Below are 144,179 nucleotides of genomic sequence, written 5' to 3'. Positions count from 1 at the left end.
AGGTGGGTTATCAATGGGGATGTTGAAATCACCCAGGATGAGGGTGGGGATGTCTGAAGATAAGAAATGAGGGAGCCATGCAGAGAAATCCTCAATAAATTGTTGGTGTGCTCCAAGGGGACGATAGATCACCACAACACGTAGAGAGAATGGATTAAAAATGCGAATAGCATGTACTTCAAAAGATGTGAACGTGAGTGATGGGACATTTGGTAGAACTGTGAACATGCACTGTGGGGAGAGAAGTAGTCCAACCCCACCTCCTTGTCTGCCTTTAGGTCTGGAGGTGTGGGTGAGTTGGAGGCCACCATGTGTAAGTGCTGCAGGTAAGGCAGTGTCTGAATGCATGAGCCATGTTTCAGTTATTGCCAGAAGCTTGAGGTTTTTTGAGAGGAAGAGATCATGAATGGAGGTAAGTTTGTTACAAATAGAGCATGCATTCCAAAGGGCACATTTAAAGGAATGTTGCAGCAGAAATTAAGATTCCTCAGACCTAGCGATGTTTTTCCAGTCTTCAACTCTTCAGTTTTGGTGAGCCTGTGCCCACTGTAGCCTCAGATTCCTGTTATTAGCTGATAAGAGTTGAACCCAGTGTGGTCTCCTGCTGCTTTAGCCCATCTACTTCAATATTTGATGTGCTGTGTATTCAGAGATGATTGTCTGCATACCACAGATTATTTGAGTTTCTGTCTCCTTCCTGTCAGCTCTCTCAGGAATATTTTACAAAATGGAATTGGTCACAAGGTTTGCCAGGACATGGAACACCCATCACCATAGCTTATAGCAACAGATCTTGAACAAGGGAGAACAAAATAGCCTAGTTTTAAACATTATTTCCCCAGCAGTCAGTTAAGGGATCATCTGCCAGCACTGAATACTTGTATGGTGCCAGTAGCATTCTTTAAATTTGTCGCAAAAACAAAAGGCTGCTGCACATTCCATTGTATGTTGTACACTTTTGAAAAGCAGGACAGTTTAAAGAAAATAATGCAAAGCACAGATGTCTTCACAGCTCCTACTATGCCAATACACTATTAAGGCTCCCCAGAGTGGTGTAATACACATAAAAATAACATATTGCAGTGCGCAAAGGGAATTGTAGAAAAGTAGTGAGAGCGTGAGAGTAGTGAGATGCAAAATAGTGGGTGTGATTATGCTAAACAGTGGACATTATTTAAAAAAAGGTGAGGTTAGTATTATAATGAAAATGTAGAAATGTTCATGCTTAAATATCATAAAGAGTTAAACATGAATTTTAATATAATATCAAATATCCTACAGATTCATCATAAAATAAAGGGTACTATGCAAAAATCTGTCTTTCTCCTTTTTACTCTACCTATCACTCACTCTTTCTCTGTCTCTCAATCTCCTTTGCTTTCTATCGCTCTCCCTCTCATGAAATGTAGGTTCATAATTTTGCATACTGACATTTTTGAAAACAAAGCAGCTTTCATTTTTATCAAATATTTACCTAAAACTCTAAATTTACAAATCTATCACAAGAGAAAAAAAATGACTTGAAACTAATTAAGATTTAAGATTAGCTCATCTCTAAAATATTTTCATTTCTTTGTCTTGGGTAAAATGGTTCATAATGGAAGATATTAGGTAGTACTGTATTTCACATTAGTTTTTACCTCTAAGCAGAGTGACTAGTACAATTTACGTGTGAAATGACAGGCGTTTTACAAAACCAAAACAGAAGGGTGCACTTTCTTAGTTTTCAAGAAATAACTTCTTGCGTGTTATCGGAACCAAACTGCAGTGTCATTAACACAAAACTGAACAGCAAGATCTGGTTTAGATTAACCACATCTTTACCGTCACTGTTATGTGAAAAATACAATTTTAACAAAAGCTGCTGAGCATTAATAATGTAAACTATGACAATTGTGTTTTATTTTTAGTTAATTAACCTTGCCAAAGTCTGTGCTGTCAATTGATTTTTGTTTGTGACCAGATCAGTTTTACATTTTTTAAATCTGCATTGTCATTTTTTAATATACCCCAGCAAATTTTAGATAAGACTTTATTTTCATACCATAGTTAAGTAAATATATTTTTATGGGCATTGTTATTTGTTTATTTTTTACTTATATGATTTGGTGGGCTAACACTCTTTTTATTTAATTACATCAATTATAATATTATCTTAATTGTCATAATAATAATGATAATAAAACTATGCCATTAAAAGGACACTACAATTTTATTTCTTATGTTACTAATACGTAGATCTTAGCTTGTAGTTTGTTGCAAATATTGGCAACATTAAAACTTAATCATAATTTCTTTTTAATGTTTACATGTATTTTTCAAACAGACATACAGGTTCTGTGTGGGGTTGACAGCAGGGGTGTGAGGTTTGGACAGTATGTAGAAATGAGCAACTTATGAAGCTAGAGCAGTGGTTTTTAACCTGAGTTCAATCGAACCTCAGGGGGTAAATGTATCAAGGTCCGATTTTGACAGCGTGTTAAAATCGCTGCAATTTTAGACAAAAAAACCTGAAATGTATCAAGCTGCGATTTTGACCCTGATCTTCAAAATCGCTGGTCATCTTTGGCGATTTGCTGCGATGTAAACACTCCCGTGTTTAGCTAACTCGCCTGTGTTGTAGCAGCGAGTTGTAAAGACATCACTGTTACATTGCCTGTCATACAGCTGCCGGAGCTTCGGCAGCAGTCAAAACTGTAAAGATTTTTTTTTTAAACTTTCATCTATTCTTTACAGTTTTTACACTGACAGGCAGTGTAACAGTGATGTGTTTATACAACACGCTGCTAGCCAGCAGCGTGTTGTATCTGGCGTGTTTGAAAGCAAACTCTCCTGAGTTTGCTTGCTCGCAGCTTCATACATTTGAGACTTGTATATGTCACGGGCACTAGGAGTCTTTGCCCAGGATATCACCAGATGATGATCTTACCAGAGTAGTGTGGGTACACAGTGGTCCTCTGGTAGCCGGGTGACTAGCGGAACATATGACTCAGCAGATGGTGAGAGGATGCAAATAGAAAAGTCAATGACTAGCAGCAATCTGGTTAATGATTAGGTAGATATGAACACGAGGATCTTGATGGACGTGAAGAAGTGCAGGAAGGTAACAGGGAAGTCAGTGGTCTGCGTACAGCAAGTTGTACCACTGCTTATGGTGAAGAGACTTGTCCAGGTGCAGGTAGGTAGCAGGGAAGTCAGTGGTCTGCGTATAGCAAGTTGTACCACTGCTTATGGTGAAGAGACTTGTTCAGGTGCAGGTAGGTAGCGGGGAAGTCAGTGGTCTGCGTATAGCAAGTTGTACCACTGCTTATGGTGAGAGGACTTGTCCAGGTGCAGGTAGGTAGTGGGGAAGTCAGTGGTCTGCATATAGCAAGTTGTACCACTGCTTATGGTGAAGAGACTTGTCCAGGTGCAGGTAGGTAGCGGGGAAGTCAGTGGTCTGCGTATAGCAAGTTGTACCACTGCTTAATAGGTGAGGAGGTGTACAAGTGTTGATGAGTGGAAACATAGAATGTAGACACTGAGAGCACAAGGAACTTGATCCCAAACAATATGCACAAGTCTATGTTGGTGTGACAGGCGCTGCTTGACAGAGACGAATTCACTACTGGAATCCAGGCTAATAGCAGAAGGTCAATTAGCATATGTATCTCACGACTGAACAAAGAGGTAAACTTCCCAGCAGATATGCGGACTAATAACACAGTCTCAGGGAGATAGAGGATTCAGTGGGTAAGTGGAGAACAGTCCAAGCGGATATGCAGCAAACGAATACAGTCAATAGAAAGTAAGCATACCGCGGTTCAGTTGAGCAGGCTGTCCACGAGAGGATACAGGAACAGCTGAGCGGCTGCACGCCAGCACGAGTAAAGGAACCACAGGTGAGTGGTAGCGGTAATCAGGGTCCGGGTCAGCACACAGGCAGAGAACTTGACACAGGTAGAACAACGATGAGCAATGCAGGAATCACTGGAGATGGCGAACACGAGTAGAACAATGGAGGTAATAGCGGACTGGAAGCCGCAGATGATTAGAGCAGGAATCAGCAGGGAACTGAAGACATAGTAGAACACGGAAGACTTGTAGCGGTCTGGGAACCGGCAGGAATCAGCAGGGAACTGAAGACATAGTAGAACACAGGAGACTTGAAGCAGTCTGGAAACTGGCAATGAGTTGAGCAGGAATCAGCAGGAAGCTGAAGACACGGAGAAGTACACAGGAACACCTTCAGAGACTCACAGGGAATGAGACTTCAAGATCAGGCAAAGAGGTAATGAACACAGGTGCTTTAAATAGGGAGCGTTGCCTGATCAACCAATTAACTAAAAGCAAAGGTCAGAAGAGTTCTTAGGAACTGCGCATGCGCAGACCATCAGGATGGCGGGCGGCCACGGTTCAGGATAGGTGCTGGCAGGAATACTGGAGAGCCACGCACCAGTGAAGAGGCACTCATGGTCCAGTGAGTGACAGTATAGCTGCAGTGGCAAACAGCCGGGAGTTTGATCTCTGGCGATTTTGGAAATAGCGCTTTTGACAGAAGCACAACTCTGGTGATTTTGCATGAAATCTCAGCTTTATACATCTGCGAGTTTCAACTCCCACGATAAAATCGCTGGATTTGCAAAATCGGACCTTGATACATTTACCCCCAGGTGTTCGGTGAGTTAGTCTCAGGGGTTCTGCGGAGGTGTGTGTCCATTCCTTTCGCCAGGGTTGCCAGGTACATTAATATACTTTTGCTATTCACACAATACTTTTATGGTATTTTCAATGTTTCACCATAAGAAACTAAGGCTATTGACAAATATTTATGGCAAAATTCTATAATTTGTTGCGTAATTTATGGCAAAAAATGCCATGCAGGGCACAACCATTAGCCCTGACGTTCACCCGACTAGTATGATTCGTGACGTCAAACTCAGCATGACCATCATTGGCTGCTCGCTTGGCGTTGATATCTGTGCTGCAGGGAACTTGGTGTGCTCAGTAGTCAACTTGTGACTGTCGAGATTGTACGTCATTTATGATTTCCTTTTTAATAGTCCAATCCCTTCGTACTATGCTGAGCAAAATAAGAAAGTGGTCGAACGAATACGTACAATATGGATTCACGTATATAACAGAATGTGATGGAAGTCAGTGTCCTCAATTCATGATTTGCAATGCCAAGTTGAGCAATTGTAGACTAGCACCTGCAAAACTAAGGGAACACTTCCTAAAGCTGCATGGAGATGGGAAATACATGAACACAATGCTTGCTGAATTCAAGGTGAAGAGAGCCAGATTCGATGAAAGGGCCACTCTGCCTGATTTCGGCTTTGTACTGTAGAGATGTCCCCGAAGCTGGTGCCCGAGAAGAGGGCAAAGATGCCCGGTGTAGCTGCGCCCCTGGAGGGGCTGAAGATGTTCCTGATGGCTGCGCCCTACAAGCGGGGGAAGAGAGAAAAAAGAAGTTACTTACCCGTCCAGCACTCCAGTGGCGGTGAGTATGTCTTCTTCCTTGCAGGTCCTGTCAGCGGAGGAAGGATGAGCCAATCAGGGCTCACCTTTCTCCACTGGCCAATCAGCGGCCGGATACGCGAGCCAATCGCGGCTCGCGCCTGGCCGTTTGAAAGATTGGCGCCGCGACGAGACAATCAGCGCTCGCGGCGGCGCCTAGTGATGATGCAGCGCCGGCGAGTATGTAAACCGCCTGCCGGGGCGCCATCTTGCCAGAAGTTAGTCGGCGGCGGAGAGAGAAGGATGACGTGGGACGTCCGGAGCGGCGGACCAAGAACAGAAGAAGCAGCCGGAGCAGAGATCATCGGCGGGGAGCCCTTGTAAGGGCTGAGAGCACCCCACCTCCAGAGCAGCAAGACGACCCGCGCCGAACAGGAGAAGAGGCGCTGCCGGCTGGAGGGTCTGGAAGACCCTCCAGAGAAGAGAAAGACGGCGTGGCAAGCTGAGTTTCCTGCGCGGAGCAGGTAAGTAGCCTCAGTGTTAGGTCGGGCACTAGGCCCGTGGCCACGGTCGGACACAAGGCCCGTGGGGACATGTATTAGGGGCATTAGGCCCAGGAGTTGGCCACTAGGCCCTTATTAGGTATTGGGGCAAATAGCCCAATAGTTGTTAAAGGGCACAAGGCCCTGTTAGTTAGTTAAGCAGGGGAGCTCATAGCCCCAGGTGTACAAGGGCACAAGGTCCTTAGTTAGTTAGTGGCCTAGAGGCCATAGGAGAGGCCACAGTGCCTGGCAGGGGGCTGATAAGCCTATTGCTAGGAAGGGGCTAGTGTCCCCTTGCAGGCAGGGCACAAGGCCCTAGTTGCTAGCTAGGGAGGCCACAGGGCCTAAGTAGGCAGGGGCTAGTGCCCCTAGGTAGCAGGCACAAGGCCCTAGTTAGTGGGCTCAGAGCCCAGAGTTAGAGAGGGGGCTAAGGCCCATAAACAGAGCACAAGGCTCTGTATGTAGCTGAGCAGAGGCCCATGGTGTGTAGGGCATAAGGCCCTGATGGTGTACTAGAGGCGTGAGAGCCTTGTGAGCGTAGGGCACGGTCTTGTGTGAGGTGAGCACTCTAACGTTAGGAGGTACAGTAGAGCGGAGGCTCCTGTTGGTGCTGTAGCAACCTGCTGGTTGGCAAGCAGCTGTGTGCTCTGGTGAGTAGCGTGCAAAGTACTGTATTATTGTATTTATTCTGTCTGTGCGGCGAGTATTGTCTGTATTACTGTATTTTGGGGTGTGCTACATAATTGTTTCCAGGTGCAAGACTTCAGACCCCCATTAAAGGTAGGCTCTTGTTTCCTGTGTTGTTCTGTACTAAACCGTACTGTGGGGACAGGTGTAGTTACCAGCTTACACATAGTCAGGGAAGAACACACGTAGTTTTCCCGTCCCTTAGGTCCCTGGGGTCATGCTGGTATCCAAAGGGGGTGACTGAGTGAGTCAGTGGCAGTGCAGCACAGCTCAACGCAGTTCCAAGGGCGGCCCGTGGTTCTGGTTGAGGGTCCCCAAGCCCGAGTTCCGTGCAGGTTATCTTGTGGTTCCGGTTGTAAGGACACGTGTTCGATACCCGGGTACAGGCAGTCGGGCGATTCAGTTTCGATTGGCTGTTGCGTGCGGCAGTCGGCCGTAGGTTAGTGGGCTGCTCCATTGAACCTCAACCGGGCCTTGTGCAGCCGGTCCTTAGGGTCCTTGGGTGACCCCATAGTAAGGAGACAGTCTCCTTGGTTAGACCTGGGTGAGGGGGTTAGGAACCGCCCTCCGGTATAGTCCGTGAACACCGGCTGGTGTTCCCCGTAGTGCTTAGTGAGTAGTTCCGTTAGTGCACCACACCTAGTTAGTTATAGTTGTTTGACTTAGTTGCGGTTCCGACCATTAGAGTGTTGTTAGGGTCGGGTCGCTGTTGTAGTTAGTTTAGCGTTGTGGGTGCACATCTTAGTCTCACTGAGAGTGCAGAGGGAGGCTGTGTGTTCTTGTCATCCGCAGGTGTCTGGGAGGTGCAGGAGAGCAGGACCGGAAGCGGGAGTGTCCCGGTGAGTATCACGCTCGATTCCCCCTTTCAGTTGGGCCCTCACCGAGTGGTGTGTGAGGTACTTGAGGCGGGACTATTCCTGGTCTCAAGTGCCTGTAGTCCCCCGTGCCTTGTCGAGAGCAAAGTGAGGAGGCGGCAAGTGAGCTTGGACTGAGAGTGTCTTTGTTCATTGCCGTGTTCTCGGACAGCCCTTTCGTGGTCGGCACGGCTGTAATCTCTGTCTCTTTCTTGGAGGGACGTGGTTGGAGGTGACAAGGGTTGCGGCTACTGATCTGCTGGGATCGAATCGCAGCTGGGACATCGGAAGCGGACTGGAGGTGACCATCCTTTGCAAAGTAAGTTCTTTTGTGTTGCGTCTGTCCTGTTCCCCGCAGGCGTTACAGTACCCATCAACAAAACGATCTTAAGAGCATCATACGAAGTTGCGTACTTGATCGCAAAGCAGAGAAAACCACACACCATTGATGAAATACTCGTTAAAAAAGCTGTGTTGAAGATGGCAAATATCATGCTGGAAAAAGCTGCTGAAACTAAGTTATCCCAAATTCCTCTTTCAAATGACACCATCAGCAGCAGAATAGATGACATGAGCAATGACATCTTGGCTCAAGTAGTTGCAGATCTGATTTCAAGCCCAGCAAAATTCAGCCTTCAACTCAACGAGACCACCGATGTTTCCATTCTAAGCCAGCTTGTTGTATTTGTGCGCTATGTGAAAGACGACATGATAAAGGAAGATTTTTTATTTTGTAAGCCTCTTACAACAACAACTAAGGCAGCCGATTTGAAGAAGCTGGTGGATGACTTCTTCAGAGACAACGATCTTTCGTGGGATATGGTTTCTGCAATTTGTTCGGATGGAGCTCCAGCCATGCTGGGACGAAACTCTGGTTTTGTTGTGCTGGTGAAAATCGCTGAACCACACATCATTGTTACGCACTGTGTTCTGCACAGGCATACATTGGCAACAAAAACCTTGCCTCCAAAACAGGCAGAAGTATTAAAAATTGTAGTGAAATGTGTTAACTAAGTGTGAAATAGTGCTCTGAAGCATCGGATCTTCAAAGAGCTGTGTAATGAAATGGGCTCCGAATTCGAGGTACTTCTGTATCATTCTAACATTCGCTGGTTATCCCGGGGAAAGGTGCTGAATCGTGTTTTTGCCATGCGTGTGGATTTAGCCCTGTTATTGCGAGAGTACCAACATTGTCATGCAGATTGCTTCAAAAATTCTGAGTTCATTCTCATTTTGGCGTACATGGCTGATATCTTCGATGCTCTCAATCATCTCAATCAACAGATGCAGGGAGGTGGAGTCAACATCATCGAAACGGAAGAAAACCTGAAGGATTTTCAAAAAATGCTACCTTTATAGAAACGATGAAAAGAGAATGATAACTTTGCAAACTTTCCACTGCTGGACGACTGTGTAAGCAAGAATGAAGATGAGTTGGGAATCAGAGACATTTCTGTACCCGGGGAAATGAAGCAGCAATTGCCATGCACTTAGTTGAGCTCACAAAGTCTCTCAGTGGATACTTCTCCACCAGAGAGTCATATACAGCATGGGTGGGACAGCCGCTCATGTTTAGTGTTGCAAAAGCAAATGTCAATGATGAGTACCTCGACGAAATCATTGAACTTCAGCAGAGCCTGGTTCAACAACAACTCTTCAGAACAGCAACGCTCTCAATGTTTTGGTATCACCAAATCATACCGTACCCTCTTATTGCTAAGAAAGCCCTTGAGATAATCATACTGTTTGTTACAACGTATCTTTGCGAGTAATCCTTTTCGAGGATGGTAGACATAAAAATGAAGAAAAGGAACAGACTTTGTTGGGAAAATGACATGAGAGGGGGCACTTGCCAAGGTGAAGCCAGGGCCGTCTTTCCCATTGGGCACAATGGGCAGGTGCCCGTGGGCCCTGCAGCCCAGGGGGGCCTGTCGGAGGCAGAAAAAAAAACAAAAAAAAAACCTGCCTCCGACGGGCCCCCCTGGGCTGCAGGGCCCATATATATAAAATCATTTTTTTTTTTTTGTATATATAGGGGCCCCGGTGCACTGCTGTGCCCGGGGGCTTAAGATGTTCTTAAGAGGGCCCTGGGTGAAGCCATGCATTTCTGAACTTGTCTCTAAAAGGCAACAGCAAAAGTGACATTGATTTGCAGTAAATATTTATTGAGTTATGTTTTTGTGTGACATTCATGTTTTGTTGGTTTTGTTCTTTGAACACAGTGATTTTATGTGCAATTGATGCATGGTTCATTTTGTGCACTAACAAAATATATCTCTATGTTTTGAATTTAAAAAAAAAAACATTTTATTTTTCCAACTATGAAGGGTTTGGTTAATGCACGTATAAAACTTGTGGGGTTCAGTAGCTCCAACAAGGTTAAGAAACACTGAGCTAGAAGGCTACAGGTTGTCTAGTAGTGAATCTATACAGAACTGTTCAGGCAGCCTTTGACTTTCTAGCTTTTGTGGAGCTACAAGTCCTCGCATGCCAGTAATCATAGTTCCCCAACAGCTTGAAAGACACAGGTTGCCTCAGCAGTAGAACAAAGGAAGATGTGGCTTTTGATTTTTTTAAATAGTTTAAGTATTGTTTATTGTTATTAGGAGAGCTCACCTGAACCTGATAGTTCAACACTAATATTCTTTTTATTGAGACAGGACATGTGCTGTCCATGGGCACAATAAATATTAAAAAAGAAAATGGGCTGGATTATTCCTATACACATTTTGTAATCAGCCCTAGAGCTAGCCAGGCTTGGCCAGTAATACCTAATATAGAAGTGTACGGCCCCTGTAATAATGATAACCAGTTCCTAGACTGGTCAGCACAGAGCTTATGCCCCCTCTCCTTTAGGATACCAGCAATGAGCTGAAAAGTACTTTGCCTTTTCAAACCTTCCCTTGGCTAAGTGGGAATTAACAAAATGAGGGGGACCATAAGACTATATATAATATGCAATAAGTAACAACTTATTGTATAAATTTATTTGTATTATCTGCACAGCACACCTTGTATTTTATTAGTGTATTGGAATGCAAAAATGTTAATTTTTTTACATATTTTTTGAGAGACACTTTTTTTAAATTTTTTGAGTGACAGCATTTGGCTTGAGGCCAGGAAGGTTCTAAGCTATGTACACACTGTTAGGAACACCTCCAGCCGGCACAACACAACCCGGAATCTACTCTGCCAGTCAGGTGTTCACTAGAGCCCCTGATGGTGGGGACAGACTGGGCCGCTGACTGACAGAGGGTCGTGAAGTGCGTACCAGCTGGGGAGAACCCAGGCAAGAGGAGTCAGGTCCACGCAGAGGTCAAGGGCCGGCAGCAGACAACGGTATCGATGAACAAGCTGAGGTCAGGGGTCACAGGCAAATAGCAGAACGGGTAAACAGGCCAAAGATCAGGGTCACAGGAAACACGAGCAAGGTCCAAATCAAAGCCAAGGGTCATACACGGGGAGTCAAATAGAGATGTCAGGATACAGGACAGGAACTAGCAGGTCAGCAGACTGGAACACAGAAGCTATAACCGGCAATGAGGCAGCAGACCTCATTGCCTTAAATACCAGTGGCCACCAATCAGAGCCTAGCTCTGAATTAGACACAGCCCCCAGCATAATTAATAGGCTGCATTAATTAGCCCACAGGCTAGAACATATGGTGAGCGCTGCGCCCGGCTTCCTCTCATTGCCGGGACGCAGCGCCGAAGCGTCTTCTCGTTGCCCCGGCAACGGCCGGGTCAGGGCCGGAAGTGACGTCCCGGTCGCCATAGCGACGGCCGGGACGCAGGTGAGTGAGTCGCGGCGGCTGGGCACCGCCGCGGCTCGTAACAGTACCCCCCCTTGAGGAGGGGTTGAGGGACCCCGACATCCAGGTTTTCTTGGGAACCTCCTGAAGAATTCCTTCAATTGTTTAGGGGCATGGAGTTGTCTTCGCGGAACCCAAGATCGCTCTTCTAACCCGCAATTCCTCCACTGCACCAGGAAGTGCACCTGTCCTTGCACTTTTTTGTAATCTAAAATCCTTTGAACCACATATCTTAGTGGCTTCCTCAAACTTCCCCCAGGCACAGTTGAGGATTGGCTAGGATACAATACCGGCTTCAACAATGAACAATGAAATGTGTTCGGAATTTTTAGTGAGCTAGGAATCTTCAATCTAAAAGCTACCGGATTGAATTGTTTGGTAATCATGAACGGCCCAATAAATTTAGGCCCTAGTTTTTTACAAGGATGTCTGAGCCTGAGATTTCTAGTTGATAGCCATACTTTCTGGCCCACTTTGAATGGGCAGGTGGTACGGAGGCGATCCGAAAAAATTTTGGCCGACAATGAGGATTTTTTCAAGGAGGACTGAACTTTCCCCCAAATTACTTTCAGATCAGCAGCTGTGGAATGAATCTCCGGAATACCAGCAGATTTGAGAGAGTACAGAGAATTAGACCTGGGATGGAAACCGAAGTTACAGTAGAACGGGGAAGTTTGAGTAGATGAGTGAGATGAGTTATTGTAGGCAAACTCTGCCCAAGGCAGCAAAGATGACCAGTTGTCATGGAATTCTGAAGAATAACATCGGAGGAACTGTTCAAGTGCTTGGTTAACCCTTTCAGTTTGCCCGTTAGACTGAGGGTGGTATGCAGATGACAGACTGATCCGGATTCCGAGGAGGGTGCAGAAGGATTTCCAGAATTGTGCTATGAATTGTGAACCACGATCAGAAACAATATCGGAAGGAAGGCCATGGTGCCGGAAAACATGTTGTATGAAGAGAATGGCCAGATCTCGAGGTGTAGGAAGCCTGGTTAATGGGATGAAATGTGCCATTTTACTGAAACGGTCCACCACAACCCAAATAGTATTATGTCCTGCAGAAGGTGGCAAATCAACAATAAAATCCATGGACAAATGTGTCCAAGGTTTTGCAGGAATGGGCAATGGAAGCAATTGACCCACCGGGCGAGTCCTGGGGACTTTGTTCCTGGCACAAATTTCACACGAGAGGACATGACTTTTGACGTCAGCGGACAAGGATGGCCACCAGACCGTACGGGAAAGGATCTCCAGCGTCTTATAAACTCCAGGGTGTCCAGCAGACCTACTATTATGCGCCTCTGCAAGAACCGCCTTCCTTAGATGGACTGGAACAAAAAGACGTTGTTCCGGAGTAGTATCAGGGGCTAATTTCTGGAATCTCTGAAGTGTGATACTCAGATCTTGGGTTAATCCAACATGGATTATGGAAGGAGGAATAATAGGCTCTGGGTTCGAAACTGGAACGTGGTGTGCCAAGAAACTTCTGGACAGAGCATCTGCCCGGACATTTTTGGAACCCGGTCGATAGGTGATCAGGAAATTGAACCGGGTAAAGAACAACGACCAACGGGCCTGTCTGGGATTTAGACGTTTGGCCGATTGTATATATTGCAAGTTCTTGTGGTCGGTAATGACAGAGATCTGATGTGGAGCACCCTCCAGCCAATATCGCCACTCCTCGAAGGCCCATTTGATTGCCAACAGTTCCCTATTCCCGACATCATAGTTGGCTTCTGCTGAAGAGAACTGACGGGAGAAATAGGCACACGGGTGTAGACGATTAGTATGAGGGTCCTTCTGTGATAGTATAGCCCCAGCACCAACGTCAGAGGCGTCAACCTCAAGAACAAATGGTTTAGCTGGATCCGGGTGTCTAAGGACCTGAGCGGAGACAAAGGCTTTTTTCAGGCTTTCGAATGAGGCTACTGCTTGAGGCGACCAATTAGTTGGATCCATCCCTTTACGGGTTAGGGCGACAATGGGAGCCACGATGTCCGCAAAACCTGGAATGAACCTTCTATAATAATTGGAGAAGCCCAGAAACCTCTGCACCGCCTTAAGGTTGTTTGGTTGCACCCAATCTAGAATAGCCTGAACCTTAGTTGGATCCATGGAGAATCCCTCAGAAGAGATTATGTAACCTAAAAAGGATACTTTCTGCACCTCGAACTCACACTTTTCTAGTTTGGCGTAAAGGTGGTTCTCTCGCAGTCTTCGTAGAACTTGTTTAACGTGATTCTGATGTACAGACAGCGATCTGGAATAGATGAGGATATCTTCTAAATAGACGACCACGAAACTACCAAGAAAGTCCCGAAGAACCTCATTGATTAAGTCCTGGAATACTGCAGGTGCATTGCTAAGACCGAACGGCATAACCAAGTATTCATGATGGCCAGAGTGCGTATTGAATGCCGTCTTCCACTCGTCTCCCTCCTTGATACGGATGAGGTTATACGCTCCACGAAGATCGATTTTTGAGAAGACAGTAGCACCTCTCAGCTGATCAAATAATACGGAGATGAGCGGAAGGGGATAGGTATTCTTGATTGTAATAAGATTCAATCCCCGGTAATCAATACAGGGTCTTAGTCCTCCGTCCTTTTTGGATACAAAGAAGCATCCTGCTCCTACGGGAGATTTAGATGGCCTGATGAAGCCCTTCTCCAGATTTTCTTCAATGTATTCCTGCATGGACTTGGTCTCCGGACCAGAGAGAGAGTACAGGCGACCCTTAGGCAACTTGGAACCAGGAATAAGCTCGATGGCACAGTCAAAGTCACGGTGTGGTGGTAAGGTGTCAGCAGCTTTCTTGGAGAAAACATCCCAGAACTCATAATATTGTGAGGGAAGCTGCTCCGGAATAGACTGAATCACCCGCAGGGGCAGTGACAAGCAGGACTGTGTACAGTAAGAGCTCCACTGGACAATTTCTCCTTTTACCCAGTCCATGACAGGGTTATGACGGGAAAGCCATGGGTGACCCAAGATCAAGGGAACTGATGAACAATCGATAAGAAGGAAGGTTATTGACTCTGAATGGAGAGCTCCGATTTTTAATTGTAGTGGCGACGTCTCCCAGGAAATCTTGCCACCAGGCAACGGACCTCCATCTAAGCCACAGACAGTAATAGCGGACTTGAGTTTTACCATCGGAATTTTAGCAGCGCGGGCGAACCCGATGTCCAGGAAGTTGCCTGCAGCTCCACTATCAACGAAGGCAGACAGGTCCATTGAACGAGCACTAAACATGAGCTGTGCAGGGATCAATACGGCGTTTTTCGGGGAGACAATCTGCAGACCTAGGTGAACTTTCCCCTCGTTCCCTAGGCATGCTCTTTTCCCGGCTTATTCGGGCAGGAACGGGAGAAGTGGCCTTTTGTGCCGCAATAGAGACATAGGCCCTGTGATCTTCTCTTGTCTCTTTCCTCAGGGGAGAGACGATACGCCCCCAATTGCATGGGTTCCTCACCATCCGTGGGAACAGGAATGAAGCCGGATAGAGGTGATGATGTCTCCTTTTCGATTTTCCGCTCTTTAAATCTCCTGTCGATTTTAATGGAGAGGTGCATCAGATCCTCCAGAGAGGTAGGAGATGGGTACTGCACCAAAGAGTCTTTGACCTGTTCCGACAGGCCAAGACGGAACTGACTCCGCAAGGCAGGATCATTCCATCCACTATCAGGTGACCATCTACGGAATTCAGCGCAGTATTCCTCTGCCGAGCGCCGGCCTTGTTTCAAGGCCCGTAGATGAGTTTCAGCGGAGGCAGTACGGTCCGGGTCGTCATATAGTAGACCTAACGCCTCGAAGAAAGCGTCTACTGACTGCATGGCAGGACTGGTCTGCGGCAAGGAAAACGCCCAGGACTGGGGGTCACCCTGTAGAAGGGAAATGATAATCCCGACTCTTTGATGCTCTGACCCGGAGGAGCGGGGTCTCAATCGGAAATAGAGCTTGCAGCTCTCCCTGAAATTCCGAAACAGGGACCTATTTCCAGAGAAGCAATCCGGCAAGTTCATCTTAGGTTCACAGACGGAACTTGGAGTGGGTTGTGACACTTTTGCGGCTACTTCTTGAACAGACAGACGCTCAGCCAATCCCTGGATCATCTGATATAAGGACTCAACATGAGCTGCTAGGGCTTATGCCGGAGACGGTGAGGCTCCACTTGCATCCATTCCAACCTCGTCTCCGTGAGTGGGCCGGTTATAAGGATAGGAACCCCTCCAGCCGGCACAACACAACCCGGAATCTACTCTGCCAGTCAGGTGTTCACTGGAGCCCCTGATGGTGGGGACAGACTGGGCCGCTGACTGACAGAGGGTCGTGAAGTGCGTACCAGCTGGGGAGAACCCAGGCAAGAGGAGTCAGGTCCACGCAGAGGTCAAGGGCCGGCAGCAGACAACGGTATCGATGAACAAGCTGAGGTCAGGGGTCACAGGCAAATAGCAGAATGGGTAAACAGGCCAAAGATCAGGGTCACAGGAAACACGAGCAAGGTCCAAATCAAAGCCAAGGGTCATACACGGGGAGTCAAATAGAGATGTCAGGATACAGGACAGGAACTAGCAGGTCAGCAGACTGGAACACAGAAGCTATAACCGGCAATGAGGCAGCAGACTTCATTGCCTTAAATACCAGTGGCCACCAATCAGAGCCTAGCTCTGAATTAGACACAGCCCCCAGCATAATTAATAGGCTGCATTAATTAGCCCACAGGCTAGCACATATGGTGAGCGCTGCGCCCGGCTTCCTCTCATTGCCGGGACGCAGCGCCGAAGCGTCTTCTCGTTGCCCCGGCAACGGCCGGGTCAGGGCCGGAAGTGACGTCCCGGTCGCCATAGCGACGGCCGGGACGCAGGTGAGTGAGTCGCGGCGGCTGGGCACCGCCGCGGCTCGTAACACACACTACAGAAAATTTCTCCCGTATCGATATCTTTAACGATTTTACCAACGACTGAAAGTCACAATCAGCATGCCTCTTCATATGTACACACTATATACATTTTACACGATTTACCTTCAAATCTGTGCATCTGTCATAACCATCTGCTGAAAACATAGTGACTCTGTAAACTCTATGGAGATCTGCCTACACTGCTGGTCGTGAAGGCATACACACTTCAGAATTTGTCTGACAGTGTTCCATCGCTTAAAGAGATTTGTAGTCCTGTTATAAGGTCAAGTTAAACGATACAATGTACGATAAAACATGATCGTGGGAGTGTACACACTAATGCGATATTGGACCTAACAGTCGTTTATATTGTGATTAGCATGATAATCTGGTGAAAAACCTACTGTATGTTGTGGATCCAGCTTTACATTGACCAAACCTATTTTGTTGTTTGAATGCACAGCAGATGGTCTCCTGTCTTATCTGTGTGTGTCTCCTGTGTGTCTGGGTCTGATTAGGAGATATTAGGGAAAAATTTTCAATTATGACAAAGCATACAAATAGTTCTGTTAAATTGCAGATTGTTGTTGTGGAAGTCAAATAATTGGATGAAGTAAGCTAAATTAATTCATATTGTTTTTCCGTGCTATTGCGATTAGTACGCCATATGTAATGACGCAATCGCACTGATTAATAATACACACATTTACATTCACACTTACACTTGTAAATAGAACACATTTATTAAGGTTTCAATCCACATTTATTTATTAGTAAAATGTATTAGAGATTATTTAGACATAAATAATATTATAGTAAAGGTATTTATGGTTCAGGTCCTCTAAAAGGTAAAGAGTTTGGTCTCACATTAAAGCTTGTTTCACCAGCATTAACCCGATTTTGAGTAGCGATTGCATCTAGCAGTCTCAAGTTATGAGCATTCGGGCGCGGGCTGGGAGGTACCAGCCCGGGGGGTGCACAGGCGGCCGCATCACATGACACGCGATACGGCCGCATCATTATGACTCGGCCGCATCGAGTGTCACGTGATGCGGCTGCCTGTGCGCTGACGCGGCCGCATCCGATGCGGCTGCCGGTAGCATAAAAAAAATTATTACATCCACGGCGGGGGACGGGGGGAGGCGGCCGGCCCGAACAGCCGCTAAACTGAGCGGCCCGGGTGCCCGCTGCCCCCCTGCCCCCTGGTCCAGCCCGCCCCTGTGAGCAATTTGAGATTAATACTCAAAAATACTTTCTTTATGGGTCAGTTTAAACTGGTTATTCGACATGAAGACACATAGGCAACAGTTGTAGTGAGTTGGAGAAGAGATCAAATGAACTGACCCATGATCAGCAGTCTAGTGAAACATTGTTAACCCTGGACCAATGAAGACCTCTCCTAGTGTTATCTGTGAATATTCATGACATCATCACTGATTATGTTAATTCTAATTGCATATAAGCAAATTGTGGGCAAGTGTTAAATCTCTCTCTTTTCCTGGCTGCAGGCTACAAGGATGAATATGGACCTGGGACCAGGACGCTCTTGCGTAATGTAATGTATTCGGTTTTATAGTTTCCTGTTTACTATTATATCTTATATGCATTATCATGGCTTGCTGTAAATCCTGCTATCTTTTGCTTTTAAATCTCTTTGTGCGTTGGAACCACAATAATCGCATTGGACAATGTTTATTGGTGGCGACAAAATGAACATTACATTGTTTACATCCAATTTTTGATAATGCATTGCTTCCGTGTTACTCACTGATCCATTAACTAATATTAATATGTGATATCTCAGTGCAGACTTAGTGGGGTTATAGTGAATAGGGGGCTGAACAATCTCTCCCCTCTGTCTAGTGTATTTATAAACTGTATAGAAAGGGGCAGCATAGCTCATGTTATTTGAATGATTTTTTCCAAAACATTGTATGTACATCAGAGCCATTTTCGAGCTGCCAAAACCATATTTGTACTACTACTGAGGTGATCATTCCCACCATTCCGCTTTCAAGATCCTGCATGTTGCCTATAATCTTTGTATTCCTGTGACCTACAGATAAGAGCTAAAATCTGTTACCCAGCTGTCACATGTTGTACCTAGTGCCCTAAGTCAATGCGTTGTCTGCTACCCAGCAGTCCTGATCCAAAGTAAGCGGTCAGGAGTAACCAACCGATCAATGCAAAGAGATGCTGCAGCTGCTATATATAATAACTAGAAGTAGTTCCATATGATGGTGCAGTACCCTGCTGGTGGCAGCAACTACTCTACTAAAACTAGTGCACAGTGTCACAAACGGTGTCAGGTGTGAATCTGTCTGGTCCTCATTGATGAGCAATGACATCATGCAGATGCCAGGGTGCATACCTGCAGCTATAAGATAGAGGTTATTGGGTATATCTGACTAGTGTCCTGCACCTGAACTGGTCACTGGGACATGTGTAAGACTCTACTACTGAAGGAACTGTATTACTGGCTTCTGACCCTGACTAAATGGTGATAATGATGGTGATGATGATGGTGATGATGACTACTGTTACAAATGTAGTTTCTGTCTATCTTTCACCAGCCATTCATACCTTGCACCTGCTGTACTCTGGCTGGGGATTCAGGCTTCAACTCCACTGCTCCAAGTTATCATTGCTGCTTCAAGGTTCTGTGAGTCTGATTATATATATGTGTATATATATATATATATATATATATATATATATATATATATATATATATGTATATATACATAATGTCAGGCTACTGATGGTAAAAGAGAGCCACAAAAAAGTTGTCATGAGTGGCAGAGTAAGCCCATCCGACCACAGTTTATAAGTGCTGGAAAGCAGTGGGGTAAAAGACAGGGTGGCAGGGCAACAAAACAGTATTCAAGAAAAATACACAAGCAATTTCCACAAATGAATTGCGTATTACATTTTGTTTGAATGACCACTCAAATGCAACTATAAGCTAAATTAAACAATAGGGTGTATTTTTAAAAATTGTTTCATATCATGCTCTGAAGTGAGTCTTTGCTCCAGGTAACTTAAGACTGAAAACCATTGTAGAGAGTTAGAAAGCCATAACTAGTGATCACATGTAAACATTATATGTAAACACCTGTCTATGTGGTTGGTGCTGTAGGTGCATACTCCCTTGCATAAATCTCTCAAGGTCCTCTTACCTGCCACCTAGTTGTAGCATAGTTATCTTTATGCCAGTATACAGTGGGTATTTACATGGTCAGGTTCCCATGCACATGTGGTTTAGAAAGTTAAGCCTGCTGCAGGCACAGAAATAGTAGTGCCGTACAATCATAGCTGACAAATAACCAGGCACCAGAACATCTCTCTTTGAAATAAATAATCACTTTTATTACATCTTATCACTCTGGCACAGTTCTTGGTTGCATAAATCACAGTTGAAGCACACCACATAATTTCTCACTAAAGAGGACACTCTAGCTGATTGGGATTGTCACTTGCTTTTTTACTCTGTAGTGTATGTACTCCCAGGACCACTTTACTTGCTCTGTTCTCATCATACTCCTGGGTATCTCTTGTGTCCTGCCACACTCGTTACTGGTGGATGATTTATGCCCATAAAGCGTACATCCAGGCTTCAAGCACACATGTCTGACAAGTCAGACTGACAGCAGTTGATCTGGCTGCACCTCCTGAGCCCTCACCTTGATTGACAGCATTATCATCAATTTCTCTCTGTCTCTCACTGTGTTCCCTGTTGGAACTCAGGCTCTCTCGTTCTCTGGCACTCAAATGCATCTATCACTAGGTCTTAGTCCCGGAGTATCCTTCTCAGAACTCAGAATGACTTACCTTTGACATTCAGCTGCTGACACTATTTCTCCTATCAATATTTTTCAGAAGGTCATTTTAGTAGAGGCTGCTCGAGGGACCCTCTCTTAAAGCCTCTCATCCCACACTACACTATTGTCATGCCAAAGTGATGGTTCCATTAATTCACACATCACTCAGGGATGTCAGTCAGGTACATCATGGTCAAACAAGCATTCATAGATACGCGCTGCTGGGTACCTAGTGGGGAGAGGGGTGGGGAATCTCAGTGCTATGGTAATCTTACCTCTTTCACTTTGGGGCTGCAGATCTTGGCAAGATCCAACTGGGATTGACTTGGGAACCCCTGCCTGACTATGTGCAAATGACTTGCAATAACCAACTCACACAAACACCAGAAAGAGGATATGCTATTTGGAAAATTTATTAAGAGGCTACGTAACTTAATGACCTACAACATGATAATTAGTAGGTAAAGTATTACGAGTTTGACCTGTGGTAAGGATGAAGTGGTGGAGATCAATGCAACCAAAAATAGAAATGTATGCAATAGCAATGATACAATATCATTCTGAGAAAAGATTAACTGAGCAAGGGGATTGTATAATGACATTTAAAAGGGATAATCAATGATGATACTATATTTTTGAAACACTCAATGAAAGAAAATCAGTAGCAGTTGTGAATCAGCAGGTTCGCAATGGCAATACCTTTGAATGATACTGCAGTAATTGAATTCTAATCTTGGGCTGTGTATCAGTGCCATTTTATCAGTTAGACTCTTTGCTAAGGTCGCAAGTTGGGCATAAACTTAAATAAGAATGTTACTCTTTATTTGACCAATGGACACACAGTTTAAAATACTTATGGCAAAATACAGAAGACAAAGATAAAATGGGGAAACCTGCTGAGTTTAAACTCTGGATATATATAGTTGGAAAGAATAAGAAGATAAATAACATTGAAGAATAATGACAAGTCTATTATTAAAACAATCTGAATATAACTCTCACTGTGAAGAAGATAAATATAATAGGAGTTGTAGTGCCAATAATGACTATTATGAGGATAAAGACAAGGATGTGGTTGTATTCTCAACATATGTAGTACTTGGTAAAAAAAAATAGCACCAACAATACTGTACCTTGAACAAGAATAGGGATAAATAATTCAGTGGATTAATGGAGGAGCAGTCCTAGCAGTGGATGGCAGAACGATGCCAAACCTCTGGCTCAAATAGGTAACAGTACTGATAAATAGTGCCATTTATGGTGTGGAACAGCATATAGCAGGTTACTCACGCTTGCTGTGGTCACTGACCAGTTCTGTAAACCTGGAGGGCTCATTAAACTTGGAACAAAGGCCTGACTGGTACTCCAATGACCTCTGTAGACAGTAGTGTAGTGAATAAGCAACAGATGTGGCAGGAAACTGGAACAATGGAAATGGAATAGGATACTCTGAAAACAGCTTGAACAAATCCAGACTCTCCCTGGACCCCGTCTGCTCATCTTGGCTGGTCCTGGACTCTCTCTGTTCCTTTGGGCTGCACCTGGAATCTCCTTGGACTTCCAGACTGGGACTGGACTCTTTTGGTACCTCTGGCAGCTTACTCTTTTTCTATGTCAGATTAAAACCCTCCCCCCTGGAATTGACAGTTCCCTCTGTTGGTCTGGCAGCTTTCTTTAGTAACCTGGCAGCTTTCCCTTATAGATTGGAAGCTCTTTCAGCAAGACCGGCCCTTTTCTTGGTATATGATGGATTGTCAGGCGCCGTCTCCGCACGCAGAGTAGGTACCAGGGACAGCTGCCTTCTCTGCCCCCACTCGTGCGTCCTGTCGCTAGGCAATGGGACACTGGCAATGGGACACAGCCCGGGAGTGCAGGCGCATGCACAGACAACTGAGTCTCCGTTGCAGGGCAACGTAGTCGCTAGCAGCCTCTTCCTGTTGGCGGTCAGCTATTCTAACCACTCATTACACTGCCACCTTCCTCTATTTATACCTGACTCTGGTGCCATTAGGGTGCCAGAATATCTAGGTCACCCCTATGCTCCAGCACCCTTGTCAGATAACAAGCCTTTTGCCTGTCTCCCTGGATTCCGACCCGGTTCTGCCTGACTATCTATTTTGGATCTCCCTTTGGTTATACGGATCTTCTGATACTGACCCCTGGCTTCCTGACTTTGCTCTTGTCTGCTCCAGCGGTACCTGTATTGCCCGCACGGATTGACCTACTACATTTACTTATCTAACACCTCACTGGTAAACATCTGGGAAGGCCGCAACCTGCACGTTTCTTGCAGCGAACCCCAAACTCTCCTGCGGGGGTCCTTGGTGAAGACCGGAGGCATGGTAAACTTCGCGCTTCCCAGCTTAGCAGTGCCAATAACAGCAGGTAAGACCTTCAAAATCTATATATGCGTGACACTCTTTCTGTCAAACATGCAGCATTGTCTGTGAAATTTGTGGCCTCTCTAAGAGTTTGTTGGCCCTTTTCATCTCCTTTAGTCTTTGTGCTGTGGTGCCATCTGTACGTTGTCTGGCTCTGCAGAACTTTACCAACTTTACTCACTCTCATAATGACTTCTACTCTCACTTGCAAACTCAGTGGATATGGATCTGCTGCTTTCAGTCTCCCATTGGCTCCTTAAGATATGGCAACAGCCCCAGCAATGAACACAACTACCTCCTCTATGGCCACACCCCTAAGCTTCTTCTACCTTTTATATTTGCTTGGTGAGCTCTGAAGCCACTTTCTCTGTCCTCGTTCCTCGGGTATGCTGGGAGGGGTAGTTTCCAGCACCGAAGGTAGAATTGGATATCCAATTTTGCTAGGTGCTCCTTCCCTGTCACTTAGTTCCCAAGATAAACCACTCCTAGACAAGTGAGTGCTTGGTCCAAGGGTTACATATATTAAAATCAAACTTAAATTGTAAAGATTTGTTAAAAAATTATTTTAGGTATAGTTACTTTTGGCATCCGACCATCCAATGCTTTGTAGCCCTACAGATGTTGTATGTAAGTAAAGGAATAAAAAGAGCCACTTTCATTGCTCCAGTATATCTTTGTGGCTTCATATAGTTTAAAGGTAGCTGGCAACTGCTCTATTGGCAGTGGCATTTGCTTTATCAATAGAATCTTGTAGATCAAGTCTATGGTAGAGCTGGAGCAAGATCAAGGTCTATTACCAAATTATATTACATTTGGGTTCATAGTTATAGACAATGATAAACAAGCGACACATAAAACAATATTACAATATCAGCACACGTGTGACCCAAATGTTAGCCTGGTGTCCTAAAGAAAAAACCTGGATAAAAATAGTTAAATCATTTTGATACATGCTTGTGTATCAGCTATCCACTTTGTATGTGTATGGATTCATTGAAGATATCCAAACAAGAGAATCGGCTGTTTTTAATGCCAATTTAACACTGTTTGAAAAACACTTCTTACAAAGTGTATAACTTATATCTGCTTATGTTCCTGTATGTACACTGTCTTCCATAATTTGTTCTGTTATCTTGATGCTCGCCACACAGGGACTGAGAATAATCCCACTAGTACTTTACTATGTCCGCCCCTCTCCTACTCCTGGTACTACTGTTCCTGTAGCTTCATCAATATTCTGTTTGTCATACGTGTGTTTGTAATTTTTTGTTTTTCCTTGCTGTTTTGACCTTGTCCATTGGATTATCTATTATACTAATCGTCACTGGTCTCTCTGTTGTAGATAAGTTCAGGTTCCAACTTTTTAATGGAATTTGGGAATTTCATATGTTTCACAGTTGGAATTTGGTGTTCCTAGCCCTAACTCATATTATATAAACCATATTATGCATCAGCAAGAAGTCCATTGTTGTCCTAACTGCAATTATTCAGCAAAATAGAAATATATAAATATAGATCTGAATGGCAAGCAAAAGCAGATCGTGAAGATCATATCTGCAGAAATTTGCGCTCCTGTGAAAAGGCCACCATTAGACTAGTTAGGTGCTAACTCTCTGTGCAGTTTTGCTCATCACTAATACTTATACAAATCTATTTTGGTTAGATTCTACTGTAAATGCATTTTATTTGTCACCAGCAGATGGAGCAAAGATACTGCTTTTTATTCTACTCAAAATAAAAATACAACAGAGAAGGCATTGTTTGTTGTGTCTCGTGGCTGTCAATTCATATTACTTTTTTGTTTCCTAGTGCAGGAAACAAGAGTGTTACTGGAATTCATAGGGGTAAACAACAGATGATATTGTTATAGTAATAACTGGCAAGGTAATATTCTCTCTTGTGTATATGACAAGTTGTTATATTATTATATTGCATACACAAAGGGAAATGTGACTTGCCTATTTACTACTAACACTGTCAAGTCACATCTCTATGCTATCTCTACGCTATCATTAGTTGTAAGTATATACACATGTATGCCTGACGTACACTTATCACAAATACCACTGCTTTTGAGTTGGACTCATCTTGAGATATGTCGGACTCAACATACACATGTAAAAATGTTTTGTTTTGTTTTGTATATGTCTTTTTCTATGTATGACTGGTGCGCAAAATTGTCTAAATCTATGTAGCATCGGCGATCCGAGTGGGCCACACATGCGCTTTAGAAACCTCCCCTACCGGAAGAGCACTACATCTTCCAGTGTGCAGTGGGGAAGAAGCCATTTCAAATGACAGTTGGAGATTCTTAGAGGCACTCAGAGAGACAGACATCCTGGGAGAGTACCCTGCAGGCTGTCAGGGAGAGAGAGTAATGGGAGTCTGAGAGGTCTGAGTGAGAGTGAGACCAAATAGAAGGAGAAATGAACACAGAGTGAACAAGGCTTCTCAGTGAGGAGTGGAAGCGCTTCCTGTAGAGCGAAGCCATCTTGGACACAAAATCTGGTGACCAGTGGGATATGAAACCAATATTTAAATTGTTACTAGTTTACTTGGACTGAGTATGTTTATTGTTGGTAAGGTAGGGAACAGGTGGGAAGACCTGAAGAATATTTGTAAAACCATTTTGCAGGACTCTGATCCGGTGACAAGGGTGAAGTGTAGGGAAAGGTAGTTAGGGGATAGAGAGTCTAAACTAAAGGTAAGTGTTCCAACCTCTATGATCATATTCCTTATCTGTGGAAAAGCACTACAACTGTGCCATCATGTACCAGTGGTTGCTAAAGAAAATGTATACTTATGTCTAAGAGGAAAAGAGGGAATTGCATGTATGTTACCTGTGTTCTGCATTCATATTGAATAGAAGTTAAAACAAACAAGAGAGCATGCTTTCCTAAATCATCAGGAGAAATGAAACATTAAATTAGTCAAGGAAAAATGTAAATTGCTGTTGTGTGAAATCCTATGTGTTAATCTGATTTTGGGAACTATGACATTACTCTATACCATTTGCAACTGTAATGCCTGTTTACTCTATGAAGGAGAAGAGAAGATCTGAATTTGTTCTACCTTCTGAAACCACATAACTGCATTCATCTGTTTATTATATAAATGCTTTTGTATGATATGCGTTAGTTAAATCGAAACAGTTGTGATTAAATTTAATGTATATTGCTATTGAGAGTCATTGTGGCTAGAGAAATATGGCAAGCTAGCAATTAGAGGGGTTAAAGGTACTTTTTAGTGGTATAGAATGAGTACATATACAAATTGTGTTTAGTATCAGTTAGTTTTGTTCATAAGATATAGTAGAACTGTGTGTATCTAAATTGCTGTGTATCTATTGTGCTTGCTGCACCCGAAGTTACCCTTAAACCATTGTTTGAATCAGAAAGATATATTTTTGATATATAAAACATACAAAAAACCTTTTAGGAAACCGCACCTCGCTAATACATTTGCCTGTGTGACTTCTAAAGACCAGCCTGGTGTATTACTATTTAATTTGTATGTGCCTGTGGTCCTTAGTAATGGGGGGCAAGAGTTCTCTAATTTGCCTCTGGTGTTGTTCATTTCTATAACATTACCCCACGAAGATCTGACGGTACTCAGACTAAGGTGGAGGCACTGCTCTACAAAGGAAGTGAGGTAAAAGGTTTACTTAAAGACAGGACACACAAATCCATACACACCCCTGAGCAAAAAAGGGGTGTTTCATCTAAATGAAGCCCTGTATATTCTCTGTTTGCATTTTTACCCTACCCAAATGTGTTTACTTTATGCCAGTCCATTTTTACTATCTCATTCTGAAGTTACCTACAAGAATGCTGTGGGAAGAAAACTAGGTTATGGGATTTATAATAGCTGGGAAAAATAATATATTTGCATTTAGAGTCAATGATAAGTGGTTCTATTATTTATTAAGAATGATTAAGTTTATTTAACACAAATCACTCACACTCCTTTGCTGTAACCTCCAATACTTCACAGAATTTCCCTTTTGGTCTCAGGGCAAGGTCTTTCACCTTGGCTCTGATTCCCATGCTCATGACTTCCACATACAAGGAAGGGTTAACATTCCTGGCCACTCGATTGGCAGCCCTGGCATCCCAGACACTGGATGGGGACTGGCAGCTGCCCACCTCTCTCCTAGAACCCTTGTTGGTGCTGGCTCCCTGAAGTGTGGATTTAACAGATTGTTACAATGTAAGCATTACAAGTGCGCAAAGATAACCCGTCATTTCATCACATTCCTCCCATTTTAAGTCCTTGTTCCCAACAGTCTGTCACAGACAAGGCCAAAATCCATGGCAGGTACCACTGCATTGTACTGCTATTTCTCTACCCAAGTCCAGAGGGTCTACATGGGGTAGTCTAGTCTTGTATCCCAGGTGAGGGAGAGCAAAAGATTTAACAAGAGGTGCGCAACAAGTCTCAAGGCTGTTGTGATGACTTGAGTTACCAAGTAGCAAGCAGCAGATAATAAGGGAAAAGGCTGGGTATCAGGTGGCACTGTAAGATACCCAGTATGTGTTATTTCCTGGCTGTTCTGGGGAAAGATCCAATAATCCCACTTACTTCTCCACTGGCTGGTGATAAGGGGGCACACAAAATGTGTTCACAGGGAAGTCCAAAATCTTCTGTTGGCCTTCACACTCTCAAATGCACAATTGCAAGCTGCCAAAAGACAGGAACGCTTTGCAGCCCTAGCGAGTTTGGCGGGACTGGTCAGGGTTCATAAGCTAAAGGATCCAATGGCTGGCTCTCTGGATGATATGCTGACAATACTTGGGGCTCCTGGCATGACTTTCTCTTCTTGAGGTTCATTAAACCTTCCCCAAAAACACAAGAGAAAGCTAGCAAGTGGCATGAACATTGTGGTGCTTCGGGATGCAAGGTGGGACTGACAGGACCTAATTTTATGTCTCTTCCAAAGGCTCACCTGTGGCATGGTTATCTGTGATCTCTGCAGACTCCACTATTTTTGGGGCGATGCTTATATGCATGTCGTCAGGGATAGCAATTATACTCTTCCTAGTAGCAGATTGCTGTACTGCCATTTGTTACATCTCCCTTATATTCTTCAGAGGATCTAAACCACTGTCTGTCTTCTCTAGATGAGCAAACAGGGCCTCTGGGTGTGTAGTGGTCATGTTGCACTTGACCAGCAGGGCAGGGGTTGTTTGGTGGCAGCATTCTCTCTACAGCAGTCCTCTTCCTTTCAGCTGCTTGTGAGTCCTACTGATTTGGTATCCCACAAAACTGGCAGATAGGCTATCTCTCTATCTACCAGTTCAGCATTTGGGAAGATGTTGATCACCAGTGATGCTTTCTTGGTTTCTAGTGTGGCTGTCTTCACTCTCTTCACCTTACCATTTGTCTCCCCAGCAGAGCTAGATGGATAGTGAAGAATTTGTCATGAGCTAGCTTGAAGAACAGCATGTTAGCTGTAACTGTCTAGCAATCACTTCCACAGGCTTGCTGTCAACTTCTTTGGCTGCATTAAGGAGATACTGCAGGCGGTCACACTTGGCATCCATCCAGTGGCACTGGCCTCACCAGAAAGGTCCCAATCTGCTGCTTGCTCACTAGCCAGTTCAAAGCTCTGCTCCAGACACTCCAGCTCCTCCAAGAGGCTTAACTTGTGAGGAGAAGACGCCGCATCCAATATCTATGGAAGGTGTTAACCAGGTCTTCCTGGTCATGAGTGATGTACTAGGGGATTACCTTGTGGTGTAAGTTGTGACAGGAGATGCATAAGAGCTACCAATTGGCTATCAGCTTTCATTTTCATTTACGTCCCTTCTGTTATAGTGTCGGGCCTCTCAGTTACTTGGCCAAGTTTCTGGGGATGAGTGTTGGGAATCAACACATCCTCTGCCCGACATCCCCTGGAATAAAAATCCTCATGACTCGGTGTATCAGGAAAATGAGCTGAGGGATCTTGAGACAAATGGAGTATCTCGCAGTCTGACCTATTTCCACTCATGGGCGTCCAGCAGGTTCTGTCTATGGCACGCCTGACAAATATGTGGCTCTCAGAGGTGTTGTGAAACTACTACTCTGAGACACACATGTTGGCCAGGACTGGTGCATGGTATTGCCTTTGGTTTGCAAGAGTGCTTTGAGAAGTCTGCTTATCTTCTCCCTATTGATTGCCCCGTTTCTCTCACTGGTTTCTTCCTAAGCAGAGAAGAAACACTCCCATGGGTATGGCGACCCAATATGCATGAGCTGTGTTAGCCACTGCAGGCACATCAGGGATCCTCGACATAGGACCATGTGGTGGGATCAGTGTGCCAAGTATACTCAAATAAAGGTTTGGCATACACTCTCTGCCAGTAACATTGTATTGCTTAGTATCAGAAATTAGTCAGGAATTAGGGATGGAGGTAAAGCGATTGATAATAATTGGCTTCAAAAGGGATATATGAAACACATTAGGAATTCACAATTGAAGGTAGTTTCAAATTGAAGGCCACAGGGTTGATGACTCATAAGATTTTCAATAATGCAATGTACCTGTCAACTAATTTCATGCTAAGGAGTTTAAAATGTATATTCCGAGTAGAGGACTTGCTCTTCAAAGTCACCAGGTGGGTTCTTTAGATACCGCTAAATTCTCCAAAGTGTCCCCTAAGAAACTAATTTCACCTCAGGGTGTCTGGGCACCATCACCTGGAGGCACCATAAGAGTTTGCATATACAGCTAGCTAAAGTTTTTGCTGCGCTTCCTTTGCTATCGGTCAGCCATACTGGGCCGGAAGTGCCATTAGGTATAGCAGCCCTTTCAGCTAAAAAAACACTCATGGGTTAGCTAAGGGCCAGGACAGGCATTTAACATTGCCTGACAAATGGATGCCCTTTATTTTTCACAAAACTCAGCTAGACATCCTGGAGCTATGCAATGCAGGGCCTCTGCTGCAACCAGAGGACTTCAGAGAGGCTAAGTGTACACCCTACCAAACCCACCAAGGTTATGTGAGAGCCAGACCAGGTCAGGTTTAAAGGAAAAAATGCAAACAATTGTTAGTACTGTACAGTCATTGTAGTTTTTACTGTGGAATCATAGAGGTTGAAACTGACAGCTGTTTATATGTGTGTAAGGACCAAATGTCCAGCTCACAAACAAACAGCTATTGCCAAGTTTAGCTCACTTTACAAATAGTAGCTTTCGTGGTTTCTGGGGGATTCTGGCCTCTGTCTCCAGGTAATGAGAGAGTGACTGAGCACCCTTTTAAAGTACGCCTTGCATGTGCAACTATTATTTAACTCCTGTCTGATTGGCAGGTCAGAAGACCCGAAATGGGCCTAATGAAAGTAGGCCCTCCCTCTCTCTCCATTCACTCCAGAAAACCCATGTTCTTGCTTTTACTTGAGCCCAAAGCTTTTTTTTCCCCTGGAGTTTAAAACACATAAATCAATAATCTGGGACTATAATATATATTTAAATATTGATGCTCTTGTAGTTTTCTTCTCACAATGCACTATTCTTTCCATAAAATTGTTGAAGTTACACAATATTTTGGTATACAAATATTTCTTTGGTTGCAGTAGAATAAAGCAAAAACCAAAAAAGCAGAAACATGTGCTAAGTTTTAACTTATTCCACACAACAATCCCTGAATTGAGCAGATAAAATGAATGGTGCCTTTTAGAAGTATTTAGAAATAATTACATTTCAAGCAGGTGATTCTTGTTCACTGTGGAACTGAACTCACCTGTGGTGTCTGCAATATATAAATTACTCATTAAAGAAGCTTGAATAGAGAAAATGACTCATTCTCCTGTTTTGTGTCACTGAAACTCACTGATGAGAATTGCTTGAGAAGGTCAGACAGAAGATTGTAGCTAAGCATGGACAATCTCAAGGCTACAAGTCATGTGGTGGCTTACAGATAAAGACAGACAGACAGACAGACAGACAGACAGACAGACAGAGAGATGACGTATTTTATCTTTTGCAAATCCCACTATGTTGCCTCAGACCTCAAATCACTTCTCTCGATTTTATTTAGATAACACTCAATAAACCAGTCGTCTAAATATTAGCTCTATTTCTGCAGAAGTATTTTTGTGCATGTTAATTTTTTCTACATGTCTGTCCTGGAAAGTCGTAGTAAGACATGTATTTATATATGAACATTTCAATGTAGGTATTTATATGTCGTTTTCTGTCGGTAACACTTAATAAATGATATATACAACAATGTTTCAAGCAGACAAATAGAAACAAAATCTTTATAAGTGCGCAATAAGATATATTCACTACCTTTCACACCTACACACATCCTCTACCACAACAAATCTGCTGGTGTCACCTGTTTTATTTCCCTACATGAACACTGCATAGATGTAGAAAGAAATCTTCTAGATTGTATCATCTAAGATCCGGTTACATGGAAAAGCATTCTACTGAGTGTATGTAATAATAAAATAAAAATATGTAATGTTTACCCAATATGTATTATTGAAAATAATTTCCATTAGCATACTGATTTAGAAAAGAGGATATAATTAATAATTAATAGCAACATATTTTTAAGCATTGTCCATGGGGTGGGTGTAATGTATCCATCAGCTTATACCCTATTATTAACATTATCATCTTCATATTTGTTAATATCATTACTATTGCTGTTTTTAATAGCAATTTTGCTATATGTTTATTTGAGGATCTTTTGTCCTACTAAAAAAAAATATCTATTCATGTGCAATATATAAACTCAGTATTAATGAATACACATCTCAGGAGTGCTGATATTGTTCTCATAAGATGCATTCCAATTGAATAGAAAACAAGGTTTTTTTCTTGCATTTAAACAAATATTTTCTGCATTCACAGTATAACCAGTTACTGGCAATTATGTCACAACACTGCAACCTTAACATTCAAAGCCAACAGATGAATAAGCATAGACTGCAGAATGAGGCTGTACATTCATTGCAGCACTTGTCAACTATTGCAGAAAAAAAATTTCACTAACAATTTGCAATTGCCTAAAACATAATACCTAGGGGCACATTCAGTCCATTGTGAAGGAGGAGTAGCATTTTTTAAAAACTTTGCATTTCACTGTATATTCAATATAAATAAATGTACTTGTATACAGGGGCTGACTGGCAAATTTTAGGCTAGGGGGAACGATACTCTGCCAATTATTATCCTATTAGAAACATTTTAAAGTAAAAAAATGCAATTGGCCCACTGACCTGGCCCAGGCAGCCCCTGCTTGTGTAGCCCTCTTACGATATTTGTCTGATTTGTTTTTTCTGTTTCCTGTGAGCTTACATTTAGGAATTTACTTGCAGAAATGTAGTGTTAGTGTTTTTATTTTATGATAGGTGTGTATTAATGTCTCTGAGTTACAGGGGACATTTAATGATGGGCTGTATCTCATTGGTGAATAAGAGGCAACGCAGGGTACTTTTATTTAACAAATTCTGATATAAAGAAGCACAACTGCAATTCACTATGCCAGGCTTGCTCTGGTGGGCATTGACACCCCCTCCAACTAAGACTTTTTTCTGTTCACCAGCAAATGGAGAAAGATCCAGTGAAGATGGAGAACCTTCAGCTGGAACCCATTGACATAGACCTCAGAGATCTATGGAGACAGCAGTAAGTGTCAGTAATTAGGTTAATGCTGGAGAAATCTATGATAAATAATAATAATAATAATTTTGGCTCTTCGTCACTTGTTAAATAGACACCTACATCTGTAAAATTTGGGAAAATGGAGGTAGCAGGGATATTGTTCAGAGAGATAGCAGGTTAATGCCAGGGTATGGAGACATTATTGTTATGTTTATAACAAAAAAAGAACTGTTTTATCCTACTAGTGTGTGTGAACTGTTTCTGTGTAGCCATAATCATGGGACCATGGAAGATAAATAGAATAGTAGTAGAAGGACTGAAAGATGAAACTGAGATGCCTTTATATAGATGTGGATAATCATTCAAGGATGGTATATAGGTCCTGATTATGATGATGGCTGGCATATAAACATGCTTTACACCAGAGCCGTAACTAGGCAGGTGCGGGCGGTGCCATCGCCCAGGGCGCAAGCCCAAGGGGGCGCAGCAGCCGCCCGCTACCTGTCTCTGTGCCCTGGCTCAATACTGTACACATCGCCCTACTTGAACTTTCAGCCAGCTTCCCCCACATCGGCATCAGAACCATTGGAACGCATATGCGTTCCACTGGCAGGAAGTTCGGCATTTGGAACGCAAACTTGCGTTCCAAATGCCGAACTTCCTGCCCATGGAACGCATATGCGTTCCAATGGGACATTACCTGATTCAGCGGTCCAGTGGTTCCAATTTGCTGCTGGTGTAACTTCACTGGAGAGGCGCCAGCCGGCTCTGTACTCTCCTGCATGCTCCTTCACTTACAGCTGCTTCTAGACTGTTGCGCATGCGCACCCCTCCGTCCTTATGGATATTGGTGAAAAAGTTTCCAGTCTCCATGTCAGCATGAATAAATCATTCCCGGACATATTATTCAATTGAGGTACTATTTTTTGGACTGTGTTTTTTCATCATTTTTACATTTTTTCAAATGTTATTTTGTATATTTGTCTGCAGACATATATTTTATATATTTTTTTTATCATAGGGTATGTGTTTATTTATATATTATATTGGTATTTAGTCCTTTGTAATATTTTGTTTCATCGCTCTCTCATTCACTCATTAGATATAAATCTGTTTAGCCTTATCCCTCTTTACCTAGCATTCTTTCTTTTGAGTGTCGGGGAGTATATTTTGTTATAATTTCTATTCACTTAGAGAGGATTAGGTCTTTCCTCTCAATCTCCCCACAGTTTTGTCAGCCTTCATAGATACATACGGAGAGCGCTGGTATTCTCCATTTTCTTTTATATATAGTATAATAGTCAGAAAGTCATATTATATATATATATATATATATATATATATATATATATTGAGCGAGAGAGATGGCTATATGTATATAGATATATATATCATGCATTTGCAAAGATGTGTAACAGAATTCTCTCAGTAAAGTGCTAGCCACACCTCCACATTAGGTTAGCCACACCCACTTGTCAAATGTCACTCCCACTTCAATGGGGGGCGCCGGTGCCCTGTCTCGCCCAGGGCACTAAAACGTCTAGTTACGGCACTGCTTTACACATACACCCGCTTTTAAGAGTGTATGCTAATTTGCACATAACTTAAGATACATGTGACCCTGCATATGCGCGTAAATGCTTATTTTTGTGTGGAAGCAATCTGTGCCTGCTTTTTTAGACACAAATGCACCGCACCAAGAGCCTGGAGATATCTGACTTTAGTTTACAAGTGGCATCTTCTGGTAAGTGATGGAAATTGTAGAAACCTCAGGAATTAAATTAAAATCTATAAGGTTGACTGCGCTGATGACACACTAAGATGAAAGGTTTCCTGTTTTCATAGATCAATTCTCAATTTAGCAATAAGGAAATGACAATGAGTGACAGGTAGGAGTTGATACAGATTAAAGTCTAGGCCTAGTTCTAACTGAGGACCATTAAACAAAATAATACACAGTTAGCATTAAGTCTCATGTTGGTGGAGATTACTTGACCATAACAATTAACTGCTGGATGTTGCAAAGAGGAGGGGGGAAGTTCAATTATACTGGTCTTGTTTGCCAACGAGTAATGAAACATCAATAAGAAAGTACAGGAGGCATTTTGTTTTATCATCAATAGTTTTTATTAGAGGAATTGTTTAAATTTTGCATAAAAGAAAAAGGGATAGGGTGGGGGGAAACACAACTAAGGTTATTAGGGGGGCAAACATAATATTGTGCAATTACAAATACATTATAGAGTACCGACACTTACTCTATTTTGCATACAATTGCACTGCACATGCCCGCAAAAGGACCATACGCCAGTGAACGCAAGTGCATCCAATTAATCTTCAAACGCAAAGAACACTTATGACAGCCTACAAGTTCAAAGGTGTAATGTGGGAGGGAAGGGGTGTACGCATGTATTCAATGTACAGTGCCCAGGTTGAGTGCATGCACATCCATCCGATTCAATCTCTGGACATCTCTCAGGTGCTTGATTTTCAGCCGTATCATTTGAACCAGCTACAGGGCAGGTGTAACTTCTGAATGATAGTGATGACAGTCATGTATGCATGCTAGAACATGTGTTTGACATCAATAGCAACTATAAAAATGCATTTTATGTACAGTAGTCATAAATAAATATCCTGATAAATGTAAATGTATAACATGTTATAAACCATGAAAAAACTACTTTCTTAATAATCTTTCATTAATGACTATATTATTAACAAGTGTTAATGTATTTCGTATTATTATTTTTTTCTGTGCGTTCTGATGGGACTTTATATATACGTATTCATTGTTTGCATCCTGCAGTGTGTTATGCCAATTTCCAATAGTTTAAAAATAAATTCAAATTGAGTACACTTTGCGTTCCTTAATAAATCGAGCCCTTAGTCTCCATTTGAAATTTAAAGTAGATTTTTAAAATCATCATCATCATTTATTTATATAGCACCACTAATTCCGCAGCGCTGTACAGAGAACTCATTCACATCAGTCCCTGCCCCATTGGAGCTTACAGTCTAAATTCCCTAATACAGACACACACTCACACAGACAGACAGACAGACAGAGACTAGGGTAAAATAACCTTTGTGATAGTACGAGGTAGGACATTTTTACAGTTCTTACAGTTCTAGGCTATTTCTGCTCTAGCAGCTATAAAAATGTGACCCAACACTTATTTATATTCCTTGGGGATCAGAGGAGGTTATGGGTAGAAGAGAGCAGCTTCCAAAGAGGGAGTTACTTTCGATTGTGAGCCAGATATTATGTAATCTATTAGAGCTGAGTCTTTTAAAAAGTTTAATCTGCATCTTTGAGGGGTTAAGACATTCGGGTATTCAATGGAAAGTGATAAGAATCTGATTCCATTGTTCGTTTCTAAAAGCCATATTTAAATAAAGCTCCCAGCAAAGTTGTGGAGAGATTTAGAAGGAGAATTTGATTGTAACAAATAGCGGTACCAAAAAGATATTCCCTCTTTTCCATTACAATTTGTGAGCCTGAAGAAGACAAGGGGACATATTTTAGAAATCACGGTAGTGCACTATCGTGCACTTACGGTGGAAATCAGGTCCCGATGTGCCCTCCGCAAATTTATTGAAGGTGCATCGCAGCAGATATCATGGCTATCTGCTGCTTTGCACTCCTGATCGTTTTTGCGAGCAGTCACCATTCAACAGTATGGTGACTGCTCTGTCCGCAATCTAACAAGTCCCGAAAAACATTTTTTTTCTGGGAACCAGCTTCAGCTGGCGTACATTATCAAAATTGAAAAAATCCAATGCTGTCAGCTCTGCTCCGAAGAGCAGAGCTGGACAGCGCATGTGTGGAGGGATCACATGATCCCTCCCTGTCACTCACCGCTCGCTCTCTGCAACGATAGCTGCAGAGACAGAGCGGGGATCTTTGTGCGCATGTGCAGTTATTCGAACTGCACATGCGCAATTGAAGAATGAAGAGAACGAGGAACACCTGGAGGAGATCCTGAGACAGCGCGTCCCGAAGAGGCTGGGTAAGTATGATTTTTTTTTTATCACAGAAACAGCAGTTTTTCGGAACTGCTGTTTCTGTGATCCGTTTTTAATAAATTTGAGAAATAGATCAATCCTTATCCATGCGATGAGGATTGATAACTATTTCTCAATTTTGCCGATGAATGATAAATGTGCCCCAAGGTCTTGTGGTGGAAGATTGGGGCCTTTAGATTTAATAGTACAAGTGACTCAATGTGTTATTTGGTAGTACTGGTCTGTATCAGGGAGATTAAGTTGCTGTTATAAATAATGGAAAGGTAAAATGAAGTCTGCAGTTAATAGATTATTCAATGAAATTACCTTTTTCTTATGCCAAGAGGTGAAAGTCATATACAGAATCAACTTTGCCAAAGTATTATACTACTCTCCAGCCCTTCAGGGAAAAACTGCCGTATGTTACAGCCAAATATTTCAAATTTTGACTCATCAGTCCAGAGCACCTGCTGGAATTTTTCTGCAGTCTAGTTCCTATGTTTTCATGCATAGTTGAGTCGCATGGCCTTGTTTCCACATCGATGGTTGGCTCTGTGGCCGCAATCCTTCCATGAAAACCACTTCTGGCCAGACTTCTCAATAGATGGATGTACCTGAGTCCCACTGGTTTTTTCCAGTTCTGAGCCAAAGGGCTGGAGAGTGGTACAATAATGAGTGTCTGCAGGCAAATGGAGTTGGGGATTTGGTCAGGATTTATGTTGTCCTCAATGCTGAAAAGTGTAGGCAGGTACTTATCCATCATTCAATACCATCAGGGAGAAGTCTAATTGGCTCCAAATTTATTCTGCAGCAGGACAAGGGCCTCAAACATACAGCCAATGTCATTAAGAACTATCTTTAGCGTAAAGAAGACCAAAGAGTCCTGAAGTGATGCTATTGCCCCTACAGAGCCCTGATCTCAAAATCATCGAGTCTGTTTGGGATTACATGAAGGAACAGAAAGATTTGAGCAAGCCTACATCCACAGAAGAACTATAATTAGTTCTCCCAGATGTTTGAAAGAACCTCCCTGCCGAGTTCCTTCAAAAACTGTGTGCAAGTGTACCTAGAATAATGATGCATTGATGTTGTTTTAAAGGCAAAGGTTGACCACTTCAAATATTGATTTGATTTAGACTTTTTTTCTGTTCATTGTCTTTTCACTTTGTTAATTGATGAAAATAACACTTCTATTTTTGAAAGCACACTTACTCTGCGCCATTTTTTCCATACCTGCCTAAAACTTTTGCACAGTATATTTATTGTGGCAAGAGCACACTTCTGGTCAAAACACACACAAACAACTTCTTATCTTTTACTTTGTTTTATTGTCAGGATGGTAAAGTATTTGACACCATAAATATTTCATACAGTTTCCTGTGACCCTAAACACTAAATAAACAGGGACCAGCTCTCTAGCCACCAGTCAGCTTCTCTAGCATTGGTCACAGTGGGAAACTGCCACCTTCCCTTTAAAAAGGAGCTCTCTCAGCTGCTCTTGTTTACTCTGACTACAGACACACTTGTCAGCTTGCTGTGGGAAAAGACACTTCAAACCATATAAGTGAAATCAAACTTTATACCATTATTTAGTCACACATATGACCTCCACTCCTCCACCTGTTTATTTTTAAACAAGATGCACTGTTGCACAAATGTGCAACACTGTTAGCATCATTTCTATGCTTATGGACCGAATTGGGCGGGGGGGGGTGCAGTGTGGCAGTAGGTGTCTGGCCCCACCTCGAGACCAGTCACCTTCCTTAATTTGGCCATGGATCTGTTGATCCGACTCTTCCTCCTCCAGACCCCATACTGACATATGTCACATGGGAACTGCCATCCCATGTGGGCGCGGTGTGATGCAGAGAGAGGAGTCTTCAACATAGTGCTGCAGTAAAAAGCTAAGTGTGAGGGAAAGGTAGGCTGCCATAATTTGTGAAGGAAAGGGGGGGTTGTCATAATTTGTGAAGGAAACGGGGGGCTGCAATAATGCATAAAGGAAATGGGAGCCTGCCATAATGCGTGAAGGAAAAGGGAGGGCTGTCATAATGTGTGAAGGACAAGAGGAACAGCTATAATATGTGAGGGAAAGGGGGGCAGCTATAATGTGTGAGGGAAGGGGGGGCTCTATAATGTGTAATCAACAGGGGGCTGCTATAATGTGTGAACGAAAGGGGGGCTGCCACAATGTGTGAGGGAAAGGGGGGTTTCTATAGTGTGTGAGGGAAAGGGGGGGCTTTCTTAATGTGTAATCAACAAGAGGGGCTGCCACAATGTGTGAGGGAAAGGAAAGGAGGGGGTGTATGTTGCTATAATTTGTGAGGGACGAGAGGGGCATGTTGCTATAATTTGTAAGGGAATGGGGATTCTTAATATAATGTGTGATATGAGGGAAGGGAGAGGGCTGTCTTAATAGTACTTGGGTGGGAGGTAGGCTATAAATTTATTAGTGGAGTTTAGGTGGGGGTTAATAGTGAAATATATCTATTTATTAAATGTGTATACTATTAATTTAATGTCAGGGCTGGTTGGAGGGAAATAGATCTATTTATTAAATGTGGGTGCTATTATTTTAATGTTGGAGCTAGAGGGAGTCCTAATTATACATGTAGGTGCTACTGATTTAATGCACCCATTAATTTTTCCAAATAGGTCCTCCAGAATTCCAGGATCTAGACAAGCAGCAACTGAACTAAAAACACCAACAGACGCAGGTAGTGAAATTGACAAGAACAGGTAGGAGAGAGCAGGATAGTCTGCCAACTGTCCTAAATCTGGTGGGGTAGTCCTGAATTCGGGTGACAGTCTTGCTTAGCTAGGATTTGGTCTGACAACAAGGACAGTTGGGAGGTATGTCCTACTTCACACTGTACTGGTTATGGAGACAGAGCTGTGTGTACCTACCAGTAGTGCACACAGTATTGCTGTGTATTTGCCTAAAATGATTACCCTGTCTTAAGTGCCCCGGGCCACCCAGAGCCTTATTCTAGCTCTGGTGATACTTTAGTGGTTCTTGCATTGATTCCATTGCCTTCCTTCTACATTGCACTAGTGCCATTCTCAGATCACTTTGTTAAACATATGGCCAGCCCCATTGCACTGACAATATCATGAATCCTTCCTCCTTTGCACTTAATATATCACCAGCAAACCCTCCCTGCATTGTTGTTAATTAAAATCACCCCTAATCACTGGACACATTTAGGGCTCCTACACAATTGTTGCAAAAGAAGTATTTTCTTGCAGATGTTATTTTTCTACTGTGGGGATCGCACCTGGACAGCCATTTATTATAAGGATTATTTTTAATGAATTTTTGAAACACACAGTACTCATATTTATATATTATATATAGAGAGAGATTTATCTGGTAGTTTGCATCTCATGACGTCAGGGAAATATGCAACAGTATGTGAGGTGCTCATATACTGCTCTGGCAGACTGATCAAATACGATATGCCAGCATGTTCTGTAATAGTTAAACTTATTAAACAAAGTCAGCTATGTTTGTGTGAAGGGAATATTGGAAGGATGTGTTAGTAGACAACTAAACAAGTTGGAGCACAGAGCCATAAGTCAGTCGCAGATAATACAAAAGGATTCATATAATTGTATAACACAGGACTGGCAGCTTTTGCCCTGCATTTCTTTAGAGGTGACCCTCTGGAGAAAATTCAAATAGCTGCAATGTTCCTGAGACCATCGCAGCTGCACATTTTTACCATTTTTATGGTAAAAATGAGAGATGTTTATGTCAATCTCCCCATCTGTGTCTTAAGTCAACCCATCTAGGGTTCCTTTTTACTACAACCAAATTCCAGTAGTTCTAAATCCTATCTACTTTTGTGTTGATCCCACCTACTGTTGCTTTGGTTCCGCCCACATGAGGCCACTTCAATATTTTTTTCCAGGGCCAGTTTATGTATTATGGAGTTATGTACACTAGAGAATGGGTAAAATCTCTTTCCCATGGTGCCTTAACTCTCCACACATCATACAGATCAGATTCTACCATAAGTTTACAAATGCCATGGAAGCCTGTCATACCAAGGCTTGTCTTAATGTGACCAGAATGCGATTTACCAATTTTAGGCCCTGGCACTAGATTAAAATATACAGGAGGCATTTTGGCTATAGAAGTTTTAATTAAGAATGCTGTTTGGATTTATAGGGATGTGTCCAATTCCTTGACCTTGACTGTCTTTGGACTTTTATGGCTACCGGAGATCCTGAGTGTTAGCAAATATATACTGAAGTTCTGCTTATTAATTTGAGAGGATAGAAAGCAGGACATGCTTTTGAGCCTAGAGACACTTGATTACAGTTGAACTTGCTGTGCAATAAGTTGCCAGGATGCGCATAACTTGATTTGTGTGATTCAGGAATGTTAATTGAAGTATCTGAATTGAAGTGGGGAGTATTACAATAATGATCCAAAGCTTGTTATTAGTTACATATACTTTTATCTATCATTTATTGGTCATCACATGGAAATCTGTATATTTAGAAATTGATAGATACAGTACATCGTACAAGCAGAGGCGGAACTAGCGAGCTGTGTGTCGCGGTGCAGGGAAGCGGGAAGGAGGGAACCGGGGCCCGCATGTCGCTAGTTCCGACCCTATGTATCTGCTGTCTGGAGGTCCCCATTTTCTCCATGTGCCACGGTGCACCGCACCTGCCGCATCAATGGTAGTTCCGCCACTGCATACAAACAATCTAAGATTTGTGATATTTTTGTAGAAACAGTGTCCTGACCAGTCTTTAGTAATGCATACATTGGGAAGAAACAGATATTGTAATCCATATATATGACCTACACTAACTCATCTTTTGTCCAAACTAAAACTGAAAATGAGCCAATGAATTAAATGCAACACTCCTATCTACTGTATAAATAGTGACATGTGTTGACTTTTGTGTATTTCTTGAGAGTTGAACAGTGGCTTATTAAGAATATCTTGATGCTGGGTGTTAATATAGATATTGGTCCACTGTCCACCTCTATAAAACACTACAATACAATATAAGCATGTCGGTTTTTTCATATCTGAATTTGCAGGCTCCATGTCTACTACAGATACAAATAATCATAAATCCATTTTATATATACAGCTGAAAGTACTACTAAGCACTAAACATTCAACAGTATACAAAGTGGATGATTTTATATATTTTGCAATGTTCCCATTATGAATATACCTAATAGGATTAGAATTGTATATAGCCCCAGAAAATCTGTGTCTCACAATTCTGCAAAATTTCAGCTTAAAATTCAAATTTTGCTTAGATTTGCTCCGATTCATGGGATCCCAGCTTTGATTCATCCTGCTGACTTCCAATCAGTCATCAACACATTGAGTGAAAACTAGGGCAGGTTCTTAAAAGTTAAAAATGTACAAGTTTTTATTTTGGCATAAAAAAGTACAGCTTTTCTTGAAATATAATACCAACTAGATATTTGCCATCTCGTCTCATCTGATGAGGATGACAATGACCAGCAGCACTAGCCAGCCGCATTTCATTGACTGATCCCACCAATATTATATGAAGTTGTGTTCGTCTGTTTGCATTATTTAGTTAATTGATATTTCTATTTGTACAGTAGTAGGAAAGAATATTCACATTTCATATTTAAAGAGGAAAACAACAGATGTTTGTATTTACTTATAGTTTCTATGGTAAATGTGATTGTCTCATTTATTAATAACACTGACCAGACACTATTCTCTTTTGTGTGTATGACTTTTCATTAAATTATTGTATTGTATACCAATAAGGTAGTGGGACTTTAGCATTTACAGCTAAAACTATCAAGCTTATGCTTTATCTATGCTATATATATGCTTTCTCTATGCTATCATAGTTTGTAAGTATATACACATGTTACTCCTAGTGTAAACCTGTTGTTACTGAGTTACAGCTGGACACATTTTGCTTCTGATTGGGCATATTCATGTAAATGTGCTTTTTCATTTGCAAGTCTTTTTCTGTTTAGTCTCAGGGTGTCAATGCGTTCTCATGAGCCCTTAAGAGTGCAATTAACATGTTCATTCTTATTTTAAGAACTGTCAGGTCTTGAATATTTTTCACAAAGGAAGCTATGATGCCTTTTCAAATTTAGGATTAGGGCTGACTTTCTGAGCTTTATTCTCTGGTGACCTTGACTGGCCCTTTTCTGCACATGCTACAAGACTATGGCCATGTTTTCCATATCACTCATGATTTTTGGGGCAGGATGGAGAGGGGAGAGACGTGCTTTTCATATGCGGTTGGTGGGTCAGACAACTGCACTAGCTGTCTGTACTGGGATCAGAAGTGCTGTTTTGTTATATTAGTTAATTGCAAATGTTTCATGCATAGTTGCCTACACTCTCGGAATGTCCCGGAGACTTCCAAATTTCTGGGAGTCCTCCTGGACTCCCGGGAGAGCAGGGCATCCTCCCGGTTCCTGGCAACTTCATTAGTTAAGTGGCGGGAGCTGGGCTTAGAACGCAATCCACTTGTCATAGTGGCCCAACCCCCGCTGTAATAGGCTAGAAATTGTCATGTTAGTTTAGGGGGCAATGATACAATTTGCTAAGCTCCACACGTCCACCTGCCCCCAGATCTCCCAGAGGCCAACTTTCCAAAGTTTGCAAGTATGGTTTCATGGCATCATTGCACCACCTATGTGTACTGTAATCAGAGGTGCTGTTTTTTGGTATTAGTTAATGGTAAATGTTTCATGCCATCACTGCACCTGCTATCTGTACTAGGATCAAACATGCTGTTTATGTATAAGTTAATGGTATGCTCTCCTCTATAATCTATTTGTTTGTTCAAGAATTTTACTGCTATCTTTGTAGTGAGGGGTTAGTGGGGGTTAACTCAAGACCCTGATCAAACTGACTCTGTTACATTACTTATTCAGTCTGGATAGGAGGTTTATACCAATGTTAGGGTGTTTAGTTAGTGTTTTTTTGTGGATTGTTTTAGGTGTAGTTTGTTTGTTTATACTGCTGCAGGAGAAAAACATTCAACACTCCTGTGAGTTCCTGTTACCCTCCACCTCATGCACCTGCTTTGAGCACTCTCTGAACATTTTACTAAATTGAATGCAAAACATGCTTTCCTACAACAGTTTTTTCACCATGATTTTGTACTTCTTTCTTTTGCTGCTATTTGTGGGATTTATTTGCTTTCACCTTCAAACCACACTTGCTACTTACCTCTCACTCTCTTTAAATGTGTTCATTTTTCTTTTCACCACCACTGACCCAATATCTTTACATTCTCTCATTCATGTTCACAGTTACCAATAACTTCATATGTCACTCCTGCTTAACTAACTGTTGCATGCTTTTCTTTTGTCTTAACCTGTCTCAAATGCTCACTGTTGGTGGACTAGCCACCAACTAGTGGCCATTACCTGCTATCTGCTCACCTTACCTGCCTCTACATTATTATGCTTGCTTTTGACATGGCTCTCCCCCTCTCCATCCCCTACTCATCCTCTCCCTCAAACAGCTCTACCGATTTTGCCCTGTTGCTTCCCCTGCCTAACACCCCTGTCCATGCCCTGCCCCCTGCCATTGCCCTTTTCTGCTCCACTGCTACAGCATTCTTGCCACCATCTCTTCTTCATACCACGCACCTTCTGCTACTGCGAGCACATAATTTTCCTCCACCAATTCTCTGCCTACCCTTCCCCTACCAGGTCTTTCCATATCTCAAACATTTCCTGCTCTTATCCTCTCCTAAATCCTTATCATGACTACTGTTGATATCAGCCAAAACCCAAGTCCTGTCCGATCGCTACTATCACCACCTTCCCCCATCACAAAACCTTCCACTCACATCATTGCAAACCTCACATTCACCTCACACCTGCAATCTCTCCAATGTCTTTCACATCCCTGCTCCTACCCAACTCATCTTCTGCTGTGCACTCTGGAACATTAGATCTGCCTGCAACAAGCTTTCAATGATCCACAATTTTTTTTCCTCTCAAACTCCTTCTGGTCATTACAAAAACCTGTATCTCCCCCTCGGACACCACCACCCCACTGCACTGTCCAATGGTGGGCTCTGTTTTACCCACACTCCTCATTCTGGTGACCATGGTGGTGAAGTAGGCATCTTACATTTTTGTGGCTGTACACACAGTGGTTCCACTAAACCCTCTCTCTCCTCCTTCACCTTCAAAATTCACTCCATTTGGCTGTAGTTTCATATATACCTCCTCATCATCGTCATCTACCACCCCCCAAGGTGCCCCCGCCCAATTTCTAGACAACATTGCTGCTAGACTTTCCCACTTCCTCTCTGCTGATATTCCCACTCTTATTCTTGGGTGTTTAAAAATCCACAATCCACAGTGCAGGTGGTATTGATTTCATCCTAGTATACAGGCACCGATTGGGTGGTAAGTCAGCCTGTGAAAAGAAGCAGATTGGAGCTCTTTATGTCACTGGACATGCGAGAGGGCTACTGATCGCCATTCAGTACTGCTGCCTCTAAACTCCTCATCCCTGACTCTTCTCAAGGTCTCTATTGTCTCCCATATATTGCAACAGTCTTGCAACTTAATTTTCTTCCACATTTGTTGCATCTCCAATTAGGTCTACACCCATTCTGATCATAATTTTCTTTTCTTCTTACTCCCATACTTCCTGCTCCCCCATCTCTGCCCAAATTCACATGCACTCAGCAGCACCTTAATATCCGTGATTCCATCCTTTTCTTCATCTATCTGGAACATCTCCTCACTCTCATTTCTTCTCTATCCTGCCCCAACACTGACGTCTCTCCATATAACACCACACTCTCTAATGCCCTTGATACTGCAGCCCCAACCACCCTACTTTATAGTGCAGTGTCTGACCTGCAGCCTCAACAAGCAGCACCAACTCAGACACTGCACCATATCCGAAGCCCCTACACAGGAACAGCTTTTGGGTGTAAATGTATCAATCTGCGCATTCTGCAAGTCAAAGATATTTGGTGACTTTGCAGGGCAGATTTAAAATGCCAATGTGTTTACAAGCAAAACTTGCCTGTAAAAAACATTGGATTTTAATATTGATAAATTTACCCCTTGGACTGTTCATTTAACCACATGAGTGGCAAGGTATATATGTAATTCCCGACAGAAGCCGATATCGGGTGATCCTTACAATAACAACACAGTATATAGCCACAGATCGGGTGGTTAGTCATCCCCTTTAAAGAAGCGGATTGAAGCTCTTTGTGTCACTGGACAAGTGACAGGGATTCTGATCGCCGATTACACTACAAGCTCCAATACGGATCCAACATCAAGTGACCTTTCTACATTTGTACCAGCCACACTACATCTAGGCCTTTCGGTGGTCAATTTTAACAGCTGCATATTTAGGTCCATGCACCCAATGGACAGTGATATTTGCTTATTAGATCTGGGATGGTTGTATGCTATGTAATCATAATGCAAGTGAGGATATTACCTTTTATTTACTACATATGAAAATAGCACAATCGTTATTTATACTTGGACAGTTATATGAGACTTGGTCATACGTAGGTTATTAGGAAACTATTTATTAGACACCACTATACTTTAGGAAATAGCCCAGTCATCACAAGAAAATTTATACCAACTATCCGTTTGTACTTCTGTATGTACTAAGTGAAAACACTTTTTTTCTTCTTACATTGAATGAAGGATTGGGAACATTCTATGACAGAATAGTCGTTTATTATTTGGCGTTAAACATATAGATTAGGTGTAACAGATTCTGGATGCTTCTACTACTAATCTTGATTAGCGCTGGCTTACCTGAGGTGCGGAGTCTAACGATCTCCCCGGTGTTCACCAAGAACCGCCGCAAGGCGGGGTGGGCTTTGCTGCCAGGAGTCGCAGGTCGCGGTCCTCAGGTTCGCCCCAAGATGTAGTATAGCGGAGTGGAGCGGAGGTAGTGGAGTCAGACAAGCCGGTTCGGTACACAGGAATGGAGTCAGGCAGAATCAGAAGGCAACTCGGAATCAACAGGCCAGGTTCGGTACACAGGTCACAAGAACAGAAGAATGGTCAGCAAGCCGGGTCGGTATACAGGGATAGGAGAGCCAGGGTAGTCAAGCAGGCAGAGATCAGCACACAGGAAGACACTGGAGACTGGAAGAAACAGCAATCCACGAAGAACAGGAGCCAGGAACAGGTAAGTGTTGCTCTGACACTCAGCGAGTGTCAGAGTGAGGTTTTTATCCTGACAGGGATTCAAAATCCCCGCCTCTAGGTTGAGGTCATGTGACCGCCTCCGGGTGCGGTCACGTGGTCCTGGATGCGGAAGTGCGGCTTCTGGACGGAGCGGCGGGGATCAGGTAAGTCCGTTACATTAGGAAATGTGCAGTGAATAGAGTTTGTGTATATGAAATATTCCTTGTTTTTTATGTATATTTAGTTTTATTTGTTTTAATTTTTTTGTTTTTATTTTATTTTGTTTTAAATGGATGTGTTATTTTTATTGTCATCTTAATTAATAAAGGCCTTTTATTACATTTGTGCTCCAGTAAGTTTTTTTCTATTTTACTCTATTTTAAAAAATCATTGCATGTTATTAACATAACCTACATAAAGAGTGCACCTAGATTTTTACCCTTTTTGAATTCTACTTGCTTTGAATTATCTGACTCACTTTTTCTCCTCCCACTCTCTCATTGACCCTCTTTAGTTGGGCTTCTGTCCTCTTCACTCTACCAAAACTTCCCTCACCAAAGAGTCCAATTATCTTTTTGCAAAGTCAAATGGTCTTTTCTCCCTCATACTCCCTTGACTGCTCCTCCACTTTCGACACTCTTTGACTGTCTTCTCCTTGACACTCCTTTGTCCTTTTGTGGCACAGTGCTCTACATGTTCACCTCCTACCTGTCAGGTCACTCCTTTAGTGTGCCTATTTCTGACTCTTGGATGGAATCTGGAACAAAAGGAAGCCATATGCATTTTCCTCAGTACATGAAAGGGTTGGGCTAGGAGCTTTTTTTCCTACCTCTTGTGAACTTTTCTGATTATGTGTTGTTAGGGCATAACCAGAATGTCAGGCGCCATCTCCACACTGACACTTGGTGCAGGAGACGGATGCCTGCACCTTCTCAGAAACCATGTCCTGTTGCCTAGCAGCGGGACGCTATCTCTGCTCATCTGTCTGCAGCCAGCATGTCTGAGCGCCAAAATCTCCCTAACCCAATCAGGATGCACCTTAGGGTATATAAAGCAGCCTCTGACACTTGTCTAGTGCCAGAGTATTGGTTCACTCCTGCTCCAGCGTTTCCTGAACTTCTGATCCAGTGTGTTATTCGGTTCAGACTCGGCTTCCTGTGACTACTCTCCTGTGTTTCGTTTTGGTACCTCGCTGCCTGGCTTGTTTGACTATTTGGCTTGACCTGACCTCTCTAGATCCTCCCTGTGTACTGCACCGCTCGGTTGGCTCTGAATCGGTTCGCTTGACTACGCCTGTCTACTACTGTCGCTACACCGGTGACTGTCTTGGAGAACAGCGACCTGTGTACCCTCTGCATCTAAGCCCAAACCCCCTTGCGGGGGTCCCTGGTGAATACCGGGGGTACGTTAGACTCCGCGCCTCCCTGTTCAGTTGCGCCAATACCGGTTAGCGGCCATCACTGCAATACCATGACACAGAACATATCACAAAGGGAAAAATTGAAAAAGACAGTGACACAATATGACAGCATCTCCTGTGGATCTTGTAGTCCAGAGTTCTAGTGCTGAGCTTAGTACAGAGTGTGTATTATCTCTACATAGACAGTGCATAACCTTGTGTCATGTTGTATTTGAATATTTTTTACTGCTGAGTTAGTTAGGGGAAAGGTAACTACTATAGAAATCATATTTAATGTATACAGAGTATGAACCTGTGTTCAAACTCTGTATTGTATTTATACTGTACATGTGTCAGCCACCCACTACAGGGCAACTGATTACCAGTTAGAATAAGGAACAACCTGCCTATCTGACTTTCACTGTGTTCGCTACTCCTCTCTGTTAAACAGTTTGCATGTTCATTCTTCTCAAAGCCACTACATGGCCAACACTCTCATTTACTTTACTAATAAATGTGCCAAGTGCCTTTTCCCCACAGCCCAGGTGTTTCTATCTGTTACCATGAGAGTACATGAAACATGTCGGCCCTGTCAACCTGTTAGGAGACAAATAACCTACTACTCTAAGGACACAAATCATGATTTGGTCAGAAGCAATGCACAAAGAGATTGAGGAAAGTACATGACACATTTAGAGACTTATGTATCACAGCATCCTGAACACGCAGGTTGCACGAGTTACACAGTATTTCACCACTGTGAAGACCTGAATCATTGTTCTCAATGTCCTCAAAGGTATGATTAAATAAGCTTTATGGCACAATTTGATAAAGGGCATGTAAAAGTTTCACAAGAACTTCCAAAATACTAGCCAGTTCATAATTTACATTGTGTCAGAGCCAGGGCCGGATTAACCATAGGGCTAACTGGGCTACAGCCCAAGGGCCTATGGCATCCAGGGGGCCCTTGAAAGTGCTCAGCAGCAGTATTGATCAGTCGGGGGCAGGGGCGCCCCCAGCGCGATCAGTGCTGCTGAGCACTTTCACTGCAGTCCTTCTCCGGCGCGCTGTAGTCTCCTTACTGAGGAGATCTCACTCTCACGAGATCTCCTCAGTAAAGAGCGTACAGCGCGCCGGAGAAGGAGGTAAGTGCCGGGGGGGGGGGGTGGCGCGGGCATCTCGGATCACGGGGGGGGGCCCTCACGGGGGGAATGGAGGCCCCCTTAGCCCAGGGGCCTCCATTCCCTTAATCCGGCCCTGGTCAGAGCAGAAGTAAAGCTAAAGATTATAATAATAATAATATATGACAGGGCAGGTCACTGATTAGTCACAGTCTCAAATAATTGCATTTACAGATTTTTTCTTCTAGAACATTCCAGTAAGATGTACAAAAGCCTTTTTATACAACTATATGCATGTGACATTTTTTGATTCTGCTAATTGAATGAATTTTGGGTGCATCTACACAGGTTTTGAAACTGATTCACACCCACATTTGCTGCCATGACATTAAACAGCTTGTTGTACTGAGGAACCTGGGATGCTGTAAGGCGCCGTCCCCGCATTGCTGCTGCTGCTGGGGACGGATGCCCGACTTCTTCTGGCCGCAAGCGTTCCTTTGTCTAACAATGGGACGCAGTGTCTTCTGCCGTTTGCATGCATACGCTAGGCTGTCCCGTTGACTAGTGGCAGGGATGCTTCCTGTCTGAATAGGCGGACTGTTCGGTACCCATCTGCCAAACCGGACCAGGCATTCCTATGCTCCAATCAGGAGTGCCCTGCCTCTATTTAAACTTGCCTCTGACACCACTAGGGTGCAGGAGTATTAGGCTCACACCTGATCTCCAGCATTTGTTCCAGCCTTCTGTTTCTAGTATACTGTCGACTTGGTCTGTTACTGACTACTCACTGGAGCCTGATTTGGAACTGACTCTGCTCTCCTGATACTACTCAGCTTCCCTGACTACTGTTTGGCTCCTGACTCGTTACTACATCATCCTCCTGGTTGTGACCACGGCCTGTCTGACCATCCACTGTTCACCTATCTCGCTGGTGGCTGTCTTGGAGAACCACGACCTTCACACCCTCTGTAGCCAAGTCTATACCTCCTTGGGTGGGTCCCTGGTGAATACCAAGGGTGCGTGAGACTTCACGCCTCCCTGCTCAGTCGTGTCAACACCAGTAGATAGCCTTCATCACACTTTCTTTGTGACAGTATACTCTGGCCATGGATGGAGAAGGTGTTCCCTTCACCCGTGATTAGTTGCTACACCTAGCACAGCTATAGCACGGAGGGCACTCTAGGATCCGAATCCTGTACTCCTTGTTCCCTCAGGAACCCCAAATTTTTGATGCCTGTTACCCTCCTCTCTGCTCGGGGTTCTCACCATCTGTCTGCCTTTGTGGATTCCGGATCCTTCGGGAACTTTATTTCTTCCTCTCTGGTAAATGATATCCATCTTCCATTGTTTCCATTGCCATAGCCTTTGCCCCTGATGGTAGTTGATGGCAATCGGATCTCTAATGGCTCCATCTCATCCGTCACCTGCCCCATTTGGCTGTAGGTAGGAGTCTGCCATTTTGAGTGGTTGAAGTTCCTATTTTTACTACACTCTGTCAACTCCGTTATCTTGGGGATACCATGGTTGAGAACCCATTCCCCCAAGTTTGATTGGCACGTGCCCAAGTTGTTTCTTGGGGGTCATTTTCTAACAAGCACTGTCTCATCCACATCATTCGGGCCAGACCTAACATACCGTGTCTTCCCTTGCTACCATCTCTGGTCTACCCAAGTCTTATTCTGCCTTCCTAGACGTTTTTAACGAATCTGCCTCAGAGGTTTTACCTCCTCATCGGCCTTGGGATTGTCCCATTGACCATATTCCTGGCAAGAAGATTCCTAGAAGCAGAGCCTATTCGTTATCTTTTCCTGAGACTCAGGCTATGGCGGATTACATCAATGAGAACCTTCAACATGGATTTATTCATAAGTCCTCTTCTCCTCCAGGGGGCAGGATTCTTTTTCGTAAAAAAGAAGGACGGAATGCTTAGACCTTGCATTGACTATCGCAAACTCAATGCTATAACCATCAGGAATCCTCTTCCCCTGATCTTTGAACTATTTGACAGAATTCGTGGTGCCCACATTTTCACCAAACTGGATCTCAAAGGAGCATATAATTTGGTTCACATTCGAAAGAGAGACGAGTGGAAGACAGCGTTCAATACTCGTGATGGTCATTAGTAGTATCTTGTTATGCCCTTTGGGTTTCGCAATGCCCCAGCTGTATTTCTGGAGCTTATCAATGCAATCTTCTGGGACCTGCTCTATCGGTTTGTGGTCATTTACCTAGATGACATTCTCATCTTTTCCCAGGATATCTCTTCCCATCGAAGCCACATTTGTGAAGTCCTTTCTCGCCTTCGCGAGAATCATCTTGTCTGCATGCATATGCTAGGTTGTCCCATTGCCTAGCGGCGGGGATGTTTCTTGTCTGAATCGGCGGGCTGTTCGGTAGACATCTGCTTGTCTGAAGCAGGCTTTCCTATGCTCCAATTAGGAGCGCCCTGCCTCTATTTAAACCTGCCTCTGACACCACTAGGGTGCCAGAGTGTTATGCTCACACCTGATCTCCAGCATTTGTTCCAGCCTTCTGTTTCTAGTATCCTGTTGACTCTGCTTGTTACTGACTACACTCTGGAGCCTGATTTCGCACTGACTCTACTCTCCTGGTAATACTCGGCTCCCCTGACTACTCTTTTGCTCCTGACTCGGTACTGCATCATCCTCCTGGTTACGACCTTGGCCTGTCTGACTATCCGCTGTCCACCTATTTCGCTGGTGACTGTCTTGGAGAACCGCAAGCTGCGCACCCTCTACAGCCAAGTCCTTACCTCCTTACGGGGGTCCCTGGTGCATTAGACTCCTTGTCTCCCTGCTCAGTCGTGTCAACACCAGCAGATAGCCTCCATCACACTTCCATTGTTACAGATGCTGGGTAGCTTCATGCCTAGTTTCTGTTTCAAGCTTCACCAGTGCCTAGTTTCTTGCTAGGTTTCAAGTTTGAGAATTTTCTTGTTCTATATAAGAAATTATCTGCACTTCCTGTTTGACAGATTATTGTGCATCTAAGCTTCAAACTACCTCGCTGCTGCAGCAGTTCAGTTGGTGGAAAAATGATGTGTCCAAATTTTGTGTCAATAATGTTTTAATGTGGCACTGTCAAGTTCACATGCAAAGCCCTCTCAATAATTACTTACGTCAGTACTGAGAGTTCCCCAATCATATATATATAACATATATATCATATATATGTGGATACAAGCCGCTAAGTTAATATATGAAGGAATTAAGATGTTCTTCATTAGCTTTGTGACAAAGGGTTTCTTTGAATGTGGGAAAAGAACGCAAAATATTTTTTAAATTAGCATGCTTTTATAAGAATTGCCAATGTAATTTTTGAGGAACCAAATCTGTGTTACTGCTTAGACCATTCTACATAACTAAAGGAAAATGCTCAGTTGCTGAGCATACAGCTGAACACTGAAATTAGATTGTAAGCAGCAGAAGAAATCTGTCTGCTTAAAAAAAGTCTGTTTTGGCTGTAAGTTATAGATAAACTCCAAATTGTCTTTAAAGATTTATTCAATTCCTTATTTGCATTGTTTCAAGGCTTACTGAAAGGAAAAAAATACTGGGGAGCTGGCTGAAATATGCACTAACCCAGTGATGGGTAACCCAATATATTTCAAAGGCTACATGTATGGCTCTCCCATCTCCAAAAGGGTCACACATCAATCTTAATTTCAAAACTACTTTGGCGCCCCCACATCACTCATATCAAAATGCACCCACATGCCCACCGACTCCAAAATTCCATCACATGCCACTTAGATCTGTCATTTGTTCCAAAATAGCCCAACATGTTCGCTTCTCACAAAATGCCCACATATATTTCAAAAGTCCCCCACATGCTCTTTTGACCTCCCCAGACGTCTCTTAAGACTTTCTCCCTTAGCAGTAATATGTTCCACAGTACTCGGTTGCCCCAAGGTCTTAGGTCATAAAGCACAATATTGCTAATGGGATGGACAGAACATGAAGGGAGGTAGCAGACAACTGCAAGAGTAGCAGAACAAGTCCAAAATGCTGGTTGAGTACAAATGCGTAATCAAAAGACAGGCTGAAGTCAGGGCTGGCTGAGTTCAATAGAATAAATTGATTGCACATGCTGAGGTCAGGGCTGGCAGTGCTCAATATAAAGTCCAGTTAACAGTCCAAGGTCACCACCCCTCAGCCCACACTGCCCCAATACCAACCCTCAGCTCACACTGCCCTAGCTGCAGTTTTTTGCCTAAACTGGATGAAAATAATATTGTGACCTGTCAGGTGGTCAAAATTGACTGGAAATTAATGTTATTGAGGTTAATAATAATGTAGGAACAAAAAAAGAGACAAATTATGCGATTTTAGCCTTTTTTAGCATTTCTTGCATAAAAAATACAGATCCAAACCAAAACCAAAACATGTGAGTGCAGTTTTGCAAAAACCAAAACACGAAGTTAATACAGATCCAAAACCAAAACACAGTGGTCAGTGAACATCCCTATTGCAAATACATCTGCTCAGTCCTCAAATAACTAAAATTCACTATACATTAAAAAAAAAAAAGGTAAGATACACTTTTTTTAAACACTTTATTTTGAATTTCACATACAGTGATACAATTTATAACAGGCAAGAAAGTGGGTATAGAAAAGCAGCAATTGATTGCAACAAATAGTTCAAAATCATTCCAGCGCTCAAAATCCACTAGATGTTTGCCTATAAGTGATCTGAGTGTGACTGGCATGGGTTGGGTGAGCATATCACTGAGGAAACTCAACAAATGTCAATTTATAAGTGTAAAAGCAAATGTGCGAGAGCAAAGAAGGTCTGAGAGTGCACTAGAGGGTAGGCTTTGGGAGGATGAACTAAGTTGCGATGGAGGACTTTGACACCCTTTTCTTAATCATTGTTCATCTATCTTCATCTGGGACCTGCCCATATCGACTTCCCAATTGATTTTGTGTTCGGGAGTTGAGGGCTGTTTTGAATTTGCTAGTAAACTATAGAGGAATGAAATCAGTCGCCAAAGTGGAAATTTAGAAGTGGTGGAATGGAAATTTGAAACAAATGGCCCGGGGGCCTGGGGGATTTTGTTAGTATTAAATTAATTAGCCCTAGTATGCAAGACAGTTCTACCACACTTTTTTACCTGTTCTTGCAGTTTATCCCACCTGCTGGTTTCTTAATTGTGGACCCTGTTTGGAAAATGCATAGTTACTATCTATCAAATAATATACACCCTAACTAACAGCTAAACAGCATTCATATTTAACATATGGGCCTATTTCTCCTAAGTAGCACATTATTAGTAACTTCACCCTTCTGCCAACACTGCACCAACACTACCCTTCTCCCCACACTACCCCAATACTAGGGATGAGCGCACTCGGATTTATGAAATCCGAGCCCACCCGAACGTTGCCGATCCGAGTCGGATCCGAGACAGATCCGGGTATTGGCGCCAAATTCAAATCTGAAACTGAGGCTCTGACTCATAATCCCGTTGTCGGATCTCGCGATACTCGGATCCTATAAATTCCCCGCTAGTCGCCGCCATCTTCACTCGGGCATTGATCAGGGTAGAGGGAGGGTGTGTTAGGTGGTCCTCTGTCCTGGTAGATCTCGTGCTGTGCTGTTTAGTTCTGTGCTGTGCTGTTTAGTTCTGTGCTATGCTGTGCTGTGCTGTGTTCTGCAGTATCAGTCCAGTGGTGCTGTGTGCTGTGCTCTGTCCTTCTGAGGTCAGTGGTGCTGCTGGGTCCTGTGCTGTGTCCTGTTCAGTCCAGTGGTGCTGTGTCCTGTGCTCTGTGCTTCTAAGGGCATAGTTATTTCCCCAATATTCCCCTGTGTTTAAAAAAATAAAAAAAAGTTATTTAAAAAAATACCAAAAACTAATTTAATTTTTTTTAATTACCACAAAATTTGCACAACCAATCCTGCAGTATAAGCCCATTGGTACTGCAATATTACCAAGTTCACACATTCAGCAGTAAAAGTCCAGTGGTACTGCAATATTACAAAGTTTACACATTCTGCAGTATCAGTCCAGTGGTGCTGTGTCCTGTGCTCTGTCCTGCTGAGTTCCGTAGTGCTGCTGGGTCCTGTGCCGTGTCCTGTTCAGTCCAGTGGTGCTGTGTCCTGTGCTCTGTGCTTCTAAGGGCATAGTTATTTCCCCATTATTCCCAAGTTTTTAAAAAATAAAAAAAAAGTAAAAAAAAAATTACAATTAAAAATTAAAAAAAATATATATAATTATAACCAAATTTGCAAAACCAATCCAGCAGTATAAGTCCATTGGTACTGCAATATTACAAAGTTCACACATTCTGCAGTATCAGTCCAGTGGTGCTGTGTCCTGTGCTCTGTCCTGCTGAGTTCCGTAGTGCTGCTGGGTCCTGTGCCGTGTCCTGTTCAGTCCAGTGGTGCTGTGTCCTGTGCTCTGTGCTTCTAAGGGCATAGTTATTTCCCCATTATTCCCAAGTTTTTAAAAAATTAAAAAAAAGGAAAAAAAAATAAAAAATTAAAAAAAAAAAAAAAATATATAATAATTATAACCAAATTTGCAAAACCAATCCAGCAGTATAAGTCCATTGGTACTGCAATATTACCAAGTTCACACATTCTGCAGTATCTTGTGCTACATATAATGGAGACCAAAAATTTGGAGGATAAAGTAGGGAAAGATCAAGACCCACTTCCTCCTAATGCTGAAGCTGCTGCCACTAGTCATGACATAGACGATGAAATGCCATCAACGTCGTCTTCCAAGCCCGATGCCCAATCTCGTAGTACCGGGCATGTAAAATCCAAAAAGCCCAAGTTAAGAAAAAGTAGCAAAAAGAGAAACTTAAAATCATCTGAGGAGAAACGTAAAGTTGCCAATATGCCATTTACGACACGGAGTGGCAAGGAACGGCTTAGGCCCTGGCCCGTGTTCATGACTAGTGGTTCAGCTTCACCCACGGATCTTAGCCCTCCTCCTCCTCCCCCCCCTACAAAAAATTGAAGAGAGTTATGCTGTCAGCAACAAAACAGCAAACAACTCTGCCTTCTAAAGAGAAATTATCACAAATCCACAAGGCGAGTCCAAGGATGTTGGTGGTTGTCAAGCCTGACCTTCCCATCACTGTACGTGAAGAGGTGGCTCGGGAGGAGGCTATTGATGATGTAGCTGGCGCTGTGGAGGAACTTGATGATGAGGATGGTGATGTGGTTATTGTAAATGAGGCACCAGGGGGGGAAACAGCTGATGTCCATGGGATGAAAAAGCCCATCGTCATGCCTGGTCAGAAGACCAAAAAATGCACCTCTTCGGTCTGGAGTTATTTTTATCCAAATCCAGACAACCAATGTATGGCCATATGTAGCTTATGTAAAGCTCAAATAAGCAGGGGTAAGGATCTTGCCCACCTAGGAACATCCTCCCTTATACGTCACCTGAATAACCTTCATAGTTCAGTGGTTAGTTCAGGAACTGGGGCTAGGACCCTCATCGGTACAGGGACACCTAAATCCCGTGGTCCAGTTGGATACACACCAGCAACACCCTCCTCGTCAACTTCCTCCACAATCTCCATCAGATTCAGTCCTGCAGCCCAAGTCAGCAGCCAGACTGAGTCCTCCTCAATACGGGATTCATCCGAGGAATCCTGCAGTGGTACGCCTACTACTGCCACTGCTGCTGTTGCTGCTGTTAGTCGGTCATCTTCCCAGAGGGGAAGTCGTAAGACCGCTAAGTCTTTCACAAAACAATTGACCGTCCAACAGTCGTTTGCCATGACCACAAAATATGATAGTAGTCACCCTATTGCAAAGCGTATAACTGCGGCTGTAACTGCAATGTTGGTGTTAGACGTGCGCCCAGTGTCCGCCATCAGTGGAGTGGGATTTAGAGGGTTGATGGAGGTATTGTGTCCCCGGTACCAAATACCGTCGAGATTCCACTTCACTAGGCAGGCGATACCAAAAATGTACAGAGAAGTACGATCAAGTGTTCTCAGTGCTCTAAAAAATGCGGTTGTACCCACTGTCCACTTAACCACGGACATGTGGACAAGTGGTTCTGGGCAAACGAAGGACTATATGACTGTGACAGCCCACTGGGTAGATGCATCCCCTTCCGCAGCAACAGCAACAGCTGCATCAGTAGCAGCAACTATAAAATGGCGGCTCGTGCAAAGGCAGGCAACATTGTGTATTACAGGCTTTAATAAGAGGCACAACGCTGACAACATATTAGAGAAAATGAGGGAAATTATCTCCCAGTGGCTTACCCCACTTAGACTCTCATGGGGATTTGTGGTGTCAGACAATGCCAGTAACATTGTGCGGGCATTAAATATGGGCAATTTCCAGCACGTCCCATGTTTTGCCCACACCATTAATTTGGTGGTGCAGCATTACCTCAAGAGTGACAGGGGTGTGCAGGAGATGCTTGCGGTGGCGCGCAAAATTGCTGGACACTTTCGGCATTCAGCCAGTGCCTACCGCAGACTAGAGGCACATCAAAAAAGCATGAACCTGCCCTGCCATCACCTCAAACAAGAGGTTGTGACGCGCTGGAACTCCACCCTCTATATGCTGCAGAGGATGGAGGAGCAGCAAAAGGCCATTCAGGCCTACACAGCCACCTACGACATAGGCAAAGGAGTGGGGATGCGCCTCAGTCAAGCGCAGTGGAGACTGATTTCCGTGTTGTGCAAGGTTCTGCAGCCATTTCAACTTGCCACACGAGAAGTCAGTTCCGACACTGCCAGCTTGAGTCAGGTCATTCCCCTGATCAGGCTGTTGCAGAAGCAGCTGGAGAAAGTGAGGGAGGAGCTGGTAAGCCATTGCGATTACACCAAGCATGTAGCTCTTGTGGATGTAGCCCTTCGTACGCTTTGCCAGGATCCGAGGGTGGTCACTCTTTTAAAGTCAGAGGAATACATTCTGGCCACCGTGCTCGATCCTCGGTTTAAAGCGTATGTTGTGTCTCTGTTTCCGGCGGACACAAGTCTACAGCGGTGCAAAGACCTGCTGGTCAGGAGATTGTCCTCTGAAGAGGACCGTGACATGCCAACAGCTCCACCCTCATTTTCTTCCACATCTATGGCTGCGAGGAAAAAGCTCAGTTTTCCCAAAAGAGGCACTGGCGGGGATGCTGATAACATCTGGTCCGGACTGAAGGACCTGCCAACCATTGCAGACATGTCTACTCTCGCTGCATTGGATGCTGTCACAATAGAAAAAATTGTGGATGATTACTTTGCTGACACCATCTAAGTAGACATGTCAGACAGTCCATATTGTTACTGGCAGGAAAAAAAGGCAGTTTGGAAGCCCCTGTACAAACTGGCTCTATTTTACCTGAGTTGTCCCCCCTCCAGTGTGTACTCGGAAAGAGTTTTTAGTGCAGCGGGGAACCTGGTCAGTGAGCGGCGAAGGAGGTTGCTTCCTCAGAACGTTGAAAAAATGATGTTTATAAAAATGAATAATCAATTCCTCAATGAAGTACAGCACTGCCCTCCAGATACTACAGAGGGACCTGTGGTTGTGGAGTCCAGCGGGGACGAATTGATAATGTGTGATGAGGAGGAAGTACACACTGTAGGGGGAGAGGAATCAGAGGTTGAGGATGAGGACGACATCTTGCCTCAGTAGAGCCTGTTTAGTCTGTACAGGGAGAGATGAATAGCTTTTTTGGTGTGGGGGCCCAAACAAACCAATCATTTCAGCCAAAGTTGTTTGGTAGGCCCTGTCGCTGAAATGATTGGTTTGTTAAAGTGTGCATGTCCTATTTCAACAACATAAGGGTGGGTGTGAGGGCCCAAGGACAATTCCATCTTGGACCTTTTTTTTTTGCATTATATGACCAATCAACAGTCGTTTGCCATGTTCAAAAAGTAAAACCAAATTTAAAAAAATTCAAGAAATTAAACCAAAAGTAAAATGCCCTGTCATAATTTAAAACAAGAGGTATTGACGTGCTCTAAAACTACTGTATTCTTGTTTATATTTTATAAACACTACACTTGAAAGCTTGAGTCTTTCAATAAAAAAGTAACTGTCCATTGCACGAATATTTGCAACAGGGACAATTTTAGGGTTAAGAAAGTCAACTAATAACACTTCGACGCTGTCTGTCTTTATAAACACTACACTTGGAAGTTGGAGGAGGTATTGTGGCCCCGGCACCAAATTTACTACTGGGGCCACTCCACTGTGCAGTCCATATTTAGGTGTATCAGATATTAAACAACGGTGACAGTTGATGCCCAATTTTTTAATTATATTGTGGCCTCGGTACCAAATTGTGTACCGGGGCCACCACACTACGCAGTCCATACCCTTTTTTGGTGGAATTCTGACACGTGGAGGGTTTTTTAATTATATTGTGGCCTCGGTACCAAATTGTGTACCGGGGCCACCACACTACGCAGTCAAGATAGATAGATGCGTATCATAGATAAAGTACATTCAGTGGTGTGGGGCAAATTGAAAAATATTCAAAATGCACTGACATTATCAAAAACAAGAGGTTGTCACACGCTAAAACTCCAACATGTATATGATGGAGAGGATGGAGGAGCAGCCGTATGTGTAGTGTAATGCAGACCTGTTGAAGGTTTTTTATATATTTTATTGTGGTGCCCAGTGCCCACTCCTCTACGCAGTCCAGATACATTTATTGGTGCGAATCATAAAAGTTCAGGGTTTTTAATATATATTGTGGTGACCCACTCCTCTACGCAGTCCAGGTACATTTATTGGTGCGATTCATAAAAGTTCAGGGTTTTTAATATATTGTGGTGACCCACTCCTCTACGCAGTCCAGGTACATTTATTGGTGCGAATCATAAAAGTTCAGGGTTTTTAATATATATTGTGGTGACCCACTCCTCTACGCAGTCCAGGTACATTTATTGGTGCGATTCATAAAAGTTCAGGGTTTTTAATATATTGTGGTGACCCACTCCTCTACGCAGTCCAGGTACATTTATTGGTGCGATTCATAAAAGTTCAGGGTTTTTAATATATATTGTGGTGACCCACTCCTCTACGCAGTCAAGGTACATTTATTGGTGCGAATCATACAAGTTGATGGTTTTCTTATTATATATATTGTGGTGACCCACTCCTCTACGCAGTCCAGATACATTTATTGGTGCGAATCATAAAAGTTCAGGGTTTTTAATATATATTGTGGTGACCCACTCCTCTACGCAGTCCAGATACATTTATTGGTGCGAATCATAAAAGTTCAGGGTTTTTAATATATATTGTGGTGACCCACTCCTCTACGCAGTCCAGGTACATTTATTGGTGCGAATCATAAAAGTTCAGGGTTTTTAATATATATTGTGGTGACCCACTCCTCTACGCAGTCCAGATACATTTATTGGTGCGAATCATAAAAGTTCAGGGTTTTTAATATATATTGTGGTGACCCACTCCTCTACGCAGTCCAGATACATTTATTGGTGCGAATCATAAAAGTTCAGGGTTTTTAATATATATTGTGGTGACCCACTCCTCTACGCAGTCCAGATACATTTATTGGTGCGAATCATAAAAGTTCAGGGTTTTTAATATATATTGTGGTGACCCACTCCTCTACGCAGTCCAGGTACATTTATTGGTGCGAATCATAAAAGTTCAGGGTTTTTAATATATATTGTGGCGACCCACTCCTCTACGCAGTCCAGGTACATTTATTGGTGCGATTCATAAAAGTTCAGGGTTTTTAATATATTGTGGTGACCCACTCCTCTACGCAGTCCAGGTACATTTATTGGTGCGAATCATAAAAGTTCAGGGTTTTTAATATATATTGTGGTGACCCACTCCTCTACGCAGTCCAGGTACATTTATTGGTGCGATTCATAAAAGTTCAGGGTTTTTAATATATTGTGGTGACCCACTCCTCTACGCAGTCCAGGTACATTTATTGGTGCGATTCATAAAAGTTCAGGGTTTTTAATATATATTGTGGTGACCCACTCCTCTACGCAGTCCAGGTACATTTATTGATGTAAATCATAAAAGTTCAGGGTTTTTAATATATATTGTGGTGACCACTCCTCTACGCAGTCCAGAAAGATACCTTGTTGCAACGTTTTGGACTAATAACTATATTGTGAGGTGTTCAGAATACACTGTAAATTAGTGGAAATGCTTGTTATTGTATGTTATTGAGGTTAATAATAGCGTAGGAGTGAAAATAAGCCCAAAAACTTGATTTTTAAACTTTTTATGTTTTTTTGAAAAAAAATCCGAATCCAAAACCTTAAATCCGAACCAAGACCTTTCGTCAAGTGTTTTGCAAGACAAATCCGAACCCCAAAAATAACGAAAATCCGGATCCAAAACACAAAACACGAGACCTCAAAAGTCGCCGGTGCACATCCCTACCCAATACCACCCCTCTCCCACACAATGCCAGTCATTCCATACCTCCTAATACTGAGCATTGGTCACACATTCTCTGTGCAGGAATTCAGCTCTTCATAGTCTCTGTAGCTCTCTCAGCCACCGGGTGCATCTTGTGATGCTGTGCATTGTATTAAACAATATGAATGCAGAGATAGATGCAGCACCTCTGATGGGTGTGGGAGAAGATGAAAAGGGATGTTATGAGTTGGGACATGGGCATGTCTGGATGCCCAGGGTGTAAGGGAGAGGGACGGATCAGCCTTAGGTTGTATGAGCCTGGCTGCTCGCCTGTGAGGTGAAAAATATGCAAGTCATTCATTTTAAATATTTATTTCCTTAATTACCCTAGTTGCCCTTATTATTCCTTAATAGATTTTTCCTGACAAGTAAATAATATTAACCCTTTCACTGCATTACCTCATCAACCTGCACGATTCCATGCAAACAATAAACCCTTTATCACATCTTTTACTAACAAATATGTCTCATTATTAAGATATTATTATTGCAAAACTAAAACACATACACACACACAAAAAAAAATCCAACTACAAACATTTTTATAAACAAATTCATTATATCATTATCTTATTGCATTTTTTTTCATTTAATTTTTTAATCACAATGTCAAGAGAGGGTGTTGGTTCTGTAAAAAAAATAAAACCATTAAAATACTACATTTTAACATCATAACATTATTACATGTATAGGTGTAGTTTGGTCCCACATTTTTCTAGCTCTACAGAGGTCAGAGCTGCTACATTAATAGAAATTATCTGAAAGATTCATCGCAGTGTTCACACAGTACTTACCAGAGGACTGCATTTTGGAGGCACATGCATGTGTTGTGGGGGCTCACTTTACTTAATGTACTTAACATGTATTAGGCCCATGTATAATAGCAATCTTTGTCTAGGCCTAGGCAAACACAGAATTATCAAAGAAAAAGCACACTAAAATACTATATTATTAAATCAAGATACTTACATTCTTCCTCGGGAGCCTGGGATAGGCTCCCTGTCACCTCCAACTAGGTCTCCTGGGGTTCGTCCAGGGATCCTTCTTTGTCTCCTCCCTGGCATCCTGTTGGCAGCGGTAAAGGCGGCATGGGAAATTTGGGCTGTGGGACAGGGTCCCATAGTGGGCTAACTTGGGCTGGGTCACTGGGCCACCGGCATTTTTTTCCTTTAAAATGTTCCTAATAGGCTGTGGAGTCAAGTCTTGCCCCCCAGGCTAAAGTTTGACAGCCAGCCCCTGGATGGTGGCATTCTGTTTGAAGAAATATGGCACAACCGGGACGCTCTGTTGTCTGCCGCAGCATCCGGCCAGCTGTCCTACAGCCGGGCGCATGCGCACAGTTAAAATAACACTGTATTACAGATATAGATCTTACTACCTTACTATAAGACTGTCTCTCTAAGCAGTCTCCTATGCTGCTGATGTATGGAGTCTTAGGGAGACAACAGCTGCATAATTGTCCATTGAATGTACTAGGAGTACATAATATATGTATTGGGAGGAGTCTCGCTGCACACTGCCCTGATTGGTTCCTCTCGCTACTTAAGGCAGTGAGGACAGAGCATCATTGCCAGTTATAGCCAGTTATAGCTCCCAGTGTAGATAGGCTCCCTGTTTCTGCTCCTTGATTGTTTTTGCTAGACCTGATCTCCCGTGTATAACCCTTGGCTTGTTTCTGGACCCTGTGTATTGCATGTGACCCCTGACCTCGGCTTGTTTTTGGATTCACTGTCTGCTGCCGGCCCTCGACCCTTGTCCGGATTTCACTCTGCTTTTTGATTCTACACTCCATTGCTGGGTTCTCCCCAGTCAGTGCTCATCTCACGACCCTCTGTTGTCTGCGGCCAAGTCTGTCCCCACCACTAGGGGCTCCAGTGAACAACTGACTTCAGAGCAGACTCCGGGTTTTCATATACTGGCTGGAGGGGTTCCTAACACTCTGTGAGCATGTAAATGTTCTTCTAATTTTTCATCTGACCTGCTCACACTGGTATCTTCCATCAGTGTGTGTGAGCAAATAAACCATCTTGCTTCGAAGAACTGCTTGGAACCATCTTCAATATTGTTGTATTCCTGTGATCTACAGATTAGACCCTAAACCTAATCCGTTCTCCGGCTGTCTTTGAGGTTTTGGACCCAAGCGTTTCCAGTACCACCACTCTGTCTACTACCCAGCAGCCCTGGTCCATGTGTTAGGCCAGGGGGGATCCATTCACAGCATCCCTGATCCATAGTAAGAGGTCAGGAGGACCAGCCCAGGTACACCAGCAATGAGATACGCTAGCAGCATCAGTGACCCAAAACAATCCCGGTACTGGATGCCGGTAAGGAGTCCAGTGGTGGCAGCCCTTGTAAGCCCCTCCTACTGCGGCAAGAGGGCTCTTTTTGGATAACGAAAGGGAACGGTGGCAAAGTAAGCCCCGCCGGTTCCCAGCAACAACAGACAGGGTGGCATAGGCTGTCCATCCTGTCACATTAGCATTTTAAAAAAAATATTAGCATTAAAACCGATATGCAAATGTATGCAACTATGTATAAATGAGCATAACAGTTTTTTTAAAAAAATAACAATACTAATGCATGCAACTATGTATATACATTAGAGATGAGCGGTTCGGATTCTGTCTAACCTGAAAGCTTCACACGCCAATTTCAGATCTCATTACAAGGTAAAACGTACTTTCCCGGTAAAGTATGAATGCAAAACTTGCAAGAGTTTTGGTTCGATTTCTTATGTATGTAGCCCTCCCTCATTTTCTCATGTGCCATTTTAGAACAGATAGCATGTCGGGAGGTTATCTACAGTCCTCTGCTCTGAAAGTAGCATTTAAAGATAAACTACAGAATACAGCTTTAGGGTGAAAGAGAGACAGAGACAACAATAGAATAGTTGTGATTATTGGAAAGCAGTTTTGTAGGGATCACATTAATCTTAAAAGCATTATAGGCTGGGCAATGCAATGCACTTGGACCCTACCTACACAACCACTCACAGGGATAAAAATGTAAATTATTGATAAAATATTAGAAGAACTCTATTATAGCTTTACGGCTTCACAAAATGATGTGTGTTGCTTTTGTCTTGCTTATGTACAATTAGTACATGTACGTTGTTTTCGGCAAGATAAAGATTTGTATTCACAACAGCAAGATCACATGTACAGATAACAACTGATACTGAGGTGATTAGTCCACCTAAACGTTGTAATAAACGTTTCAATAAATCTCCCTGAATAATATACTGAAAAGATGGCAAGCCTATGGGGCCACTATGCTCATGGCACCCCCAGGCAAGTGCCCAGCCTGCCCATGCATTAAGACAGCTCAGTTAGGAATCAGTTAGCTAGAATATTTTGTTGATCAATTGGCTCTAATTTCAATCTGTCAGAGAGTTTAGATGAAATAGGGAATACTGGTTGTTCTTAATGCATATACAGTATATAAAGTACTAGTATATAGACTGAGTTAGCTATCATACTGAACTAACTAGTATATTTGGTGGAGAAAAGCAGTGTGCCTTTGTAGTATGACTATTAGCAGCAGAGCCCAAAAAACAATTAGATTTATTTCTTTGACAATTTTAAGTAAAAGTAATCTTGTGTGGGGCAGTATCATATGTATTAAGTGAGAAAAAAAACTGGGTGTTTATGTGTGAGGATCAGCAGTAGAGCCCCTCCAAAAAATTGCTATATTCTAAACTTTTTTGTATTTTACAATGCAAAAGCTGTTGAGTATCATTGAATGACATCTTTATTGAGTGGGAAAAAAGGGACTTGCGTGAGGGTTTTTTCTGGGCATTTTCGACATTCAGCGACCGCATGTAGAACATTGCAGTGGCTGAAAAAAAAATTGGCATCTATTATGCCACCTACTAGAGCAAGCACATTAGATAAATTTAACAGCAAATATAATGTAGTGTAAGGTGCAATGATAAAAATGTTGAAACACTAAATTTGGAATGTTGGGCAGCATGCATCATGGAGAGTGACACACACATACTAAAAATTTCAAAGACTAGCACTATGCACTTTTCGATGGGCAGAGCATTCATCAGAGGGACTCTGATATATTACCATGTTACCAGTTACCAGTTACCATGTATATCTACATCCAGTTACCATGAATCTACATACTAATGTCCTGTGTGAGATTAAAATGATAATCTTGATTCATCCTTTTGGCTAAACTCAACTCAGACTTGCGGCGAAGGAAGTCCTGAAAACCCATGTATATAAATATGGAATGTATATAAAAATGGAATGTATATATAACACAGTCAAACAAAAATAAATTAGTAGATAAGGATATTTAAATTAATCTAGGATATTTTGTGGTTGCTAAATTCAAAAATGAATTTTTAATCAAATTCCCTCTAGTTCTTGAGATAATGGATATCCTACAAATAATATGGAACTTAGCCATAACACGTGCATATGGGAATCTACCATAACATTCTAGAAGGTGAGACAAGCAAATATTCTAGGTGTTCACTCCGAGATCATTCTAAAATCTTCCCTTTCCATATATAAGTGACCGGTCACCAAACCAGCAGTCAGTTGAAAGTTGACAGTTGAGACGTTCTCGTTGTCTATTGTGTTTTTCTTGTTTCTCATCATCATCACCATTTATTTATATAGCGCCACTGATTCCGCAGCACTATACAGAGAACTCACTCACATCAGTCCCTGCCCCATTGGAGCTTACAGTCTAAATTCCCTAACATGCACACACACACAGACAGAGAGACTAGGGTAAATTTTTGATAGCAGCCAATTAACCTACCAGTATGTTTTTGGAGTGTGGGAGGAAACCGGAGCACCTGGAGGCAACCCACGCAAACATGGGGAGAACATACAAATTCCACACAGATAAGGCCATGGTCGGGAATTGAACTCATGACCCCAGTGCTGTGAGGCAGAAGGGCTAACCACTTAGCCACCATGCTGCCCTTCTCATCCATGTAATATGTTTGTATACATGTAATCATTGTAAATAAGTCGTATACGGAGTGGTTGTAGTGATAATTTGTATATGCAAAGTGTTTCAAGTAAGAATAAAATCAATTGGTTGACAGGAAAAAAAATAATTCCTCCACTATTCCATATCAAGCTAGGACTACTGAAACAATTTGTTAAGGTCTTGGAAAAAGATGGTGATTGCTTCAAATACATTTGTAGATCGTTCCAAGGATTAAATATGAAAAAAATAAAAGCTGGAATCTTTGATAGCCCTCAAATTTGCAATCATAGCAAGGATTCTAACTTTAAAAATTTATGAATGGTGTTGAAGCTTCTGCCTGGTGCAGTTATGTCTCAGTTGTCAATAACTTCTTAGGTAACCACAAAGCATACAATTATTAAGAACTGGTACAAACATGCTCACAAACTTTAAAAATGTGGGTACTAATATGGGCATAAAGGTGCATTTTCTCCATAGCCACTTACACAGATTTCCAGATAATCTTGGTGATTGTAGTGAAGAATAAGGGGAGCGGTTTCATAAAGATATAATGGTAATGGAGGAAAGGTATCAAGGCACATGGGACAGACACATGATGGCAGACTATTTTTGGAGCCTTCAATGTGATTGCCCTGATAACTCATATAAAACAAAATTGTACAAACAGCGTTTTATTGTGCATTAGTTGTAATTATCCGAATGAGCTTAGAATGTTTATCTGGTATTATATACAAAATAAATGCCATTCTGCATTTTATGTATTTACTTTTGTATCACTTGAGACAATTTCATTGCGATTTGTAAGTAGGCTCTGCCTGATAGTAAATTCAATGGGTATCAATTATCTAAAAAAAATAGAGCAAAACCCAGGTCCTATTTGGAATCAGCAACACAAACTTATCCCAAAATCATTCTATTATGATTGGCAATAAAATGAGTGCTGATCAGTGTAATATATATATGTTAAATTAGTGAAGTGTAAGAAATATGTAAAACAGACAGTTCAAATAGTTCAATAGTTGGCCTTCCCACACAAGTAAGTATGTATAACTGATATTAAAGTAGATTTGGTTGCCAAAAACATCTGTCTTGACAGGACAATGTAATTGAAAGTCTACATTCTGAGACATTAAGAGAACATAATTTGGCACTTGCACAGAATACATGTATAGATGAAGATATGATGGCTGAAAATGTACACTATGTGATGGAGTTAGAAAACCACATAGACTGGTTAATTATTTTTTTAATTGAATTGGTGAAAGCAAATGCAGCAATAACAGCGTTACAAAATCTTTCATTAAGACGAGAGTGGACACAACTACGGACAGCGGCATTAGTAGACATTTAAAAAATGATGAGAGGGCCATAATGTTAATATGGCATTGTCCTTGGGCCCACCCACCCAAGCATATGTTAAAAAGGACATACACATAAATTAACAAAACAAGCACTTCAGCGCCAGGGACTGCCACTTTTGTGATAGAAGCCAACATTTTGATTTTTGAACTGGAGAATAGATAGGGATGTTAATAAATGAATCATGGGCATTTGTATAACAGTGGTCATTGGTCATCTTCGTCAATGGTGACAAATGAGAATGTTATCATCCCCCTCATCATAATCCTTATCAAAGTTATATAGATCAAGTACATAAAAAAAAGAAGATACACCAAATAGGTAATTGTTAAGCAGCACGTGTGACACATTGGAGAGGGCCAAAATTGGAGAAAATTTGGACAGTTGTGAAGATCATTAAAAAATAGAAATATAGGAGGAAAAACATCTCAAAATCACCTAATTGTACCTATTTTATACTTTTTAATTAAATTCATATCTAAAACCAAAACCAAAACATTTCTTTATTTTGGGACAAAACCAAAACATGAAGATGTTTTAGAACCAAACCACATCCAGAACTAAAACACAGGGGTCAGCGCACATCTCTATGTGAAACAGCTGTTCTCTTATTGTAAATCATTTCATCACCAGTATGCACAGGAAAGTTTTCTACTGCTGACTATTGAGGTGTCTTCTGCTATTTATAATATGTTTGGATTGTGTGCAAAGCTTACAAATAGAGTACTGGTAAGTGGAGAGGAAGAGCATAGAGATTGCTGGCTCATTACTTCAAGTGGAGTATCTCAATGATTGTGAATTATATTGCAGCTATTAAGGGGGCAATGTAAGGACCTGGCGCCTCTATAATGTCCAACCCTTGGTAAAAACCATCAGCGTTACAGCGAAGGAGCCAGTTGGAGGAAAACGGGGTGACCTGGGTAAAAGCCATAATGTTGAGAAAGCCAACGCCACCCTGTTTCCTATTCTGAATAAGTTTAGTTTGAGTTATTTTGGGTTTCTTGTTCTCCAATAAAGATTTCAGGAATATTTTGGTGCAATTGATTTGGTTATACTAATGGGAATCACTTGAATGACATAAGCGAATTTAGGGAAAATAACACTCTTGATCACCGCATTCCTCCAAAAAAGGGAAAGGTGTAGGTTTTTCCAATGGACCAAGGTGGTTTTTAGGTTTGTAATGAATATTGCAAAATTCAGTCTATATAAGTTGTGTATATGAGATGGGATGTGAATTCCCAGGTATTTTATTTTGCCTTTTGTTTTTTTTTATTTTGAGATATAATGGCAGGACAATTAAGCATGTGGTCTATACTAGAGGAGAAAATGAGTTCAGATTTGTTAACATTGACATTGCATCCCACAAAACTGCCGAAATCGTGTATGAATTTCAAAATACATGGGATTGAAATCTCAGGTTTAGACACCAGCAACAACATATCAGGTAGATTCACAGTTGCCAACATGAAGTCCTGTGTAAGAGGGGTTGTTTCTTGGCACAATTGCTAGAGGCTTTATCGTCAAGGCAAAAAGCAAAGGGGAGAGAGGGCATCCTGTTTGGTCCCTCTTTGAACTATGAATGGCATAGAAATATGGCCATTGACCATGACTCGTGGATATGGGTTTTGTATAGTGCTAGGAGAAGGTCTCTGAAAGGTTCAGGGAACCCAAATTTACAGACAGTGTCAAACAGGTGGTCCAGGTCACCAGGTCAATGCCTTTTCAGCAATCATCGAGATTGTACATCTCCATTTTGGTCGTATGCAGCATTCTATCCTGGGAAAAGCGTGACTTCTATCTGCAGTACTGGAGGCTGCCATCTTGGGTGAGACATTTGCTAAACACCCTGCTAAGTTTGAACACCTGGGGGTAAACGTATCAAGCTGAGAGTTTTCCGGCGGGTTTGAAAAGTGGAGCTGTTGCCTATAGCAACCAATCAGATTCTAGCTATCATTTTGTAGAATGTACTAAATAAATGATAGTTAAAATCTGATTGGTTTTTCAAACCCACCGGAAAACTCTCAGCTTGATACTTTTACCCCCAGATCTCATCCACTAATTATATGTAAAAAGATAAGTCAAGGACTGGCGCTAATGAGTGCGTGTGCAGCCTAGAAGACACATCAGGAAAGTCATTCAAACTCTCCAAACAGTAAGGAAAAAAACAAATGAATAATAATGTGTACCTTGAGCGCTCGCTCTTCCAATTATTATTGTCAATAGAGGAAATTCCTCATTAGAAATAGATGTACATCATCTTCATTATATGACACTGAGAAATTAATTTAAACAGCAAATATAGGGTAATATTGTTGAAACACATCAATTGTAAAAGGCCATCAGTGGCAAAAAAAAGAGAGGACTATATGTGTAAATCACAGAAGAAAAAGTGAATCCTTATTCCAAAAATATGTGTAAGGTGGCGTCGGTGTCGTGGGGTGAACCTTTCTATCCTCTACCGAAACCTGTTGGCGTCAGCAGAAGCTCCTGGGGAGACCATCTTGTGTCTGTTACATGCTGTTCCATTCAGACTCTACGGTATAAGTATTTAAAACTACATATTTATGGATATATTCTTGTGCGCTATTGGTGCATATTTTATCATGATTATGGAAATAAATGGTATTACACTAGATATGCCTTATTCATGTTTCATATGACGAGTATTGAAGGATCTGGAGAGGCAACGTTTGATGTCATCTACTCCTCCTTTTTGATGTGCCTTAAAATCAGCATCATCATCATTTATTTATATAGCGCCACTAATTCTGCAGCGCTGTACAGAGAACTCATTCACATCAGTCCCTGCCCCATTGGAGCTTACAGTCTAAATTCCCTAATATAGACACACAAATCACCACGGTCTTGTAAGCAGATGTCCTAAGGGACCTTTGTCGAAGTCAGCAAATTGGATAAAGTCATTTCAACTAATATCGAGCAAACTTGGTTGTCTTTGTCTGAAAATATGTGTAGAGCATGCTACGGCGTGGAAGGGCGTATCCAGCCGCAACACGTGACAATAACAGTTTTTACACTTTTATGCACATTCACACGAACACACACATTTGTAATTAGTACCCATTAATTGTAGTTACAACACATAGTTATTTATGTCAAAATATAGCAGTATTTATGTTTAATATTATAAGTTATAGGCATGGTGGTGAAAATTAAAATTCAGGTTGCAGGAACTGTGTCATGTTTAGTATCGGTTTAATCACCTATTCTTCAGCAGCTGTCCGGTTCATTCGCCAAAGAGATCGCACGTTGCATACTCTAGTTATTGATGTTAGGGAATAAATGTTTAAAGTGATACTGACTATAAAATGCTAATAGACTAGTTGAAACTGGAGTCTTGGCAGGAAAGTCGGAGCACATCCCCTGGAGAGATGACCCCCCCACCATTGGATATTTTGGTTTGAACTGGCCTATGACCTGCAGTACACTGGACCTTCCTGAAGCCTGGACCAATAGAAGCAAGTCACACCATCTGCTTTGTTTTACTGTATCTCTGACTGCATATAAGCAGGAGCTTTGGGCTTAGTGACCAGTCTTCCTTGACCACAGCCTTCAGACCTGAATGACTGTTCACTGGATCCAGAGCGCCTGCGATAAGTATTATTATTTCGCTTGAATTATTCTGCTACTTTTGGATAATAAATTACTTTGTGCTTTGGAAACACAAATCGATATTCGACAATCATTATTGGATAGCGACAAAACTTGCATAACACCTTCCTTTGTGTGCTTTACCTTTATGAAGAGGTTGCTCTACCTTGCACATATTTGTGGAATAAGGATTCACTTTATCTTGTGGGATTTACACATATAGTCCCCCTTTTTTTTTTACCACTGGCGGTCTTTTACAAATGATGTGTTTCCACAATTTTATCCTATGTTTGCTATGTTTCAATTCATTTCTCAGTGTTATATAATGAAGAGGATGTACATCGATTTCTAATTAGGAATATCCTCTATTGACAATAATAATTGGGAATGTTGAGAAAAAATATTTTACTATAAACCTTCATTGCATATATATTGCAGAGGGTGTATGTTGTACACTCAGTTGTAATATCAAATATTATAAAATGGCAAAAAGTGTCCACAAATTTATAATGTATGTCTACCTGAGGGCTTTTTTAATTACCCTCTTGATTTGGAATTATAAAATGCATAGGTCAAAACACTATCTAGCATATTTCAATTTTCATGCTCAAGGGCGGCAAAATGGGTCACCTGCTGGAATGTTATATCTGCTTTCACCTTGTTTATATATGTGAAAAGTTTTCTGTGCTTTATTGGGGAGTTAATGCCGCCTACATTCGATGAGCAGTATCTAAGATCAGTCATGGTGAAATAATGTATATGAGATGTTGGGGAATAGTCTGTAATACCAATATAGCTGTATCAGCCCATACCACTGTGTCCGCTAAGTACACCATTAACATACAATAGACTCTTAAGCTATGTGGGCAGTCAAAAAAAAAGTGTAGAAAAATGTCAAATTCTGAAAGCATAGCCCAAAAAATTCAGGATACATAACTGAAATGTGAGTTTAACCATAAATAAGGGAAACATCTGGAAGGTAAGAAGTCCACCAGATCTCAACAATTGTCTCCCTTGTGATGAGGCGAGGATTATAAACAACTAAAATATCTGTAGTATTGAATAACAATGATAACATTTCTATGCAATAAAGGGTCAAAGAATCAAACAGGATAAGGAGTATAATAATAATAGGGGATCACTTTGGTACGTAAGGTAGAATCAAGTACCTTGAATTTCAACACCATACCTACACATGAAGAACATACCAGGCAAGGAAAAAGGGGAAGCAAATAGGTTGCACTAATTGTTAAGAAGTGATAATACCCTTATTGTATCAAGAATCTTATTTTATCTCGTTTGGATATAATTCTTAGGTAAGGGGTACATCAAAAAACTTGAATAAGTCTTATAAAGAGAAGGGAAAGGAAAGCAACTGAGACATGTCGAAGTCGTATAATTGGATGAACGAAAGTATATTGGTTAATATTGTTTTTCCGTGCGATTGCGATTCGTACGCCATGTAACACAGATCCGTACGCCACGTAACACGTGGCATGGTGCGATCGCACGGTAAAATACGCATGCACACACTCGCATTACAACATTTAGTTATTTATATAATTCATATTCATATTGGTTCCGTTACACTGTAATTTATGAGCAGATAGTATTTGGTTTATTATTAGTTTATATAATATGATTATATGTACACTTCAGTGATATTCAAGGTTCAGGTTATAGGAAAGGTATCATGCCTAGTATCATATTAAAACCCTAATCATCAGCAGCTGTCCGGTTCCATCACCGAAGAGATCGCATATTGCATACTCTAGTTATTGATGTTAGGGAATAAACCTTTGTATGATGCTGGCTATGAAATGCTAATTGTAACTGGAGCATTGGCGGGAAGAAAGGAGCTCATCCCCTGGAGAGACGACCCCCACCTTTGGATTCCTTAGATTGAATCAGCCTATGACCTGTTTACCCTGGAACCACCCTTGTCTGGACCTATAGAAGCAAGCTACGTCATCTCTATTGTTCACTGTGTAACACTGTACTGTATATAATCATAGCTGCACCCCCACGGCCCTCAGTCTCCACTGATCACAGTATTCTAACAGATATACTGTCCACTGGGTCCCGTGGTTAGCGCAGCGAGCGCATGCGATAAGAGGGCGGTATGTATGTATCTTTTGGTATTGGTTGTACTGTACTGTATCATAATATAATAATGTATTGAATTGTTGACTATTTACATCTGTTAAAATAAATCACTTTGTGCGTTAGAAACACAATACAATCGCCTATGCAATGCTTATTTGAAAACGATAGAATTACTTTAATAACATCTATACTGAAGTGCTTTCAGTGAATCACTAATAACACTTCATTATAGATGTCTCAGTTGCAGCCGTCATTCTAAACCTATTAGGGAGAATTATTAGCGGCAGAGTTCTTTATCCTATTACTAAAAATTAACTCACCACCATACTCTCGGCAGACGTGTCAATGCCTATTTAGTTGGATCTCCTCAGAGTATATATATGGAACACGGAACATGACTCTAGGCTATATCATACTCTATTAAAAGTATACAGTTATTAAACTGATTATTTGATATAGGTTTAGAATATATGTGTTATGAAAATTCGTTTACCTTCTTTGTTTCTAGGATGACTTAAATTATATGTCATTCACAACGTTTATCATAACAATGATCAAATCAGAGAGGTTAATAGATAAGATATCACATATAAGACTCGATCCTGCCACATTATATTACGTGAACTGAATACCATAATATATATAAGAATTTGCAGCAGGCTTAATATAGTAATAAAGGGGCATAATTTTGAGATCTAACAGAGGATTTGTTTAATTATTATTCCCTTGACTTCCGAACCAGTAAACTATACGTGGTCCGTTACATTTGTGGCGAATCTAGCAACAAATGATGATTGAGTGGCAGTAGGATGCAACATACTATATATGGGCTCACAGAAAAGCGTATGACAGCGGATTACGAGAGAGAACTATAACCCGCATAGCCGCTTCTTATTACAACATTCATGCTGTGATTATACACTACAGAGGGAGATATATATTAGAAAAGAGATTTACATCTAATCAAATAGCGCAGCAACATCGGACCCTTGGAAAAAACCATAACCCATACAGCTGCTTTTTACTATATTATTTACGCTGCAACTACACAGCATAGAGGGTTACATATATTAGTGGAGAGATATACTCTTGAATTTTGTCTATTTATATCTATTGTTCACAACTATCTGTGATATTGAGACACCTGAGGTGCTATCAGTTTTTATACATCATTTTCATTATTACATTTTTATTCTGATCATATATTTCGCTGCTTCTTTTAGAATTGATACTATTAAAAGTTAAGTTTTAAATTATTTGGAAATTCCCGTTGTTTGCATATATGCATGTGGAGTGATTAGTGCATCTTACCCAACCACTTTCCTTTCCCTTCTCTTTATAAGACATGAAGAACATAGCAAGTCAGTTCCCACTCAGCGAAGAAAAATTTAAAAGAAAATAAGATAGGAAAGACATTAGTTTAAGTTATAGGGAAATAATGGTCAAGAAACACATAATAAGTGCAATTATAGTTACAGCAACAAATAGTCAGCAAAATGAACAGAGAGGGACAGCAGTGGCATATGGAAATCAGATATCGGCAGAAGCCATAACCAGCGCAGCTGATGCTTCTTCTTGGCAGCGCAGTTTCAGCGACACGCTTTGCCCTCACTTACACTGCACATCAAATAGTACAACTTGGAAGCGGTGAAGAAGATATGGTGAGATGTCTGATAGTAAATAGTCTACAATGTATAGTAAATCCTAGTTCTTTCGTAGATTGTGGTAAAATATTATCTCAACAGATCCTGAGGTGAAAGGTTCAGAAGATTTTAACAGTTGTGTAAACCAACATTTTTATTAAACTCTTCCTTTCAGGAATACTGTGTGGAAGTATCTTCAATTAAATTTATGTTAAATGGAAGTGTTGGACAAACCTGATGCAATCATTAAAACACAAATTTAATTGAATTAGAAAGACCTGGGGCTACTAAGATGCGGGTTTGAAAAAGTGGGGATGTTGCCTATAGCAACCAATCAGATTATAGCTGTCATTTTGTAGAAGGTACTAAATAAATGAAAGCTAGAATCTGATTGGTTGCTATAGGCAACATCCCCACTTTTTCAAAGCCGCAGCTTAGTAAATCTAGCCCCTGAACTTTAAAAAAAATGTCAGACTGTGATGCATATCTGTATATGGATAAATGGAGGAACAAGTAGGTAATTTATGCTTATATCCAGTGGTCTTGTCATTTAGTATGAAAATTGTATTGCAGTGCATAGGCATGAGTTTAGAAATTAACTGGATCAGAGGCGCCCCTTAATAATGTTGCTAAGGATCCCAGTGACATCACGATAAGATGTAGATCAGTGCTGTCCCAATTCTTAGGAAAGCTGTCATAGTTATGATATAATCAAGAGTTAAAAATATCCAAAATATGCATTGTGTGTAAATTCTGAACTCTTTGTGGACAGGTAACAAATGGGTTAATTTTGCTTTGCTGGCAGATCAACTGACAATTTTCCATAGTCAGGCACCTCTGGTTCATTATGATCTGTGTTGTAGTAAGGGGCTATAGCTTGTGGACTGTGTGTCTTCTTAGCACAGTTATCAGGTCACAGGTCACTTTGAAATTTATGACCGTCCATACTGAATTCAGAGCACATAGTCAGATCTATAATTTCATATAAGAAATGTCCACATCAATGCAATATTGTACATAATTTATATTCAAGATGTTTCTGTTTATTTTTATAAGGACAAATAGGTACTAAGTGCATCACTTAGTTAGTGAAGTTATGTCAAACTTTTCACTTTCTCCAGCACAGAAATCAAGGAACTGCGTGAGTTTTTCTAATTTTTTTTTTTTTCTTAAGCAACTGTTCTGTAACACAGTACTGAATGTAATTTTTGCTATCTTATTGTTGTATATATGCCTTAAGCATTGTGGCTATTTTGCCACATTAAATTACATTTAATAATGTTCAGTCTATGTTCTTAATCAATTTATGTGTTAATTAAGCTTGGTCATATATAGCGCTACCTAAGTGAAATACATAGTATAATTTGGGTAAAGATAACTCTGGTTGTTTTTAATTTTGGATTGAAACAAACCTTGGTGGCAGCAGTGTTGAATTAATAGTAAGCATTTGATCTAGAAAGGGGATATTAATAATTTCTAGACAGACCAGATAGGTTTGCTGTGATTAACTCTTTGTCACAAACATCACATAGGCTTATGTGAGTGCTGTGACTCCCAATGTTCTTCTTCACAACCGATCAAGCCTGCCCAGATAGTTAGAGCATCTGAGTTCTGGTTCATCAAATTTAAAATTTTGGCTGCCATATAGTAATGGCTTAGTGCTGATATTGTGCAAATTGTCCATTTGAACATATATATCTGCTTCTAGAAATCCTCTTGAAATTGTTTTCACAGTCAATTACTTCCTTTTTTTCTTTTGAGAAAATACAAGACTTATATAGTAGCCAAATATAATGGATAGATCTGAATTTATGAAAAAAAAATTGCCCTGTCGCACCAACTGTGGGACATGTACCCAGTCAGTCTAAATGTTTCAGGATTAAAATCCTCTTTCTTAACTCATATCTGGGGTGCACAGATATAACAAAGCACATAGAAAGAACATGAGTTTATTAACAAGGTGCACTAGATATCCCTTTCTATGTCAATTATAAATACCACAGAACGTCCATTCTAAAACTTAACATTTATTGATAATAAATCTTAAAATGATGACCTGTGAAATAATAAAATAGTATTGTGCTAGTGAAGAACAAATATTGTGAATTAAAATAACTGGTTGCACTCAATCCGTTCTCCTGGATTGTACGGGATTAAAGATATATAGCAAGTTCTTTATTATCAGGGAAAATAGTCCCTTCAATATATTTGGATTCAATTTCTAGTCAGTGTACAATAATTATGTACTAAATCAATGTTAGGCTACCCGCCACTTTGTAATTCAAAAAAATATCAATGGTCACTGACTAGAAAAGAAGTGAAATAAGTTCACTTGGTGTAATGAGGCTGGCTTGTGCCTGATGGTATAATCGGAATTAAGATGTCTATATAGTAGAGTATGCATACAGAGTTTATAGTAGTCTATAGTAGGTAGCTGAGCTAGATCTGAATTTATATCAGAAAATGTGGCTAGCAAATCTAAAAGCCATGCTAGCTACACAATGGGCAGAATTATCTGTGAAATGAGCACTTAAACACAAAGGACCTCATTTAGAGTAAGGAGTAAATCCAGCTAGAATGCACAATTTTGCACCTTGGCAAAACCATGTTGTTCTATAAGGGAGAGCAAATTTAAAATGTGCTGACAGATTTAGAGTTGGGAGATGGAGGTAGCGTTCTAGCTCTAAATCGCAGTGTAAAAATAAGCTGCTCCATATTCTTGTGATACATGCATGCAGTATTATCCCTGTAGGCAATAAAAAAAAATGCATTTGCACCTCTTGGTTTGTCCAGGTGCAAAATTTGCACCCCTTAAATAAATTTGCTTCTAACTCTAAATGAGGCCTTAAATTGCTGAATAATAAAGTAAGAGGATGCTATTCCTCTAGGATCAGTGAAGCTGTGCATTTCTGAATCAAATATTGTTCAAACGCTGAATATAGATGCATGCTTATTCATTTCATTTTATATATTATAACTATTTAGCTTTGACTGATAAACTAGAGAATGAAATCAAGAAATATGTCAGAATTACTAAAATAAGTTTTCTAAAATAGATTAAACATATGAAATAACTTTTTCTTCAAACTAATACAATTTAGAAAAAATGAGCAGTCACTGAAGAAATGATGAAATATAAAGTTCTATTATTCAAGCAGATAAATTCCTGTTTTGATGTTGCAACAGTCTTTAAAATGCATGCAGATGGAATAGCTGGTTAGAGTATGCAGTAGTCAGCGAGTACGAGAGTGAACAGGAGTGGTAGCATAAGGTGCATAAGACTTATGGTTCTTAGGCCGTCGCGGGACAACATTAATATATTCACTCTGCTGAATTCTCGTTCTTCTTCCTTTTCTCTGTAAGATAATTGCAGAGTTGTTATTATCATTATTAATAGACATGAAAAAAGTAGTAATAACAGTTTGTATGTGTAAGAAGATCTAAAAGACAGTTTTAAGCCTATTACATCTGTGTGCTGAAGAATTAACAGCTGGTCATATGGTATTTTCTAACATAAATACATAGATAACATTCATAGAATAAATGTGATGAGCAACAGACACATCTTCAAGAAAATATTTTACAAAATCTTTTCATCCAGCAGACATTCCTATCATTCCTATGGCTGCCACAAGTATTAATTTTCCCAAGGTAAACAAAAATGTATCCTACTATAAATTTTTACATCACATTGTTTATTTTTCCACTTTTTGGACTTTTGATACACCCAAATTAACAGGATAACTAGGGATATATAACTTATATACCCTATAAAGTATTTCTTTGTGAAATCAAAAGAAAAAATGGGATACACTTTATGGTAAGAAAATCTCGTGTCACATGGGTGTACCATTTATTTTTATTTAAAAATGTTGAGAGTCCTAATCATTCCTATCCCTGTGATACCCTATGTTTAACACTTCAAGATGGCAGAGCTTTCTCTCCTACATGACCAAACCAAACACATTATGCGATATATTGATTCAAATGGGCATAATATTTTTATTTCTTAGTATACATAATAAGTGAAGTTTATCTTGCTTTTGTAGAATAACCTTTCTATTGGCAACACATAATTTAAATGTATTTTATTTTATGAGCATTACACTAGGTAGAAATCACTAAAATATGAAAAATAAACTTTTCCATAACTCTCACAGTTAGTGTCATATAACAAGTTTCTTTACTTTATACAATATTTGACATACTTATAGGGCAAAGGATCTACGGTGAAAATTTTAGTTCTTCCAGTACAACATATATGTATGCACAAATTTTTATATTAGAACAGGCAAGTGGGGTTTGGATTAGGAAGACAAATATTGGGGACCTGGCATAACTTGGGCAGGTTTGAAGAGACCGTGATTGTGTAATGTCAACTGTAATGTCTAACCCTCAAACCTTCTTATCAAACCTTCTGAACACCAATAGCCCAGGATGCTCATGCTCTTTACCTTTAGCAGCCCTTTTTACCTTAGCGCTGGATGTGCTCACCAGCACTTTGTAGTCCTAGGAAATTTGCAGTTAATACAGTTACTGGGGCCTATTATCATGACAGGTTCAGGCAGAGCCAGTACACAGGATAATAGCATTATAAAGAGAACCCAGGGAAACATAGCTTAGCTCTAGAAGAGGCAATGCGTACATGTCTGCAAAACCATTTATATGCTTCCGTCTATCAGATCATGTTACAGAGTGCCTGGCATGAAGAAAATCGCAACTATCATTTCCAGCCTCAATAAAGAAAAAGAAAGAAAAAGGATATATATATATTCAGTATCAGTAAATAAATATGTCATGTTACAGATATAGAGCCTCCATCCTACCAAAAATGGACTGTGGCTAGTCAGGAGCCAATTAAAGAGACTGCAGAGATTGCAGATTTAAAGCTCATGCATTAAGTCAGCAGTAAACTTTCCTCTGGTCTTTTTCCATGTGAATCCATTCTGCAGTCCAAGCCCAGCATGAGAGTCTAAAAGGGTGTTTGGAACTCCAATGCAAATGCCATTCTGTGGCATTATGTGATAATTTTAAGCTATTGCCTCTGCTTTTACTGATAAACACATGGATTAGCATATCAAGAAGGTGAACATTTTTGTGATGAGAAGATTAGGGCATGCCTTGTCAAATGCAGGCTAGATGCATAAATGTGCCTAGTCTTACACCTATGTACAAAAACATGGTTTCATATTCCAAGGTGAGTTATTTTGGTTCATGACATGAAGATTGCATATTATAGCATGATCTCACTTAAGCAGGTGGCTCGTGGCTTCAGAGCCTATTCCACTCCCCCACCACACAAAAAAAGATCAGATTTTACTGTCAGCAGAAATACTAGTTATCAGTGGCCTATACTTTCAATGGGATGCCTTTTGCGCTAACCAGACATACTTTATACAGGGAATCACATTTATTGACAAAATTGTAAAACTGTGCAAATGTGAAAAAGGCTTACTGTCCCCTTAGTTAATTTTAAAGAGGCTTAAGCAAGTATATCTTAGGAGAAAACAGGAAAAGTTGCTAAGTTTGTGTTTAGTCAAAAAAGCAATAGCATGCAGGTCTTAAGTGAAACAGGCTATCCCTTGTGGACACACAATCTGGCAAAGAGTTGCACGCAGGCATTTCTCAAAAACAGAAAGTAGAAGAACACTTATATATGTGCAAGACAGTCAAGTAGGCACAATAGCACATATTTTGCAACTCATAACTAACATATATATATATATATATATATATATATATATATATATATATGTATATATATATATATATATATATATATATATATATATATATATATACATATATATATATATATATATATATATATATATATATATATATATATATACATATATATATATATATATATATATATATATATATATATATACATATATATATATATATATATATATATATATATATATATAAATATATATGTTTGAGAAATGGCACATTTGAGGGGTATGGATGTTGGTCATCTAAGACCCCTGGCAACAATGACTCCTTTATGGTATTGTCACTGCTTACATGTACACGGTGTTAATAAAATAGAATTTATAAATACAAAGGGGCATATTCAATTGTCGGGAAATTAAAACTATTACCGTTATTATGGTAATAGTAAGCTGGATTTCAGCTGAAATCCAGCGAGAAAATTACCGTAATAATGGTTTTTCTGCGCACTTTTACCGTAATAATGGTAATAGTCAGTGGAGCGCAAGGTTTTCGGCGTTTCTGCCAACAATTGAATGTGTCCCAAATAAACACATTTTCTTACCAAGATATATAAAAATGCTGTAGTGATTATGATGCTGTACAGTACAAATCCTCCAAGGGCAACCCACAAACTCAAGGAGGATTTCTGAATTTCTTTGGTTACTTGTTTTTCGCATAGAGTCTCTTCTGAAAAGTACAAAGCAAAACAGATTAAACAATTAGAAGCCTAGTGATATTAAAAGTGCACACTTATACAATATGCAAAAAAAACAACATGACAGTAAAATGTAGCCAATTATGTTAAGAACTAACCCAACAATATATAGGCTGTTCAGGTGGTGATACAGCAAGTCTCTGATTGCCCCAAAGTTTGCCTGGAGTTTAATTTATGTTACATATATAAAAATAATTGACACCTTTATGCTTTGTGTAATTTCTTAGATTCGTTGAATTGTTATTTTAAACACCTAGCAGCAATTACAAATAGAATGACTATATGTGATTTCTCTGTACAGTGCTGCGGAATTAGTGGCGCTATATAAATAAATGATGATGATGATGATGATGATGATGATGATGATGATATGTTATCTGCCAGTTCTTCAGCCAATCAGATTTATTTTTAAGATGATAGAAGAGCAAATCCTACATTTGAAATTCCTGAAGGACACAGATATGGGGCTTATTATTGGACCTGGAAGTGGTAGTGGTTGTCATGGGAGAGGAATTTATTTTTGCGTTTGTGTGGGGGGGGGGTTGGCAATGATAGCAATAGGGGAACACCATCAGTAGGTGTTCAGAAATGCCAGCTACCAATAGCAGCTTTATTATTGGAAGCTGATAATACTACATCCACACGTTAAAATTGTTCTATTGCCTTATGAACCAAGTGTTCCCCACAACTCTTAGACTGTAAGTCCATTTGGATAGGGCCATTTTTACCTTCTGTTTCATGTCATTGTATGTTATTTGTTTCTATCATGATCCCCTCAATGTGCATCACTGCAAATGGCAGCACTTAATAAATAAAAGATAATAATAGGGGAAAATATTTTCGTTGGAGATTAGACATTTCTTCCTATAATAAATAGACCTCTAAATCAGAATCTAGCTTTCATTTATTTAGTACTTTCTACAATAAGACAGCTATAATCTGATTGGTTGCTATAGGCAACATCCCCACTTTTTCAAACCCGCAGCTTAGTAAATCTAGCCCCAAGAGTCTTTGTGATGGGGAAAATGAGCAAGGGGCCAGGTTGCAGAAATTTCATAGTGTGAATTACCTTTTTACATGACCAATGCAGTGTGACTGATTAATGCGTTTGACTGGAGGCTTTTTCTAAATAAAAAGAACACCCTATATGGAAAGGGGAATAATAAGGAGTTAGGTGTCATAACTAGAGAGTGAGATTGAAATGTTGAAAAAATTGGGTGAAGCTGTGTTTTTAGTTTTGGTGTTAGAGTCTGTGAGATGATCAGTTTGGGTGGTTAAAATGTTGATTTTAAAAGGGAAATGGTTTGTGCTTGGAGCAGATAAATAACAGTTAGTAATATCACATTTCTATAACATTCAATTAAATAATTATTGTCCAAATAAACAACTAAATATTGCCACTGTTATGTGCCTGTTTCATTTACTTCAAAAGCCTTTATTTTACATATCAGATAAAGTTGGGAAGGACATTATAGTCAACATTTTTTTAGTCACACATCAGTGTATAGGCAAGTATTTTCACCATAAAGGCAGTGTATTATAATGGGCTGTGCAGAGCAGCTGCCTGGAGCCCAACAATATATGAATTTCATAATTTGTTAGCATCACCACAATGTCATTGCTTACAACTCATTGCCTACAGAGCAGGCACTTCCAGAAAGCAGAAAGTAGGCGTACACTTATGCAAGATAGTCAAATAGGAGCAACTATATATATTTTGCAATTCATGAATCACATTTTTATATAGGTACCCTAACTACAGAGTTGTTGGTTGTTTACTCAATAGCAACATGCTGTGACGCTGAGGGAAATGAGCGACACTCAGAGGGTCCATCACCCCAGTAAACCCCCCTCTCCCTCTTTCATCCGCCAGCACAGTCAAATTATAGAAAAATGATTACAAGGAGCACAGTTAATAGTCCCAAAATGTTAACTGCACATAAAAACAAATACCAGTACACATCTCATTATTGAATCTATATATACATATATATAAATATATATATATATATATATATATATATATATATACATATATATATATATATTAGAGATGTTCACCGTGCTCTGGTTTTGGATCTGGATTCAACTTCGTGTTTTGGTTTTGGCAACATCACCCTTGCATGTTTTGGTTTTAATTGTGGATCCCATTTTTTTTCTAAAATCCCTATTTTTTTGGGCTAAATTCACAAATTTTTTCTTTTTTTTCCCCTACATTATTATTAACCTCAGTAATACTAATTTCAAGTCATTTGCAGACCATTTTGACCACCTCACAGGTCACAATATTATTTTCATACAATTTCAAACAAAGACTGCAGCAATGACAGTTAGCAATAGAGCAATGGAGCTCTCCTCTTTGTGTGTTACCTATATAACACAGTACAATGTGACTGCAGATTTAGAAGACCAAGCCTGCCAGACCTATTATTTCTATTTCAGCAATGACAATTAGAAATGGAGCAATGGAGCTCTCCTGAATGTCACTGGAGATTTTGAAGAACACTGCTACCCCTTCTCTTTCTTTTCTACCTATGACGCTGCCCAACTGCACTAGAGACTGCCAAGAACTGTGCTACTCCTTCTGTGTCCCTCTTTGAAATGGCGCTGGATCGCAGCGGAGGGAGGTGCTTACAGAATCCAATATTCGCGAGATCCGAGATCGTATGACGTAACAATGACGTTTTGCCTCATTTTCAATTCCAAGGGCACATGAAAGTACTGAGCCCACTCGGATCTGCTAAGTCCAGGTGTGTTCGGTTCTCAGGGAACTGAGCCTCTCTAATACACACACACATATACTTTTATATATATATATATATATATATATATATGTCTGTGTATATATTAGAGATGTGCGCTGACCGCCGTGTTTTGGTTTTGGATGTGGTTTTAGTTCTAAAACATCTTTGTGTATAGGTTTTGTTACAGGTTTTGCCCAAAAATCCTGAAAGGTTTTGGTTTTGGATTTAATTAAAAATTGTGAAAAATAGGTCAAATTATTTGATTTTGTGATGTTTTTGCTCCTGTATTACTATTCATAACATTAACATTCATTTACAATCATTTACAGTCTATTTTCTAATGATCTCTCCAGAACTGTCCAAATTTTCACTAATAAGTCTGCAGTGAGTTGGCTGGCTAAAATTAGAGACAGAGTAGCAGCAAAAATACATGGTAGTTTGCTAAAAGATACACTCACTATTTATGTTTTCATTTTCTTTTAATTCTGTTCTGTACCTAATATTATAAGTCAACGTTTCAGTCCTACATTTGGACCTTTGTTAAGACAACCACATAGAACAACAGAAAAGACAGACCTGTCTTGCAATCCCAGATTGTCTTCAATTGCAGCTCATGATTCATCAAAAGGTGATAGTCTGCATATCATTGCAAAATATATGAGGCAATGGCTCCCTTGTATTTGCAATGAGGCATTCCAAACAATATGCATTCCACCCTGTAACACATATATGAGGCAATGGCTCCCTTGTATTCTCTATGAGGCAATCCAAACAATATGCATTCCACCCTGAAACATATAAACTGGAAGTGCTAAAACCAGAAGTACACAAACAGCTTTCACTATAACAAACAAACACAGCAAATCCTAGGTGAGTCACTGGGACACCTGCCTAGCAGGTGTGCATTATCCATGGTACCTCATACTTGCCAACTCCCGGAAACTTGCTTCCGGGAGTTGGGGGCGTGACTGGAGGGCGGGAGGGGGCGGGGCGAGGCCAATCGCGTCATTTTGGGCTCGCCCCCTGCAAAATCGTGCTGCACGTCGCGGGGGCGGGGCCAAAATGCAGCGATTGGCCTCGCCCCGCCCCCTCCCGCCCTCCAAAATGGCATGATTCACCGAGATGACGCGATTCTCGGTGAAATCTTGGATCCGGGAGAAATGCCAGCTCCCCCGAATTTCGGGAGTCTCCCGGACTTTCCGGGAGAGTTGGCAAGTATGTGGTACCTAAGACATGAACCAAGGAGGTTCAATAACGTACCTCCACTATCAAATGAACACTTCGGCGGTATGCATTTCAGCTTGGTGCTCATTAACTGGAAGTGCAATAGCGCACTTCCTGTATAACAAGCGCTTTGGTTCCATATTTTCCTGGAAATTACATGTTGCCTCATTTTCAGATCCGATTTTGGGGCGAAGAATCGAATCGTGTCTTGTGTCTACTCATATCACACTACTGCTGGCTATATTACTGAACATATTACTGCTGGTCATTATTAATACTGTTAGATATGTTACTGTGGTTTTACTGCTCCTGGGCATATTACTGTATTACTGCTACTGGGCTTTCTACTTGACATATGAGTAGAGATAAGCATAATAATGGAATTTAGACATACCTCTGGGCATATTACTGTGCTATTACTACTGCAAGGCATATTTTGGCTGCAAGGCATGTTACTGATTATAGGGCCTATTACTAGGATTATTAATACTGTTGGACATGCTACTGTGTTTATTAATGCTGTGAGTCACATTATGAATGCTAAGCATACTATTATGGGTATTACTACTACTTGGCATATTATGCTACTCCACTATCCACAAAGGCATGTTTTCTTGCTGGGTATATTACTAATTCTGGGTTTATCACTACTGCTGAGTATATTATTGAACACAGGTAAATTTCTCATCTCAACTGGTACTATTTAATTGTTAATAATTACCTATCAAACCTGAATGGTATTTTGGAGATTTTTGCAAACTGCTGCTGGGTTGTCATTCATGGAGAACTCTCTGGAAAATGTCCCATATCTGAATATTTATAATATTGCTTGGCAAATTACAAAGCATTAGTACAGCATTAGTACAGCTGGGGATATTACTGTAAGGCATAGTACTACGTATATTACTACTATTAGTCTTATTACTGTTATTATTATTATTACTTCCATCCATTTCACTGGGTATATTAATGCTGCTGAGCATATTACATCTGCTGTGCATATTGCTGGACATATTATTACAGTTGTTGGGCATACTCCTATCAGGTAGAGATATGTGGACCTATTGCAGTCAATTTCATATTCTGTACCAATAACTTTATCACTGGAAAGTTGATTCATTCATTTTTTGTTACTGGTTCAAAATCAATGTTTTAAGGGAATACATTTGCATATAAATATGGTGTCTCTTATCCAAATACCAGTTATGTGGAAACTTACAAAAAAAACAAATGGACAACAGTTAATAATTCCTGCAGTTCTGTGATAATCTCATACACACAAACATAATCACCAAGTTTCCCCTGTGTAGATACAGCAAGGAGTACCATTAACCCATTTAATGAGGATGAAAATGCCAGGGCAATGTGTGCTACACAAGGACATATTTGTGTCATGTACAATAGTAAACTTTTGTTATATTACAGGTCTTATTTATCATTCTTGAAGCCCAATTAGTTTCTTAGTGGAGAGTCTGCATACACAAAGGGGCTGTTTTAGTAAAAGGTGGAAAGTCCTTAAATAAATCAAGAGGGCTTTTTTGCACTTTAAAGTGTTACCACCAGGGATAAATATAAATAATAAATGTAATAAGAAGACAAAGGTCCCGATTTAATTTCCTGTGAGGTTGCTGGAATAACAATACAGAAAACCTGCAAGTGCATTCGAGTACCGTTATTATGGTACTTGAGATCACTGTTTTCAGTGAAAGCTTGCTGATTCTACTTCGCCTGCCTGTAAGCAGGTCGAGAATGTTAAAATGCAGCGGACAGGTGGAAAGGAGAGATACTTAGGTATAATAACACTAAGAATTTAAATCTACTTGCACCACTGATTTTATTTAGATGGTTTTTATATACTGCATATTAAAGTACTAGTATAAGTTCAGTTTACCTTTAACAAGCAAGTTCAGATACTTACCAGCTAATAAATATATATATAGTGTCAAAATTATTTTCCTTCAAACAGATGCTCTTGTGTAATCTACTGGGCAATATTGCATATTTCTGGGCCTTGAGGCAGCTGGACACAGTTCAGATTACAGACAGAATAAACTATTTTATTATTTAGCTCATCTGACTAATCTATTAATACCAGTTAGAGGGGTCATTAGCATTCATTTTTTAATTGAAATTAACAGATATACCTGTGACAGTTGCATATTGGTGTACCTAAAATACTCATTAAAGTCTACTCCATATGTATATGTATATCTTCAATCATTAATCACAGATATGTTAGTTAGTTAGTTAGTGTAACTGTTATTTTTAAATAGTACTCCTGTGATTAATCGGAGGTATCCAGATAATTTGGCCCTCAAATTACACTCAGCAGGATAATGTCTAGCAGTGCTATATAGGATATGCAATCCTCAGGCGAAGATAACAGGAACTAAACAACAGAATACAAAGCAGCCTCAAAGAAAAGAGATTCAGTAAAACATGGGCTCAGCTTCACAGCAGGCAATGATGAAATGTCAGAGAAAAAAGATTAAGGGTGGGAAACGGTTAGGAAAATCAAGGGGTTGACTAAAGCATTGGGTCAAGCAAGCTATGAACTGAGAACCAGAATAGTCATTCAGACAGAATCAAGGGTCAAACAGACAATATATTTACCAGATAGTGTTTCTCCTGTTTAACGATACTGACTACCCCGACACAGACTAAAGCGACATGAGGATTCCATAATCTTTTTTTCAAGTCGGGGTACTCCTCTTCGGAATCCTCATGTCATCTTAATCCGTGTCGGGGTAGTCAGTACTGTTAATAGGCACTACACCGGTTTTAAGAGTGGCTGTGCACACAAGAGCCAGTGACCACCCTGAAAGTGAGGTCATCTCAGTAGACCAAAACAACTGCTGCACGGCAGAAAAAACACATACCCCAGTCATTGGGACGGACACCAATAACTGGGCTGAAAATAAACATATGTGAAAATAAAAAATAAAAACACTTGAGGCTGATTCCAGCACAGGATGCCCGAGCTCCCAGTCATGCCGGGGCCCCAGTACTTAGTACCCCCCCCCCTTGTGTCCAAACCCCAGAGGCCATCTATCTTCTTCTTCATCCTTGCAAATAGATGCAAATATCAATAGGTAACAAATTTCAGCCAGAAAGGGAGGAGAAAATTCAGGAAGTAACAGTAAGCATTCCCGGAGCGAACTTCAACAATGGAATGTAGGTAGTTATGTTTGACTGATACAATGCTAATTCATGGTAACATAAGCACTTTAAGTTATGTTGCATCAGTGCATATTCCTTGCTCTTCTCATGTACAAAGAAATATAATTCCCAAACTGCAATAGTGCCTTCCACTAGTGGTCAAATTATTATATAACATTATGGAACAGCTGCTTGGTATCAGTAAGCAATATCTTTTCTACAAAATACATTTGTTACCTTTTATATGAATGATAGTGCCTTCATCGTATTCATAGGTGTAAGGAGGGGGATACATAACATCTTTACGAAAGAAGTAAATGTCTGTATTGTTCTCATTGAGACCCCATAGGTGAAAAGTGACATTGCTCGCTGTAGGCATCACTGTGCAGTTATTGTTCTCGAAGGGAAGATGGGTTTCGTTGAAGGATCCCGTACAAACAATATCTGACTTATTAATTCCTCTAATCAACGAAACCTTGAACTCTTTTTTTGTGTAGTTAAAATCGCAGTAATACGTTATGTTGATGTTGTTGCGTGTAGAGAATATGTGTCCTTTTTTTCCTGGTGAAGAATCTGGAAGAGGATAAAGATAAGATTAGTTATCACTTTTTTTTTTTAATTAAAGACAGTGTTTGTTTTTTAAGTTCACAATGCAGTAATGGCATGTATATTACATATTATACATATTTGTACAAAAAACAGTCTAATGGTGTATGCACATGGTCAGATTTAGTCCACCCTTGTTTCACTCTGTCCCTTAAGTAGGAGGTGTAGAAGTGACAGATGAGAGTTCAATGCTCAATTATTTAGATACACATAATGGGCCTTATTCAATAGGGCACGTATCTGCTGATTTGGAGTGTCTAGTACACAGAATCACTCTGCGCAGGCTGAGAAACAGAGAGACACGCATGTGTACGCAAGCAATGGTTGTGGGATAGTGAATGCAAGGAGCACTTACTACAGCTTCTGACATCTGGGATTGAAGTGGGTGAGGAAGGTGCGTTTTGCCGTACTCAATGTACAAAAGGGGCATGGCAAAATCGAGCGCACACAGCCATGGGCATGTCAAGCTGCACGGCCGTGATTGTTACTTGTTTTTCTGCTGTCTTTCTTGCACCAGTTCTGGGGCTAGTCTAAATTCGGATCAGAAATGATGACAGTAACATGATTTTGCAATCACCAGCAACTGTAAAATTTATTTGTATGTCCAGTAGACATTATCAACGTTCTAATAAATGTATTTCATGGGGAAAAAATACTTTTTATTAAAAAAAAACAATTTTTTCCACTGTTTCAATGCCTTCATTATTAACATTAATTTTACAAAAAAAAAATATTTACCTGTGCTTTTTTTTTGAGAATGTCCAATTCACATAAGTATTGGACGAATCCTGCAGAATCTTGTGCAGTAGAGCACAGCAGACCTGACCCCAAATTCAACAGCGCACGTATTTTGAGATCTGTTCCTTGATTAATTCAGGAGTCCTGAACTCATGGGTACATGCGTTGAATACAGAGCGTGAGTTGCTCTCAGAATGTGTGCCCTATTGAACCACACCTAAATGTTTCTAAAAGATGGATGATGCAAAAGGGATGGGGAAGTATGACTTGCTGCTATCATCTATCTGTGTTCATCATCATTATTGTTATAAACATTTCTGATGTGTACCACAAAACACATTGGTTTTGCTCTTTAAGGGGCACCCTTATTCTTTGTTCAAAAGGTGCTCCTCTGTAAACTACACTCACAAGTGTTTCCATAGGTAGAAAAATTTTAAGTGACACACTGCAACACTATAAACGTTAAATTTGGTGGGTCTGTCTGTCCTACCACTTTATTAACAAACATTAAATTAAATTACACTTTTCCCCTAAAATGCTGCTCAGTTTAACCTCATTTAAAATAATCTTGAAAATTAAGGGACATTAGAACTATTTTACTACATTTTAGCCCACAGCAGAATTTCACAACCATCTATAAGAAGTTGTCCATTTTTTGACCCTCCCCACGTTTAACTTGTTGTTGGGATATCTACCATTATCTTACAATCAGCACTAGACAGTGTTATAATGTTATTTAAAATATAAATTACAGAGCTGTAGGACTGTACAAGGCAGGTAAAGCGAATTTTCTATGAACAAAAATGATAAAGAAACAGCATGTGGCTGGTACAATGACCATCCAATCAGCTGCCAGATTTATTGCACACTTCGTGTCATATAGGAATCTCAGCACTGAGATATGTCTCCAACCCAACCTTAGAAATAGTGTAGTCTGGGGCAGATTATCGGGCAAAGCTGAGAATTCAAAGGGAGGAACTCTGATTGTTATATTGACGGACTGTGGTGGTGACACCCTCCCAAGGGGATTAAATTAAATATAATTAAATTAAAATGAAAATAATGGGACAAGGAGTGAATTTAATAAGAAAGTCAAAACATTGCAAATATATATGCTCTACTATCAAGGGGATTGGATATCCTTGCTGATGATTGATTTGCTAGGTCCACTTTAAATAAGTGAACGGGGAGATGCTGAGTAAGCTTAAGGCATGCAACTATATTTAGGGAAAGGGCTGGAGACAGTCTGGATTTTCAAAATTGTCTCAGTATAGGCAAAAGTCCTGCAGTTCACTATACGAACTTCTGCTTTAGAACTATAATCAATACAACCACTAATAATGTTTAGCAGCTGTAGTTGTATTCCTTGTGTAAGATATTTTCTTGTCAGGTACCTTAAAATCAGATATCAGACTATAGTGATAATATCAGAAAATCCAGACAGTTCACGCTAGGTTGTAGTAAAGTACAGCACTGGATCTGATACGGTACCAAGCAAGTTCCATGACATTAATCATCATCATCATTTATTTATATAGCGCCAAATGCTGCAGCTGTGAAATATTATTTCAGTGGTTGCATTTCAGTAGAATAACAATAGAGCATCAGACAGGTGAAATTCTAATTATAGCCATCATTAATGCTCCAGGGCCTAAAACAACATCCTAAACTAAAGGCCTGCTGCAGTTTTAGTATGCTGTGGAAACAGTCAACGTGCACTCAAACCCTATTGTATACACAGTGCAGTGAAGATTCTATAACAAGAACTTTGCACCTCTGCAAATGGCTTATTGCAATACAATATAATTGGTGGCATTTCTCTTATCTTTACTACACAGATGTATTGTATACTCTTCTCTATGTTCCGGTCTGGTGCATGCGCCCTGAGCACCCTGCACCCCACAGAGAACTATCCTGAACTACTCACTTCTTACCGCCCAACCTTCTTCCTTCACAGGTGGCTTATACCGCTCCATATCAGTGGCTGGCATTAAGTGTGAGGATACCTCGGAGTAAATAAGAATTAGTGTCCGTATGCTACTCATTCAGTTTTTCAGGGACCCCCTAAACCCTGGTGCCTTAGGCAAAACCTTTGGTTCACCTAGTGGTAACACCACCCTTATCTATGTCTTCTCAGTTTTATTCTACACTCTTCAACAACAGTTACTTATCATTTAAATATCTTTTCATGGCTTCTCCACTAACAGTGCAAGGAGAGCAATGGTGCACATTAATGATCACTGGTACCTCTCACACAATGAGGAAAAGCAAAAACATTCTTATGTTTTAATCATACTTACCAACTTTTGACTCTTCACCTATGAGAGATCCCGGAGGAGAAGGAAAGTGTTAGTATGTAAAGAGGCAGAGCATGGCTTATCGTGTCATTTTGGCCCTGAATAGATATAAATTTGTTACTATGAATCAAACACTTCAATTTGATCATATTGCAACAAACCAAAGTGATAAATATTGCAATAATTTCTGTATGAGCTACAGAAGACTTGTGGAATCCATTCCAGTACACAGCCAGTAGGAAAGGCAGGGCTGGCAAGATCAACCTCAGGCCCTATCCCTGTGCGGCTGATTTTTGTCCCACGCCTACCACCACCACATGGCTGCACGTACCTATCCCCACTTCATGGCGCCCCTGCTTAATGGTACTGTAACAACTTTATTATTTCTATATTTAGTCAGACATGTGATTCCCTGGCTGTTCTTTCAGGTATTGTCAAGATCTGCCTCCGGCTGCACTGGCTTCTTCCATGGGGATGCTGCTTGCCTCCTACAGCTCCTGTTTGTTTAGAACTAGGCTTGAACTTTGCCTTTATGTGCATCTGGTGTGCAGTACCTTCCTACCACTAGAAGTGCTACTTTCCTACCATTGTACATACCACCTCACTAGCAGAAGTTAACTTTCCTCCTTAATCAGCACCCACACCTGTTCACTGCCTTCAAAAGACTGCCTTTCCCAGTAATCTGTGGTAGTTCATTGTTGTCTTTGCCTGCTGCTTGTTCTCCAGAGTATCCTGTTTCAGCCTGACTTTGCTGCTTATCTTATGACCCAGGCTCCATTTTGCAACACGCTCCAGATCATTCCCTGGTACCATCGTAGGTCTCCTGGCTTTTGACCGTTTGGCTTAAACTATTTACCATTTATTACTTGCTGAGTTATTCGGCTAAATTGCCAGTCCTGCTGTTGTATATGCTGCCTTGAACTGTGTTGCTGTTCACTGCACCATTCTTTGCTTGTGAATCTCTGCCTAATAAAGACACTTATTTTTACATTAGCAACCTATCTGGAGTTCATGCTAGAAACCCTGACAAGTATCTGACATGCAGCCAGGGGCGGATCTAGGCAACTGCTCTACCTGGGGCGATTTTAGTGGGGGCGATTTAGGCCCCGCCCCCTTTCTAATTTCTAAGGCTGCCGGCGGCTGCACAGTATGTGAAGGTCCGCTCGGCAGTGACAGTGTGCTGTCCCGCTGCTCTGATTGTGTTTAAAACACAATCAGAGCAGCCGGTCAGCACACTGTCAATGCTGAACGGACCTGCACAGTGTGCAGCCGTCAGCAGCAAGTCCCTGGATCCGCCACTGCATGCAGCACCGTACAGAGCGGTAGTACAATTAGGGTAGACACACTTCAAGTAACATTGCATAGCACAACTCAAGAAATATTGCATTCATACAACAAGTAACAAAGTAACAAGATGCACAAGTTACAAAGAAAAAAGTCTAGGGGGTATATGTACTAAATTGTGGATTTGATAAAGTGGAGATGTTGCCTATAGCAACCAATCAGATACTAGTTATCATTTATTTAGTACAATCTACAAAATAAACTAGAATCTGATTGGTTGCTCTAAGCAACATCTCCACTTTTTCAAATTCACAGTTTAGTAAATCTAGCCCCAGGAGGCTCTTTCATGGCACGTTACACAAATGTAGAATCTCCTAGAAGCCCTGCACCCAGAGGAAAATGTTATCATTTTGAACATCTCTGCATTGCAAGATAAATACAATATATGGATGTTAATATGTATTTAAATTGTGGTTTCATTTAATATATATCCCCTTACGATCAATTATATTTTAATATTATTTTAAAGGAGGCCTATAAGGCTCCGACAATGTCTAAATAGGTGATATAGTATTATTATTGAACTTGGTATACTATTAAAGCTAGAACAATGGGCCTGATTTAATAAGGAAAGTAAGGTGAAAAAATTGAGTAAGTTTTCTCCTGGACAAAACCATGTTACAATGCAAGGGCTGCAAATTATTTTTTTATTTTGCAAATAAGTTAAATACTGTCTGTTTTTTCATGTAGCACACAGGTACTTTAATTTATGGTTATCTAGGACATGTCCTAGCACAAAAATAAATCTGCCATCACATTTTAAATTTACACCCCGCTCCAAAGCAACATGGTTTCGCCAAGGTGCAAAGTTGCTATTTTTTTCTTTGCTTTACTTTCCTTAATGAATCAGGCCCAGTATCATACAACTTCGTAGTGGAACATTTTTTTTGTTTCCAGGTGTTGTAGTGGTTAAGCGAACTAGCAGCTGACTGACTGCTTAATTACATCAGAAGGTAGACCCCTGTGTTCATGTGCTATATATGCTCCCCGGCAAAATCCTCCTCTGTGACCTAAATTAGCTGACTTGCAGAGATGATCTGAAAACAACAGTTCCAGATGTGTAACTCAGAAACCTGTGTGCAGTAAAAAAATAAAATAATAAACCACAATATGAAAGGGAAGTTAAAAGAAAACACATTTCCTTTTGGCATGTGGTTTTGAAAAGACAAAGTGTAACCCAAAAAAAATCTTTAGATACATCATGTAAAATGAAATGTAATAGAATTATGCAACTTATTATATTATTATTATATTAGAATAAGATTCAATAACAAAATGTTTCCATGTTTTTTATTTTGTTTTCAGTAATTTCTTATCATCTTCATTGTTGAGTTCCCCAATTGATTTAACTGAGTTCAACAGTCACCAGCAGCTATGAGTATGTGATAGTTGAATAAAGATTTAAAAACTTTCTTAGCCACTACTGAATAAAGAATGTCCCACATCTCAATAATGAATGTAACCATTCTGTTAGTTAATTTTTTATACACATTCAGTGGCCACTTTATTACACATATCTAGTATTGAACTCTTTGCTCCCAGAACAGCCTGAATAATTTATGGCAAGGATTCAACACGGTGCTGGAAACATTCTTTACAAATTCTGGTCCATGTTAACATAATAGCACGCAGTTGCTGCACACTCATGCTGCAAATCTCCCAAACATACGAAAGGAGCTCTATTGGACTGAGATCTGGTGACTGTGGAGGAAAGTGGAGTCAGGTGAGCTGAGAGGGTAGGGGGAGCAGTTCAAACATTCCAGGGCCCAGGCCTGTCTGTGTAGTGGGAGGAATCCCCATCCTGCTGCAATCCCATCCCGTTCGGTAGCTATGGAAGCGGCCCCAAGAAGTTCCTGTACAGGGGCACAAAATTTTTCTTGGCAGCCCTGATTGGAGTACATTGAATTCATTGTCATGTTCATGAATTTAGCTTGAGATGATGACATAGGGGAAACAGGAAGAGGAGCAAAAGCAGCACGATGGAGGTCACAGTGTGAAATAGGGTAGACAGATAGGGGAGCAAAAGCAGCTGATATGGATGTAAGGGGCATATGGAGAGATCTGATGGGCATGCAAGGGGCATTTAATTAGGTTTGATGGCATGTGGAGTGGTGTGATGGGTATGTTGGCCATTTATGGCTTTTTATATCCCCACTTCAACAGTTCCCTCCAGAGTGAAGTACTGTGAAGAGATTATATATAGCCCTTTGAACCCTCCTCCGCTGGATACAGCAGCGAGGTAAGAGTTGCACAGCATGTTTTTTAATGTTTAAACACTGATTTTGATTGTGTAGGTAGGGGCCCCAGTGAACTGCCTTGTATAATTCATAATGCTGTTAAGATGGCCCTGTTGGGAATAGATTATCTCATAACAGAGTGGGCCAGGGAGTGTTTTTAACAGAATCTGTGTGGACATACTTATCCTGTCTGTGGACTATGGCCTTCTAAGTACTAACAACTATTCGGAAAGGATATGGGACACAGGATTGTATAGAAGCTACTTTCAATATTAAGATATACATATATATATATATATATATATATATATATATATTGTGTACATTTGAGGTCTGAAATATCTACCGATTATTTCATATGCATGCACAAGTGTTTTATCCAGCCTATATACATACTATGTTTTTTTCCTCTGATATGCTGCTATTAATTATATATGCTATTTGATTGTTTATGTTATGCGCATTGTGCTTTTTTTATTTTAGAGTGGATCCTTATCGAAACAAAGGTACATACATGTGGGCAACACAGACCATCCTATTCTTTATGTGATACCTAAAATGTTGTTCTAAAACTATGTTCCAGTGAAGAGGAAAATATTGAAAACTGTATATATATATATATATATAGTGGCATATTCGCCTCATTCCATATTCCCTTCATCTCACAGGCGAAATTTGGACTTAAGTATTTATCGCCAGAGTTGAAATAGTATAAACTTCGCTCAGGAAGGAGATTTATGGGACAGTCCAGAGATGTACAGGGGGTGTCTGCCCCACCCACCAAGGCCTCCTTAATAGATTAAAAAAATTCATAGAGAAATTGACATTTCAAAGCAGCAAAAAGTCAGAAGAGAAGAAAGGAAAAGAGATGAAAGAAGCTAATACAAAGGTAAGTAAAGGACCGGAGGCAAGGGGAGGAAAACAGAAAAGCACAGTGTGATGAAAAAGGGGGGTGGGAGAAAGGCACAGTGTGATGAAAAAAGGGGGGGCACAGTGTGATGAAAAGGGGAGGGGAGAGGCACAGTGTGATGAAAAAGGGGAGGGAGGACAGTGTGTGATGACAAAGGGGGAGGGGCAGAAAGGCACAGTGTGATGAAAAAGGAGGGAAGCAGCATAACACAGTGATGAAGGGGGGGCCAGGTGAAGGGGGAAAAAGAAGCATGTAGGGCGCAGTGTGATCATAAGGGGGCATATGGTGGTTGTGATGAAGGGGCACAGTGTGATCATAAGGAGGCACAGCGTGGTGATGATGAAGGGGCACAGTAATGTGTGTGTGTGTGTGATGGCACAGGGGCCTTGTGGCAATGTAGTGTGTGTGAGGCAGGTGGTGGCTAATTAGTGGGTGCTATTTTGTTTGTGGGGCGATGGTGGGGCAATTTAATAGTGGGGACTATTAATTTAAGATGGGGTGGTTCGGAGCTATTGAATGTGAGGGTGAGTTTGGGGACAATGAGGTCTCTTTATTAAATGTGATTATGAATTATTTAATGGCAGTGATGGTTGCGGGAAATAGGTATATTTATGAAATGTCAATACTATTAATTTACTGCTGGGGCTGTTTGCAGGGAGGGAAATATGTTTATTAAATGGGAATACTATTATTTTAATGTTGGGACTGGAGGAAGGCCTAATTCTTACTCGTGAGTGCTATTGATTTAACACCAGGGCTGGTCGGAATTTTCTAAATATGCCCAATTTTTTTCCAAATAGGGCCCCCAACATCCCAGGATCCAGACAAGCCACAACTAAAGAAACCAGCAGCCACAGGTGGTGAAAGTGACAAGAACAGGTAGGAGAGAGCAGGACAGTCTGTGAAATGTTGTGATTCTAGTGGAACAATCCCAATTTTTGGTGACTGTTCTGCCCAATGTAAGGGGCAGGCCGAGATTGTTAACTTTTTATATACTACACTATGGTGCTAGATGTCCTGAAAGTCAGGAGTGCACAACAATGCATGTTTATTTCTGTAACAGGGTGGCCTAGTGGTTTTCACCTGCTAGCCACATCCCAATGATGCATAGCCACGCCCACAATTATTTGAACACACCAAGTTCCACTTTTGCAGTGGTGCAAAACTTGTTAACATGCTCAACTATAAGGGGGGCCCAATGAAGTTGTTGTACAGGGGCCCTGACTTCCTCTTGGCATCCCTGTGAATAGCTACTGAAGATAAAAGTTCCTGCACCATTTGGGATACGGTTCCAAGCTTGTCTGACAAAATTTGTGCAGTTATTGCATATTTCAGATTGTGTTTCTATCACAGCTGGGCCCAAGCCCTGCTAATAAACACAGGTGACCATACTAGGGTGCTCCTAGCCCATAGCAGTCTTCTTTCCCTTAAACCGATATGCATCTTTCTGGTATTTAAAAGACTACCAAATGAGCAGCTGGCATGATTAATTCTTTTTGTGTCTCCCTCTCTCTTTCTCTGGAAAGTTTCAGTTTTGGTCTCTCTAAAGGGAATCCCCTTCCCATCAGTTTCTGTTCCTGTCCCTTCCCTCAGTTTAGTTCACTTCTTTGGTATGGTTTTTAACAATGTGTAAATTATGTATGCTGTACAGCAGTAATCGAGCCTCAACTTTATTATTTTTTTTTCCACTATGAAACAGAGTACCCAGCTGATTTTTTTGTGGTAGTAATTTATTCCTTTTCTAAACACCGCCAAAAAAATGGGATCCCTAATGTCAATTGAATCTAGCATTTTTAATTATATTCGAAAAACATGCGTTTTTGTCGTAACACAAAACATGAGGCAGATAAAGTAATTTAGTTTGGATTTTTGGATTCGGGAGGAAGAGTTACCTTAGGGGTCAAAATTTTGTGTCGATTCCTTAATAAACACCCATGATACTTCAAATAAACTAGATAAAGACGCAGTGATTAGTAAATTATTTAATAAATTGAAAAATCAATATTTAAACAACTGTCAGACAGTCAAGATATTTGGCAGAAATAGTTGTTTTGACATCCTATCTTAACTAAAATATTTTCGTAGAAATCTGAGATGGGTGGTGGACAACCCTGGTTGAACTGACATGGAATGACCCACATACAATGTGAAGGTAGCCAAGCATGGACCAATTAATTTGATTAGCCAAGTGAATGGGGCCTCTCGCTCGCTCAACCAAAGCATTAATTAGCCATACCGATTTTTAGGCAGATTCAAACAGCATCTGATTGATCATGATCAGGTTTTGATTCAGATTACTGTCTTTTTCAACCAAACACAGAGATATAGCAATTTAGTGCCACTTTGAATTATCAAAGTGCTCCACCGAACCAGTACATGGATGGGAATTTTACAAGTAAATTTTCAGCAAATTCCTAACTTTTGAATCCTCTAGTATATAATGCCTGGGGTATTTTGAACCACTTGAAATCTGTGTAATAGATTACATGCAAAGCACAAAATATCTGCTGCACAGTGCAAAAACAGGATTGGGTTCTTTATGCTCCTCAATTTGCTCAAGTGCAGAGTGCAAATTTGCTGAGCATGATGATGAAGCTTAACGAGGAGCACATTGTACAGGCTTTGGGGGATAGTTGGGGCAAAATGTCAATGGTCCTTGCCAAGTAGGTGCACTGGTGAATGTAATTTTGTGGAACCGCACAGAGCAATATTTCTTTTTGCTGAGTGAGATTATGTAAATGATATCTATATTTATTATTTTTCATTTAAAAGCAGACAGTGCCTTTTTAGGGGCATTCCTTTATGTGGGTACATAGTACATTATAGTCCATAAAATGACTTGAGTGTTGCAACAGCTCAGTGTATGTACTCCTTAGGTGTTATCCATGTTGCACATTGGCAGATAATCCTATCTATAGACACAATGCAAACAATACTGTTCAATAGCACCAAACCGAATTAGATTATAACTCTTGCCTGTTTTAAATAGTTGACCACATTGACCACATTCTCCCACACATAAATTACAACTAAACAATGGGAGAACAAGAACCAGAAATGAGTGTATTGGGGCACTTAAGGATTCGTATTTGCAATATATGCTGTTTAATTTCTTGATACAATTCCATAAATCTTTATTAACATTGAAACTCAATAATAACTAATAATATAAAAAATCTTTTATAGCAGTTAACCACTGCAATAGCACGCTACTGCTGGTATATCAATTCTTAATATTTCAATGTAAATTGTTGATCACTCCTAGAATTTTTTCAGCATTTAATAACTCCACAATATAGAACTCTTATAAAGGGACTAAAGATATTATTGCGCCCCTATCTAGGGTAAAAGATGTACAGTCATGGGCAAAAGTTTTGAGAATGACACAAGTATTGGTTTTCACAAAGTTTGCTACTTCAGTGTTTTTAGACCTTTTTGTCAGATGTTTCTATGGTATACTTAAGTAAAATTACAAGCATTTCATAAGTGTCAAAGGCTTTTATTGACAACTACATTAAATTTATGCAGAGTCAATATTTGCAGTGTTGACCCTGCTTTTTGAAGACCTCTGCAATTCGCCCTGGCATGCTATCAATCAACTTCTTGGCCACATACTGTGATGATCGCCCATGCTTGCCTAATCAATGCTTGGAGTTTGTCAGAATTTGTGGGTTTTTATTTGTCCAGCTGTCTCTTGAGGATTGACCACAAGTTCTCAATGGGATTAAGGTCTGGGAAGTTTCCTGGCCATGGATCCAAAATGTCAATGTTTTGATCCCCGAGCCTCTTAGTTATCACTTTTACCTTATGGCAAGGTTTCCATCATGCTGGAAAAGACATTGTTCGCCACCAAACTGTTCTTGGATGGTTGGGAGAAGTTGCTCTTGAAGGATGTTTTGGTACCATTCATTATTCATGGCTGTGTTCTTTGCAAAATTGTGAGAGTGCCCACTCGCTTGACTGAGAAGCAACCCCGGACATGAATGGTCTCAGGATGCTTTACTGTTGGCATGACATAGGACTGATGGCAGCACTCACCTTTCCTTCTCCGGACAAGCGTTTTTCCAGATGCCCCAAACAATCTGAAAGGGAATTCCTGTATCTTTTGCAGAATATCAGTCTGTGTCTGATGTTTTTTCTGGAGAGAAGTTGCTTCTTTGCTGGCCTTCTTGACACCAGGCCATCCTCCAAAAGTCTTCGCCTCACTGTGCTTGCAGATGCGCTCACACCTGCCTGCTGCCATTCCTGAACAAGCTCTACACTGGTGGCTCCCCAATCCCACAGCTGAATCAACTTTAGGAGACGGTCCTGGCACTTGCTGGACATTCTTGGGTGCCCTGAAGCCTTCTTCACAACTATTAAACCTCTCTCCTTGAAGTTCTTGATGATCTGATAAATGGTTGATTTAGGTGCAATCTTACTAACAGCAATATCCTTGCCTGTGAAGTCCTTTTGTGCAAAGCAATGATGACTGCACGTTTCCTTGCAGATAGCCATGGTTAACAGAGGTAGAACAATGATTTCAAGCACCACCCTCCTTTTAAAGCTTCCAGTCTGTTATTCTAACTAAATCTCCAGCCTTGTCCTTGTCAACACTCTGATTTATATTACCTTGAGAATCACTGACCTGATGTCAGCTGGTCTTTTTGTGGCAGGGCCGAAATGCAGTGGAAATTTTGTTTTTGGGATAAAGTTCATTGTTATAGCAAAGAGGGACTTTGAAATTAATTGCAATACATCTGAGCAATCTTCATGACATTCTGGAGTATATGCAATTTGCCATCATGAAAACTACAACAGACTTTGTGAAAAATAATATTTGTGTCATTCTCAAAACTTTTGGCCTTGACTGTAAAGTCCCAATAATGTTCCTAAGAACACCTGCCATGCTAGTCCAGCATGTGAACCATGGCGGCTGCGAGTTTAACACAAATCCTTGTAAATTATCAAATAAGGCTGTTTCTGACCGAAATCTTAATAAGCCACTACAAGGGTAGGGCACTTTCATGTCCCTTATATTGTTGTTGTGGCAAAGTAGCACTATGCCATCTGAAAGGTTTTTAAATTATCCATATTTACCCTGATAACTCTGGGAATGTATATATTTCTTTAAGTGACAAACTCTAAATAGAGTCTAATGCTCACTGAACTAGCACAGTCTTATAGATCTCACTATTCTTTTGAACCTATCCTAGATCTCTTTCAGGAAGTGCAGAGAATAAAGCTAATCTAATGTCTCAAGCCCTATGTATCCCTATTGGGCTGTTAATTCTGGAGTCAAATGAATTTTAATATTGCTCTATAAGACAGCATCATGTGTGGTGTGATCTTTTTTGCCTTTGAAAAAGCTATTAGCGAAACGCGCATTGGCTTCACACATTGAGTTTCAATGTTAATAAAGATTTATGGAATTGTATCAAGAAATTAAACAGCATATATTGCAAGTACAAATCCTGGAGTGCCCCAATACACACATTTATGGCTCTTGTTCTCCCCGGTGGTACCCGTTACCACGGCACTGTGAACCCCAACAATATTTAAAACGACAGGGGAATCACGATTTCTATAATTCCTACACTACTGAAATGACCACTTACCAAATGTCAGACCTGCATTTTCTTTGGCTTTTCAAATCGCCATCCAGTGTGTAATCTGATTCGCCTAATCATGTACACAATCAAATGACGTGTTTTACTGTGGAGAGACTGAAAATGCCAGTTTTAAAGCCACAATACCCAGACCCAACGTCTGTATAATGTAATACAGGCGTAGGGTTCGGGTATTGCCACTTTAAAACCATCATTTTCAGTCTCTCCACAGTAAAACACGTCATTTGATAGTATACATGTTTAGGCCAATCGGATTACACACTGGACAGCGATTTGAAATGCCAAAGAAAATGCAGGTCTGACATTTGGTAAGTGGTCATTTCAGCAGTGTAGGAATTATAGAAATCGTGATTCCCCTGTTGTTTTAAATCTTGTTGGGCTTCACAGTGACGGATTCACGTACCCCACCCGTTCTCCCATTGTTTAGTTTGAATTCAAATAATATATTAAAACAGGTAAAAATCGTTGTCTTACTTTCCCTTAATGGTCATGATCAATATAAGGCATAAATTAGGCTTACCCAAGCAGCACTTTAGGAGCAAAACTGAAAATTTTTATTTTAATGAAAAGGGGGGCACTAAAATGGTAGGAGGTTGGACTTTGTTACACATTTGCACAGTGAATCTCTGGAGATGGACACCTTTGCACATCTAGATGTGCTTCTAGTTTGAGAGCGCTTCTCCCAAGGGTGGATAGTAGGCATGCACCTTGAAATGTGTTGGGTGGGCAATACAGGTGTATCATTGTAAAACCAAGGACTTTTGCAGTGTGTATCAAGAGAACTTCGTAAATGAGACCCATTGTTGGTCCCCTATTGTCTGTGTCTGTAATAATGTCTAAAAGTTTTCCTGCGAATAATCCAGGAGGAGAGCATCTGTTTTTTTTTTGCTGAAATATAATGAAAATAGATCACAATGATATCTGTCATCTCCCTATCCTTTATTGGCAGCCTCTCCTTCATAGCAGTCAATTTGTGTTTAAAGGTGAATAAGGTCACCTAACCATTTTTTTCGTGAGAATAAAGATTATCAATTCACTAGGAACCAATGACATCACTGACACATTTTATGGATAATTATTCAAGGCTCATTGTTTTCTATTGAATTGGCTAGACTGTTTCCTCATTCTTAAGAATATTGATTCATCCCACAATATGGCTGACTTCACAGTGTGGAGGTGACAGGTGAACTTTAAAAAGCAAAATGACCATCTAAAAGGGTTGTTATTATTCTTCCTAGCATCAATGCAATTCATTTGATGTCTAATAAATAATATTTTATTGTATTCTATGACATCTTTTACAATAAAAAAAGAATAACAAAGAATGAACCAATATTAGAAAAATTACAATGATCAACTGACCAAATTGTTTATTTAAAATGTATCTTCTTTTATGCAAGAGTTAAAAGTATATTCAAAGTGATTCAAGTCTGTGCTCACCTCATTTTCTTTTTCACAGCAATCTGACAATTGACAGCAATGAAAGAAGTTACATTGGCAAACTAAGCATTCAACAATTCATACATATAATTCCAAAAATAAATGTAGATTTCAGTGGAGTTTAGTAGGCTAATATAAAAACTAAATTAACATAAATGCTCTGGTTGCTGGATCTATATGGGTCCTCCCAATAGTTGTAATGGTTCTATATCACACTCATTTACCCTCTAAACACATCTTTGAAATAGGCCAAGTGGCGGTGTTGGTGCCTTTCTAATATGAGCTTACCATTCATACTTTAATACTTTACTCACTCTTGATTACGCTAATATCAGTTATTTTAATAGTTAAAATATTTTAAACTGAAAAAACTTTAATCTATAAAATTGTGTATAGCCTTCCATTTGGTCTACTTAAGACAATGGGCCTGATTCATTGAGGCACGCAAAACAAACGTATTGCACATTTATTTATTTTTTTTAAAAAAAAAAAGCAGCCGAAGTAAAGATACATCCTTTGATAAACACGGGTCTATGTCCGCTCTGTTCTAACAGACAATACACTGCAGGATACATCCAATACACATGTGGAATATAAGTCACAAAAATGCATATAAGAAAAAAACATGTTCAATTAATGTCACCTATTAATAGTATTGTCGTTAATGACAAAACATTAAAACAAAAACATTTTTTTTACCCCCCCCCCTCTCCCCATAAAATGCAATTATTAGTATGTTATGAATGTCTACTACATATAAAATGCATTTTTACTGATTGCAAGCACATGTTCTAGCAGGCATACACAGCCGTCACCACTAGTAATCAGCACTTACACCCGATCTGTAGCTGGTGCAAGTGATGCAACAGAAAAATATTACCTTAGAGATGCCCAAGGCTTGAATTGGGCACTGCTGTGTATGCTTAAGCTTGGCACGTTCTTCTTGTACATTGACAACATGCATACGCCCATTCTCCTCCCCATTCCACCCATGAAATCATAGGCTGTAGTAAGGGTCCTTTGTGCTCGATAATGAAGTGGACGTTGCTGCATTCACTTATGCATGTTCTTGGCAGGCGGTTATTGTACACAAAATACGTCACATATTGGCATTTACATACCTTAATGAATAAGGCCCAATATGTGTATCATAATTTTAATGCCACCTGGTCTACACCTTCTGCTATGTATGTACTTCTGGAACAGCCATTTGAAGGTCAATACTGCTTACTGAGGAGGCATTGGTTGTTCTTAGTGGAGATGGGGTGAAGGCATGGTAGAGCTGAATCTTGAGGAATTTTAATACTATTTGTCTTATCAGACCAGTTCTGGTTATTAAATTGTACTATGGGGCGATGGATCCAGGAAATTAATTTTGGTGCTATTTAAGTGCTCAATAAGAAAGAGCTTAAATAGTCATTTACTTTGCTGGGGTTTTATTTTTTTGATTCTTTGGATCAACACATTTAATCAATAAAGAATAGGTTGAACTTTTGTGGGTTTTATTCATCCTTATTAACTACAGGCCTCATTCAGAGCATGCCGTAATTGTTCAGCCTGAATGTAGTCGTATACCTGCAAGAGAAAATTTGCAACCTTACATTTCTGTTTTGGGTTGCATGTATCTTAAGATATCAAAATACAGCGTAAATTTGTGAAGAATAGGGTAAAAAGGGCTTTTTTTTATTTTAATTAAAATACTTAGGGGCCTCATTTAGAGTTAGGAGCAAAAACTTGCTCCAGGACAAATCATGTTGCAATGCAAGGGGTGCCAATACATTTTTTTTTGTAGGCAGGGAAAACACTGGGTGCTTTTGCATGTAGCGCACCAATATAGACAGTTTTGTTTTTGCACTGCAATTTAGAGTGAAGCTAGGACATGCCACCTCCCACCACCTCTAATTTGTCTAAAATCAAGCATTGCAAACTTGCTGCTTGTTTATCTACTATTCAGTAATGTTGTAGAACTATATGTTCTATTGGGCCCTGGCTGACAGGACATTCTGATCTTGTAGGTCCACACAGTGCCGTCGAGAGGGGAGGTGCCAGGTACTAATTACCCGTGCCCGGGCATGCCAACGGGCCCGACCCGGGCCCTCACTGCCACTTCTTTTTCTTTCACGGGGAAGGGAGTGGGAATGCGGGTGGCTAAAGGCGGATTGGGGGCTCAGCCATTTCATTGGTGGGGGAGCAGGGTGGTAAAAAAGAAATAAAAAGAATCCATATACTCATGTGATCGCGGCGCCGGCGTCCCTCCTCCTTCCTCTCTGCTCTGTTTACATTGAATGTCGGGCGTGACATCATCAAAGTTACACCCAACATTCAGTGAGGAGCAGCGCAGAGAGGACCAAGAAAGAAGCAAGAGGAGAGAAGACAGAAGAGAAGAAAGAAGCTAATAGAAAGGTAAGTAAAAAAAAGGGAGGAAAGCAGCATGAGACAAAAGGGGGCTGGGAGAGAGGCACATCATGAGAAAAAGGGGGAGAGAGGCACAGCATGAGAAAAAGGGGGGGAGAGAGGCACAGCATGAGAAAAAAGGGGGGAGAGAGGCACAGCTTGAGAAAAAAAGGGGGATAGAGGCGCAGCATGAGAAAAAGGGGTGGAGAGAGGCACAGCTTGAAAAAAAAAAGGGGAGGAGAGGCACAGTATGAGGAAAAAGGAGGGGAGAGAGGCACAATAGTGGGGACTATTAATTTAAGATGGAGTGGTTTAGGGGCTACTGAATGTGGGGGTGAGTTTGGGGAGAATTAGGTCTCTTTATTAAATGTAACTATGAATTATTTAATGGCAGTGATGGTTGCGGGAAATAGGTATATTTCTGAAATGTGAATACTATTATTTTATTGTTGGTGCTGGAGGAAGGCCTAATTATTAATCGTGGGTGCTATTGATTTAACGCCGGGGCTGGCTGTAATTTTCTAAATGTAGCCATTTTTTTCCAAATAGGGCCAACATTCCAGGATCCAGAAAAGCCGCAACTAAAGAAACCTGCAGCCACAGGTGGTGAAAGTGAGAAGAACAGGTAGGAGAGTGCAGCAGAGTCTGTGAAATGTTGTGATTCTAGTGGGACAATCCCAATTTTTGGTGACCGTTCAATGGAGTACACAATGCAGGATTTTTTTCTGTAGGAGGGTGGCCTGGGCACGCCCAATGATGCATAGCCACTCCCCCAATTGATGAACGCACCCATCAGCAATTTTTTACATTCTCAACTATGAGGGGGCCCCATGAAGTTGTTGTACCTGGGCCCTGAATTCCTCTTGGCAACCCTGGGTCCATATGCTTAAGCATGTTTTTCAGTCAATGGTGTCGAAGTCAACAAATTGGATAAAGTCATTTCAATTAAAGTCTAGCAAACTTGGCTGTCTTTGTTTGAAAAGATGCGTACGGTACGCATCGACGTACAAGGGCACGCTACGGCGTGAAAGGGCGTACGCATCCACTACGCGTGGCAGCAACAGAAATTGGTCTTTTACCATACATTCGCACAAACACGCATACTTATAAAATAGTACACATTAATGGTAGTTGCAACACATAGTCAGTTATGTCGAAATATAGTAGTATTTATATGTTATATCAGAGTTACATGCATATTAGTGAAATACACGGAACGGGTTAAAGGAATAACATCATGAGTGGTATCATAATGAACCTTGTTACATATCCTACTGTTCGGTTCACTCTGCGAGGGAATCGCAGAGTGCATACGCAAGTTATGAATGATAGGGAATTATGAACTACTTAAGACTAAGGAATCCTGGCGGGAAGAGCAGAGCATACCCCCTGCAGAGATGACCCCCTCCTTTGGATTCCTTAGGATGAACCAGCCAATGATTGACGACCCCTTGGACATTCCTGAGACACAGACCAATAGATGCAAGCTATACCCTCTTCATTGTATTACTGTATTTGATTGTGTATATAAGCAGCAGCTTGTGATCCAGAGTGCAGACATCTTGTCCCCAGACTTCAGGATTGAATGACTGCACTGGATCCAGAGCGCCTGCGATAAGTAACGGCTGTATTTACTATTACTTCGCTTGAGCATATATATATTCTATTATTTGCGAATAAATCTCTGTGCTTTGGAAACACAACTCGAGGTTCGACAATCGTTATTGGTTAGCGACAATACGCACATAACAATTTGGGGGCTCGTGAGCTTTGGAGGTTTCGTTGCCGATGATACGCAAGACCAACGGATTTCGGTTCCTCAACAAAGGGTGGAGACGCGTCATAAACGGGTAAGAACGCATGGTGTTCAAAACCTGAATTTTACTCTGTGTTGCGAAACCGAATGTCTGTTTTGCATTATCTAGGGCACGCTAACTAGAATCTAGGGACAAAAGAGAAAACTGTTTCTTTTTTCTGTCATTGTGCGTTTTAACTGTATTGCATTGCTTAGCGTATGTGTATTTCCTGCTGTGCGTACGCGAACTTCCGGTAGACTTGCCATGTGGTTAAACAATCGTTTTGATAGTTATTATACATGCATAGTATAATTACTTGTGAAAGCCTCTGAGACATTATTACTATTGTTGGGAACTTTTGATTTTCTGCGCAAAAAAGGTGTATAGTGTGTGATGTTGTAACGTAGATACACTGTTTTATTGTGGATTGTGCTCAGTTGCTGTCTGACGAAGCGGATTGCCCAACTGAAGGACGGTATACAGGGCAGGTATACCGAATGCGAAAACGTGTTTTTCGCAAAGCGCTACCAATAGATCGCAAGGTTTGCTAATAATTAGTATTGGTAGGCAGTGCGATCCGATCGCACCGTTAGTGCGAATTGGTGAAGCAGCTAGGAGGAATTATACTGGAAAGGCAGGTTAATTGTATTAACTTGCGCTCCCAGCGATAATAAACTCAGCAGATTTTTGTGGTTGAGCCAGGGTATCGAGGAGCTGATAGCCCTTGGGGCCCACAGTGATATTTCTGTATAAGGGATCCTCGCCTGGTGCGAGAAAAGCGAGTGAACGCGGCTAAAGGAAATACGTTCACCGAGCATTATAGATCTCTAGCGGTGAGTATAGCAACAGAGTTGAAATTATTAGGTGGAAAGAACAGAGCATTGTGGTGTGTCTGTATTTCACATTTGGCCGGAAGGAACAGAGCATTGCGGTGTGTCTGTGTTCCGGGTAGAAGGTATATTGTTCAACATGGGTGCTAAGCATACGCTAGAGATGGTCAGTGTACTGCCTAAGGAAGGCCCTATTGGTTCAGCGAGGTTTCTCATGTGTAAGAAATATGGTGCATACGTAACTGTGTATTGTGACACGTGGGTCGAGATGACCAAAGCTTGTGATAGGCCTTTCCCAACAATAGGAAGTTTTAATGCAGAGGTACTAAATACTGTAAAAGATAAAGTATGGTTGATCAAGTCAACGAAAAAGAGAAATAGACATAATGATTGTTTAAAATTGTGGCAAATGGAAGGTAACACGTGGCAGAGCAGCGAATGCAAACCGGAAGTAGGCGTGGCGAAAAGCGCGCGCAAGGCGGATGTAACCGTTGAGAAGCGTGGCGAACTCAGCGCAAGCGTGCCCCCGCCACCTTATGTGGCGGGAGGGGTAAGTACAGCCGTTGTTAAAACTGAAAATAGAAAGATTGCTAAATTGTACCCCGTTTTAAGCCAGTTTCAATCAAGTGTATCTGAAAATGAAGATGAACCCACTGTGATTTCGGCCATTGCCCATGCTGTTAGTGTACTAGAGGCTCAGCGCAAGTATGAGAAAATGGCTGATATAGGTGAGAGTAGCGTGATCACTAGGAGTGAAAGCGTTCTAAACCTAGGACCAGTAAATCCTGTAGTGTCCCCTGAAGTCAGCGTACCAGAGGGTGCGTTCCCAGTCCGCACAATATCAGTTCCCAATGGGAAACCGGATAAGGATGGTGTAGTTCCTTTAAGAAATGTTACAATGCATTGTCCCTGGACTAGATCAGAATTACGTTCCATTATGACTGAGTTCCCAGACCCTAGAAAGGAGTTAGCTAAATGTCAGAAATTTGTTAAAGATTTAGGGAATGCTCACGAACCAACCAGTAAGGATTGGTGGGTAGTGTTGAGGGCGTGTCTTCCTCCCAATACTAACATACAAAAATTTATTGAAGATTGTTTGTTGCAGGAAGATGACACCTTGACTGATGAGATTAACCAACGGAATATAGAGCAAATTGTCAAACACTTAGCCATCTGTTTTCCAGTAGTAGTAAATTGGAGTAAGATTTTCACCATTAAACAAAAGGATAGTGAAACTGCCTCAGATTACTTTGCTAGAGCTATAACAGCGATCGCACGATTTACTGGGATATCCAACATAAGTGAGGATCCACATCACAGAGAGGTAGCTGTAGGAGTACTGATGGATGGCCTTAGAGAAAATTTAAAGACGAGAGTACAAACCACATAACCTAATTGGAGAGGCGTCACGGTAGACTCTCTTAGGGAGTCTGCTGTGGAGCATGACAAGAACCTTTTTAGAAAAAGGGAAGAGAAAAGTGATAAGTTAATGACGGTAAGTATACAGGCTCTAGAAGGGGTGCATACACGACCACCAGCATACAACCCATATAACAGGAAACCTAAAGTGATAAGGTGTTTCAACTGTAACGAGGAAGAACATTACAGGAGAGATTGTAAAAAGGAAAGACTCAATACACATAGGGGTGGGTCACATAGATATCATCCAAGGAGGGATTCACATAGACTAGAAGACTCACATCTACCCGCGCATATTACGGCAGCAAATGCTGCGCGGGAAGTCAATAGTCAGCGCTAGGGGTCAGGTCATACCTGTAGTCTACAGCCAGTGAGGTTAACTGAGAGTCAGAGTGAAGAACCAACAATGATAGTTGACATAGCTGGTAGGAAACAAACTTTTCTTGTAGATACAGGGGCGGCCCGATCTGTGATAACCTCTCCTTTCAATCTACAGGTGACCAGTAAAACTATTCCAGCTATGGGGGTAACGGGAAAAGTGTTACGTTATCCTCTAACTAAACCCGCTGAACTTACTATCGGCCCTCTGCATACTAAGCATTCGTTTCTCTTAGCTGCAGCGGCTCCTACTAACTTGCTAGGGAGAGACTTGTTATGTAAAATGGGATGTGTCATATACTGTACTTCAGATGGTGTGTTCCTAGATATACCCGAGAAGGTTGCACATGAGGTACAGGACATATTGGACACCCCTCAAAGGTTAATGTTACACTCTCCTGTTATAGAACAAAGTCCATCTCAAGTAAAGGGGATGTTGCTGGAAATACCAGGTTCCCTATGGACCAGAGATGGACAGGACACTGGACTGATGGCAAACGTAGCCCCTGTCATGGTCAATCTAAAAAGTGGTAGGATAGCTCCAAAAATCCCACAGTATCCATTAAAACCGGAGGTTGAACTAGGGGTATATCCCGTTATTGAGAGGCTGTTACATCAAGAGATTTTAATTCGTACTGCCAGTACAGCAAATAGTCCCATTTTCCCTGTGAAGAAGAATGGGGGGAGGGGCTATAGATTAGTCCAGGACTTAAGGGGAATTAACAAAGTTGTTGAGAGCCAATTCCCCGTAGTGCCGAATCCAGCTGTCATCCTCATGCAGATTCCACCGTCTGCCAGTCATTTTACCGTCATTGATCTATGTTCTGCTTTCTTCTCAGTCCCTCTTCACCCTGACTGCCAATACCTTTTTGCATTCTCCTACAGGGGAGTGCAATACACATGGACCAGACTACCCCAGGGGTTCATTGACAGCCCCAGTATTTTCTCCCAAGCCTTACATGACTGTTTGCAATCCTTTCAATCCCACAATGGGTCTGTTCTAATTCAATATGTGGACGATTTGTTGTTGTGCTCTGATTCTTTTATGTCATGTTTACATGATACTAAATTGTTGTTGCTTCATCTTTCATAAACAGGGCACAAGGTGGCAAAGGATAAATTACAGCCATGTCAGACTAAGGTCAAATACTTAGGACACTGCCTCACTAAGGGGCTAAGACACCTGACAACCGACAGAATTGAGGCCATACAACACATGACCCTGCCACAGAGCCAGAAGCAGATTCGTACTTTCTTGGGGATGTGTGGATACTGTAGGTCCTGGATCCCAGGTTTTTCTATTCTGGCATTACCATTGCAGGAGCTAGTCTCTTCCTCAAAACCAGAACGTGTTGTACACACAGAAGAGTCAGAGCAAGCGTTCTTTAATCTTAAAGATAGTCTGACTAGAGCACCTGCATTGGGAATACCTGATTATGAAAAGCCTTTTGAGCTATTTTGTACAGAAGCTGATGGTTGTGCAGCAGGTGTCCTCGCACAGAAACATGGTGACGCTAGCAGACCGGTAGCATACTACAGTGCACAATTAGACAATGTGGCAAGATCACTCCCAACATGTCTCAGAAGTGTAGCAGCAACGGCTCTTCTGGTGAGTAAGAGCGAGGACGTAGTATTAGGACATAATTCAACTATCTATACACCCCATGCTGTATCAGCTCTGTTAAATTCAGCCCAAACCAGACATGTTTCTTCAGCTAGATTCACAAAGTGGGAACTAGCCCTGATGGCACCCTCAAACATCACCATCAAACGATGTAGCACCTTAAATCCAGCTACATACCTTCCGTATGTGTCTCTAGAGACACAAAGGGTGGGAGGTGAGGAGACCCTGGTTGATGATGAGTTAGGCAAGAATACTGACACGCATGACTGTATGGAACACCTGAATCAGACCTTTACTGCAAGGCCCGACATATGTGACACCCCCTTAGAAAATGTAGATTTTACGTTTTATACAGACGGAAGTTGCCATAGACAGACAGAGACAGGAGAGCTATGTACTGGTTACGCTGTTGTAGACGACCAGGATGTGGTAGAAGCTGAACCCCTTGGCCCACCTCACTCAGCCCAGGTGGCGGAACTAGTAGCACTAAGGAGAGCGTGTGAATTGGCAGAGGGTAAATCAGCCAATATATATACTGACTCTAGGTACGCCTTCGGGGTAGTGCACGATTTTGGGGCCCTTTGGCGTCTTAGAAACTTTACGACAGCAGCAGGTACACCAGTAGCACACTCACAACACATAAAAGGACTTCTGACAGCGATTCAGTTACCCAGAACAGTAGCCGTCATAAAGTGCAAAGCCCATACCTTTGAAGAAGACCCAGTGTCATTGGGCAACAACAGGGCAGACGAAGCTGCTAAATGGGCAGCAGGGCAACCTATGACTGTATCGACCGAGACTATGATGGTTTTTCAGACATTAGACACGCAGAAATTAATTGAAATGCAAGATTTGTGTTCCCTGCAGGAGAAGGCGGTCTGGAAGGCAAAGGGATGTGGTCAAGAGTCCTCAGGACTCTGGAGGGATGGACAAGGTAAGCCTGTAGCTCCCCGAACATACTATCCAAGCCTGGCTGAAGCAGCACACGGCCTGACTCACCTGGGTAAAGAAGGTATGTGCAAACTGGTGAGAGCATACTGGTGTGCTCCCGGATTTTCCTCTCAAGCTGGTAAGAAAGCAATGTCATGTCTTACTTATTTGAGGAAAAATGTTGGGAAAACTATTCCAACTGAGCCATCCCACATCCCTCCTACAGACGGACCTTTTCAGGTAATACAAATTGACTATATCCAATTACCACCGTGCAGGAATCTAAAGTATGTGTTAGTGTGTATTGATGTGTTTTCCGGTTGGGTAGAAGCATATCCGGCAGCCACTAATACTGCTGTGTTCACTGCAAAGAAAATTGTACAAGACTTTGTGTGTAGGTTCGGTATCCCTAGAATCATTGAAAGTGATAGGGGTATCCATTTTACTGGTGATATCTTCCAAAATATGTGTAAACTCATGGGAATCAGTAGCAGACTTCACACCCCTTACCGACCACAAGCCAGTGGTAAGGTGGAGAGAGTAAATGGTACTATAAAGAACAAACTGGGTAAGATAATGGCTGAAACTGGGTTGGCATGGCCTGAGGCTTTGCCGTTGGTCCTCCATAGCATTCGAACCACTCCCAGACCTCCTCTTAATCTGCCCCCCTTTGAGATACTGTTCGGACGACAACCTCATTTGATCGTGAATCCACAAGACGACTTGAAGTGTAATAATGAAGTGACTGTACAATATCTTATAAGAATGAGTAGACAGCTAAAACAACAACAACAAAAACTAAAAATGCTGTCACCTGGTATGCCAGAGACGAACTGTCATGATGTTGAACCTGGAGACTATGTTATGATCCGCAATTTCTTACGTTCAGGTTGTTTAACAGACCGTTGGGAAGGCCCGTCCCAAGTGCTGCTGACCAGTACTACATCACTGAAGGTTGCAGAGAGAGACACTTGGGTCCATTCCACCCACTGCAGGAGAGTCCATAATCCGGAGAAAGTGCAAGACAAAACTCAGACCGACGACATAGAGCTGTCACTTGTGAGCCTGTTCCGGGAGACCTAAAACCTGCAGTTGAGACACCTGAACCAGAAACGTTGCCTCAGAACTATCTTTCCAGCGATGGAGTGGCGGTTTTTGTTTTTCTTTTGTTCCAGGATTTTCCTTGTTTTTACTTTTTCTAGGACATTCTATTTTTGTGAAGGAGGATGGAGGACGGAGGAGAGTTCTGGGAGTGATACGGATGAAATGGAGGCCAAAGAAAAGTTAATAGGATACTCAGAGCAGCCCGTTATCAAACTTGGTCCAGCGGTTATGAAAATGTCTGCTAGCTCAGGAACTCGGAGGCAATGTGAGGGGCTATTGTCTGATGAGTATTGTATCTGCAAGTTCTGCGACTCCATAGTTGAAGAGAGATGCATCCAACGATGCCAGTCCGCCAGTACTCTGAATATAAGTGGGCATCCTTTGGAGGATTATCACTCCCTGGTGGGTAAGGTGCTAAACCAAACCGAGTGTTGGGTGTGCTCTCACGTGCCTCAAGGGCAGCATAACATAGGACTAGTGCCATTCCCTCTAAACATATCAGAAGTACTCGAATTAAGGGGTGGGAGGCCCATAGAAGGGAGGTACAATAATACTAGGTCCCCTAGTCTGACGCTTCGACAATACTCCATAGGCAGATCTTTGCTGTGCCTAAACATATCTCATGCAAAGCGCCTGGAGAATTGGGAGGCTGACCTATCAGATCAGACAATGGCTCGCCACACTCATTTTAGAGGGAGACTAACAAGGTCACTACTAGGCAGGAATGTTGATGGAGGTCACAAATTAGGGCGTATAACCAAACATAAGAAGGTATCCATTGGAAAAGTCTCTACAGATAAATGTAAAAATGTCATTAATGCCGACACGTGTCTAGAGCAGATGGAGACACTAGGCATGGGTAGTTTTATCAAAACTCTGTGTGATATAATTCATGGGCATACTGTTCCTTATGTTCTCCCTGAGGATGTGTATTTTGTTTGTGGAAGAAAAGCTTATTCCTGGGTAACTCCGAGTTCCAAGGGCTTGTGTTTCTTAGCTAAACTGGTTCCTGAAATCATGACTATTACTCATGAAGAAATGGTAGATATTCACAAGACTACATCACCACCATACATACACACACAGTATGAACACCGTGGCAAGAGAAATATGATTCCTGGTGAGGAACCCATAGCTACAAAATTGATTAGTGAAACTGCTAGTTTCCAAGTTATGGTTGCTCTAGATCTCACCAGGACCGCTCGGGGAACATTAAACTTTAAATATATCCAAGACCTAGCTAAATTAATAGATAATATCACCGAGATGTATGATGACACTTTCAGGTATACTGGAAGGGAGCTACAAGCGTACAAAAAGGAGTTGGTGCAACATAGACTGGTACTAAATTATCTCACCTCTATTACTGGTGGGTACTGTGTGACACTGGCCACCCAGTTCGGTGTCAAATGTTGCACGTACATTACTAATAATACTGATGACCCTAAAGAGGTTATAGACCGGAAGATGGATGAAATTTTGCAGCTGAAATGGGAATTTCGAAAGAGCCATAATTCTTCTTTATATGAGGTCGGGGAAAAGGTGGCGGGTTGGTTCTCATGGTTGAACCCAGCAAAATGGTTCTCCGGTCTGGGGGAGTGTGTACAGGAAATGATTGCGAGTGTAGGTAAGCTCCTTCTCCTTATACTGGGTGTCATCTTAGCAATTGGTTTAGTTGTCAAATGTGTTCCTACTGTGTTGAAGTGTGGAAAATGGTCTCATAGGAGTGCCACTGAGAAAGAGACTAAGAGGGTGGTACCAGATACCGAGACCATGGTCTGTGAAGAAGTATTGTATAATCCTGAACTTGAAACGGTGATTGGGTGATAGTTTATTACACTATCAAAGGGTGGAACTGTCGAAGTCAACAAATTGGATAAAGTCATTTCAATTAAAGTCTAGCAAACTTGGTTGTCTTTGTTTGAAAAGATGCGTATGGTACGCATCGACGTACAAGGGCACGCTACGGCGTGAAAGGGCGTACGCATCCACTACACGTGGCAGCAACAGAAATTGGTCTTTTACCATACATTCGCACAAACACGCATACTTATAAAATAGTACACATTAATGATAGTTGCAACACATAGTCAGTTATGTCGAAATATAGTAGTATTTATATGTTATATCAGAGTTACATGCATATTAGTGAAATACACGGAACGGGTTAAAGGAATAACATCATGAGTGGTATCATAATGAACCTTGTTACATATCCTACTGTTCGGTTCACTCTGCGAGGGAATCGCAGAGTGCATACGCAAGTTATGAATGATATCGAATTATGAACTACTTAAGACTAAGGAATCCTGGCGGGAAGAGCAGAGCATACCCCCTGCAGAGATGACCCCTCCTTTGGATTCCTTAGGATGAACCAGCCAATGATTGACGACCCCTTGGACATTCCTGAGACCCAGACCAATAGATGCAAGCTATACCATCTTCATTGTATTACTGTATTTAATTGTGTATATAAGCAGCAGCTTGTGATCCAGAGTGCAGACATCTTGTCCCCAGACTTCAGGATTGAATGACTGCACTGGATCCAGAGCGCCTGCGATAAGTAGCGGCTGTATTTACTATTACTTCGCTTGAGCATATATATATTCTATTATTTGCGAATAAATCTCTGTGCTTTGGAAACACAACTCGAGGTTCGACAATCGTTATTGGTTAGCGACAATACGCACATAACAATGGCTTGTATTGAACCCCAACTCTATTCATCATTGGGTTAGATTGTACTTGAAGGGGGGATCTGCACATTTTTTTCATGCTGAATTTGCCTAGGGAATTCTGCCCCATGCTGATCGGGCTGTGGCTCTGCCACATTATAAGATGGGGACCAAATGCTGTTGTCATAGTGTGAGGAAGCAGAATGACACTGCCTAGTGTTAGTTGCCCTATGCAGGGGTACCCTATGCCTCTTGTCTCCCTGCTTAGTAGTAACCAGTCCACGCTATAGCGCTGAAATTGTTTACATATATTGTGGTGGGATGGGCACACTTTTTAAAAATGTGTTAATTTAATTATCCTTTTTAAATACTTACGATACATATCTTTACATGACCTTCAGGAATTGCAACAGATACACCTCCAAAGAGGTATGTCTGGAGTTACAGTCTAGTCTATCTAGGTCACATCTCCAGGGGACATTCTACACAAATACTTGTGCACGCCCCTATCATATTTAACCTGTGCTTACACCCCCAGATCTGCCTTTCTAGGCATCAGTGCCACAAAGGCAACATCAGCTTATGTTTATCTCTAAATGTGGCCTCATTTTACTCTCCATAAACAGTGTGGCAATGTACATTTTTGTGGGTCGCAGTTGGACTTGCGTCCAACTTTAAATCAAGTCCTATGCAATAATGACGTCTGTCAGCACCCATACGAAAGACTGTGCAGCATTGATAAAAACATGGAGCATTTAGACCTATGTATAGCAAACTGCTAATAAGCTTGAACACTGTTTCCATGATGGTCAACTGTGTATGATAGAGTGACATCTTTTACAAAGTGACAAATGTTTGCAGTCCAGGCGGTAAATGTATTAAGGAGTGATTTTAGCAAATCGACAATATTCGGCGACTTTGACAGCTAAATTTAAAACAGCAATGTGTTTAAAGGCAAGACATTGCCTTTAAACACATTGCTGTTTTAAATTTAGCTGTCAAAGTCATCGAATCTCGGTGATTTGCAAAAATCGCTCCTTAATACATTTTAAACCCCAAGGGGTAAATGTATCAAGCTGAGAGTTTTCCGGTGGGTTTGAAAAACCAATCAGATTCTAGCTATCATTTATTTAGTACATTCTACAAAATGATAACTAGAATCTGATTGGTTGCTATAGGCAACATCTCCACTTTTCAAACCCACAGGAAAACTCTCAGCTTGATACATTTACCCCCAGGTGTTCTCTGTGAATAGCATTGTACTTAAAATGGGCAAAAAAATTAAATAAGATTTTGTTATGATGAGATAAGTAAATGCATTAAAAGAGGTGGAAATTCTAGCAAACTTACAAGATAAACTGGGAAAACAGTTAGAATTAAAAAATACGTTCATGAGGATAAAACAGTGTCCATTTCAGAAAGTCAGGAACAGTTCAATTTAAAGGAGTTGTGCCAACAGGGAGGGAGGCAGTGTTTGATGTTTGTACAGCTGAACCCCAAACACAGGAGTAGAACCACACACAAGATGCAAAACATTCGGAGCAGACAGACTATTGTTTATTACGTTAGAATGTGTACCAAAGTATAAGCAGAGAGGAAAGGCAGGAGCAACTGTGCTATGGTCATAAATGGCCATCATTGTCTGCTTGTACTAAAATGTACTTATTTCGAAAAATACCATACTGTATGGCTGTTGTTGAATTAAATCCTAAATGTATTTAAACTATTCAAAATTAGTTCAGATTATGGCTTGCTTGACACAAAAACAATATTGGAATGCATTTCTATTTCTTTAATGTCTAAAAATCATTCTCCGAAAATATATATATTGCTTGATGGTGTGAATGTGTTATGTGAAATGTATACTCTATATATAGTGCATGAACGTCAACTTCAAATCTATAACTTAATTATTTGGTTCCATGCTATCATAGATTGATACTGTATTCATTTTTTCAACCATGATGAAATAAAGTAATGTATGTTAGCTTATGTAACTTAGTATTATGCAGTTCAGGTTTTCTTTTTTATATAATCATAGCTTTTGTCACAAATTTAAGTTAGATTTTATGGTATTAATCCAGCAAAGTAAACATATTTTCATAGTACGTTTTGTCATATGTGTTAACAATCAGTGTGATCCTAAATCAGTGAAATACAGAGACTAACCAAGAGCTGCCAAACGTACTGTAAATAATAAACACTAACCAAACCTCAGTGGTATAACGGAGTCAAATATATAGCGGTGGACAGATAACCGCAAATATCTGTTTACATTGTGTATTTAAATATTACTTGTGGGCAATGCTTCTACATACATTAATCAACAAAAAGTGTCAGCAGTGGACACAAGGTTGAAGGATGAACAGTTCAGTAAGTCCCATTTTGTGTTTATTAACAAAATATAACTTTTGGCAAAGCAGGAGAGTTTACACTATGTGATTACTTGATTACAACGGGATCAGCAAATTGAAAACTACACTGAGACACAGAAAAGCAGAGACAGAAAAATGTAATAATAAATTTAAGTGAAAAAAGAAAATATTTCAATAGATATTGTCATACTATTAAAATATGGTGTAAATAAAGCCTAATCATATAACCAATCGTAACTATAATTATGAAAGAGACAACTTATATTTTTAAGTCATTTTAGTTAACCAATAAGACAACAATGCTAAAAGCACTATGTAGAGCCTCTTTTCTATATAATGTCTACAGATCTTCCACAGGGAAGTATACAACTTAAAAAATATCCACTAGATTGATATAAATGATTTGTAATATATTAGAAAAATAAGAATATATCGAAAAAGTTTCTTCTGCTTTTCATCTGAAATCTCCAGCTCACGAGTATGGCTTCAGTGTGAAAGAATGGCAGAGGGCAGAGCACCAAGATCTCCCTTCCATTCATACACAAAATACAGCTTAGTAATCAGCCATGTCTGCTGTTTTCACTGTTTTGAAACATTGTTGCAAATATGCAAATCAGTTTAATGCTACAGGGAAGCTGTCAGTATATTGTTTTCAAGAATGATGCAGTAGAAACATAAATAAATATGCTATTGCAGAATCCTTGATTATAAAATAGAAAATTTAATTAGAAATTAATGGACATCCATTTGTAAAGTTAATCATTGTTATAGTAGCTCTTTGTGAATTATACCCCCAAATAAATGCTCATAATATTCAGATTATTAATTAAAAATAGCATGGGTACCTACAGAATTTATACAGGCTGAAAAAGTAAGAGTGTTAATACAAGCGAGGAACCACAATCCTGCCAGCTAGGTTGTTGCCAATTTAAATTCCATTGGAGGAAGATGAGGGGATTCATTCTTTACCCCATAATAGCTCTGCAGCAAATATCACAACTGCGTACATTACTAGTTGTGACTACAGATAACATTCCTATTAAATCCACCAACCTATAATGTTTAAATACCCCAATCTATCGACTCAAATATAAAACAACTTTGCATACAATTTTTACATTTGTCCTGTAATGACATGTTTTTGATACTTTTGCTTTACAGTGGTTATTACAAGAAACATGTAGATTTATATCCAAGTACTGTTGGACTTACCTATGCATTGAACCAGCGTGATAAGACCTACAGACAAGATCATCCATTGAACCATGACTGCACTAAACTGTAGGACTCAATACACCTGTGAAAGTGTGAAAAAGGGGCCAAATCTAGTTGGTTTAAGTTCACTCTTGAGTTTTCATTCACACATCATTTGTGCAGTAGAGACAACAGACTAAGGCATTCACAGGAAGGAAACATGTTTCACCTTCATCTTCAGACCCCAGAGTGAATTTAATATCTGTCTCCATCATTTTTTCCTATGACTGTCTCCGCCTCTATTTTCACTAAAGCTGTCACTATAGGTTTTCATTCAGACCTACCTCATACAAGCAGGAAGCCAGATTGATGACTTCAACTTTCTACTCAACATTAAGCAACAACAGCACTTTGTGAAATATCTTAAAAGATTATTGTTTCATTTCTTGTTTCTCAAATCTTCCTATCCACAACAATCTGTATTTTATATGAAAAAGAACAAGATCTCTGCAGCACATGAGCTGTACTGCGGAAACCTTGTGGGGCCTTACAAATAAACGATAATAATAATATACTGGCTAAAATTGCTTTCTGTTTTTATAACCAGAAACTTTGTACACAAAATAGTGCACATAAACCTCTCTAAGGCAACAAAGATTAGAACACCACTAGTACATACATATGTAGGTAGAGCAATCTGAAAAGGATTTATGAATTTCAGGCTAACATCGCCTGTAATCAAAAGGGCCTGAAATACCTTTTCAGATTCAATAATAATTTAAAGAGGATTGCATTTTTTAAAATCAGTTGTAGAGATTCTGATCTATTTCCTTCACTTGAATCCTGGTTCTTCTTACTTCAGAAACTTACTGCACTTGCACCCAATAATTTTATCGGTGTGTGATCACCTGTTTATTTATTAGTTGTGGAGGTCTGTGTTATTGAGCAGTTTTAAATCCTAGAAAAAACCGAGGCCTCCCTTTTAAGCTATCATCTATACAAACAATTTGTTTTTCCTCGTGCTCTGCCAGATCTGTAATACACTCCACTTTAAAATGGTGGAGGAGGGGGAGTGAATAGGAGGACCAATCACAACCCATGATTACTTGTTTGTGGCTTGCGGTTTATCCTTTCTTTCACAATCCCTCCCTAGATGTTTGTCAAGCACTTTGAGAGAAACTGGAGGAACCCTGGGAAAAGTAATTGCATGGAGCAGTCCCCTGTTAGGCGCCGTCCCTGCATTTCTCTTCCTGCTCGTGGACGGCCGCCTCATACTTCGGCTGGGAGCATCCTGTTGTTTGTCTCTCCCGGCCAGCTCTGCACAGCCATGCGCATGTGCACCAGCACACCTCCCCGATGCCAGGCTGCAAGGATGCTTATTCCAGCTGTTGGTGGTCACTGACTGCTGAAGGGGACCAATTAGGCCTGCTCTGCCTCTATTTAATGGTGCCAGAGTATTAAGTCTATAGCCTACTCCTGCGCTTCTCTGTTCCTGCAGTCCATTCTACCCAGCTAGTATTACCTTTGGCTTCCCACCCGGCTTTGCTTTTGACTTCTCTCTGGATTCTGATTTTGCTACAATGCTCCTTCCTGGTATTGATCTTTGGCTTGCCTGACCCACCCTTTGTATATATCGATTTTGTACTTCGCTGCCTGGCTGGTTTGATCCCGGCCCGTCTGACTACTCTCTGTTCACTACTTCTTCACCGGTGACTGTATTGGAGAACCGTGACCTGCGTGTTCCTTTCAGCTTGCGGAGGTCCCTAGTGAAAACCAGGTGTGCATTAGACTCTTCAGGTTTATTTGCGTAAATACCGGCAAGTAATCTCCATCCAGCATCTGTTTGTGACAGTATACTCTGGCAACATGGATTAAATAGGTTAACCCTCAGCCCTTGCTTCATTTGGCTCAACAAGTTGACCAGCAGGAGACTAACGAGGCACACTTACTACAGTGCAATCAGGGATGTTGTCTCTCGGTTGGAGTATCTTCAGTGGTCTCTTCCCTCTCAGGCCACTCCAGTAACTTAAGCCTCCTCCCTGCCTTCCGCTGCTGCCAACAGTACCTACAGTTCCAGGGGGCTTTGCATCCCAACCTCCGAGAAGTATTGTGGTAACCAGGGCCAGTGCTGACGCCCTCCTGCAAAAAATAAATTTATGCCCTCCTCTTTTATAAATGATTTTTTTCATTCAATAATGCTTTTCTTCTTTTAATACATTTCATATAATAGACTTTCATAAAAAGAGTAATACAAATAAGTACATTAAACAGTGAACATTTATTGTTATATAAATAATATAAATGAAGAATATGTATTCTTTGTAATAAAATTTAATATTTTTGGCAAATTAATTTGGTGAGAAGTATAGAATTTAAAAAAAATGCCCCCTTCGTCACAGTGTCCCCCCTCTTTCGTCACACTGTATCTCCATCATCATCACACTGTGACCACTTTCATCATCATAAAGTGCCCTACTTCATTATACTGTGACCTCCAACATCATGCATCTGTGCCCTTCTTTATTATCCTACTGTGCCCCCACCTTCATTATCACACTGTTCCCCCTTCATCATTACACTGTTTCGTCCCATTCATCATCACAGCTTCCCCCCCTTCAACATCACTGTTTCGTCCTCTTCATCATCACAGTTTCACCCCCTTTATCATTACAGCTTCACCTTCATCATTACAGCTTCACACCTTCATCATTACAGCTTCACCCCTTCATCATTACAGCTTCACCCCTTCATCATTACAGCTTCACCCCCTTTATCATCACAGCTTCATCCCCTTTATCATCACAGCTTCATCCCCTTTATCATCACAGCTTCATCCCCTTTATCATCACAGCTTCACCCCCTTTATCATCACAGCTTCACCCCCTTTATCATACCAGCTTCACCCCCTTCATTATCACATTGTTTCCCCCCTGATTTAACAAAATTTCACCCCCGGCCCTTCATTGTCACAGTTTCACCCCTCCTCATTATCAGTTTCCTACCCCCCACATTATCACTGTTTCACCCCCGCTTCATTATCACACTGTTTGCCCCCTGATTTATAACAATTTCACCCTCCCTGCATTATCACAGTTTCATTCGACTACATTATCACAGTTTCACCCGCCCTTCATTATCACAGTTTCACCCCCCCTCCCCATTATTGGACTGTCCCCTGGGTCATTCCATGTCAGTTCAACCAGGGTTGTCCACCACCCATCTCAGATTTCAACGAAAAAATTTTAGTTAAATTTTAGTTAAGAGAGGATGTCAAAACAACTATTTCTGCCAAATATCTCGACTGTCTGACAATTAGTTGATTAAATATTGATTTTTCAATTTATTAAATAATTTTCTAATCGCGGCTTCTTTATCCAGTTTATTTGAAGTATTATGGGTTTTTATGAAGGAATCAACACAAAATTTGGAACCCTAAGGTAACTCTTCCTCCCGAATCCAAAAGTCCAAACCAAATTACTTTATCTTCCTCATGTTTTGCGTTACGGCAAAAACGCACGTTTTTAGAATATAATTAAAAATGCTAGATTCAATTGACATTAGGGATCCCATTTTTGGGGGGTGTTTAAAAAAGATATACATTACTACCACAAAAAAATCAGCAGGGTACTCTGTTTCATAGTGGAGAAAAATAATAATGAAGTTGATGTTCGATTACTGTTATACCGCATACATAATTAACACAAGAAACCATGAAATTTAAAACCTTTAATATAACTTAAGTCCTTAACTGAAGTTGAGTCAACAATCTCATTATTTTTCCCTTGTTTGGAACTTGTTGTATCGGTCTGTAATTTTCCTTAAAGTGTCAGCAGAAAGTGTATACTGTCTTTCAGTACTTCCTTGGATAGTATGCACCGTTACACATAGGACGTGAATAAAAGGATCAAAACACTTATCTCTTAAAGGCCAGGACAGCACATTTGTTGATTGGTTTCATTTCATGAAGTGTAGCTTGTTCCTCCTCATTACATTGAATGATATACCCAATGTACCAGATGCACTTGTCCCCGTGTAGCCAATGCGTTTCGACCTCACCCAGATGGTCTTTAGGAAGCCTTGATAAAGACCATCTGGGTGAGGTCGAAACGCGTTGGCTACACGGGGACAAGTGCCACCTTTACAGAGCTAATACCTTCATTCCATGGAGAGGAGATATGCCCGTGCATATAACACATGCTGATTGTATTCTTGAGCTCTGGTAGGCGGATTTGCATCTATCTATATACGCTGTTTGTGGATTGGACTTTGTCCTTTTTAATTATTTGTACTCTGCATTGTAATATTGGTAGCTGTTTGTATTAAAGGATAAAACACTATATATCCTTTATTTTTCCCTGTTTTGTTGAAGTCTCTCCATCTTGAAAATTGTATGAGAGAAAATCCACAGGAGAAATATCTATGTGATTCAAACAAACCAGTTATGATGATATGTGACGAATTACACCATTAATCGTGTAAGTGAATATCATGGTGTGAATACATGTTTTTAGTCACATTTTCTTGCATGACCCACTATAAAACATCACGTGGAGGGGCCTTTCTGACTTTATATGAAAATATTTTAAGTTAGAATTGAACACATGAGGTGTGCCTGAATAAGGGGAATACCACTTGATTTATTCTGATACATGTTTTTCTTTGTTTTGAGGATAACAATACCAACAGGAATTTTTCCCTACAAGTTTTGGTAGTTATTCTCAGTATATGGGAGAAGAACTTGAGAATTCAGTGAACATACATCTAGGTGGATTATTTGATTAATTCCTGGATTTAATTTATGGTATGGACTCTGGATAACTCTGGACTCGATTATATTGTATACATTTGTATGAGCAAAAGTTTAGCGCCGTATGTTATACTTTATTTTGTTATATGTTATATTATAGAAATTGGGTGGATTCTATCATTAGTATAATTAGTGGCAGCTATCCTATTTAGCGCGGATGGTTTTTTTCATTTCTATACACTATAGGGAAGTTCAATTTGTCTACAACTTTTGGAGATATTTCTGTTAAAATCTTGGGATTGAATTAAAATTCTTCTGGATACCATCCCCAGACCAACGGGGCAGACTGAATGAGTTAATCGAATCATTTCTTTGTTATTATTCTTCTGAACATCAATCTACTTGGAGCTATTACATTCCCTGATCAGAATACACTCACAATAAACATCAACATGAAACCACCTGTTCGTCACCATTTTTTACAGTCTTTGTGACACACCCTATTCTACCTACCTTCTCCGATATTCCTGTATCTCCTGTTCCAGCAGCCAATTTGGCTGTTCATAACTTTTTTCAGATTTGGACTCGGAGGCCTCTTCTCGGTATAAGACCACTGCTAACCATTGGCAAAGGAACCTTTCTGTCTTGCAAGTTGGAGACAGGGTATGGCTTTCTACCCACAACCTGAAGCTTTGAGTTCCTTCTATGAGATTAGTTCCACGCTTCATCGTCCCTTTTCGTATTTTCCAGGATGTCAACGATGTGTCCTACAAACTACTGTTACCGCCATCTCTCAAGATTCACAACTCCTTCCACATATCGAAATTAAAAACGTAGGTTCTTATTGACTTTTTCAGAGAACCTGCTGGTCCTTCTCCTATTCAAACCATCTCTGGGGAAGAATATAAGGTTGAATGTATTTTCAGATCTCGAAATCTCTGAGGTAAAACACAGTACCTGTTTGTAAAGGATACGAACCTGAAGATAGAGCATGGGTTTCCGAAGAAGACCTACATGCCCCTTGCCTCCTTACTAAATTGAGGAGGATGTTTGCTTCCAATCCGCTTCCGATGGAGAGAAGGGAGTACTGTCAGGTGCTGTTCCCGCATTCCTCTTCCTGCTCAGGGACGGACGCCTGCTTCTTCCACCCAGGAGCATTTCGTTGTTTAGCAATAGAATGCAGTTTCTCCTGACCAGATCTGCATTGTTGTGCGCAGGGGGCTTAGCATTCTAACCCCCGAGAAGTATTGTGGTAACCAGGGCCAGTGCTAGCATGCGCACGTCCTCCTCGTTGCCAGGGGGCGGGGACGCTTCTCTCATCTGTCGGTGGTTAGTGATGCCACTGACTGCCGGAAGGGGGCCAATTAGGTCTGCTCTGTCTCTATTTTAAGCTGACTCTGACACCATTAGGATGCCAGAGTATTAGGTCTACACCCTACTCAGCACTTCTCAGTTCCTGTATTCCCTTCTAACTAGCTAGTAATACCTTTTGGCTTCTCACCCGGCTTTGCTTTTGACTTCTCCCTGGACTCTGATTTTGCTATCACACTCCTTCCTGGTATTGATGTTTGGCTTGGCATAAACATTCTCCCATTTTAGGATTCCTGATGTAGAGTACAAAAACAGCATTAGTAACTGTATACAATTTTGTAAGTCCAAGAGTACCTGTTTGGATGCCTAAAACTTTGAAAAGTATAAGATGACTTCCAGCAATTAAGCCATCAAGGCAGAACATATCCAAAATCCTACAATACACTTTTTCAGAGTAGCTTGGTATTTTACAAATTATTGTTCTTGAATGCCTCAAATTTATAATATTAGTCAAGATTTTTTTTTAATTCTGTTGAATACTTACACTCTGTGGCCACTTTATTAATGCCATACACCTGCTCAGTAATGCAAATATCTAATCACCCAATCATCTGGCAGCAACTCATAAAAGCATGCATGCATGGACAAGAAGTGCAGTTGTTGTTCTAAGTCTACAAACACCAGAGTGGTGAACCAAAGTGATCTAAGTGACTTTGACCATGGAATGATTGTTGGTGAAAAATCGGATGGTTTGAGTATCTATAAAGCTCTAGAGTATAAAAGGAGTAGTGTGCAAGGCAAAAAACAACCAGTGAGAGGAAGTTATTTCTGTGGGCAAAAATGCCTTGCTAATGATAGAGATCAGAGGAGAATGACCAGTCTGGTTCCAGCTGACAGGAATGTGCCAGTAACTCAAATAAGCTTGCATGGCAACAGTGGTATGCAGAAGAGCATCTCTGAACTCACAGCATGTCGAACCTAGAAATGGTAGCAGATGACCACACCTGTTACCACGCCTAAAAGCAGGAAACTGAACTTATAGTGCGCACAGGTTCACCAAAACTGGACAAATATTGCCTGGTTCGACAGATCTTAATTCCTGTTGTGGTAGATTGTAGGGTCAGAATTTAGAATAAACAAAATGAATCCATGGATCCATCCTGCCATTTGTCAGTGGTGCAGGCTGCTGTTAGTAGTGTAATGATTTGGGGAATGTTCTCTAGGTCCCTTAATACCAATTAATCACTGTTTAAATATCACAGCCTACCTGACTATTGCTGCTGATCATGTGCATCCCTTTGTGACCACAGTCTTCCTATATTTTAATGGCTTCTTCCAGCAGGATAAAATTCCGTAAGCACACATCAACTCAAGCTGGTTCAACGAATATAGGAATGAGTGTTCTCCAATGGCCTCCACAGTCTCCAGATCATAATGCACTAGGATGTGGTGGAATGGGAGATTTGCAAATGACAAATCTGTACAAACTGGATGATGATATCACGTTAACATGGACCGCAATCTCTACAAAATCTTTCCAGCACCTTGTAGAATCCATGCCATGAAGATTCAGGCTGTTCTGGGGATCACAGATATTCAAAACACTATGGGTAGATTACGGTGATGTGAGCAGCTGTGAATCTACAGGATGTCCAAACCTTAAGTTATCACAAAGAGAGAAAATTGATCCAGCACTCGAAGAGGGATATGTAAATAAATGTATATGTGTTATGAGTCAATAGGTACCTCAAAGAACCCTGAAATATTGAAATCTAAGCTAGTACATTACATGTCATAAGTCAGCACTAATGGTAGTACTTGAATACTCAAATTTATAAAGATACTGAGGAACCATATAGCAGATATATACAAATTGTCCAAAAATTAAAAGATTCACTTTAATACAATCATTAAAATCATAAACGCACAAATGCACATAATACATCCTTAAGTACTGTAGAAAAACCCATCAAAGCATAAAGTCAATTAGGGCCTAATAAATCATGAATTGAAGCCACCAAAAATAGCGAATAAAATCTCTGGGCCTGAGTCATTAAGGAGAGCAAAGGATAAAAAAGGAGTAACTTTGCACCTGGGTAAAACCATGTTGCATTGGAGGGGGAGGTAAATTTAAAATGTGGGGAGAGACTTATAGTTGGGTAGGGCGTGTCCTAGATCTACTTTGAATTTCAGTGTACAAATAAAGCTATCAAGTATTTGTGTGCTACATGAAAAAAACAGTCACTATTTAACTTATTTGCAAAATAATAAACTAATTTGCACCCCTTGCATTGTAACATGGTTTGTCCCGGAGAACATTTACTCCTTTTTTTGCCTTACTTTCCTTAATGACTCAGGCCCTCTGAGTTCATCTTCTATACCTAGGCACAGGTATAGAAGTTGAACAACTGATGCAATGGTTGTTCATAGTCTGTAAACAATACTTGCTGTTTGTGGAAATGAGTTGAGTCCTGGCAAAACAGTTGTGGCCGATGTTAATAGAGAAGAGCGGTGCACAGAATTCTGTGTAGTGGAATCGAAGTCCCGGCATGCGTTTCACCTTGGAATGCACAAGCAGTTCCTGAGTTCCTGTTATTTTGAAGGTGGTGGGCACTGATGTGTTTTGTCGCTGTCTCATGACTTTTTCTGCAATATTGTTCCTCAGCATCCTTATAAATTAGAGCATTCAAATACTACCATTAGTGCTGACTTATGACATGTAATGTACTAGCTTAGATTTCAATATTTCAGGGTTCTTTGAGGTACCTGTTGACTCATTACACATCCATTTATTTACATATCCCTCTTCGAGCGCTGTATCAGTTTTCTCTCTTTGTGTTCTGGGGATCAAAGGAGATGCCTACCCTGTACTAGAAAGGTGTACCTAATAAAGGGTCAACTGACTGTATATTGTGATCACTTACCAATAATTAAAAAAATAAACATATGGTTATTATGACATTTCTCACTTGGATATAATAATGAGCTATGTCAGAGCAATTAACAAACTAACAAAAGCTGTTTACAAGGTGTCTTTCCGATCTGCATCTACTATAAAAACAAAGTAAACTGATATGTGTATAAAATCAAAGCAAGTAAAAATAGATATCGCTTCCATTCATTCAGGATTTTGTGTCAGTTAAATACTTTTTGTAACCACAGCTTGTAACTTCACACAGTTTTCATCTTATCACTTTTTCGATGTTACAATCTCTAAAAACAATTACAACTGCCTTTCTTCTACTGGAATCCGCCCACCTACAAAATAACATATTCAATTCAGCGTGCTACATTAACCCTCTCACACCATGGTGTTACTGATAAAAGCACAACACATAATAGTTTAATTTCAACTAAAAACTTTTTATTTATGTTATGAATATTTATTTATATTATGTTAACTCTTATTTTCAAATTTAGAAGGCAATACTGGTATTTTGTTATTTTATAGTTAATAGATTCAATGTGCCCCTTTTGGGAATAGAACCCTATACATATCTTGTTAAGTTTGTTTTTACAATCTCTAGATAAAAGATATTTGCACCAAACATTTGAAAGCTGTAACATAGGCAGAAGCTATAGGATTTTGGGGCTGGCAACAAGCAAGACTGCATATGAGATGGCCTGGCAGAGTGTAGATCTGCACTGCTACAGAAAAACATAAGAAAAAAATCCATAAATATTTATTTTAATATAATATGAGGTATGTCTATTAAATAACGAGACTGATTAAATAACTCACCTTTATTTATTGGTATTACAAATTTAATGTTTGTCCCCTTCAATATACTCCCCATTTGCACCAATACATCGCTGTAGTCTTGTTTTCCACTGGTCAAAGGCATGGAGCAAATCAATTTCTGTCACTTGTTTCAACATATCTGCTGTTCTCTTCTTTATAGCATAAACTGACTCAAAATGTGTCCCTTTAAGCACTGATTTAACTTTTGGGAAAAAATCGCAAGGTGCTAAATCGGCTGAATATGGAGGATGTTCAAGTGTAGTAATGTCTTTGAGGGTAAAAAACTGCTTCACAGAAAGTGCTGTGTGAGCAGGCGCATTGTCCTGGTGAAGATAGAAACCATTTTTCCACAGTTGCAGCCGTTTCTTTCTGACTCGTTCTCTCAGCTTTTGCAAAACTTCCTTATAATAATGCTGATTAACTATTGTGCCTTAGGGAAACCCATTCTTCCAAAATGATACCCTTGATATCGAAAAAAACAATGAGCATTGCTTTGAATTTTGACTTGCTTTGACAAGCTTTTTTCATTCTTGGTGATGATGGTGTTTTCCAGTGCATTGACTGTCTTTTGGTTTCAGGATCGTACTGGAAGATCCAGGTCTCATCACAAGTGATTACTTTAAGAAACAGGTTTGGATCTGTGCCAAATTGCTACAAAAGGTCAACACAACATTCCTTGTGACGTTCTTTTTGCTCTGGTGTGAGAACCCTTGGGACCATCTTTGCACAAACTTTCGTCATGTTAAGATCCTCACGCAAAATTTTCCATGCGGTATCTTTGGCAATGTTCACGGATTCAGCTATCATTCGAACATTGAGTCAGCGGTCTTTTCGAACAATCGGACTGATTTTTTCTACATTTTCTTAGGTTCTTGAAGTGCAAGGTTGTGCACCATCTTCTACATTCTCACGTTCCTTTGCTAAATCTTTTGTGCCACTCAAACACACGCGCACAAAACAGGCAGTCATTCCCATAAGCCGTAGTAAGCATTTGAAAACATTCTGTTGGTGTTTTGTGCAATTTTACTAAAAATTTCAAATTGACACATTGTTCAACTTTTAAACTTTTAAGCATTTTTTCGGCACTCTACAGAAAACACAACCAAACTACCAAACTAAATGGCGACTCACAATCAACTGAACGTCATAGAGTGTTGCAGCTTGTCATGCAGGTTCAGACCGGTTCAAGGTTACTATGTGTGCAGTTATAACCGGTTCTGACTACCTTGCTTACTAGGTGGAATCACAGTCTCTTTATTTAATACACATATCTTGTAGCGTAAATGTAAGACCTACTTAGAATTATTTTAAATAAATATGATCAACTCTTCAACTACTGAAATTTGTAAGTCTAGATAAAGAGATTCTGACAAATCAAATAATAGACAAGCACAAACATTTAGGGAACAATGACTTCTCGATTGCACCAGGATATTTCCCTAAAACTCCAATAGTTCTCATGTACTGAAAATGTATTTAGATACAAATGTGCACACTAAATTATAGCCAATAATCAGACACTTGCTTTGATTGTGTAACCTGAACTAGACAGATGCGACCTAGTGGCTAATTGGTTGCTGTGGTTCACTGAAAATTTTGGACATCTATTTATACATCCGCATTTTACAACACACCCATTGCTTGTAATGTTATTTTTATATGTTGTTCAAATTCTGCACTTAAATGCGATAGTACATAAGCCCTACTGTCAGGACAGTTTCTTTACAATGAATCCTTAGGGCTCATCCACATAAGTGTGTTATCAAGTTAAATTTTAAATAGCACGCAACTCGAAAAAAACACTGGCAAAGTAGTCTGGCATAGATATCTATTGATCTACTGATGCCATGCTACATATGGCATCCATATGGACAGCAGTAATATACACAGTTTAAATATTGCCATGAGAAAGTGATATTTGCATAATTTTCTCACAGCTTATTCCAAATTTTGCATATCACAGCCGCCCATGTGAATAGGATAGATCAAATGATCTCTATGCTACCCTATGTCATTTTAAAATGCAACACAAGAAAGCACTTGCGTGGACATGCCCTAATAGATGGTTTGATATTAACCAACAATGTGTTGCCCTGCATTATTTTGAGATTCACTTCGTACATGATAATATTTACCTTTTTCTGTACTCGGCATGCTGTGAAAGTATATCTTAGATACCAAAGTGCAAATGTTAATTAGTTATGTATGGGCACCAGAAGACAAATCACACTGTGCAGAAAATATCCTTGTTGTATAGTTGCTAGCTGACCCTAACTACCAGGTAGAGACTTAGGTTTGAAAGATTTTTTGTCCTTTTATATTGACTAACTGTGTAATGAAATACAATATTTTTAGATTGCATGTTAGATTTCTTTTTTACCATCTATTCTTAATCACTAGGATTTAGAAGTTATTATTTATTGAAAATGAGCATTTAAAATACAAATTAGTGCACTGATATCATATGAAATCACATTATACTAGTGGAGAAGCGCATCAGTAGAGCTCATTTAACTTGTTTGAGAGGACCACAGTCCTGGAGATATTGCTTATATCTAGAGCGATTATACACAAGTTATAATTGTTTGTGGGACCTTACCATTATCACAGCAAGACCTTTGTGTAACATTCGGTGTTGCTAATATAACGTGACAGCTGCTGTGTTCATCCTGGGACTTTACAATGATCTTACTTTGATCAATCTTATGAGCCAATGTGAGGGAAAGATCTATGTCACGAGAATAAGCGTCTGTTTGTGGAAAAAAGTCTTGATTCAAGGCTCTAGCGGGTGAAGTCGATAAACGCTGGTATAACCACCTGAACCAATTGGTCTGATTACGAATTCTTTTTCCCAGGTGACATTTGAATCAAGATAATATTTGAGCGATTATAGTTTTGAGTAATCTCTGTGGAAGGATGCCTTGATTTTGCCTAATGTTTGTAGAATCTAGGACTATATTTACTCAAATCTTTTTTTTCCTATATGTGCACTATAGCTGTTTTTTAATTTAATACTATGATAGGTCCTCATATGGAGTAAATTTTCATTTAATTTTGTTTTATGATACAATTACTATGTTTTATATGTTTTTTTCTGTGTTGTTAAATAAATAAATAATTTTATATATGTTTATATTGCTGCATGGTAGTATTGTTTATTTTATCCTTGAGAGAGTCTCCTTTTTGCGCTTCTTTCTTTCTTCTGTTTTTCTTTTTTAGTTTAATTAATTAGAAGATGCAATACAACAACTTTTTGAAGAAATTGCATAGAACCTCTCTGAAGGTATTAATGGTGATTTAATATTCTTCTAGTAATTGTTTTTTCCTCATGCCCTCTTTTAGATCTAGTTTACTTATAGTCATCACCAGGTTGATTCCTATTCCTGTTTGGATTAGGTTTGAAATAACTGTTTTTGATATCATATCCAGTTAACATAACATGATGGGGACTATCTTGCTCCATAGTTTACTGAGACTGTATCACAAGTAATCTGCGTGGATACTCCAGCTCTGCAACAGGGTAACTACTGGAAAGTATTTTACAATGTTGGCAACTATAAAGTTGACAGGTATGGAATGTGAACAATTCAGCACAGCAATCCAAAACAACACTACACAGTTCAAGACAGTGACTGAAACTAAAAATTCTGCATTTTGAAAGGTTCAATGTACTGACCATAGGTCAACTAAAATGTTCTGGTTTTACCTGAAGTGAACAGTTATGCAAGACAGCCAAAAACATCAGTAAGGTATAACAGTAAACAAAACAACAACAATATGCAGGAATGATAATCAGTACAGGAAATGTCTGGGTGTAGTCGTTGTTTTTTAAGAAAGTTTAACCAGTTGCTAAGACTACATGTTCACATACTTTTAGCAAAAACAATAGTGAAGATTGTATCAGAGTTTCACAATAAAGTCCTTGAATGTATAGTTTTCGTGTGCTAGTTGTACAACCTCTATTATTTGGTCTTTTTTTAAGATCAGGTGAGCAAGCCCATTGATGCTCCACTATCTACATTCTCGTCAGGACCTGTCTGATCTTGTGTGAGGAAGTGAAAAAGCAAAAAAAATAAAGACCAGATATTTCTTGCACAGAAACATTTGGGCAAGAGCCTTCCAATGGCACTCTAGCTTTCTGGACCCTGCCTCAACTCTGAAAAGAGCAAAGCGAGGTCCACTTCTGAGCATGATTGGGCCGGTGCCTGGTCTATGGTTGATCATAGCATTAGTGTCTGGATTGGTGTGTGAACAGACAGATATGTGAAAACCCAGTCAATAGGGAGAGTGGTATTGGAGGGTCTACATGTCCAAATAAAAATGATGGTTTTATTGTGGAAAATGAATTCCATTTATTGCCTTTTAAATAGGATATCAAACAAAAAAAGAAGAGTGCAGCAGAGATTAAACACATTTGAATGTGGCTAACATTGTAAACTAAAGAACCAGCAGGATGATCCTCATAATATACAAATATCAGGCACTGAATTGCTTGGGTTTCAGGTTTGAATATTCTAATACTAATTTACAGATATATAAATACAAAACACAACCCTGAAGAATCAGAATACAAAACTCTCTTTGTTGAAAGAAATTCAAAAATAAAAAACTACCTGTAAAATGCATGGAGCAAGGAGGCAAATGTGAGAGACACATCATTTGAGATATATAATGAGATAAATAACATCTTCTTGTATGACATATTTCAGCTGTGGCTGCAGATTTACAGCTATCTTTATAGGAATGTGCAAGGGTCACTGTAATGATCAGGAGGGCCTGCTGAACAACAGCAGCTCAACAATTGCAGAGGGGTCAGTTCTTCCAGAACTAGCTTAAACGGATAGAGATGGTATGTGGTAAACTCGTGTTCATTAGCACAGAGGCAGGTACAATGAATGGAGGTGGAGAAGTCTAGACTGGACTTATATAAAAGAGGACTTACCCAAATAGAAGGTAAGTGGACAGTCCTAGGTCAAGAAGGTAGAGGTTGTCGTCAACCAACCCAAAAGTCAAAACCAGAAGGTCAATAGGGACACAGACACAATGATGGTTAACAAACTGATGTAGTAACAACACAGAAAAAAGGAAGGAAGTGAGAAGAATCCAACCTCCAAAACAGTGGGATAGAAGGCGCTTTACAGTCTCAATGTTCTCTTGGAGATAATAGATGTGTCTTTCTCCTCACATGCCTTTGAATGCTCAGATGCCTCCTGGACTTGACAGCACAAGAAAATCTTAATTAAACCAAGTCAAGCAAGGGTGACTGGAACAGGATGGAAGTAAATGAAAATGCAGACTCAGGATAAATAGCACAACAGGTGGAACAATACACAAACAATGTAAACTAGAGCAGGCAAGGCACAGGAATAAAATCAGGGCAGAATAAATGAATACACAAGACAAGTCAGACTCAGATTATGGGTTTGTCGAAGTCAAATAATTGGATGAAGTCATTCTAAATTAATAAATATCGATTGTAATGTTTTACTATACAATTGTGATTCATGCGCAATGGCGTACTGTGGCTAATTAGACAATCACATAGGAAAATACAGTAAATACCCTTACATTCACACTCACATTTGTAAATAGTTTACTTTTAATAAAGTTTCCAACTCACATGCTTGTATTATTAAGATTTATTACATAAAGGGAAGACTACATTGAAGATATTTATGGTTCAGGTCATAAGAAAGGTATTGTGTTTGGTCTTATATTAATTCATATTTCACCAGTAGGAATCCAGTACCATCAGGGAAGCGATCGCATATTGTGGTCACAAGTTATAATTAGTATAAGATTATTTCTCAAAGATACTCTGTTAATGGGTTCGTTTAAACCAAATTTTAGGCCGTTCCCTAAGGCAAGACACGTACATAGCTGTTGGAGGGAGCTGCCCACACCTTTGGAGAAGTATCATTTGAACTGACCTATGGCCTGCATTGTACTGGACAATCATAAATCCTGAACCAATGAAGAACCTTTATGTACATTATGACATCATCACATTTTTTTGTCAACTCACACTGTATAAAAATCCATTAGACAGTGTCACTCACTCTCACCACACAGACTTCAGAATTGAATGACTTTTACTGGATCCAGTGCGCAGCGTAATGTATCAGTTATACTTTCTTGTATTTTGTTATATATTTTGCTATTAAATCTCTTTGTGCGTTGGAACCACATTAATCGCATTGGACAAACTTTATTGGTGTCGATAGAAACGGACGTTACAGGTCTCATATAGTTGGACATAAAGGCTACATGAAGAAAAGTTTAAAATATATGATGTGCTTTAAGTCACCATCATCAACTTAATGATGATAACTGGTGTTTTGGTGTGAAATGAAAATAAATACAAAAATGGCAGATACACAGTGCATGGCTGCAACTGGTGGCTGTTCCCTTGCCATTCCAATTGTTTTTTAATATACACACAGCCCAAATAACCAGAGAATATTCCCTGTCTGACTCTGCACCAGGTATGGCTACACAGTTGCTGGGTATGCTGTCATACCCAGTAGACGGCTCCTAGCACACTAGCGGATGGATTGCCGGAATCCGAATGTGGGGAGTGTAGGAAACTGTTTACTGGTTATTACTGTATCCAAGAACAGTCAAACCTGATGTCCAACTTGCTGGGAAACAGTATTGGAGAGAAGCAGGGGTAAGTAATTCATTTGGATCACTACCAGATATATGGGGTCTGATTTTGCCACCAACAAAGACTGGGGGAAACAGTAATATAAAGCTAGCAGAGATCTGAAACTAAAAAGCTATAGAGACTGGGGAAATTTAGTTGTCGCCTACAGGACATGGTTGGCATTCAATGTGTTTTTACTAGTAGTCACGAGAATGCTATCTTTATTGTATAGAGGTCCAGAATTCAATTTAAATTGCTCATGTTCACCTACAAAGCTCTAAGCAGCATCTCCCCTTCAAACATTTCTGAATTTGTCACGAAATACACCCCCGTTCAAATTTTCCATATGGGAAGTACACCTGTCTTCCCCTCTAATAACCACTTCTCCCTCCTGACTCCAAGACTTCTCCTGCACTGTTCCCCACTTATGGAGCTCCCTGCCCTGCCTGGCCAGACTCTAACCCAACCTCCAATCTTTCAAGCACTCTCTCAAAACCCACCACTTCTCTATAGTCTACCTTATACCCTACAAGACTACTCCCTCTGCCTGTCACGTCCACTTCTATACCATTACTCCTACTGTATCTAGTTTTCCTCTCCCTCTAGATCGTATGCTCTCAAGAGCAGTCCGTCTCTACCCTATATGTATTATCTGCTCTTCCTTTGTCTACCTCAAATGTACTATTGTGTTATGTTTATCTTGCACTTATGTGATTTTTACCTTTTTATGTACTTATGGAATTTGTGCATGTATATTTACTAATTATAATTGTACTCATATGATTCATATTTGTAATTTGCACTTGTATGATTTGCTACTATGTATAATTTGTATGTGTGTGATTTGAATGCTGACTGTAAAGAGCTACGGAATGTGTGGTACCTTACAAATAAACAATGATGACAGAAATGATGGTATTGTTTATTAAGATGCTCTCTGTATTGTATCAAGGTCATTAGAATGCTCTCTGTATTATATAGAGGTCACTAGAATGTTTTTTCTGTTGTGTATTGCTTATTAAGATGCTCTCTATTTTGTTCAAATAATAAAGGTCCTTGCAGTAGTAAGATGCATGGCAAAGAAAGACCCATAATGTAGGGGCAGTGACAATGGGGAGGAGACAGTGGAGTGATGCCCACCATCAGGGGTACCCCAAAAGAGGCCCACCAGGAATAAAATAAATGTAGATAGGGAAGAATTCCCCAAAGAGAAGCAACAAGAAGGGATCTGTGCGTGGTGTCTAGCACAAGAGGATATTGTGGTGAAAAAGGGGGAGGAGTGTCAATAATTAAGAGTGCAAACACCCTGGGAGAGGGTTCATGGCCAGATACCATGTAGGACTGAGAAATATTGTGCCCTTAAAGAAGGGTATATATTGATCTACAGCAGCATGGTTGGTTCCTGCAGTTAGGGGGGTGTTGTGAGAGACTACAAGTCTACAGTGAGAGAATCCCTGGTGACTAGAATGCATTGTCTGAAAGCAATGTGGAAGTGTTCCTTGAAAAGTAGTTGTCAGCATCAGCAGAGTGATGAATGAAGGTCCCTGGATATTTGGGACTACAGTTTATACAGCAGCAGGAGGTAAGCCCCCTTGGAAAGTACCACCATACTGTGAGATGGGGTCCCTGAATGAAGGCAGCATGGCTAAAAGTTATAGAGGAAGGTGCAGGAACCTCTGGTCCATATCTACTATCTGCCTGCATGCATGATTAACTCTGATAAATTGCTGTATAACAACTCCATCCACAACATTAGTATGTGACTATCCAGTATTGGGCTAGAACACATGCTCGCTGTGTCCTCTTTGCCCCTCCTGTGATTCTCATACTCACTAGTGTACTCTTGCAGCCTCTTCACTCACCCCTTGGGTTATAACAACCTTCCTGGTGTCCTCTCTGATCCACACATCAGATGCTTCTGTAATGTTTCCCTGCAGCACTTCTTCCATTGGGTCTCTCAAATATATCCTTACACAAGACAGGCTTCTTTAATGCAAGCCTTCTCTATTCATGCGGCCATGCTGCAACAGAGGACCCATTCTTCATTTGGGTGTTTTCATATAATACAAGTACACTGCTACATGCAATAACCCCCCTCTCTTTCTTGGGGTTCCCTCTAAATGTGCGTCTCTCCCCTTATTCAATACACCCACGCTGCTTTGGCAGTGACCCACCCTCCTTCTTTATTGGGGCCTCCCCTTTTTTTCTCTCAGTGGCTCTTTATTGTTATTGGGACTCCTTCTACTTCTTGTCGCTCTCTGAACTTGAGGATTCCTTCCTCTTTTTATGCAGATGTGCTCTGAAATAATTTCTCCCTCAAATCTGTCCCATTTCACTTATTTTCTCTCAGTCATGATGTTCTTTGGCCTCTTGTAGCAACAGGCCAAGTACCAGCTCCCAAATTTGCTGGGGGGGTCGAGGAACATCCTTCATCCATTATGGTTCCCTGGCTGTCACTCTCTCCCCAGAAACTTCTCCTCAGCTTAACCCAGACTTATGTTGCTAAGCAATTGTTTCTATTGCAGGGGCCACACATTCAGTCACTGGGATGTGTGAGCAACAATGCCAGAGGGGGTGTTACACTATTATGCCACAAAATACACTGGATTCATACATTGTCACAGATTGCTGTTGTAATTATTGTTGTTCAGTTATTTCTTTTAGTATGGTCTTTTCCGGTTAATAAACTTGACTGCTGTTAATCTAACCTGTTAGCTTATTTTTATATTAAATATTTAAATCTGTTTTTGTATGTACTGGATCAGAATGGTATATGAATGATTTTTTTATTTGTACGTAATTGAACTGGTTTGGAAATGTTTTTTTGCCTAAAGCAGCGGTTCCCAAAGCATGCGCCACGGCCCCTCGGGAGTCGCAGCACTGTCACAGGGGTGCCACGGCCTGGGCTGCTTGACCAGAAGGAAAAAAAAAAAAGAACTTACCACTCTAGCGGCGCCGGATCTTCCTCCTCCCTCCTCACTGTTCTCTTCTCACTGACTGTCGGGCATGACGTCATCACATCCGATAGTGGAACAACAAGAAAGAAGACAGAAGAAAGAGAAGAAACAAGGTAAGTATACGAACGGGGAAAACAGATTGTGGGACTACCACACCCCCATTTGGGAGCTGGTGAAATGGGGGACACAGAGTGTGAGAGTGGTGAAATGAGGGACACAGAGTGTAAGAACTGGTGAAATGGGGGACACAGAGTGTGAGAGCTGGTGAAATGGGTGGCACAGAGTGTGAGTGCTGGTGAAATGGGGATGTGAAAGTCAAATAATTGGATAAAGTCAGCTAAATTAATTAATATTTGTTTACTGTGCGATTGCAATTAGTATGCCATGTGTAATGCACAATCGCACGGATTAATAACACACACATTTACATTCACACTTACACTAAATAGTACACATTTATTAAGGTTCCAATCCACATTTATTTATTAGTAAAATGTATTAGAGATTATTTCTGCATAGATAATACTACAGTAAGGGTAATTATGGTTCAGGTCTACAGAAATGTGTGGAGTTTGGTCTCATATTAATCTATATTTTGCAAACTGAAGTCCGCTCTCAATAGAGAAACAATTGCATATTACAATCGCAAGTTATGAATTGTATGAGATTAATACTCAAAAGCACTTTGTTTATGGGTCAGTTTAAACTGGTTATTCATCGGGAACACACGTTGGCAACAGTTGGAGTAAATTGCCCCCTCTTTTGAGAAGAGATCAAATGAACTGACCTATGACCAGCAGTCTACTGGAACATTGTTAACCCTGGACCAATGATTAGTGTATTAGTGTATAATTGTGACATCATCACTGTTTATGTTAATTCAAACTGCATATACACAAGCCCTTGGACACAGAGTGTGAGAGCTGGTGAAGGGTGACACAGAGTGTGACAGCTGGTAAAGGGGGGACACAGAGTGTGACAGCTGGTAAAATGGGAGGACAGAGTGTGAGAGCTGGTGAAGGGGGGACACAGAGTGTGAGAGCTGGTGAAATGGGGGTCACAGAGTGTGAGACCTGGTGAAGGGGCACATTGTGAAGGGGAACATTGTGATATTGTGAAGGGGCACATGTGATATTATGAGGGGCTCATTGTGATATTGTGAAGGGACGCATTGTGAAGGGGTGCAGTGTGATATTGTGAAGAGGGCCACTGTGAAGGGGCTCAGTGTGATGGTGAAGGGGCTCAGTGTGATGGTGAAAGGACACATTGTGATATTGTGAAGGGGCACATGTGATATTGTGAAGGGGTACATTGTGATATTGTGAAGGAGCACACTGTGATATTGTGAAAGGGCGCATTGTGAAGGGACTCAGTGTCATGGTGAAGGGGCTCAGTGTGATATTGTGAAGGGGCATATTGTGATATTGTGAAGGGGCGCTTTGTGAAGGGGTGCAGTATGATATTGTGAAGGGGCACACTGTGATGGTGAAGGGGCCCAGTGTGATGGTAAAGGGGCACATTGTTATATTTCGAAGGGGCACATTTTGATATTGTGAAGGTGTGCATTGTGAAAGGGTGCAGTGTTATATGGTGAAGAAGAGCAGTGTAATATGGTGAAAGGAGCGCAGTGTGATATGGTGAAAGGGATGCAGTGTGATATGGTGAAAGGGGCACAGTATTAAGTGTAATTTGCATTCAAACATGAATTGCATGCAATTGCGTTTATTGGTGTAAGGTCCGTTTCTGAACAGACGCAGAGCTATTTCACGCAAGATATGGCACACAAAGGGGGGTATTCGAATGTCAGTGAGTTGTTGTTTTTTAGCGTGTTAAGTCATTTTAACACTGTTTTTTATCATTTTCGAGTGGGTTAACTTTACCCGCAGTTGATTTCCATTTTTAGCTCTACGTTTTTTTTCATGAAACGGTCCTTTCGCGCTCCAGTAGAAGGTCTATTGAAAGTATAGAGTGTGTGAGAGGCAGCCGCGTTACAAGTTCTTCAATTGTTTTTAAACCCGGCGGGTAAAACAGTCAAATATGCTGTTTTATCTCGCACCTCCTTGGGGTGTGTTAAAAATAAAAAACCTATCAAAAGTATTTGAAATCATGTAAACATGTTGAAAAAAAGTTAAACTTATGTTTATCACTAATACCTAACTTGTGTAAGTTGATTTTCTTGTGAAAAAATATTGAAATTAAAAAAAACCATAACAAACAATAAAAAATAAAATCACTAATTAATAATATTTATATATGTTTTTGGTACAAATATGAATATAGTAATGTGTTTTGTCATGGTATAGATAATTGTATGGTAAAAATAGTCAATAAAAAAATATGCTAAAGGAAGTACTGCAATGTAGATATTATCAATATGTATCAATGTGTAATGCAATCTAATGTATGGAAATATATGCAAAACCTTTTTTTTGTGTTATACATGACAGCGTTAAAACTCCCCTTCACTCCCCTAAAATCTCGCAAACACAATTTTTAACGCGCGGGGGCAGCATTCCCTCTTTTTGGACTCAAAACAGTCGCTATTGCCGGCAAAAACCCGTGGGAGATTATTTGTTTTTAACACAGCAGGGAAAAAAAAATTCTCGCTAACAATTGAATACCCCCCAAAGCGTCTTGCATTCAAAGATGAATCAGGCCCGAAATCATTCCACTTCAAATACACATATGTTGACATGACAACCAGTATAATATGCTGTGAAATGGAAATTTTATGCTTTTCAGGAGACATGAAGAATCAATGTCTACAAAACATCCCAAATTTCAAGTAAAAAACAGGAAATGCATGTAAAAAAATTACAGTTGTGCAATAATTTTTTTCTTAATTGGATGAAAACTCAAACTTAACGCTATCTGAGCAAATATTTCCCATCGTATTATACTGTATATGTTACAAGTTTAAAATCCAGGCATTTTCTACAGTACCTGAACTATACATATATTTTTGAAAAACAGGGCTGTGAAAATTGTTATCTTCTGTATCATCTCTTGCATACTCAGGAAACAGCACTCTACACTGCTGTCAGTTTCAAACAGTTTAAAAACCAAAAACGCTTGCCTATTTAAAATCACTAGGTTGATAATCAACTAAATGGTAATTATATGGAGAGTTTGTATGCAAGGATGGAAAGCTATCAAGGCAATGTCAGTAAACTTTTGGTAGATATGATTTTAGAATGTTAGAGACTTCTTGTTGCAGATTATTTTCATTATGTGGCCAATAAACTGTTAATTTCCAAGTATTTTGATGGGATCTCAGACAGAAGTACCTGACATTTAATCGAGCTTTGAATGTCAGTACAAACTCTTAGCCACGTGCAGCAAAGTTTATATCACATTTGGACTCTAACTCTCTTTTTGTCAACACAAACCCTTCACCACTATTTTATGTGGTAGGAAGCGTGGACAGGGAGAATACATAGCTATCACAATTACAGAGCACTGGGTCAATGTTGCTGGTTACTCTATCAATGAGCTTTATTGTCTCATACTCAAGGTCCTTTAAGGCAAAGACTAGCATTCACCTCCATCCCTTCGTCATTGGTATTTTTCTCTAGATCAGGACTGGAGAAATACTCAGACACACACTCAGGGGACCCAGGAGTGGGGTGGTCAAGGACCCAGGCTAGTATGCTTCCTTGCAGCTGGTACCTCCCCCAAGACCAGCCACTTTGTATTGTGGCCGTAGATCAACTTAAACCATTTCTCCCCTTCCTTACTCTCTTCCCTGCTGACATCAACTCACACAGCTGTCTGACATGTGCAGCAAGAGAGGTAGACAGAAGAGTCTGTCTCATAAACATCCAGCACAAGAGGGAAGAAAGTAAGTGTGGGGGGATGGGGACTATTAATGTAAAGGGGGTGAGGTGTGGACTAATAATTTAATGGCGGTCTGAAGGTGGAGGGGTTAATAATTTAATAGAGAGTGGGAATTATTCATTTATTGGCGGGAGCTATTTGTTTGATGGTTGGCAATTTAATTTAATAGTGACATCATAGTGGTGCCAGTTAAATTAAGGTGGGGTAATGGGACTATTAACTTAAAAATGGGTGGTTTTAATTAAATGTGAGGCTGGGTTTTAGGGAGAAACGGGACTATTTTTTAAATGTATTTATTATTAATGTGTGGTTTGTTTAAGGGTAGGGGTAGGTTTGTTTCTTTAATGTAAATACTATTAATCTTATATCCAGCAGATTGAGTGAAGTAGTATTAAATGCAGAAAGTATTAATTTAATGCTTGGTCTGGTTGGTTGGGGGGGGGGGGAATAGATGGCATAGTTTTTAGCATTGCTGGCTCACAGTGCTCTATCTGTGTGGCGATATATGTTCTTCCCATGTTTGTGTGTATTTACTTTCACATTCCAAAAACATACTGATAGGTTAATTGACTTCTGACAAAATGGTCCCTGGTGTGTTTGTGTGTATGTGTGTGTGTGTGTTTGCATTCCTATGC

The 144,179-nt window shown here is 40.6% G+C and overlaps 1 protein-coding gene across 3 annotated transcripts; it reads right to left on the bottom strand.

Moving 5' to 3' along the window:
* Window positions 1-77,970: 77,970 nt before the first annotated feature.
* On the bottom strand, window positions 77,971-120,563 carry CD28 (CD28 molecule). 3 transcript variants are annotated; one of them, XM_075178597.1, is made up of 4 exons: window positions 120,323-120,563; window positions 88,642-88,977; window positions 81,125-81,249; window positions 77,971-78,197 (listed from the first exon to the last, which is right to left on the bottom strand). In XM_075178597.1, exons 1-4 carry the CDS (start codon window positions 120,375-120,377, stop codon window positions 78,075-78,077), a joined length of 639 nt encoding a protein of 212 aa, XP_075034698.1. In that variant the 5' UTR covers window positions 120,378-120,563; the 3' UTR covers window positions 77,971-78,074. The 3 variants fall into 3 exon arrangements, with proteins under 3 accessions (XP_075034698.1, XP_075034699.1, XP_075034701.1); XM_075178598.1 differs by having other exon boundaries at window positions 81,125-81,246; XM_075178600.1 differs by lacking the exon at window positions 81,125-81,249.
* Window positions 120,564-144,179: the final 23,616 nt, after the last annotated feature.

This window comes from Mixophyes fleayi, chromosome 7 (genome assembly GCF_038048845.1).
Source record: "Mixophyes fleayi isolate aMixFle1 chromosome 7, aMixFle1.hap1, whole genome shotgun sequence".
Classification (NCBI taxonomy): domain Eukaryota; kingdom Metazoa; phylum Chordata; class Amphibia; order Anura; family Limnodynastidae; genus Mixophyes; species Mixophyes fleayi.
This window is presented reverse-complemented; position numbering and strand designations above follow the sequence as displayed.

What these genes read in the sequence shown, in the direction of transcription:
- CD28 (XM_075178597.1), bottom strand. Translation starts at nt 120,377, where the DNA reads ATGGTTCAATGGATGATCTTGTCTGTAGGTCTTATCACGCTGGTTCAA. An exon ending in CACGCTGGTTCAATGCATAG is followed by an intron (nt 88,978 to 120,322) that starts GTAAGTCCAACA and finishes ATCCTCTTCCAG; the next exon opens with ATTCTTCACCAGGAAAAAAA. An exon ending in CACTATCATTCATATAAAAG is followed by an intron (nt 81,250 to 88,641) that starts GTAACAAATGTA and finishes TGTACTTTTCAG; the next exon opens with AAGAGACTCTATGCGAAAAA.